The 144,179-nt window shown below is 48.1% G+C and overlaps 1 protein-coding gene across 1 annotated transcript; it reads right to left on the bottom strand.

Annotated features, from left to right (window-relative positions):
• Positions 1-56,078: 56,078 nt before the first annotated feature.
• On the bottom strand, positions 56,079-136,758 carry MYOM2 (myomesin 2). Its single transcript, XM_028099839.2, has 36 exons — positions 136,652-136,758; positions 135,106-135,264; positions 132,210-132,351; positions 131,902-132,059; positions 130,798-130,890; positions 124,331-124,419; positions 124,204-124,251; positions 121,736-121,900; positions 118,380-118,541; positions 115,937-116,078; positions 113,476-113,675; positions 112,819-112,872; positions 106,692-106,819; positions 103,340-103,523; positions 102,411-102,585; positions 100,999-101,120; positions 99,378-99,565; positions 97,666-97,792; positions 96,470-96,648; positions 95,318-95,432; positions 94,261-94,417; positions 94,069-94,175; positions 91,956-92,000; positions 91,252-91,388; positions 79,678-79,822; positions 79,503-79,562; positions 78,499-78,566; positions 74,707-74,820; positions 74,424-74,511; positions 73,849-73,887; positions 68,021-68,126; positions 60,394-60,557; positions 60,114-60,150; positions 58,809-58,831; positions 57,616-57,671; positions 56,079-56,396 (listed from the first exon to the last, which is right to left on the bottom strand). Exons 1-36 carry the CDS (start codon positions 136,756-136,758, stop codon positions 56,079-56,081), a joined length of 4,401 nt encoding a protein of 1,466 aa, XP_027955640.2.
• Between the last annotated feature and the right edge of the window lie 7,421 nt (positions 136,759-144,179).

Here is a 144,179-nt window from a genome sequence, read left to right as displayed (position 1 = left end):
TGGGTCAACCAGGAAATTAAAGAAGAATTTAAAAAATTCATGGAAACCAATGAAAATGAAAACACAACTGTTCAAAATCTTTGGGATACAGCAAAGGCAGTCCTGAGAGGAAAGTATACAGCAATACAAGCCTTTCTCAAGAAACAAGAAAGGTCTCAAATACACAACCTAACCCTACACCTAAAGGAGCTGGAGAAAGAACAGCAAATAAAGCCTAAACCCAGCAAGAGAAGAGAAATAATAAAGATCAGAGCAGAAATCAATGAAATAGAAACCAAAAGAAGAGTAGAACAGATCAACAAAACTAGGAGCTGGTTCTTTGAAAGAATTAACAAGATTGATAACTCCCTGGCCAGACTTATCAAAAAGAAAAGAGAAATGACCCAAATCAACAAAATCATGAATGAAAGAGGAGAGATCACAACCTACACCAAAAAAATACAAACAATTATAAGAACATATTATGAGCAAGTCTATGCCAGCAAATTAGATAACCTGGAAGAAATGGGTGCATTCCTAGAGATGTATCAACTACCAGAATTGAACCAGGAAGAAATAGAAAACCTGAACAGACCTATAACCACTAAGGAAATGGAAGCAGTCATCAAAAATCTCCCAACAAACAAAAGCCCTGGGCCAGATGGCTTCCCAGGGGAATTCTATCAGACATTTAAAGAAGAATTAATACCTATTCTCCTGAAACTGTTGCAAAAAATAGAAATGGAAGGAAAACTTCCAAACTCATTTTATGAGGCCAGCATTACCTTGATCCCAAAACCAGACAAAGACCCCATCAAAAAGGAGAACTACAGACCAATATCCTTGATGAACATGGATGTAAAAATTCTCACCAAAATACTAGCCAATAGGGTCCAAAAGTACAATAAAAGGATTATTCACCATGACCAAGTGGGATTTATCCCTGGGCTGCAAGGCTGGTTCAACATCCGCAAATCAATCAACGTGATACAATACATTAACAAAAGAAAGAACAAGAATCCTATGATCCTCTCAATAGATGCAGAAAAAGCATTTGACAAAGTACAGCATCCTTTCTTGATCAAAACTCTTCAGAGTATAGGGATAGAAGGTACATACCTCAATATCATAAAAGCCATCTATGAAAAACTACAGCGAATATCATTCTCAATGGGGAAAAGCTGAGAGCTTTTCCCCTAAGGTCAGGAACACGGCAGGGATGTCCACTATCACCACTGATATTCAACACAGTATTAGAAGCACACACACAGCAATCAGACAACAAAAAGAAATCAAAGGCATCCCAATCGGCAAAGAGGAAGTCAAACTCTCACTGTTTGCAGATGATATGATACTGTATGTGGAAAACCCAAAAGACTCCACCCCAAAACTGCTAGAACTCATACAGGAATTCAGTAAAGTAGCAGGATATAGAATCAATGCACAGAAATCAGTGGCATTCCTATACACCAACAACAAGACAGAAGAGAGACAAATTAAGGAGTCGATCCCATTTACAATTGCACCCAAAACCATAAGATACTTAGGAATAAATTTAACCAAAGAGGCAAAGGATCTGTACTCAGAAAACTATAAAATACTCATGAAAGAAATTGAAGAAGACACAAAGAAATGGAAAAATGTTCCATGCTCATGGATTGGAAGAACAAACATTGTGACGATGTCAATGCTACCTAGAGCAATCTACACATTCAATGCAATCCCCATCAAAATACCATCCACTTTTTTCAAAGAAATGGAACAAATAATCCTAAAATTTGTATGGAACCAGAAGAGACCCCGAATAGCCAGAGGAATGTTGAAAAAGAAAAGCAATGCTGGCAGCATCACAATTCCGGACTTCCAGCTCTATTACAAAGCTGTCATCATCAAGACAGTATGGTACTGGCACAAAAACAGACACATGGATCAATGGAACAGAATGGAGAGCCCAGAAATGGACCCTCAACTCTATGGTCAACTCATCTTTGACAAAGCAGGAAAGAACGTCCAATGGCAAAAAGACAGTCTCTTCAACAAATGGTGTTGGGAAAATTGGACAGCCACATGCAGAAGAATGGAACTGGACCACTTCCTTACACCACACACAAAAATAGACTCCAAATGGTTGAAAGACCTAAACGTGAGACAGGAGTCCATCAAAATCCTAAAGGAGAACACAGGTAGCAATCTCTTCGACCTCAGCCGCAGCAACTTCTTCCGAGAAACATCACCAAAAGCAAGGGAAGCCAGGGCAAAAATGAACTATTGTGATTTCATCAAGATAAAAAGCTTGTGCACAGCAAAAGAAACAGTCCACAAAACCAAAAGACAACCGACAGAACGGGAGAAAATATTTGCAAATGACATATCAGATCAAGGGCTAGTATCCAAAATCTATAAAGAACTTATCAAACTCAACACCCAAAGAACAAATAATCCAATCAAGAAATGGGCAGAAGACATGAACAGACATTTTTCCAAAGAAGACATCCAAACGGCCAACAGAGACATGAAAAAGTGCTCCACATCGCTCGACATCAGGGAAATCCAAATCAAAACCTCCATGAGATACCACCTCACACCAGTCAGAATGGCTAAAATTAACAAGTCAGGAAACGACAGATGTTGGCGGGGATGTGGAGAAAGGGGAACCCTCCTACACTGTTGGTGGGAATGCAAGCTGGCGCAGCCACTCTGGAAAACAGTGTGGAGGTTCCTCAAAGAGTTGAGAATAGAGCTACCATTTGACCCAGCAATTGCAGTACTGGGTATTTACCCCAAAGATACAAATGTAGGGATCCAAAGGGGTACGTGCACCCCAATGTTTATAGCAGCAATGTCCACAGTAGCCAAACTGTGGAAAGAGCTAAGATGTCCATCGACAGGTGAATGGATAAAGAAGAAGTGGTATATATACACAATGGAATATTATGCAGCCATCAAAAGGAATGAGATCTTGCCATTTGCAATGACGTGGATGGAACTGGAGGGTGTTATGCTGAGTGAAATAAGTCAATCAGAGAAAGACATGTATCATATGACCTCACTGATATGAGGAATTCTTAATCTCAGGAAACAAACTGAGTGTTGCTGGAGAGGTGGGTGGTGGGAGGGATGGGGTGGCTGGGTGATAGACATTGGGGAGGGTATGTGCTATGGTGAGCGCTGTGAATTGTGCAAGACTGTTGAATCACAGATCTGTACTTCTGAAACTAATAATGCAAGGTATGTTAAGAAAAAAGAAAAAGAAGAAGATAGCAGGAGGGGAAGAATGAATGGGAGTAAGTCGGAGGGGGAGACGAACCATGAGAGACGATGGACTCTGAAAAACAAACTGAGGGTTCTAGAGGGGAGGGGGTGGGGGGATGGGTTAGCCTGGTGATGGGTATTGAGGAGGGCACGTTCTGCATGGATCACTGGGTGTTATGCACAAACAATGAATCATGGAACACTACATCAAGAACTAATGATGTAATGTATGGTGATTAACATAACAATAAAAATAAATAAATAAATAAAATTGAGGCTCGAAAGAAAACAAACTTCTCGTCTGTTTGAGCTGCTATGACAGAATGCTACACACTGGGTGGCTTATAAACTATCAATGTTTATTTCTCACAGCTCTGGGGCTCAAGTCTGAGATCCGGCACCAGCGTGGGCAGGCTCTGGTATGACCCTGCTCCAGATTTCAAACAAACAGCCCTCACTGTGTCCTCCTGTGGGGTCTCTCCTAGGACACTGATCCCATTATGGGGGCTCCACCCTCATGACCTCATCATGTCCGGAGGCCCCACCATCGCATCACACTGGGGATAAGGATTCAATGTATGGATTTGGGGGACACACACATTCAGTCTATGTCAACTTCTGTGTGTGTGTGTGTGTGTGTGTGTGTGTGTTACCAGGCTCTCGGGCATTTTCATGTTTAACATTTTTATCAAAATAAAATACATAGCAAAGTGCATAAGCCACATTAAGTATACAACTCAATGGATTGTTGCCGAATGAACAGAGCCCTGTAGGCACATGCATACCAAGAAAGAAAGCTGACCATTCAAACTCTAAAGGAGTATCTCTGCAGAGACCCCAGAGTGCCCACCTCCTCTCCCTTCTGCCTCATAATCAGCTCTGATGCTGAGCACTTGGGAAGCAAGGTCAGAACTGGCACTAAGTTCAGTGACCAGCAAATAGAAGTAACCCTGTAGGGTCAACTTAGGGACTCACCTCTCCAACAAAAAAAATGACTCCCGGGACGCCTGGGTAGCGCAGTCAGTTAAGGATCTGCCTTTGGCTCAGGTCATGATTCCAGGGTCCTGGGATCGAGTCCCGCATCAGGCTCCCTGCTCAGCGGGAGTCTGCTTTTCCCTCTCCCCCTCTCCCCCTGCTTGTTCTCGCTCTCTTTGGCAAATAAATAAAATCTTTAAAAAAAAAAAAAAAGAAATAGCTACCCCATGTGAGAGACTCTTGGGCACTTTGGCAGACAGGGAGAAAAGCTATTTGGGGGTGGGGGCACTACCTGCAGTCCCTTGCACCATTCCATAGAGGTGCTATGCTCAGCGTGGAGGAATAAAACATAGCCAGTTTTCTAGGCAATGGGACAATGGCATGACCTTAAGTTGATATTCAAGTTGGTACTTATTAATTACAAATGCTGTGACATATTTCTTGCAACATTATCAGATGACTGCCTACATTTTAATAAAGTTTTTTTAAAACCCACATAGTGAAGCTCAGTCCACCTTCTCACGACCATTCTTGTATTGAACACATACTTGTTTATCAGCACAAAGCAGACTTTAATCTTCCTCCACGGCCAGAAGCACTCCGAGTTAACATTTACTTAGAATGTTCATGTTCTAAGCCTCTTGAAGTTATTGTCTTGAGCTGGGTTACATTCAGCACCTGCCCCATTCCACCATGTGTGTTGGGGAAAGCATGTCCACGCCAGGCCCGCCGTTATTATTTGGAAAAAGGGAAAGACTAAGATCAAGCTAAGTGAGCCCATGCTTTAGCTGGAAAGATGCCTGTGGATTTAAGACAGCATATGTATTCACTAGACACCTCCCTGCTCAGGAAAGCATTGGGGGTGTGTAGCCCAGTGCGGAAATGTCCTCTCTGCCCCCTGCACACCTGAAAGAGTTGGGCAACAAGGTCTTCCCATTCCTCAGCCATGAGTCTGTAACTAGCCAGTGGCGGATCCAGAATGGGGGTTCAAATCTACTCCAGGGAGCTGTAGAAGGAATCCCCAGCTAACCTGGTATGTGGGCCGAATTCATGCAAAAGCATCCTCGTTTCAAGAAAAATGTGTTCTTATAAAAAAAAAAAATCATCCCGTACCTTTTCTCCTGTGCCAGCCTCCTCCTCCCCGGCCCACACAAGATCTAGCTGCCGATCTCTTGCTCTGAAAGTTTACCCCCACTAGGCGTCATTATATCGTGTATTTTGATGATTTTATACAGCAGAGAGGCAGGAGGAGCTCAGTGTGCTCCACTGGTGTGAAACTGGGAAGTGGAGACTGAATTTCTCGGGGTGATGAGCATGTAGGTCACACTGGGGTGCAGGTGGGGCATGCAGAGAGGCGATTCTCTGCACCCCCGCTCGTTGCACCCACAGCCAGCCCTCGGTGGGCATTTTATTTGAACTGACTGTGCACATTTTAAGTGGAAATTTAGACATTTGCCTAAAGTCTTATTGTGCTTCAATGGCGGGCTTTGAAAGACGCATTCCGTACCACTAAGCAAACAACCTGTTACAAGCTTATCCTTATTTTAATAACTCAAAAAGGCAATTTGACAGAACCTGCTAAATCTGTGGACGTTTTCATCCCCACATCAGAAATCCCTTCTGCAGATTAGAATTGCATCCATGAGACCCAAATCCTCGTTCCTCTCTGACTGGGATTAGTATAAAATTACCTAAATAGCCATCTTTATCACTCAAATTATTTTGGTTTAAATCTAGGGAGACATTAATCTGTTCACAGGAATATTACAGTTCTAAAATATGAGAAGAGTGGCCTCAGAAGATGCTGAGGGGGGAAAAAGCGAAAATGAGTATTTAATGATTCAGCACAGGGTCTGGCTGACCTTCTTCCCCCATAGATGCTTCATACCTTTATGGGAATAAAAAAAAAAAAAATAGGGCTGGTAACGTGCTCCTGAGCACAAGGTGTGGGATTATCATCTTGCTTCTCGGAGGAAACGTGACGGTGTCATGGTCCCATTTTGTAAAGGATAAATGCTGCCTGATTGACAAAATGATTTCCATGCTTCCAAGAGGCAATGAGATCCCAGCACTGGGCCGTAACTTCCATCCCTCAGAACTGTCACACACAAGCGTTTTTGCAATTATTCCCACCTCTGAAATGGATATGATTGCTTGGAAATGGAGGTCACACCTGCTGAAATTGCTGGTGGTCATTCACCCTGTCGTTGAACTCGTAAGAAATCATGAAAGCTGGAAACACGGCTGATGCTCAGGCTGGACGCGGGACCGGACAGAAGGAGGACTCTGTTTCTCTGATCACCTGCTCACCCCTTCTTCCAAGGAGAAAATGTGATGCTAATTGCCAGGTTAAAACCATCTTTCCTTCGTCAGCTTTTTTGTGGAAACAGGGGTGGACCTCTGTTACCTCACTGATGTTGCTATTTACTTAGCGTATGTCCCACGCACCACGCCTCCTGACTTCAGAGACTCTTGTGAGGAAACAAAGAACAGGATCTTCGTTCCCATGGTGCAACGAATGAGCCCGTCTCAGAGAAGCTGGTGGCCCCTCAGGGAGAATGGCGGAACTCACGGTCGGTGAAGAGCGAACCGGGGAGGACCCTGCAGCAACGGGCAGGCGCGGATGGTGCAGAATCTGAGAAGGTTCGCCTGCGGTCAGTCACGGGGTGAGCTGACACTGCGTGGGAGAACCCCCTTACCGTGTGTGGCCAAGGACAGGCAGTAAGGGGGGTCCTGGCTAGCATCCTGCACGCAGTACGCCCCCCGGGGGGCCCTGCCTGAGAGTCATGCCCCTGTCCCAGTGTGCAGGACTGAAATGCTTGCATGGCAGTAACCACCCCGTTGGGTACTCGGCTGTGATGCCGGATTTTAAGTGTCCATGTGAGGGGGCCGAGGGAGGCCCAGGTGGCTGGTAAAACATTGTTTCTGGGGGTGTCTGTGAGGATGTTTCTGGAAGAGATTGGCATTTCCATCAGGAATCTGAGTAAACAGGTCCTCCATCACCAGTGTTCGTGGGCTCCCTCACCCACTCTATAAAGGGCTTGCACGGAACAAAACGATAGAGAAAGGGGGAATTCTGTCTTCTTGAGCTGGGGCATCTTCCTCCTCCTACCCCGAGACATGGGAGCTCCTGGTTTTCCGGCCTTTTGACCTGGACTGAATTATACCACTGGCTCTCCTTGGACTCACGCTTGCCCACAGCAGATCTCGGCCTAGCTCGGCCTCCAAAAATGCATGAGCCAGTTCCACAACAAAACTCTTCTATCCTTACCTAAGTCCCGCTATGTCTTCCTGGTTCTGCTTCTGGGGAGACTCTAACCTAGGACACTGGGCTTTGGTGTAACAGTCACCATAAAGGACAAGCCAAATGGGAAACTTCTACAACTGCCCCCCAGCCCCCGACCAAGATGTCAAATCAAACGGATACCACATCCTGCAGGGGTGGCAGAGAGTGGTGCTTATGGCCCTAAACAAACACCTAAAGCAGGGGGGCTCAGTCGTTGAGCGTCTGCCTTCAGCTCGTCATGATCGCAGGGTCCTGGGCTCCAGCCCTTCCTCAGGCCTCCTGCTCAGCGGGGACTCTGCTTCTCCCTCCACCTGCCACGCCCCCTGCTTGTGGGTGCGTGCTCGCTCTCTATCTCTGTCAAATAAGTAAAATCTTAAAATAAATAAATAAAGACCTAAGCAGGAGTCAGCACACTTTTCTTGTAAACAGTACATAGTTCAGGTTTTGCGGACCACAAGACCTCTGCCACCGGAATTGGACTCTGCTGTGGAGTGTGAGAGCAACCGGACAATGTGCGAACAGACGTGTGTGGCCCAAAGGACGCAGGGTGGCCTCCTTCCCGTCCCACTTACCAGGGCGTCGCTGAATTCAGGAGGGTGGTTGCAGACCTGCACCGGTGTGAGCCGGTAGCGGCCGGCCCTGTGCCACCTGCTGGTGGAGCAGATTCACGGGCCCCCACTGCGTGGCGTGTGCCATCCATCTGCTCAAAGCGTCCTTTTGTCTGCAGCTGGAGAAGAGGATGATACAGTCCGCATGCATCCACACGGGACACACAAGGTCCAGTGACGCCTTCGCCCCGGGGCAATGCCACCTCGATGCCCTCTTCAGTATGACTGTCTGATAGAAATCCAGTGCTAGCCCTGTGGGCCGTGCTAATCAGACAGGCAAGCAAGTGGTGCCCAGTATGCTGGCGGCCCCTGGGGGGAGGACAGAGTCTCTGGCCTCGGTTTCCCCCTCTGTAGAGTGACTGTTACCACAGTCCCTCGCCCAGGACTGTCGTGAAAATGACTTCCAGTACATAAAGTACTGAGAACCCTGCCCAGTACAGTTTGTCTGTAAGTCCTTTTCATTGTCAGATATCTAAAACAAGTCGATGAAAGAAGACAAATATGCTAATAAACAGTTTTAAAGGCAAAAAAGAAAAAAGAAAGAAATTAAGACTGGAGTCCCTGACAGGTTATCGCCACCCAGGTGAGCAGAGAGTAAAAATTCACGATCTGCAGATGGTGAGTCTCTGAGCTCTGAGCTTGCACAGTGGTACTTACTGGTTGGTGAGGTTTGTGCGAAGCTTTCCCCGCTTATGGGAAATGCATGTCGCACCGCTGAGTGATCCGCAGGTCCCTGCAAGCCTCCTCAAGGCGCCCCCCACCCATCTTATGGGAACAGCCCACACAGGCCCGGCCCGTGTGTCCCCAAACCAGGGTTACCCCGCTGCTGAAAACACCGGAGGCGCCTCGGGATCGTCTGAGCCCCTTCATCCGCTCCGGCGGAGATGAAGTGTGGGGTTGCCCTGGTTCCTGTGTCCGCTGACATTTCGGCAGTGCTTTTCAGTAACTGCCTAAGCAAAGACTAGATTTAATACATTCAGGACCTAAAATAAAAAGAAACTTAGTGGGGCAGGTGATAATAAACCAACGTGAGCCAGATAAAGGCTGGAACAGTTTTTTGATTCTCTCACAGATCTGAGGGCCGGACGCCAAGCGAGGAGGACCTTCCTTTTCCTTAGTGGTCAGAGAAGCTGGACCCACATGCTGGAGCCTGCTGCAGGTGCGCAGGGTGCCGTTTCCCTCACGAGACTTCGGAGCTGCCGGTTCTCAGGTCAGGGGCTTACCTCGGGTTTTCTGAAGAGCCCAGATGATCTGGCTCAGCAGCCTCAGGCCTGACCCCTTGGCCCACTGTGCCCACCCGGGTGGATGAGAGCTGCTTGAAACCACCACACCCCCCTCCATGTATAGGTGGCTCGCTGCCTCTGCCTCTGGTTGCACTTTGGCTTCTGAAATGCTCACCAGTCGATTTAAAATCCCAGCAAGGGCCAAAAGTGTCTCCTCCCTCTGGGTGCTGCAGTCTCACAGGGCTTTACAGTGGAGGGACTCAGAGAGCTTGTTACCCATTCCAGTCTTGGAGTACCACGGTCAACCAGCCACGGTCACACATCTGCAGAGTCAGCCTGTGGTCCTGCTGCCTCAACTCTCTGGCCCCCCCAGGGAAGCATGCCCACAGAGATGCAGGGCTGGGGTGCCCCTCTTCCTGCCCCCAGGCCCACTTCCTCCAAGACAATTCTGATTTCCCAGCCCCAAGATTACAGCGCCCACCGGGAGGTCTGATTTGCAGAGCAAGCTACCCCCACTGCAGTAAGTAAGTAAAACTTTTGATACGAACACGCATACCCCATGCATACCCCCTGCTTACCCCATGAGAGTCCATTCACGTGCAAACACCCACTATGTGCAAAGGACACACTAGGCCCACACGGCTGTAATACTGGCCCGTGGCTGAGCTGCACGGGAGGAAAGTCCACAGACTGGGAGCTGTGGCATCCCACAGGGAGGGGCACGCCCTGCAGATGGAAGAGTCAGGAAGGGATGACAAACAGGTTGTGACAGGACAGAAGGCAGGCAGGGGTGCCACGAGGTGGGACTGCAGGGGACACGGGTGTGTTGCTGGGCCTGGGGAGCATGGCATACCCGGCAACCTCGTGGGCACCTGAGCCTGTGGCCAGGAGGCAGGTGTGGCTCTGACGAAGGTCCCATGAGAGCAGCTCTCTTCCAGGGAGAAGGACACACGAAGATGAGCTTCCTGGGCATGGCAATTTATTTTGTGCTCAGAATGTTCCAGACATCACTGCTCCATTGCTTCACTTGGGAAAGAGCAACAGGGCCCAGTTTGACAAACAGATCAGGATAATGTATCACAGCGTGCGGCCAATGGGGACCGGAGTGCTGGCCCTGGGCCCTGGGCCTTTCTGCTTAACCTAAATCCCTACAAACACTGCCCCCTCCCACAGTTAAGCTCGAAAGACCCTGAAGGACAGAACTGAATGGAGAGTCCTGATGCCCCTTCATGTCTGGAATGAGGCTTCAGGTGAAGGAACCATACAGGGAAAGCCACTGCTGTGGAAATGTCACCACTCTTGCTGGTTGACGCTGGCCATGAGGGCCCAGAGGTGCGGGCAGCACCAGAACCATCCGGACAGGTGGACAGATGCGGAGAGCAGAGGTGTGCGGGGATCAGGGCTGGACAGAGGAGGTGTGCGGGGACAGGTGCGGAGAGCGGAGGTGTGCGGGGATCAGAGCATCAGCACACAGAACTTCCAATACACCAGCTTTAAGGTTTCCTCTGCCCTCCCTGGACAAAGTTGACTTCACCCTTGCGAATCTGAGCTGTGGAGAGTTGGCAGTCACCATCAGTCCTGACCTAAAGAACCTCATGCTTGAATCGGAAGAACACTGAAGTGTATTTCCCACAGCAACGCAGATTGTGCGTGCAGCACACAGTAGGGACTCAATCCCACGCTGTGTAACTGAAGCTAGAAAAAAAAAATAATTCACTTTCTCCATCAACCTAGGTTGCTGTCATACCGCTTCATTATCTCATTCCAAAAATAGCCCATAAATATGAAGAGAAGTGGTACCATTGAGAATGTGAAAAAAATTTTTTGAGAGGTAATTCATGGTTATTTCCATAAATAACAGATGTGCTTCTGTTCAAATTGGGCTGAAATTATGGCGTACAAATCATGGATGTGATTTGTGTGGCCATAATCTGTCTCACCTATGAATCACGTAGCATGACTTTTCCTGCAGATTTCCCTCAGCTCCATGCTCACAAAATGAACACAAATCTCAAAAGAGCCACTACACTTAAGCAAGCTTAGTGTGATTGAGGAGAAATCGATGTATATTCATGAAAGAACAGAATCAATAAAAGAGACATGATGCACAGTGCAGTAATTGTTGATCCTGGAATCGGGACATCAGGAGCTAACTCTGCACAGAGGTGTTCCTTCAAATAGTGTTTTTTTTTTCCTTAATAAGGCTCTGCTTTTTCCCTCGTTTGTTTGCTTGTTTGCACTCTGAAAACCCATTATGCTAAATAATTCCTGAAGGACTGATTAGAATGATGAATCATAACTAATCCTTGTAGCACCAAACCTGAGATACAAACAGAGCATTTTTCCAAACATATGCACATACATGGGTTTTGTCCCTTTGTTTATGTTTAATAAAATCCACTCGTACTATATATATTATAGAGCAAGTCTGTTTTCTTTTAAACAGTCTATTGTAGACAGCCTATCTTCCTATCCCCATATTTATGTGCACGCCCACATATGCACATACATAATTTTATGTCAATGGATCCACATACTGTATTTTGTTCACGCATTTTATTTGCTTGTCTCCTCTCCCCCTTCAACCCCGACATCCACAACCCCCACCCATCTATCTCCTCCAGCAAACTCAGTGAACAGCCTGGTATGTATCCATTCATAATTTCCTCCATGCTGCTCTAATTATGACCACTCATATTTCCACACCTACATGCTTATACTGTTGTGTCACATTGCCATCAAGTGTCTGGGGCCAATATTTTCTTTACAAAAATGGGATTATTCTGTCCATATTTATCTTCACCCGTTTTTTTATTATTATGTTCAGTTAGCAGCATATAGTAGTACTTCATTAGTTTTTGATGTAGTGTTCAGTGATACCTTAGTTGCGGATAACACCCTGTGCTCATCGCAACACATGCCCTCCTTAATACCCACCACCTGGTGACCGCATCCCCCCACGCCCTCCCCTCTGAAACCCTCTGCTGTTTCCCAGAGTCCAGGGTCTCTCATGGTCCGTCTCCCTCTCTGATTTCCTCCCATTCAGTTTTCCCTCCCTTCCCCTGTGGTCCTCCGGGCTGTGCCTTCTGTTGCACATATGAGTGAAACCATGTGATGATTGTCTTTCTCTGCTTGACTTATTTCACTTAGCATAGTCTCCTCCAGTCCCATCCATGTCGATGTAAATGCTGGGTATTCATCCTTTCTGATGGCTGAGTCATATTCCATTGTATATATAGACCACATCCTCTTTTTTATTGTTATGTTAATCACCAGACATTACATCATTCCTTTTTGATGTAGTGTTCCATGATTCATTGTTTGCGTATAACACCCAGTGCTCCACGCAGAACGTGCCCACTTTAATACCCATCACCAGGCTAGCCCGTCCCCCCACCCCCCTGCCCTCTAGAACCCTCAGTTTGCTTTTCAGAGTCCATCGTCTCTCATTGTTCGTCTCACCCTCCGATTTCGCCCCTTCATTCTTCCCCTCCTGCTATCTTCTTCTTCTTCTTCTTTTTTTTCTTAACATATATTGCATTATTTGTTTCAGAAGTACAGATCTGTGATTCAACAGTCTTGCACAATTCACAGTGCTCACCATAGCACATACCCTCCCCAATGTCTATCACGCAGCCACCCCATCCCTCCCACCCCCCACCACTCCAGCAACCCTCAGATTGATTCCTGAGATTAAGAATTCCTCATATCAGTGAGGTCATATGACACATGTCTTTCTCTGATTGACTTATTTCACTCAGCATAACACCCTCCAGCTCCATCCATGTCGTTGCAAATGGCAAGATCTCATTCCTTTTGATGGCTGTATAACATCCCATTGTGTATATATACCACTTCTTCTTTATCCATTCATCTCTCGATGGACATCTTGGCTCTTTCCACAGTTTGGCTATTGTGGACATTGCTGCTATAAACATTGGGGTGCACGTACCCCTTCAGATCCTACATTTGTATCTTTGAGATAAATACCCAGTAGTGCAAATGCTGGATTGTATGCTAGCTCTATTTTCAACTTTTTGAGGAACCTCCATGCTGTTTTCCAGAGTGGTTGCACCAGCTTGCATTCCCACCAACAGTGTAGGAGGGTTCCCCTTTCTCCACATCCCCGCCAACATCTGTCGTTTCCTGACTTGTTAATTTTAGCCATTCTGACTGGTGTGAGGTGGTATCTCATGGAGGTTTTGATTTGGATTTCCCTGATGTCGAGCGATGTGGAGCACTTTTTCATGTCTCTGTTGGCCATTTGGTTGTCTTCTTTGGAAAAATGTCTGTTCATGTCTTCTGCCCATTTCTTGATTGGATTATTTGTTCTTGGGTGTTGAGTTTGATAAGTACTTTATAGATTTTGGATACTAGTCCTTTATCTGATAAGTCATTTACAAATATCTTATCCCATTCTGTCGGTTGTCTTTTGCTTTGTGGACTGTTTCTTTTGCTGTGCAAAAGTTTTTATCTTGATGAAATCCCAATAGTTCATTTTTGCCCTTGCTTCCCTTGCCTTTGGCGATGTTTCTAGGAAGAAGTTGCTGAGGCTGAGGTGGAAGAGGTTATTGCCTGTGTTCTCCTTTAGGATTTTGATGGACTCCTGTCTCACATTTAGGTCTTTCAACCATTTGGAGTCTATTTTTGTGTGTGCTGGAAGGAAATGGTCCAGTTTCATTCTTCTGCATCTGGCTGTCCAACTTTCCAAATATTTGTTGAAGAGACTGTCTTTTTTCCACCGGACATTCTTTCCTGCTTTGTCAAAGATGAGTTGACCATAGAGTTGAGGGTCCATTTCTGGGCTCTCTATTCTGTCCCACTGATCTATGTGTCTGTTTTTGTGCCAGTACCATACTGTCTTGATGATGACAGCTTTGTAATAGAGCTGGAAGTCCGGAATTGTGATGCCGACAGTTTTGCTTTTCTTTTTCAACATTACTCTTTCTATTCGGGGTCTCTTCTGGTTCCATACAAATTTTAGGATTATTTGTTCCATTTATTTGAAAAAAAGTGGATGGTATTTTGATAGGGATTGCATTGAATGTGTAGATTGCTCTAGGTAGCATTGACATCTTCACAATGTTTGTTCTTCCAATCCATGAGCATGGAACATTTTTCCATTTCTTTGTGTCTTCCTCCATTTCTTTCATGAGTATTTCATAGTTTTCTGAGTACAGATCCTTTGCTTTTATTTGTTGCGAGATTTTTGATGACTGCTTCAATTTCCTTAGTGGTTCTAGGTCTGTTCAGGTTTTCTATTTCTTCCTGGTTCAATTTTGGTAGTTGATACATCTCTAGGAATGCATCCATTTCTTCCAAGTTATCTAATTTGCTGCCATAGAGTTGCTCATAATATGTTCTTATAATTGTTTGTATTTCTTTGGTGTTGGTTGTCATCTCTCCTCTTTCATTCATGATTTTGTTGATTTCGGTCCTTTCTCTTTTCTTTTTGATAAGTCTGGCCAGGGGTTTATCAATCTTGTTAATTCTTTCAAAGAACCAGCTCCTAGTTTTGTTGATCTGTTCTACTCTTCTTTTGGTTTCTATTTCATTGATTTCTGCTCTGATCTTTATTATTTCACTTCTCCTGCTGGGTTTAGGCTTTATTTGCTGTTTTTTCTCTAGCTCCTTTAGGTGTAGGGTTAGGTTGTGTATTTGAGACCTTTCTTGTTTCTTGAGAAAGGTTTTATTGCTATATACTTTCCTCTCAGGACTGCCTTTGCTGCATCCCAAAGATTTTGAACAGTTGTGTTTTCATTTTCATTGGTTTCCATGAATTTTTTTCAGTCTTCTTTAATTTCCTGGTTGACCCATTCATTCTTTAGTAGGATGCTCTTTAGCCTCCATGTATTTGAGTTCTTCCCGACTTTCCGCTTGTGATTGAGTCCTAGTTTCAAAGCATTGTGGTCTGAAATTATGCAGGGAATAATCCCAATCTTTTGGTACCGGTTGAGACCTGATTTGTGACGTAAGATATGATCTATTCTGGAGAACGTTCCATGGGCACTAAAGAATGTGTATTCCGTTACTTTGGGATGGAATGTTCTGAATATGTCTGTGAAGTCCATTTGGTCCAGTGTGTCATTTAAAGTTTTTATTTCCTTGTTGATCTCTTGCTTAGATGATCTGTCCATTTTAGTCAGTGGGGTGTTAAATTCCCCCACTAGTATTGTATTGTTGTCAATGTGTTTCCTTGCTTTTGTTATTAATTGCCTTATATAATTGGCCGGTCCCATGTTAGGGGCATAGATATTTACAATCATTAGATGTTCTTGTTGGATAGACCCTTTCAGTAGGATATAGTGTCCTTCCTCATCTCTTATTACAGTCTTTGGTTTAAAATCTAATTTGTCTGATATAAGGATTGATACCCCAGCTTTCTTTTGATGTCCATTAGCATGGTAAATGGTTTTCCACCCATTCACTTTCAATGTGGGGGTGTCTTTGGGTCTAAAATGAGTCTCTTGCAGACAGCATATGGATGGGTCTTATTTTTAATCCAATCTGATACCCTGTGTCTTTTGATTGGGGCATTTAGCCCATTTACATTCAGGGTAACTATTGAAAGATATGAATTTAGTGCCATTGTATTGCCTGTAAGGTGACTGTTACTGTATATTGTCTGTGTTCCTTTTTGGTCTATGCTGCTTTTAGGATCTCTCTTTGCTTAGAGGACCCCTTTCAATATTTCTTGGAGGGCTGATTTCGTGTTTGCAAATTCCTTTAGTGTTGGTTTGTCCTGGAAGCTTTTTATCTCTTCTTGTATTTTCAATGAGAGTCTAGCTGGATATAGTATTCTTGGCTGCATATTTTTCTTGTTTAGTGCTCTAAATATATCATGCCAGTCCTTTCTGGCCTGCCAGGTCTCTGTGAGGTCTGTTGCCAATCTAATGTTTCTACAATTATAGGTTACATATCTCTTCTCCCGAGCTGCTTTCAGGATTTTCTCTTTGTCTGTGAGACTCGTAAGTTTTACTATTAGATGTCGGGTGTTGACCTATTTTTATTGATTTTGAGAGGGGTTCTCTGTGCCTCCTGGATTTTGATGCCTGTTTCCTTCCCCACATTAAGGAAGTTCTCTGCTCTAATTTGCTCCAATATACCTTCTGCCTCTCTCTCTCTTTCTTCTTCTGGGATCCCAGTTATTCTAATGTTGTTTCATTTTATGGTATCGCTTATCTCTCGAATTCTGCCCTCGTGGTCCTGTAGTTGTTTATCTCTCTTTTTCTCAGCTTCTTTATTTTCCATCATTTGGTCTTCTATATTGCTGATTCTCTCTTCTGCCTCATTTATCCTAGCAGTTAGTGCCCCCATTTTTTATTGCACCTCATTAATGGCCTTTTTGATTTTGACTTGGTTAGATTTTAGTTCTTTTATTTCTCCAGAAAGGGTTTTTCTAATAACCTCCATGCTTTTTTCAAGCCCAGCTAGTATCTTTAAAGTCATGATTCTGAACTCTAGGTCCGACATCACACTAATGTCTGTATTGAGTAGGTCCCTGGCTGACGGTACTAACTCTTGTTCTTTTTGTTGAGGTGATATTTTTCGTCTTGTCATTTTGTCCAGAGGAGAACAGATGAATGAGAGAACTAAATGCTAACAGTTTAAAAATGTCCCCAGAAAATATACTCTAATCAAATCAGAAAAGACCTGCAACCAGGGGAAAAGAAAGGGAAAGAAAGAAAAAAGAAAGAGAGAAAAAAAAGAAAAAGATAAAAACAAACAAAAACAGAACAAAACAAAAAAAAACAGAATATGATCAAATATGATCAGGCTGGTGCATAGATCAGTGCCACACACTAGATTTTGGGTGTATTTTGGTCTGTTAGAAGAAAGTGACTCCTAAAATTTTAAAGAAATAAAGACTTATATATGTACAAAATAAGGGTTGATACGATGAAGGGATGGAATATGACTGTAAAGATGAAAATTATAAAAAATTGTAAAAAAGGAATTGATAAGAGGTTGTTTGAAAAAAGAAAGAAGAGAATTTAAAAAAAGGAAAGAAAGAAAGAAAAAAGGGGGGAGAGAATGTGATCAGGCAGGAGACTAGAACAAAGCCATACACTAGAGATTTAGGGTATATTTTGATATGTTAGAAGAAACTGTATCTCAAAATTTTAAAGAGAGAACAACATATATAAATGTCAAAAATAAGGGTAACTACCATGAAGGGATAGAATATGACTCTAAAAATGAAAAATAAAAATGTTTTTTTTTAAAGGGATTGATAAGATGTTGGTTAAAAACGGGAAAAGGAAAAATTCAAAAAAAAAAAAGTTAAAAAAATTAACTTTGAAAGACTAATGAATCATGATAAAAAAGCCATGAATTCTATGTGCAGTATTCCCCTAGTGCTGGAGTTCTCCCGTTCTCCTTGATCGGTAAACTTGGTCTTGGCTTGCTGGCTGTTCGTGCTGATCTTCTGGGGGAGGGGCCTGTTGCTGTGGTTTCCAAATGTCTTTGCTGGAGGTGTAATTGCTCCGCCCTTGCCTGGTCCAGGCCAAGCAATCTACTCGGGTTTGCTCTCAGGAGTTTTGTTCCCTGCAAGCTCTCGGTACAGCTTTGGAGGACAAGAGTGAAAATGGCGGCCTCCCAATCTCCACCCGGAGGAGCTGAGAACTCGGGGCCCCGCTCCTCAGTGCGCCCCCAGGGAAAAGCAGTCAGTCACTCCTGTCTCCCCAGTCTCAGGCCGCACGCCGTGCTCACCCGGCCTGTGACCGAGCGTTTCTATCTCGGGCACCCGACCCCGTGTGGAGTCTCCAAACCCAGCAGATCCCTGCGGTGCGCTCCCGCGCCGCTCCTCCCGGGGGAGGAAGGGGAGTCTCCCCGGATCTGCCGCTTGTTGGGTCCCTGCTGGAGGAGAAGTGGCCCGACTGGGCCGCGGATCACAGTTTATGGCAACCCCGAGCTGAGAGCCCGCGCCTTGGCTCCGTCTCTGCAGCCGGCTTTCCCGCTCCGATACCCAGGAGCTCTGCCGCACTCAGGCACCCCCAGTCTTTCTGTGACCCCGAGGGTCCTGAGACCACACTGTCCCGCAAGGGTTCCACCCCCCACTTAGCCACTGGAGCGACATCCCTCAGCGGATCCAACTTCTAAAAGTTCCGATTTTGTGCTCCGCGGCTCTATCACTTGCCAGAAGCGGACGGAGGCCCCCTCCCCCGCCGTCTATCCTCCTGAATATCGCCTCGGATTCATTTCTCCGCACGTCCTACCTTCCAGTAAGTGGTCGCTTTTCTGTCTAGAGAGTTGTTGCTATTCTTTTCTTCGATCTCCTGTTGAGTTCGTAGGTGTTAAGAATGGTTTGATCCCTATTCAGCTGAATTCCTGAGACCAGATGAAATCCAGGTCTCCTACTCCTCCGTCATCTTGCTCTGCCTCCTCTGGACCACATCTTCTTTATCCATTCATCTGTTGAGGAGCATCTCGGCTCTTTCCACAGTTTGGCTATTGTGGACATTGCTGCTATGAACATTGGGGTGCATAGGGCCCTTCTTTTCACTACATCTGTGTCTTTGGGGTAAATACCCAGTAGTGCAATTGCTGGGTCGTATGGTAGCTCTATTTTTAACTTTTTGAGGAAACTCCACACTGTTTTCCAGAGTGGCTGCACCAGCTTGCATTCCCACCAATAGTGTAGGAGGGTGCCCCTTTATCCTTGCCAATATTTGTTGGTCCCTGCCTTGTTAATTTTTGCCATTCTAACTTTACCTCGAAAGCACATGTAAAGTCTGTATGATAAAAAAAATTAAATAAAATAAAAAATAAATAAATAAATAAATAAATAAAGCCTGTATGATAGGGGCATCTGGGTGGCTCAGTAGGTTAAGCATCTGCCTTCAGCTCAGGTCATGATCTCAGGGTCCTGGGATCGAGCCCCGCATCTGGCTCCCTGCTCAGCGGGGGTCTGCTTCTCCCCTGCCCCTCACCCTGCTTGTGCTCTCTCTCTCTGTCAGATAAATAAATAAAAATCTTTTTAAAAAATTAAAAAATGAAGGCTGTATGATATCCCAAGATGTACCTACCGTTCCTGATGAGCACCCATGTCTCCAAGGGTGATTTTGTTCATCCCAACAATGCTGTTATGAACAGCCTTGTTCATGCAGCCTTTCCTGCTACCCATGTTTCTGTGGGCTCCAGTCTCAGAAGTGGGTTGCTAGGTAACGGGGCACAGGCGAATTTAATTTGGATAGAATTTGGTAACTTATTCTAAAGCAATCATTCTAACAGTTTATATTTCTGGCAACAATGTATATATGAGCCTTTTTCCCCATATTCTTGGCAGTAATAAGTATTATTGCTGTTTACCAGTTTTTCTACTTTCATAAGTATCAAATGATATTGCTATTTTAATTAGAAATTTCCTGTCTACTTATGACTTTGAACATTAGTGCATATGTCTGATGGTCATTTGCACTAGCTCTTCCATGACCTAATTCACACCCTTTGCTTGTGTTTCTATTTTGTGACTTGTCTTTTTCCTTGAATTTGTAAAAACTCTTTGTAGGTGACATATGTTAATCCTTTGCTTATCACCTGTGTTCCAAATATATCTTCCTACAGCTACAGGTTTTAATTGACTTGCTTTGTGGAGTTTTTTGTCACACTTAAATGTTGCTTTTCACAGTTCTGAGGGTCTGCTATTGGCGAAGACATTATCTCGAAACTCCGTGTAGGAATGTACTTTGGGACTTTTTTTTTTCATCTTAGCACAAAATTTGATTGCTTATAATCCTTAATTCGTGAAAGAGTTTGAGCTTTGTTTTATGAATGATCCTCCTACATTTATTTACTGAGGTATTTGGGTAATTTTTTGGACATACTCACCAATCTGATGTTCAATGCACAACTAGTCTCCTGACCCCAAGCTACTGTCCTTCCCTGTGCCCCACTTCAACTCACCTCAAGTGACTGCCATCCTGCATGCTCTGTTCAATCGCCTTGACTTTCCTTTTTATATGCTTAACTGCCTCTTTTCCTGAGGCTATGGACTGCACTGTGCCCTAAATCCATATGGTGCAGTCCTAACGCATTCTGCATTAGAGACAGAACCTTTAGAGAACGATAAGGGGAAATGAGGTTGTAAGCGTGGAGCCCTGGTGTAGTAGGAAGGGTGTTTTCATGAGAAGAGATGAGGACACAGATACACCCAGAGGGATGAGCACGTGAGGACTCAGGGAGAGGCGGTGTCTACACGCCCAGGAGGGAGGAACCAGCCCTTCCCACACCTGCCTCCCTGATCTCCAGCCTCTAGGTCAAGGAGAAAGTGAAGGTCTGTTGTGTAAGCTGCCTGTCTGTGGAATCCTGTTACGGCAGCCAGCAGACTAACACACCAGAGAAGGGAAAACATATTCTTATATGTAGAGAACGCACATCACTATGTCATGTTTGTTATTACATTTATTTTTTAAAGTCCCATGTTAAACCTCTGGGGACCTGGTGTTTTCACCAGTGCTATAGGGCAGAGTTTCCGCAGGCTCTTCCCCGTTCACTCTGGCTGCCATATAATTTCCTTATGGGATGAGATCTAGTTGTTGCCCACAATTTATACAGATGACCGGTTTGTTTATTCTCATGCCTTTAGCATGTTGACAGGATTACGCGGGTTGTGGTATGTTCTGGTCAGGCAAGTTTCCTTTCTAACCTCAACTACTGCACATTTTAATTCTTTCTTGGCAATTTTGGAGTATTTAATTCTCCTAATCATTTCTCCAAAAATCCTGATAGAGTTTTATTTTGGAATTGACTTAAACATATAGGAATTTTGGAAGAATTGATTTTTTTTCTTTTTTATTTTTCCCGCTTTAATTCATCTCCACATCTCCCTCAACCCCAGCCCCTGACAACCACTTCTTTACTCTGTTTCTATGAGGTTTTTGTTTGGTTTTGTTTTTTAGATTCCACATATAATTGATACCATGAATTGTTTTTGTCTTTTTCTGACTTATTTCACACAGCATAATGCCCTCAAGATCCATCCAAGTTGTTGCAAATGGCAAGATTTCCTCCTTTTTATGACTGAATAATATTCCATTGTGTTTATGTACCACATCTTCTTTTTTTTAAGATTTTATTTATTTATTTGACACAGAGAAAGATCACAAGTAGGCAGACAGGCAGGCAGAGGGAGAGGGAAAAGCAGGCTCCCTGCTGGATATGGGGCTCGATTCCAGGACTCTGGGATCATGACCTGAGTCAAAGGCATACGTTTAACTGACTGAGCTACCCAGGCACCCCTACACCACGTCTTCTTTATCCACTCATCTGTGGATGGACACTTGGGCTGCTTCCATACCTTGGCTATTGTAAATAATGCAGCAATGAATATGAAATTTTTCAATTTGGTGTTTTTGTTTTCTTTGGATATACACCCAGAAGTGGGTTTCCTGGATCATATGGTAGTTGTATTTTTTAATTTTTCAAGAAATTTCCATAACTGTTTTCCAGAGTAGCTGCACCAGTTTGCATTGCCACCTACATTGTAAGAGGGTTCCCCTTTCTCCACATCCTCACCAACACCTGTTGTTTCTTGTGTTCCTGATTCTAGCCATTCTGACAGGTAGTTCTGATTTGCATTTCCCTGATGGTCAGTGATGTTGAGCATTTTTATTTGCAAATCATATATCCGATGAGGAGTTAATATCTAAGATGTAAAAGGAGCTCCTGCAACTTAATGGCTAAAGAAACCAAATAGTTCAATTAAAAAAAAATGAGCAAAAGACCTGAAGAGACATTTTTCCATTGAAGACTTATTGGTATATGAAAATAATTGGTGTTTTTATTATAGTAAATCTTTCCTTCTTCCCTTCCAAGAATTGAAGAAATACATCTTTAAATTTTGTCAGACCTGTTTTTTAAAGTTTTCTTTTGATGTTTAAAATTTTCTGTGTCAAGGCCATCTGGTTTATATAGATTTATTACTAAATATGTTTGTTGATTCTATTGTAAGTTGAATGATTTTTTTTCCTCATTTCTGTCTCTATATGCTTAGTGTAAAGAAATGCTATTGATGTGTGCATATTTATTTTGAATGCAAGCAGCTTGACATATTTTAATTCTAGTTTAACAAGACCCTCTTGAGTATGTTATGCATAAAATTATAAAATCAGCACAAGTAGATGGTGTAACGTCTTTTGTCTTATTTTAATTTGAATGGTTTCACTTTCTTACTGCTGTTATTAGAAAATTTCCTTAAATAATAATGGCAGTCATGACATGACCTATATAATTTCTAGTTTTAATTGAATTTTTTTAGTGTTTTTCTTGCTTAGATAATATTTCTTATTTATTTTGGGGGTTTTTTTGTTTATTTTTTTATTATGTTCAGTTAGCCACTGTATAGTACATCATTAGATTTTGATGTAGTGTTCAATGATTCATTAGTTGCATATAACACCCAGCACTCATCACAGTATGTGCCTCCTTAATACCCATCACCCGGTGACCCCATCCTCCCACCTCCCTCCCCTCTCGAACCCTCAGTTTGTTTCCCGGGTTCCACAGTCTCTCATGGTTTGTCTCCCTCTCTGATTCCCACCCCCCTTCATTTTTCCCTCCCTTCCCCTCTGGTCTTCCACTCATTGCTTATGTTCCACATATGAGTGAAACCATATGATAACTGTCTTTCTCTGATTGACTTACTTCACTCAGCATAATCCCCTCTGGTTCCATCCATGTCGATGTAAATGGTGGGTATTCATCCTTTCTGATGGCTGAGTAATATTCCATTGTATATATGAACCACATCTTCTTTATCCATCATCTGTTGAAGGGCATCTCAGCTCTTTCCACAGTTTGGCTATTGCGGACACTGCTGCTATAAACATTGGGGTGCATATGGCCCTTCTTTTCACTACATCTGTATCTTTGGGGTAAATACCCAGTAGTGCAATTGCTGGGTCGTATGGTAGCTCTATTTTCAACTTTTTGAGGCACCTCCATACTGTTTTCCAGAGTGGCTGCACCAGCTTGCATTCCCACCAACAGTGTAAGGGGTTCCCCTTTCTCCACATCCCCGCCAACATCTTCAGTATCCTTCTTTGATAAAAACTCTCCACCATATAGGGATAGAGAGAACATACTTCAATATCATAAAAGCCATCTATGAAAAGCCCACAGCAAGTATCATTGTCAATGGAGAAAAACTGAAAGCTTTTCCCCTAAGGTCAGGAACATGACAGGGACATCCACTCTCATCACTGCTGTTCACCATAGTACTAGAAGTCCTAGCCTCAACAATTAGAAAACAGAAAGAAATAAAAGGCATCCAAATTGGCAAAGTGGAAGTCGAACTCTCACTCTTTGCAGACAACATGATACTCTATGTAGAAAAACCTGAAATACTCCAGCAAATTTATTTCAATAAATCTACATATATTTGTCAAGTTTTCCATTTCAGACTTGACCTAATACTATGATTTCTTACTATTAATTTTAAACATTTTTGCTTTTTTTCTTTCCTTAATCAGCCTTTGAAAAGTTTATTGAATTCCATAATTTTAAAGGACAGGAAATTCTTCTTTCCACAATGTTTTCTTCATTTCATTAATTTGAGCTTTTTAATTAGTAATTCCCCCTTCCTAATTTTTTAGTTATTTTGCTATTCTTTGTTAAATTTATCAAGATTGATATTAAGTTCTTCTACAAGGGGTTTTTTCTTTACCAGTGATGATTTTAGGGATATTCTTTCCCCTGAGTATAGTTTTTGCTGGTTTCCATCAGATTTGATATCAAGTGTGCTTTATAAATGGCAGGAAATCTCAGTTTTGATTTTTCTTCGATCTAGGGTCTACCTAGCATCACATGGTTTAATGCATCAGTCATTAAGGAGTGTTTTGTAAATTGTTATTTTTTTTTTTTGGCTTCCTCACATCTCCTTGATATGTGAGAAAAGTAAAACTCTATATTTTAAACAAAGGTAAGTTTTGCCATGTTACTTGTTGGTACATGTATTCCTGACTGATACAGAATTTGCCAACAAGAAAAGTGTCCCACAAGAAACAGATGCTCAAATGTGGACTCGGCTACATGAAGGGTCAGGGAGGCCAGGAGGGAATGCACACACATTAGCACCCAGACTTTCTAGGAGGAAAGCAGGGACCTCTGATTCCAGCTTTTTATCACCCCACATCTGCGAGGTTGGGAGAGAATCATGGCATGAACCTACTATATGAGACTGTCAGCTACTATTTTTAACTTAAAAAACATTATTACATTCTACACATCCTTAAGTCAGGACCAGACCTTTGTTAGAGTTTCCCATCATGTTTGCTCCTAGAACTCCATGATTTGAGCAGCATCTTCACGCCCACAATTGAGTACGTGCCCCATGGCAGCTCTGAGAGCCACTTTCCATCCTTCACAGCTTCTTGTGTAAAGATGGAGAGAATAAATGAATCTCTGAGGTGGTGCTCTAAGGAAGCGGCAGCCGAGCCTACTCAGACCCACACTCACCACACCCGCCTCGATAGAGGCAAATCAATACCCTCCCCACTGACCACAGCACCCGTGGGTATAGGTAAACCCCAGGTATTTTTATAACATGGAAACAAAGGTGCTTATGAGGATAGCCACTATCAAAAGAGCAGAAGAGAACAAGAGTTGATGAGGATGTGGAGAAAGGGGAGTCCTCGTGCACTGTTGGTGGGAATGCAGGCTGGTGCAGCCACTCTGGAAAACAGTATGGAGTTTCCTCAAGAAGTTAAAAGTAGAACTACCGTATGATCTAGCAATTCCACTTTGGGTATTTATTCAAAAGAATTGAAATTAGGATTTCAAAGAGATATCTGTACAGCTACATTCATCACGCCATCATGCCATTACTCACACTAGCCAAGATATGGAAACAAACCAAATGTCCATCGATGGATGAATAAAGAAAATGTGCATGTACACATGACGGAATATTATTCCGCCTTAAAAAAGGAGGAAATCCTGCCGTTTGTGACCCCACAGTGGGACGCAGAGGACATTATGCTAACTGAAATAAGCCAGACACAAAGAGACAGGTACTGTGTGATTCCACTCATATGTAGTATCTGAAGGAATCAAAATTGTAGCAAGTCAGTTGCAAAAGGTGAGGGAGAGGAGGATGGGAGAATCAGTGTTTAGTGGGGACAGAGGTTCAGTTTTGCAGGGTAAGTTCTACACACCTGTCCCACAGCCACGTGAATATACTGAACAGGAGGGAATTGTACAGGTAAACATGGTTAACATGGTAAATATTCACATGTTTTTTCCACCATAAAAATAAAATGTAACACTGAGATCTAAAACAAAGCCCCAGTTATAAAGTATATGAATTTTCAATTTAGAGGCATTTCATCAACACAAGCAAATGCGAGGACAAAGCTAAGACGTATGTAGTTCAAATGAAGAGATGTAGTGGATCAGCAAATGTGACCGTGGTCACGTGTTCCCTGAGATTCTCTGTTCCAATCCAAGAGCCGTCACATTTACGAAACCCAACCACAAAGAACTTCAGTAATTTCTCGACAAACGTGAGCATCATCCGTCATCAAGACATGTCAGACCTTGTACCAAGACCTCTCGGTGCTATTTTAATTTGGTACTAATTAGATTAAATGGCCTTCTCTGTATCTTCTTCTTGTTTTTATTTTTAAATTCTCCTTCACTGAGTACTTTAAGCTGACAAAATCATGAAAAAATACATATTGTTAAAAATATATATATGAGGTTTTTATTTAAGTTGAGCCCACAGGGACAGGGCAGCTGGATATGGCCCCCGGGAGACAGAATCTGATTCTACGGAGAGCAAACCCGCCCGCAGAGTCGATTGCTTACCTTTTACAAGTTACTGCTTATAGATCAGCCCGGACGCCACAGTGACATTCAGTAAGTAACCTTCTCCCGAGTGACGAATGACACCTGCCAACACAAGAGTGGCGTCCTGGGCCGGCTGACTGTAGGTGAAGTGAGCAGGGCAGACAGGCAGTGCCGGGCCAGCCACAAAGCCGTCATTGGCATCTGCAGGCTCCCACTGTGGGGCCTCTCCCGGATGCAGCCACTGTGGACAAAAGTGTGGAGCCTCCCCAAAAACTGAAAATAAACTACTCTACGATCCAGCAATTCCACTTCTGGGAATTTATTCAAAAGAATTGAAATCATGATCTGCACAACTGTGTTTGTCACACCTTTAATCACAATGGTCACGATGTGGAAACAGTGTTGTCCTGTGGAGGTCACGCACCTGCACGGTCCCCGGGGCCACAGTGCACACCCAGCCCCCCTCTTCACGCTTCTCTTCACCCTCCATGGCCATTTATTTGCTTGCTGGTCACCCCGTCCTCAGAGCCCTCTGTCTCTGCAGGGCAGAAGCCGGCGTGATGGACACACCCAGGGACTAGCTCGCTGTGCTCCACAGAGGACAGCGCCTAGACCGGGTGTGTCCACCTGACAGGTGCGTGTGGGGGATAGACTGGGGAGTGTTCCCAGGGGCTAGCAGGGGCCCCACCCAGGGATTAGAGCCGTCTAGGCATCCTCCTGTGAGTCCAGGGTAGCACCCTTCCTTGAGAGCAAACCAGCATGAAGAAAAAGAACTCCCATTTGTTGAGAAACAGGGGTTCAGGGAAGCGAAGGGTCCACAGGTGGCGACAACCTTGTGGATTCCAGCCCCTTTGGTCCCCAGGGCCCCCTCGCTCCACCCTGTCATCCAGCTCGCCTACCTTACTCAGAACACCTGCTTTCCAGCACAAGTACCATCTCCATGGGACACCTGAGAAAATAAGGGGGTGCCTTAGGTGATCTCTTGTTCTTCATGAATCTGGGATATCCTAAGAGCCACAGAGACTCTGCTCAAAGGTCACTCCTCCTCACATGAACAGCCTGGGGAAAACCATGAACAACCGGCGAAACTCCCTTTAACTCCAGAGAATTCAGTTATAGTCCTATTTGCGGCGTGTATCTTCGGCTGCAGTGAATGGCCAGGCTACGAGCCAGAAGTCAGGCTCAAACGCTGCCATGTTTGGCTACTGTCTGTGATGGAGCAGCCTTCTGGGAACTCACCAGCGGGTGTTCCGTCTTTCTGATTCTAATGACCTCTAAATAGAGTCATGTTCTGCAGCACAGCCCCTATTCTGTGACTCTTTAGGCCTTTAATGGTCTTTTAAAAAATACTGAGATATTAGACTGCATCTACCTACATGCACGTAACTCAAGGTTTAATTGCAGTGAGACTAATTATTCCCACTTAGATTGTGAGGATAACGTAGTATGCATGCTGCCCTTTCTTAGAATGAAAGATTTATAGATCATTTTAATGGCATTTTAATCATTCCATTCTGTTTTTTAATTCAGCATATTAATTTGCAGAGACATACTGGCAGCATTTAAAATCCCCACGAACTTACAGTGAAACATAAAAAAGGCACTTCCATTATTCATCAGTCTGTACAGGAGAGCGGGACAGACAGAGCAGGTTGTACTTGCAGCTAATATGGAAATGCCCATAATTCATATTAGGGGTCAGCAAACAAGTAGCTTGATGCAAGGGCTAATTTTTATATATTACTATTATCCGTCTGCAGAAGGAAGGAGGACATCTGCTAAGCATTTCATCTCATTTGTTTGACGGCCCACTCTCCGGCACTCCACGAGGGAGCTCTGTGTGTGTGGGCTGTTGGTTTGGATTTTGCAGAAATGGAGAGTGGGGTGCTGAGAAATGTACAAGAAACACACACACGCAAAAGAAAAAGAAAAAAAAAAAAAGAAAGAAAGAAAAGGCCTACAGGGACCAGATGAAATCAACGGTGCGTCCTGTGGATTCTGCTCTCGTAGCAACAGGTAGATGCCGGGCCGAGGGGCAGTCCTGGGGGCTGCCTGGGATGGAGGGAAAGGAAGAAAGGGCACCAAACGGAAGGAGCTGAAATGTCCCACCGGCCATATCAGCCTTTACAAAGTGTGTTTCTTTATCTGTGAAATGATGCTTCTACCTCGCTGAGTTGTGTGGGTACAAAGAAGTGAATATTCAGGAAGTCGCAAGAGCAGTTCCCACTATAACAAAGAAGAGACATGGGAAGGAGGGGAGGCAGGGAGGGAAGAATCCACCGCCACCCTCCCTGCTGCTTTCTGCTGCAGAATAGGTGTCTGGGCAGGGGTGAGGGGCTGTGAGCAGGACCTCAGGGACAGTAAACGTTCCCCCAGTGCAGGGGGTGTGGTCAATGCCCCTCTAAGTGCCCAGGAGCAGAGAGATGGAGGCTCCTCAGAGTCCCGCCTGGATCACCTGGGGGGGGTGAGGGGTGCAGCTGCTTATCAGTCCCCAACTACATCTTAGAAAACATCCTTAATCTACACGGAGCCAAAAACTAATCTGTTTCCTCGCTTCTTGAATTTGATGAACAACCCTTACTAGTCATACTTCTGACAGGATCAGCACAGCCACGTGTGAAAAGTATAAAACATTTTTTTATGGAAATGCCCCTTTGGCGGAGGGAAGCAATTTAAATTCAAGATGAAAGTGAGTAAATAAACACTATTAGGGGGAAAAACCCTTATCAGCAAAATAAATATACAAAAATTCTCCTTGAGACTCCAAGACGGAGCAAGGTTAAATCCAGGCAAGCCCATCTGTTTGACATGTTGGCTTGATAAATGAAATGAGAAAAGGTTAACCATAATGTGATCAAATGTGCCTCATCTCTCGTGAGAGAGTACTAATTGCACAGAGCGCAAGCCCTAAGCTAATTCTTACAGCCCTGGTGATTTCTGGTATCTGTTGATGTGTCAAAATGTGTAGACATTGCCAGTTTTGTTTTGTTTGTTTGTTTGTTTGTTTTTTAATGAAATACTGATGGTTGGACACTGAAAGTAATAGGAAATCAGTTGCTGGATAGGGTCCTAAGTGGGCGGCTTTACCCAAATACTGCCCAGATCCCACCTCGTGTCCAAGGGCAGCTTCCTGCAGCCCTGGCTGCTACAGGGAAAGAGCATCCCCCATATCGGGCTGTCCTTCTTGCCCATGCGGAATGGAAGAAGCAACCTTGCTTCTTCACTTCTAGGGCATATGTCTCTTCTGCTCTCCATCATCCCCAGGTGGGGAGAGGACCGCAGGCCCAACCCCAGGTGGTGACATCCTTTTGTCATCATCCCAGGAGATACATTGTTGTTGCCCATCCCCCTCCTCTCCCATCCTCCACCTCTTCCTCCTCCACAGCATCATCATCCTCAGCATCCCCATCTTCCTCCTCCTTATTATCATCATCTTCCCATCATCCTCTTGTTGTCATTCCTGTAAAAATACCATGATTGTAAATTAAGAATTCAACAAGAAAGTAAGTTTCTCTCCCTGGTTTCTATTCAATAGGAGTCCCTCAGTGAAGGATTGTTAGTAAATTATGTTTTTTTAATTCTTCACAAAACTATCTGTTGCTTAAAAATTTACGAGTTAATTGAGGCTATATATTAACTTTGATTCTATTCTAGTCATCTCCTTCTGACATATCACCCTGGTCTCTTAGTCTCTTGATGTAGACCTGGACAACAGTGTACAATCCCATCAATGGCACGCTTATAAGTTATTTCTTAGATTACCACATCTTGCTCTTCCTTAATCTCACTCATAATGCTGAATTTTCATTACCTTCATTTCAGAGGGTAAACTAGTCCCCAGACATCAGTGTAGTTGCCTTGTTAGAAATCACTCATTCACGTGTTCACCTGATCAAACAGTGCTCCTCTCTCCCTAGTAAGACCAATTCATATCCAGGTATATGCTCAGGGTCTGGGGCCATTCCAGTCCAGGTGGAATGGGAAAGCCAGGAGCCATACTCAGGGAATCTTCTTGCTTGGTCATCTCTTGTGCCTTGTGGCCCCAGGCATCTTAAGTGAGTCATAACTTTGTTCTCAGATTCCTCCCACACCACCATGACCACCAGGTTCTGCAGGTGAGTCCCACCATTAACTGCCTACATTTGGACTCCTTCCAAAAACACCTTCGGGATCCCCCAAAGCTCTTGTGACTTCTCTCTCATCGTCTACCTGGGAAATCTGGGACTGGGGTCCTGAAATCTCTTGGCCAGTTTGTCTGTTATGATCCCCCTAGATTTCCCATGTCCCAAACCCCAGATTGCCCATCCAGAAACCCTGTTAAACATTCCTGATGCTAAATGCTTCCCAGAATCCCACCTATCATGTGGCCCTCCTTTCTGATTTGACATTATTCCATTACCAGTAGTTGGGTCTTTTCCCTGCGATAGGTGAATGAACACTAAATCCTAGCTCTTCTCACTTGGCTCAAAGTTTAGAGGCCATTAATTCCTTCGTGCCTGGCAAGAGCTCAGAATACACTACATATATGTTTCAGGAAATCAATTTTTTGCATGTTTCGGCATGTCCTCTCATCAAACTTGCAAAGTTGGAGCAAGAGTAGAAATGGACATCCACAGATCATATCACTAAATATTTTAAAGTTAAAATCAAGCTAACTGGTGGTGAAGTGGAATGTTTTTGAAGCCCCACCCTTTGTAAATATACTTTCATAACATCCAGGGAGGTCTGGTTCTTCCTGAGACCCATCCTTCTTCCCAGAGCTCTGCCTTGAACGTGAGGGTGGGTTACGAGGAGACCAGGGTCCTGGCCTCATCTAACACCCTGGCCTTCCCATCCTGGGGTCCTCCTACCCTGTAAGTGGCATCATACACCCATGTTGATACCCACCTGTGATCACCTAAATTCTATGCACCTGTTCATCCCTATAAACAGGTACCTTTTGGGTACAGACTGGTGAAGAGACAAGGACCTGGGGAAGAGGCCCAAGAATCTCTAGACCAAAGACCAATCATCAGAAAATGTGAGGTCCTGATGGGCATGTCCCTTTAACTCTGTGGGTCATGAAGCAGCCTGAGCGGGTCAGGGCAGAGGTCCAGGTAGCTCCTATCTGGATCCAAGGGCAGCACAGCTTCCAAAGACCCACAGTATGCTAGCAAGGGAGATGCCATGGCCACTGTGGTATCTCCTTGCTCCATCCTCCTGAAAAGAAGAGTGGCAGGCACCCTGGACCACCTCTCAAGTCTCTCTGAGGGGTAAATCACCCCTGAGTCACCAAACAGTAAGTTCCATTTGAAGGCTGGTCAAATTAGCTAACAGACCAGAGAAAGCCACACAACCAGACCCTCTGTCTTTGGAGGACAAAAGGAAGGCAGCAAACATGTGGACCGTGGGCGAGGAAGGGACAATGGAGTTTGAGGGTCAGTCCTCCTTCAGCCCCCGTCCAGCAGGCTGGGGAGGTATCTGTGCATGACTGGAGGGAGCCACCCTGAACAAGGCAACCACTGGAGCCCAGGCGGAAGGGTCTTCGCAGCTGGGTCTCCTCCCTGTCTGCGTGGTCTGGTCGCCCAGAACTGGTTCTTGCATTTGAAACCTCACTGCTTGCACTGAAGGAAATAAGATTTGTGAATTGACAGAATCCTGGGGCTATCCCACCCCGTGCTGGAGTCAGAATGGCTTCCTGGCAGGGCATGAGCTCGCAGGAATGTTGAACCACTCAAGGGTGGGGGAAGCTGAAGGAGGGTGTGCAAGCAGAAGCACATTTTTTGTTCTTTGGATATATATTTATTCAAAGGCCTCAAATTATTCTTGAAGTCACATAAATTGTAACTGACCTTGAGAATGCAGGTGCTGTGTGTAGATTTTGCTGAGCTACACACTTTGAGTGCTTTGGGGTTTTTCCTTTCCTTTTCTTTTTTCACTTAATACTTCACCGTTCATATCTCGGATGGGAAGTCCTCTGCACTCAGCCATTTGGGAGCGTCATGAACTGTGCGGCGGTGGGTTAGGCAGCCTCCCGGTACCTCTGCTGGTACTGTGCCAGCTGGCACTGTAACAGGCCTTTTTGCCCAGAAGCTGCTGTGGATGATTTACTCAGACTGAGGATCAGAATTCCTGACGCCACCTGTAAAGATGGCACATAAGGACCAAGATAAAATGAACGTGTATTTGTAAAGAGATAAAAAGACTGGCAAGCACCAACAGCACTTCATGAGAGCTGAGAAAATGATCCCTTTGCTCCTAATCTCATGTTTCTGTACCTTTGAGCACTTAGACTATGGTTCGAGGGAATCACCGCCCAGTGGTTTTATTTAATTAAACATACACCAAACCAGCTGAGACCAAAGTTACTTTCCCTTTTGTTACCTTTCCCAATACATCAAAAGCAGCATCCACAGAATCCTTCGGTATTTCCTGAAGACTTGCTCCAATTTCCTTGTTGTCTCTGGGTACTCCTGAGCTCAGAGATAAACTTATTTCCATATTTCACTGCTGCGCCAACACCATGGCATTCACTTCTGTGCACTAATTTTCAAAATCTTAATATCCTCTCTTTATTTTCTCTGTGACCCAATTTCCCTTTATTTTATGTCATTGTGCTATACAAGTTCTTGTGAATTATCTCTAAACAGTTTTGAAATGAGGATCAGGAGAGATTGGTTGGCTAGTTATCTGGTAGATGACAGATTAGATGGAAGGACAGACAGAAGGACAGAAGAATGGATGGATGGACAGAGAGATAGATTAGAGGATGAGCGCATGGATGGACAGAGAGAAGGAAGGACAGACACTATGGATGGATGGATGGATGGATGGATTAGATAGAGAGGATAAGTTAAGATATTATTAATCTTCCAGGTGGAAGAATAAAAACAAAATTCTTAACACTGGTTGCCTGGTTTGAGAGTGGAGGAAGAGAGCACAAGGGAGGAAACTGGAATAAAAGTGAGCAGACTGGTTCTTTTTTTCCACTTTCTATTATTTGATTTTTTGCAATGAGCACTTATCATTTTCAATATTTTAAAAATGCAAAGTAATAGAAATATATATACCCTATAAACATAAATGCTACATAAATGAAATATTAGATATACAAATACAAAGTAAATATAGTGTTGATATGTAATATGTCCCTAAATTCTACATGTGAAATGCCATGAAGGCATCGCCGACGCGCATTCCCACCAACAGTGTGAAGAGATTCCCTTTATGGACATCCTCACCGGCACCGGTTGGCAACCTAATTTCTGATCTATTGTGGCATACCTCAAAAGATACCTTCATTATATACCCACCTTATATTTGGAAGATAGAAACATAAATGGATTATCTAAGACTGGAGGCAGAGCAGAAAGAGAACTACAGTGGTTTTTAGCCCACTCTCCACAAAAGAATTTAGAGATTTGTAGTGTCCTGTAAATTTACGGTAGAATATTAATAGCGTAATCGTTAACTATTTTTGTTAAAATATTTGACTTTTGTTTGCTTAGTGTATATGATTTATGATCAATTTAGAGTCCATGAGATTTTTAAAATATAATATATTAATAATTTAGGAATAGATATGTTTATATATTTGGTGGGTAGTTTGATTTAAATAATGAAAAATAATGATATCTATAGGAAAAATGTGATCCATAGAATAAATAAATAGAACAAATAAGCATATAAACAAAACATAGAATCTAAAAATGGTGTGCACACACTTCTCACTTCTGTATTTTGTCCCAATGTCTCCACTTTCTTGTACTTTGACACAAACTTCATGTATAAAATTTGACATCAAAAATTATCTTAAAGAAATGATTTTTTACAGCAGTTATACAATCTGTCAAAATACCACTTTATTTAAGGAACAGGGATTATACTGGATTGCATAGAATAACACAGGAGACAGGCATTTGCTTTTTAAAAGCTGATTATCCCAAAGTTCTGCGGCCAAATGCAGTCCTAACACACTGGAGGCTTAGGGAACTCTGGCCTCACAAATCACCCCTGGACTTAGGGCTATTTATAGAATATTGAATTACATAAGACATACAGATATCAATTTCATTAGAAAAGAATGCTGACAGCGCATTCTGTCTGTCGGAACAGGCCGGACACCTGGCATGTGCTGGGTCGCTTGCACCGTGTTGCATAAGCTCCTTCTGCACACGCCAAACACGCCTCGCCCGCCCTCCCTCCCAGCTGGCAGAAAGTCGGCACAAACTGTCTGATCTCCAGTTTCTCTTCATTAGCCTTCACAGCCCAGGACTGCCGATGCTCTAAAAATAAAGGTGTACCACCTGCGCATTCTCCAATGTGCATGTCAACACCAGATAGCAAGCACAATCTCTCACAATGGCTCACGCTTCAAAAAAGACAGAAATCATATTCCTTTTAAGAAGGATCAATGTCTGCTCTTGGCGCACCCGGTTCTACCTAAGGAAAATTGAATGAAGAAGATGTCAGGTCATGGGAACTCTCAATTTCTTAGAAATGGGTGAAGTACAGTTCGGTGGAAAGCAGTGAAACAAAATGCTTGTTACATCTGAAGTTGGCAGAGCTGGAAAATTCGGAGCTGGCAAGGTTCATGGGAATCAGGGACTGGGGCTAAGAGCCACTGGTTTCAAGACCACGTTGGCCACATCTCTGCTCTGTGAACTGGGGCAAGTATCACCCGACTGCATAGTAACCGTGGAAAGAGTTACCATCTCGATTTTACCAATGGGGAGGCAAAGCCAGAGAGAACAGAGATGGTTTACTTCAAGAGCACCTTGACGGGTACATAACTGGTTCCAGCTTAGAGCATTTTGTTATCAGCACACACTGTGATGAACACAAATAAGGGTTTACTATTTCCTGCTCTCGGCATTTGGAACCTGAAACAGAAAACAGCAGATTGGAGCCACGGCCTGTAAACTCAAGATTATTCTCTACCAGCCAACAAGATGGTGACGATGTGAAGTTAGACCAGGTTCTAAAAGGTTCCAGAAACCGTCCACTCTAACTCTACACAAATACCTCCTTCCCATCAAGTAGAACAGTTGAAGACAGGTGCCTCTTTCCCACGTCACTGTATAACCACTTTCCTATCATCCCACCAAAAACGACACACTCGAGAAGCGCCAGTAACCATCAGACACCGTCAGGAAGCCGTTCGCCCTCCAGTATGGGAAAGACCAGGAGAATTATGTGCTCAGCGAGACTTGGCAAAGGGCATCAGCATGATTGCTGAACAGAGTGGTGCCAACTTCAACAACAAATAAACCAAGTTCATTTGCTTTATGCCCAGAAAATGCCAAACTTTGATGATGTGGAACAACTTTATCCCTTTTATAAGTTTAAGAGTACTTCCTAGACATTTGGGATGCAGCTGACGTAACGTCTACCATCCCTCTTTTGCTCATGCTCTTATTGGTAGAGCTGCGTAATTTGGTTCAATCAATTTATAATGTATTTTTCATGGTGAAGTCAATGTTTTGTTTTCCTGTTTCCAGTTTTCTTCTTTCTGAAAATTGCTTCCTGTGCCTGTCAGCCTTATATTTTATTTTCTGTATGGAATCTGCAAGGGTCAGAAAATGATATAAATTCCATTTCTCTAAAAGTCCCTGAACTTAAAAATGACATGAAATAACTATCCCCCAAAAAGTAAATAAATAAAATAAAAGCATCTTCTCAGTATTCAGTCTGTGCCAAAATTTCTCTTTTCCCACCTACCCTTTCTGGCGCTGCTGCATTCCTTACCCGCACCTGTGGTTCATGGACCACATCCAATGACAGTGCCTCATCGACCTCCCCAGCCAACTGTCCTGGAGGTCACTGCCTCCTGCTCTGTGCCCCCAGGGCATTGATGCCCCGTCTCCACTTAGCAAGCCTCCTCTCTTACTGCTTCCTCAGGTTCTAGAACTGGCGCTGTCCCCAAGCCTTGCCGGGCCTGGGGTGCAGTGTCTTGGAGGGGAGGCCAGCTTTGGCACAAGCTCCCACCAGACCTCGAAGCTGCTGTCCCGGTGGGTATAACAAACTCCACCTTCCTCTGCTTACAACTGATATCTTAAATGCTCGTGCGTGAACATTCTAGTGTTTGTGCCCAGCTCCTATTGTAGGGTTCAAGAATTTGTTTTTCTCCTCTTTGTACCTGCTTGCCCAAATCAGCCTTTGCCAATTGGGTCGCAACAGGTTTAAGGTTAAAGAAACAGGATAAATCAGTTTCTTAGGATATAATAAACATGAGAGAGAGAATTATAAGGTATCAATTGTTGACTGATTAGGTTAATTGTTCCTAATGGTGTTGCACGGTGTTGTAATGAAACTCACAACCCAAAGGTGTTCTGCCAGGTGGGGTGTGAAGTAACCAGAGGGAAAGATTCTACAAGCCCCTCAAAATCAGGAACACAAGTTTGAAGATATTTCTATTCCCGGAGAGTCTCTGATGAACAGTGGTGTTTTCAGGTATATAACGGTTGCCAATTTCATATGGCGGTGCCTGTGGTAGATGCTGAAAGGAGAGGTGAGGGTCGGTGAAGAGAGCGCATGCCCTGGGCCAGGTGGGGACGGATGGCTTCCTGACAGTGCTGGACCCTGACATGGCGGCTTCATAAACCCCAAGGAATGCCCAGGAATGCTGTCCTGAATCTTCCCAGGTTGAAGGCACGTTCCCAGCGTCCAGAGTGCAACATAATCTCAGTTTCTCAGTGAGCCTGGGCACCCAGCAAATGACACCTTTTTGCAATCTACTGACTATTCTCAAATAATGGGCAAATGTCTATGAGATCGCATCTCACAAACTCGGCAACATCAGGTAGTATCAACGGGATAGGAAATCCACCCAACGGGATAGGAAATCCACCACTGACGGTTGGTCACACTGTACCATTGATAACACTCCCCAGGAAGCTGTTTCCTAGTTGATGGGCCCAGAGCGTTGAAGGGAGATCAGTGACTGTGTGGGGCTTGCAGGGCGTGCTTGGATGAGCTGAGCTGAGTTGTGGTGAGCTGAGCTGCACTTCCTCCTGGATCCCCTTCCTTGGGCAGCCTCAATTCACTCTGATCATTCTGTGCCATCCGACTGGGGGGGAGGGGCAGACACAGCGTACACCAGGGCCAGCCACAGGGGAACGGGTCATTTCACCGCCCTGTGGAAGCCAAGGTCCTCCAGTGAGCCAGTGAGTGCTGCCCATGGAGCTGCAGACCTCCCTCTGGGTGTTGCCCTGTCTCCACCTCCACCAGAACAGCAAAAATAGAAACTACAAGATGGGAACGCCTGCCACTCACAGAGAAATAGCTTGGGGCATTTTCTTTTTTGGTGTGAAGAAACTCCATGTTTTGAAATAGTTTCCTTATTCAACCCTTTGTTTCCCAGTGACTAACTCCTCCACTGAGGATAATAATAAAATCATTAGGTTTTCAAGTTTCCTCCTTTAGTAAAAAACAGGGTCTAAATCAATGGGAAATAAATGGGTTCTGGTGTTTGGTTGCCGTAATTGGATGAAAACAGCTGTATTTTCCAATCCGTACAACTGGATGATTCTAAGCAGCTATTTTGTTGACTGTATATGTGGGTTTGGGGGGCTTTGTTTGGATCTTGCTTTCTTTCTGTTAAGACAGGGGACTCAGGCTCATGCCCAGGCTGCGATACCTGGACTCGCCTAGCGCCCCACGCAGTTCCTCAGTGGTATTGTTTCTGTAGTGTAAGAAAGGAAAAGATCCATCTGCTTATTTCCTTTCCCTGACAGATGGGAAAAAAATAAAGAATTTATCTTCAATCTAATTATAACAGAGTGCTGCCATGAGTGTTTCTTTCTTCCCCAGTAAAAAGAGCAAGAAAAAAATGTCCTTAAGCCTTAGGCCTAATTTGTTCCCAGATTAGTAGTAGCCTTTCTGTGGAGAACCCTCTTCCTGAAATGGCAAAAGAGAACTGTTACTTATTATTTTTCTTCTATAAGCAAATAGGTGTTAAAATTACAGGGAACATATTTTCTTTATATTAGTTAAATGAATCTGTACAAAACCAACTCAAATCAATCCAGTGAAGTCAGCATCAACTGCAAGAATCCATTTCCATGACACAGAGGTAGGCAATTACAAGGAGGGTGCAGGTCTGATTTCCACGGGCCTCACATATTCAGAGGCTGGTTGTCTAGGGGGAGTGGAGGAGAGCCTCAGTGGGTAGCCCCCAGCCCCTGAGGAGGGACGCTGGCCCAGAGAAGTCCCTGGAAAAGCACTTGATCTGCCCCAGTTTTGCAAAAGCGGAAGGGAAGACTGGAGCTCATGCCATGGAGTCAAGACCCCCCAGAAAAGCAGCGACCTTCGTCGTCCAAGAGCAGCCTCTCTGTGGCCCAGCTCTGGATGGAAAAGCCAGGTCCACACACCAGCCCTCCCAGCGAACAGTTCACCAGGCTTTCACCGCCATGGTCAACGGAAGTCTCTTTGTTCTAGGATTTTCCCTTCTCTCCTTTCTGCCTCTGCAGACTATTGTCACGTGGCGCGAGTTCAATGATTTATGCTCCGGGGCCAGCTCCCTGGAAGTGTCCACCAAAGACCCAGAGATACATCCACATACTTAGGTCTTAAAGGTTCAGTTTCCTTGGGGCGACTAGTTGACCTATTCAAATGGAATGAAGATCTTTGATTGTTCTATCAGGATAATGATGTAAAAGGCAATGTTGACAAGGATCCTGCTGTGTGACAGGCATAATTGACCCTCATCTAGCAAGAAGTGGGGTCCCGGCCAGAGCTCACTGTCTGATCGCCCATGCTCATTCCTGGAGAACTACCGTTTTCTCATGCACTCATTGATTTACATTATTGTGTTGTGTACACAACTCCTGTTCTTTGTCAAGATGAGAGAATGCGTTCACTGAAAATAAACATAAGCTGAGGTGAGTGCAGTGGAGAACCAGGCTAACGGGTCCTCTGGCCTCTGTCTGCCCTCCCCTGGACCTGATGGGGGAGCACTGGCTGACCAAACAGCCGTGTAATTACAGACTCGGGCTCAGGGAATGCGTCTCCACGTGGACATATCTGAAGAAGAATAGCTGAATGGCAAAGATATTCTGTCTTGTAAGCCTCTGTAGTAAGTAATGGACTCACAAATTAAAAATGCCTCCATTCATTGTTTTCGTATAACATCCAGTCACCACATCAAAAACTAATGATGTATTGTACGGTGACTAACATAACATAATAAACTAAAATGTAAAAAAAAATTAAAAATGCCTTGTAGGAATATTTGAGTCTGAATTGAGGGCAAATGACATGTTGATTGAGCATCAGAGATGCAACAATGATCAATTCAGGGAACAGAAAAATTAATTACTGTCCCGAGGACCATGCCTCTCGGCTCCCCCACACCCCACGGAGGACCACGCCCCCAGCTCTCTCCTCCCCTCCCCCCGCAGAGGACCACGCCCCCCAGCTCCCTCCTCCCCCCACCTAGCAGAGGACCACGCCCCCCAGCTCCTCCTGTCCCCACGGAAGACCACACCTCCCAGCTGCCCTGGGCAGGTAAGATGCCGCTCAAACTTGCCATCTTCCAATACTTGGCAGGATCATTGGGATACGTGAAGGCGCAGCTTCCATTGTGACACCAAATACTACCCTAGCAACTTCCTGAGTATTACGAGGTTTACGTGATGACGTCTTCCGTACACCACGTTAGCACAGTGATCCAGAGGGAGCTTGGCACCAGCTGAGCTCGTTTATTGGCGGGACTGTGTATCACTTGGTTTTTATTTCCTAACTTCAATAGCTAAAATAAGATTCAGTCACACTTAAAATATTAAGTGTGTTAAACGTAATTAAATATTACACTTAAAATGTAAAATATATATTCATTCCGAGAGGTCCCACTAAACCATTATGACAAAAAATATTATGTAAAAATAAACTATGACATTGAGGTAAAGGGTGAATAGGATAGAAGAAAAATAAGAGCTCTCAGGAGAAAAGTTAGTAGTCGGTGTCTCTGTCTTAAAGACCAGGCGCACTTCACTGAAATTGAGTGGAGACATTGATGCTGAGGTTCTAGTTCCTAATTCTTTTTCTTTTCCCGGGCATAGTTGATAAACACTATATATCACAGGTGTACAGACCCATGTTTTGATACATGCATACATTATGGAATAATCAACACATCAAACTGATGAGCACACCCATCACCCTTCAGAGCTACCATTCTCTTTCCTTTTTTTCTTTGTCTTCCTCTTGTTCATTTATTGACTTACTTGGTAAGTAGTTCTTAAGGTTTAGGTGGCTATTTATTTATAAAGAAATCAATTTCTGTGTTACCATATCGACAGGCCTCGATAGAACATCCGACTGAGATTTTGGGAGAAATCTCATTTCCTTCATTAGATTAAATTGAGACCACCCCATTGCAAAAAAATGCTGCTGGCTGACTTCAATATACAAATAGAAAAGAGGTATGTTCTCAGGGGGAAAAAAAAAATACATGATGTAGAGGGAAGAAGACGTGACATCTCAGGAAAATCGATCCAAAAATGGAAGAAGCCACATGTGTGGAAGGCAGTGTCTGCCCCATCACCAGCTGGGGGCAGGACAGGCTGCTGCTGTGATCTGGGGCGGGAATGGCATGGGGAAGGGACACAGAAACTGATTTGAATTCTAAGATGTTTAAAGCGCTGTGGGCAGTTCCTCTAAATAAGGACCTTTTCAGGCAGGAAACCCAGCAACATTAGGCAGATGCCGGTGTAAGGAATTATGGTTCAGCAAAAGCAAGGAAATAAGGGGACCTCGAGACCAGTCTAGGGAGGATTCTCTGTGGGTCCTACATGCTTCCCCAACTGAGAACCAACGAGGCTCCTGCAGGCTCCCAGGCACCCCAACTGAGAACCAACGAGGCTCCTGTGGGCTCCCAGGCACCCCAACTGAGAACCAACGAGGCTCCTGCGGGCTCCCAGGCACCCCAACTGAGAATCAACGAGGCTCCTGCGGGCTCCCAGGCACCCCGAGAACCAACGAGTCTCCTGCGGGCTCCCAGGCACCCCAACTGAGAACCAACGAGGCTCCTGCAGGCTCCCAGGCACCCCAACTGAGAACCAACGAGGCTCCTGCGGGTTCCCAGGCACCTCTCTTACACTGAAATAAGAATGTGGGATGACAAAATTGGGCAGGAAAAGGGACACAATCGGTGCTGACATGGATAAGAATATGCACTTCCTTTGAGGGATTAAGAAATAAAGTATGGCATCAGCACTGTGCCATCAGATTAAATAAATGTCATAAAAATATGAGCACAAACTTTTCAAGGAAGAAGGGATAAGATAAAAGTTGCTTCAACTTCTTAAAGAATCAAAAATGGCTGGACAAGGCCTGGTGTGAGCTGGGCCCTGCACAAACAGAAGGAGGCAGAAAGACGGAAGAGGAACATCGCAGGTTGACAAAACAGCTCAAGGAAGTTCCGCAAGAGAAAGGTTTGGGGGTGACCAGGCAGAGATCAAACCACTTTTTCAGGACAGAGCAGGGAGGTGGAGGAGTCATGAGGGTCACCCTGAGAGCTAAGCCAGGCTGTGGGAGACCACAGGTGCATGGAGCAAAATAATGGGTTAAATCAAATGAAAGTCAGGCTTTAGGAAGCGACATTTAAGGCTGCAGATAACAGGGAGTCCTGCAAAGCTTTTTAAACAAGGGATTTTCTTTATCAATGCTTCGCTTTAAGAAGAGTGATGGGTCAGGTTGAAGGAAACCAGAGGACGAATGCCCAAGGAGGAGGTCACCAGTGAGTCTCAGTAAGAGGTCTTAAGGACTTGAACTAGAACTGTAGCAAAAAGACCTGAAAAGAGTCCAGATTACATATAGTGAGAGAGTCTGTGTTGCTCCACATTCTCTCCCTCTTAGAGATGCCAGCTCCCCATTCTAGAATATGTCAGAGCTACGAGGACGAGGCGTGCCTTCAAGGATAGTGCTCTTCGACGTAGAAGTGAAACATTAAGAAGGAAATGGACTAACAAGTAAAATAATTTAGTTAAACAGCATGAAGTTTGAGAAGGTAAGTTTACCACGAAAACCACCACTTTCTGAAGTTGCGTCTTACACACGTCTGGGTGTTAAAGCCCATAGCAGACATTGCTGTTAGAAATCATGTTAGAGCCTAGAAGACAGCGTACTGGGATTGGACATCCACAAACACGACATGATGTCCACTGCCCACCTCTAAGCTCACTATGTCACTAAAGACACCACCTTACATATCCTGTTTACATAAGTACTCCCTGAGACCTCCCATTTGAGAAACGTGGCAGACAAGGATGTTGTAGAAAAATTCCTTCTACAAACACCTAGAAATGCTTTTACTATTTTTTTTTTTATTCAAAGGACCATGTAGTCCCTCCCTGGTGGCAGGAGTAGAGAGCCTGGGAAGGCAGGGAAGATGCTCTGACAGCAGGGGACCCTAGGACTCAGAAAGGACAGGATCAGAAGCTGGAGACAGCACGACACATGAGGGGGCCCCAGGCCCGGAGCACTGACCGCACACTGACCGGCACAGTCGAGTGCTGGTGAGAACGTGGAGCAGCAAGGGCCCCCACGCCCTCCTGGTGGGGGTGCAAGATGGTGAGAGGGCTTTGGAAGACAGTCTGGTGGTTTCCTACAAAACTGAACATCTTCTTACCCTACAACCCAGGCACCTGCTCCTTGGTATTTCCCCAAAGCAGTTGAAAGCTCACGTCCACACAAAACCTACATATGGATGTTTACAGCAGCTTTATCCATATTTGCCAAAACGTGGAAGTGACCAAGGTGTCCTTCAGTTGGTGTTGGATAAATGAACTGCGGTCCATCCAGACAGTGGAGTAGTATTTAGAGCTAAGCAGAGATGAACCATCAAGCCATGAGAAGATGTGGAGGAATCTTATATGCATATTACTTAGTGAAAACAGCCAAAATGAAAGGCTACATACTATATGGTTCCAATGGTATCACATTCTGGAAAAGTCAAAATTATGGAGAAAGTAAAAAAAAAATCAGTGATTGCCGCGGGTGGAGGATGAAGGGAGGGAGGAGCACACAGGATTTGGCGGGCAGTAAAACCACTCTGCGTGACATATAATGATGCATACATATCATCAGACGTTTGTCCACACCCACAGGATGAACGACACCAAGAGTGACCCTGAGCAGACTGTGGGCTCTGGGTGATGACGACGTGTCCACGTAGGTTCGTCAGTCTTAACAAATGCACCATCTGGTGGGGATGCTGATCGTGCGGGAGCCTGTGCGTCTGGTGGGGGCAGGGGGACATGAAAAGTATCTGTGCCTTCCTCTGAATTTTGCTATGAACCTAAAACTGCTCCAAAAAAATAAAGTCTTTTTTAAAAGGAAAACTATACTGGAAATAAAATAAAATGAAATACAACAGATAAATAAAACAAAAATCAATCTATGCCAATCGAAGGCAGTCTTGAGGAGGGCCTTGAAGGTGCCAAGGCCCCAGCCCACCCACTGGAGGAGACCACCCCCCAAGCCCTGACCACCTGTTAAGCACCATGGCCCTGCCCACCTAGTGGAGCTGACCCCGCCCACTGCTAGAGCAGGGCCCGCCCACCTGTGGGGACAGGCCCCGCCCACCTGTTGAGAGTCCTGACAGAACACAGCTCCTTTCCTGCTGGAAGCCCCGGGGCTCAGCTCACCGGTGCTTGTCCGGTGCCTTGAGCTGCGTGTGCGAGAATCCTAGGAAGACAGTCCTCCGTCTGTCCTGTGCTGTTCCCACCGTCCTGACACACTGGCGCTCAACCAGCAGGTGCGTACGAAGCGCCATCTGCGGACCTTCAGGTCCACTCCAGCCCTTCTGAGTGGCTTCTGCAGGTGCCACTGAGTCCTGGAAACGCACTCAAAGGTGGCCTGTTCCTTGGCCTCCCACCTGGCGGAGCCGGGAGGTCAGCTGTTCTTCACTATGGGATGACCTGGCTCTTCAAACGTCCTCAATAGTTCGATGAGGATAGGGAAGAACGCCAAACGGATGAACAGGCTGGCTGTTGTCACAGCCTCGTGCCAGAACTGAGGGTGGCCCGCGTGGCATCACTGAACAAGGAGAACAGCCCTGCGGGAGCTCGCATCACACACGCGCTTCGCCAGCCCGGCCCGGGAGAATGCAGGCAGCCGCCCACCTGGGCCCCCGGCACCTGAGGCTCAGCCGCTGAGATCCGCAACGGACTCCTCATCAAAACAGAGGCAAATGCTGAGGTCCTAACACGTTAGCTATGGCAAGGACTTTCGGAAGCCTTCAGACTGCGGACCCTAACGACAAACCGAGCAATTCCACAACCTGTCAGAAAGGAATCTTTTTGGAATGTCCCCTATGCAAGACCCGGGGGAGGGGGTGTCCCTGCCTGCTGGGAGCAGGGCGTGCTGGGCCCTCTGGCACCTGCATGGGGCTCAGCCTGAGAACCACTGGCCCCACTCCCGGAAGAAGAGACCAAGGCACAGAAACAGACGGGACCGTGCAAGCTAGTCTGTCCCAGAGCCACGGTGAGAGTCACATTCTCTGTTCCCCCGCTGTACTCTGCAGTAACCTTTTCTTGATAGGAATACACGAAGAGAAATGAAAGAAATGTCTGTGGTCCTCGGGGAAGAGGAGTAACATTGTGAATGAGATGATGATGCAGGAGACACAGAAAGAGGGATGACAGGAGGGGGGGAGTGGGAGGGGCTCCTGGTGCCACAGAGCTGAATCCCCTGCGGATTGTCAGTCTCCACTGTAATTTGTCATGTGCTCTTTTCACGTACCTCCTCCATATGTCCCCGTTGCTTAAAAAGTATCATCACAGTTCCACAGGTGAAATGATGTTTAAATGGATTCAATCCATTTTTGAGCCAGTGAAAAATGAGAAAGACGTCCTCTTTCTTCCCATTACTTAGCTGTACCACCACGGGGCAATTAAAATGTGGAAGAAATAGAAACCACACGGCTGACCATGTTTGTTCACCATACAAGACAGGGTGACAGGACTCCCTGATGCCTCCCAAGTCTTCTTCTCCCACATACCCATTATGAAGACATCTTTAAAAGTCAAGATGCAGGGACGCCTGGGTGGCTCAGATGGTTAAGCGTCTGCCTTCAGCTCAGGTCATGATCCCAGGGTCCTGGGATCGAGGCCCGCATCAGGCTCCCTGCTCAGCGGGGAGCCTGCTTCTCCCTCTGCCTCTCTCTCTCTCTCTCTCTCTCTCTCTCTCTCTCTGACTCTCATGAATAAATAATAAAACATTTTTAAAAAATAAAAAAATAAAAAGATGCAGAACAACCACTGAGAAAATACCCAAGGACACCCAAGGTCACCTGGGGGAGCACAGTTCCCTGAAGATCCAGAAACTCTTCTGATTGACCACTTCTGTCCCCGACTGATGGTTCTGCAGGATCAGACGCTTAATGTGAAAAATTTCAATGCTGTGTAATTTACTGCTTTGACAAATGAGCGAGCCAGCTGCGTTTGACACGCCTCTTTGAAACATGGAATATTTAAAATTCATACCCAAACTTAATGTATAGATAGATCACATATGTTGATGACTTCACCGATGTAACAAGAGCCTTGTAATATCTCACTAGGTGTGTTTTATTCCTTCTCATGTGTATCATGTGAAGATTAAGAGGCTATATTATTGCCTTCAAAATGACCTGCTATTTCCTGGAAACAGTAATTTGCCGGACCTGTCCTTGTCACTGGGTAAGTGTAATGCCTTTAATAATCTTCCATTCACTAAGTGATGTGTTTGCATCAAAGAGATGGATCTGGGCCCGAGGCAGCAGTCCGTGCCTGTTCTCCGAGCGCCATCTAGAGGTTTCACGGGGTCCGGAACCCGGGGCCGCGGGCTGGGAGGGCCGCGGGCTGGGAGGGCCGCTCTCTGTGTTCCTTTAACTCAGCACTCAGAAGTGTTTGTAAGGCTGGGAAGGGATGCCTCCAAGGGTATGATTATGGTGCCACTTCCCTCCGAAGGGGAACCGACAGCTGCTCAGCTGAGGGCTCGCCTGGGTCTGGGGCCGGTCTGCAGTGGGAACAGGACCATGAAGGCTCCCCAGTACACCACCAGCATCCTTTGAGCCTAAACCTCGAAGCCACGGAGAAGCTGGCCTTGGAAAGGCTTTAACACAGAGTTCTTTCTCTAACAAGCAAGTGCACCAAGGGTGACTGAGGGAAGCCAATGCTTCCAGAGGAGGGCGACGGGCAACCATTTGCCCATCCCCGCAGGCTCCAAAGTGCTGGGGCCGCCCCCGACCACAAGCCACAGGCCAGCTTGCACTGCAGCTGCACCCAGGAGACAAACGTGGGCACCGTCCACACTGCCCAAGAGGTGGAGGCCCACCAGGCTCAGATTCACAGTTACATCGTGCCATGTGACTCTGTGAGTGGGGTGCACGCCGTGTCAGGTACAAAATGCGGGCTGAGGGTACCATACTTCACACCAGAACCACACCTGCTACCTGCAGTTTCGTTTGAACAGATGTGATGGAGAGACAGGCTTGACTGATCTGTTATTTCAGTGATGACCACTCATCTATACAAAACTCAGTCTTCTGCTGCTAGAGCAACAAAACCATAATTTTGAAAGAAATGGGGTACAATCCCATCTTTCCAAGAAGGCTTATTTTTTTTTTAAAGTGAATGTTTACAGAGTAAATGTAAGGACAAACAAAAAAAAAAGGATCCCTAAGTCTTCATACAGGTGGTCTGTGAAGGATAGGAAGAGGGGCCCTGGCTCCAGACGAAATCTCCCTTGAAGGAAAACAATAAAGTGTGGCCTAAAATTTTAAAAGGAATCACAGAAAAGATGGTGGGAAAAAAGCAACAAAGTGTGGATGAGGAAAAAGATGGAAAAATCAAGATAAAAGATAATCTAAAATATTAAATATTAGGCATTGCTACCAGTAATGCTGGGTATCAACACACACTTACATAGCACCTGCTGTATACCAGGCACTTCACCTGCGCTCCTCATATGGCCACACATCCTCACAAATCTCCCTGTGTAGCCCTGGGGATGGGCGCCATTGTCATCCCCCAGTGACAGCTGAGGAAGGAGACACCAAGAGGTGAAGGTTTGTCCCCGGCTCGCGGGGCGTCCACACTGGGCATTTGGACCTCATGGCTCAGGGGTCTGGGCCCTTGCAGGCCTGCCAACGGGCTGGGGGACTGAACAGGGACAAGGTGAATCACAGGGGTGGGGGCAGGGGAAGAGGAACAAGAAGCGGGGGCTCCTTATGTCCTTCGGAGCAAACTAGACCCCCCCCAGCCGGGGCTCGGCTTGGAGGACGTCCGGGCAGGCGGGTCACTGGGGCGGGGCGGGTTTGCCACCTGGAGTTCAGGGCCGCTTCCATTCCTCTCCTCACCTCTTGAATGGGAAGGAGAAGGAATGCCTGCCACAGCCTGCAAAAGCCTTCCCTTCTTTCCACGTCTTGAGAAAAAGACGGGAGAGCCACGTTGGTCTGACCAGTCACAGTTGCCCCATTTTGTTAAGAACCGAGCACGGAGGCATCCACCTGGCGCTCATCTGGAGGTGAGAGACTGCACGTGCACCCCTGACCTTGGTTAGAAGTCCCTCCTCTAGAGACTGAGCATCTCTCCAGCGCTAACCCAGAACCCCAGGATGGGAGGAAAGGCTTTCTGGGCAGCACACGGGTGACAGACACTTCCCCCATCCACAAACGCACAAACCTACCTTCATTTAGTTAACAAATAGTTTGAATCAATTTAAAAAAAAAAAAAAACCTTTATGACAAATATCCACCCGCTAATAAAACACTCAGTACCTTTTGCCGTGGATACGCATCTGTTCATTTGCTTAATGCCATTGCTACTGTGCATGTACTCTTCATGAAATGTAATTTCTAAATCCATTTATGGTTTTTAATTTTCTAAGCCGTTAATGTTCACATGTGGATTCCCACTGCACTCCTGGGTTAAAATGTTTCATAGGAGAAAAAAATACATGTTTTGCAGGGAGCAGTACATTTGTCACCCCCTGAATGAGGAACATGTATTAAACCCGAGCTCTACCTGTGGCATCTGTCACATGCTCGGCCATCGATGCAGATCCCCAGGATGGGTCTCCTTCTCTGCAAACAGTGATGTAGCTCTGAGGCCAAGTGAGAGACACGTCTCGCTGTCACGTCTGTTGACTATAGTGTGTGTCCCTTTGGGAGCTGTGAGTTCCTTGCATGGGGCCCACATTCCCGTTTCCCTGCTGTGCGTCCTGGTGATCAGGACTCATTTGACGTGAGGTGAGCTGTAGTAAATACTACAAAATAAGTGGTGCCTCCCTGTTCCCGGGTCTTGGCCCCACAGAAGTTTTAGCTCTGCCAACATGCCCCTCTGACGCTCAAAAGGAAAACAAAACAGACAGACAGAAAACATCACTCCCAGAAAGGGGTCTCCAGCTCACTTTCTGACCTCACACAACAATTTCATTCTGGCCAAGCCTGAGAGCAGAGAGGAGGAAATCCGTGAATTATATCTTAAAAATAGGATATGGACAATCTTAAAATCTTATTTTTAGAAGATGCAAAATCTTTATGTTTCTCACATGAGTTGACCAGGTTTACAAATACTTCCCCCCCCAGCTTTACTGAGATACAATTAACACGTAACAACGTGTAAGATGTGCAAGGCACAGATCTAACACGCTTACATATTGCAAAATGATCACCACCGTGGTGTCACATCGCATAACTACTATTTCTGTTTTGTGGTGAGAACATTTAAGGTCTACTCTCTAGGCAACTTTCAAGTATATTGAGCAGTATTGTTAACTGTAGTCTCCATGCTGGGCACTAGATCCCCAGAGGTTACTCATCTTACAAGTGGACATTTGTAGCATTTGGCCAACATCTCCCCACTTTCCCTCCCCAGGCTCTGGTAATGACCATTTTACTCTCCTTCTGTGGGTTCTACTTTTTTAGAGTCCACATATAAGTGAGATGATCCAGTATTTCTCTTTCTCTGACTTATTTAGCATAATGGTCTCAAAGTCATTGCACATTGTCTCAAATGGCAAGATTTCCTTCCTTGTTATGGCTGCACACTATTCCAGTGTGTGTGTGTGTGTGTGTGTGCGTGTGTGTGTGTGTGTGTACACATCTTTATCCATTCATCCATCAATGGACCCTTAGGCTGTTTCCATGTCTCGGCGACTGTGAATACTGCTGCAGCGAGCATGGGCTGCAGGTGTCTCCCCAACAATACTTTCATTTTCTTTAGATATATACCCAGAAGCATTAACACATTCTTTGAGTGATGGGCAGCTAGTAGGAGTATGTAAAGCTGCAAAGGAAGGTTTGGGTCTGTTGTACCCTAATTAGCCGTTGTCTCAGTTTTTGAAGCCCATGATTTGTGACATGATTCGTTTGATGAGGACGAGTTTTGCTGAATCACATTTTAGTTGCTTACATTCCCACACACACCCCTGTTTTCCTGACAGGCTCGGAGTCCCAGACAAAGTCCACTTCTCGGGCTGATTTAAATGAATCTGTATCTAACTATTCTCATGAGATGCCCTAGAAACAGTAGAACTGACAGACATTTTCAACAGATGGTTGACTTCTTTAAAAGCCCCACTTGTACCCCAAACCACCATATTTCATAATCATATGAATCCAAAATTCATTCTTTCTATAACTGAGCCATCAGAATACATATCACACTCTCTCATAAAATGCATCATTTCCTCAATTTTTATAGATAAAAAGAAACTAGGCTTAAAGAGTCCAAGTGACATGCCCATAATGAAAAAGCTGCTCAGTCGCTGAGCCGGAGGAGGCGTGGACACTGCATGTCCCTGCTTGTCCTCGGCCAGGGCGCTGTCATTCACCAGCAGCCGTGGGTGTGAGCAGGGGGAGGTCATGTCTGGATCACGGGCCTCTCCTACGGCAACAGGCATCAGAGGAAACCACGTGTGAACCTTGACATCAGCCTTATTAGGGGAGCTTGCAACCACCAGGGGAAGCTGGCCTGTGAATGCCGGCAGAGTAAGGTGGTGGAGGGGCACGCGAGGAGAGCTCAGAGACACAGATGGCACACAGACGACTCACCCAAGAAGGAGAATGTCCACACTGAGTGCTGAAGACCGGACACTGCCGTCCAGCAGAAGGTGGACAGTGGGGCACAACAGTGAGTTGGGGCAGGCAAATCTTGGAGTCCAGCGAGTGAAGCAGGTGCCTGTGAGCGCAGTGAGATGGAGAGAGGTAAAGGTAGGTGTGGGCACAATGAGTGAGTGTGTGAGGAATGAGCAGCATGCTGACCGGGCTGAGTCAGCGCTGCTGGACGAGACAGCACCCCTGGAGCCACCGCGGGAAAGCTGCACACAGACAAGAACTGGTACAGCTACCACGTCCAGGACACTGCCATGGTCTTCAAATGTCCCCACAGATGGTGCGTGAGCTGCAGGGGACACACGGCAGCTGAATGGTGACACCTGATGGCCCCTTGTCACAGATGGAAACATGCTGCTGTGAAGGGCAGAAGGCACCAGGTGCTTCTGGGCATGCCAGCCCGGAGGACAGCTTGCCACTGTAGTAGTGTGGGGTCAGTGGATGCGTCAGCTTGACGGGGCTGCAAGAGCCGGCACCTGTGAGGGCATCTGAGAGAGGTGAGCATGTGAGTCGGGGGGCTGAGCACAGAAATCCCTTCCGCCCCTGTGGGGGTGGGCATCATCTAATCTGCTGGGGCCCGAATGGAGCAAAAAAGGTGCAGGAAGGTGAACTCACTCTGCCTGAGCTGAGACAGCCTTCTTCTGCCCTTGGATATTGGTGCTCCTGCTCCTTAGGCTTTCAAGAGTCAGACCGAATTCCACCACTGGTTCTCCTGGACCTCCAGCTGTAGACACAGATGGTGGGACTTCCCAGCCTCCATAACCACATCCGCTATTCCTGTAATAAGTCTGCTCATACTGATCTATCTATCTACGTGTCTACCCATCCATCCATCCACCCATCCATCCATCCATCCATCCATCCATCCTCCATCCATCCATCCATCCATCATCCATCCATCCATCATCCATCCATCCATCCATCCATCCTCCATCCATCCATCCATCCATCCATCCTCCATCCATCCATCCATCCTCCATCCATCCATCCATCCTCCATCCATCCTCCATCCATCCATCCATCATCCATCCATCCATCCATCCATCCATCCATCCTCCATCCATCCATCCATCCTCCATCCATCCATCCTCCATCCATCCATCCATCCTCCATCCATCCATCCATCATCCATCCATCCATCCATCCATCCATCCTCCATCCATCCATCCATCCATCCATCCATCCATCCTCCATCCATCCATCCATCCTCCATCCATCCATCCATCCTCCATCCATCCATCCATCATCCATCCATCCATCCATCCATCCATCCATCCTCCATCCATCCATCCATCCATCATCCATCCATCCATCCATCCATCCTCCATCCATCCATCCATCCATCCATCCTCCATCCATCCATCCATCCATCCATCCATCCTCCATCCATCCATCCATCATCCATCCATCCATCATCCATCCATCCATCCATCCTCCATCCATCCATCCATCCTCCATCCATCCATCCATCCATCCATCCTCCATCCATCCATCCATCCATCCATCCTCCATCCATCCATCCATCCATCATCCATCCATCCATCATCCATCCATCCATCCATCCTCCATCCATCCATCCATCCTCCATCCATTCATCCATCCATCCATCCTCCATCCATCATCCATCCATCCATCCATCCTCCATCCATCCATCCATCCATCCATCCTCCATCCATCCATCCATCCATCCATCCTCCATCCTCCATCCATCATCCATCCATCCATCCATCCATCCTCCATCCATCCATCCATCCTCCATCCATCCATCCATCCATCATCCATCCATCCATCCTCCATCCATCCATCCATCCATCCTCCATCCATCCATCCATCCATCCTCCATCCATCATCCATCCATCCATCCATCCATCCTCCATCCATCCATCCATCCATCCATCCTCCATCCATCCATCCATCATCCATCCATCCATCCATCATCCATCCATCCATCATCCATCTATCTATATATCTATCTATCCATGTATCTATCTATCATCTATCATCTATCTCCTATTGGTTCTGTGTCTCTGAAAAACCCTAGCTAATGCAAATAGTAATACAACCAGGGATGCATAGCTTGAATTTAATCATGAGGAAACATCACCAAACCCAAATTAAGAAATGCTCCCTAAAATAACCTGCCTCTGTCCTTCGAAACTAACAACATAATTAAAGACAAAGAAGGGTGGGGAACGGTCCCAGATTTGAGAAAAGTCAAGAGACATAACAACTAAATGTGATACATGATCCCAACCTGGATCTTGGACTGAGGGGAACCTCTAGAGCTTATTATTGGGATAACTAGTGAGGTCAAAATATGGATTATACCTTACAGTTTTGTATCAAAGGTGAATTCCCTTTATTTGATAACTAGACTATGGTAACATAAGATGATACTTTGTTCCTTGTTCTTAGGAAACATAAACCAAGGTGTTAAGGGATGTAGAAGCATGATATGTCAGACATATGAAGTGTCATCGTGTGGTTCTGAAAATAAATTGTATTTACCTGTTCACAAAACCAGTGCCCCAGCCATCCACTTCTGTACTTCTCACAGCTGTTATGGTGGCACAGGATTCAGAGGGAGTCAGTAAGATTCCCAGAACCCAGTGGCTTTATCTAACCGAGCAAAGAGCTCTCCTCATCCCCCGTCTCCTGATCCTAGGCCAGCGTGTTTGCTCCCAACTCGGGTGTTGATTCTAGAAAGGCAGACAACAGTTCTTCAGACAGTTAATGGATTTCCAGACAGTTAACAGGTGATGCACATATCTTCCCCGGGTACTTAGCTCTTCACATTCCGCCTCCCAGGGAGTTAACTGGTAATCCTACTGGGATTATCTATATTGTATGATATTTGCATAAATACAGAAGGAAGGTGAAGGCGTGTGATAAAAAATTTTAAATGACCCCCAGCACCCAGGCCTTGGATTCTGCATCTCCTTCTCCAGTATGGGGAACCAGGGGCCTTGGAGAAATGGCTGAGTCCCGGGCTGGGGCAAGGAAGGTGCAAGGTGAGCCCAGAGGGTCCGCTAGATCCAGAAAGTCAGGAAGCACTCAAAAGAGCAAATGACAAAGGATCTGGGGGCCAACCCGAAGCAGCTCCCAGGGTCCAAAGCTGGAACAACCTGAGCAATAAGATAAATAGCATAGTATTGGATTATAACCCAGAGTATGAAATAAGTCTCATGAGTTCACCTTGATATACATACATGATTGAATAGAGAAATAAAAGGGAAAGAAGAGACACATCCTCCTCACAGAAGAATCCTAAGTAACTTATGTAGACGCTCTCCCCCGCAAGAGGAGCTCCATTCCCCAGACCCCCTTCCTTGAGCGTGGCCTGGCCCAAATGACCTGGAGCATGAAAGGGGGAATCAGAAAGGCTACAGGGAGAAGCCAGCCAGCACCATCTCCATGCGTGACGAGGGTTGGCATCACCCTGATGTGTGAGTGTCAGGCACCTCTCCGCTGGGGTCTTCCCAAAGCCTGTCACCCAAGACTATGATGAGAACATGTCAGACAAATCCAGACTGGAGAAAATCCCCAAAACCATCAAGTCTTGCAAAACAAGGGAAGACAGGAACTGTCGCAGACCAGACTGGGGAGAAGTGACAGCGAACCGCAAGGTGGCATCCAGAGAGGGCGCAGATGGCAAAGCCAGGGGAATCCAAAAGCTGTCTGCAGTTATTATGGGTGGACCAATGTCGGCTCCTTCGTTTTGGCAAATGCACCATGGAAACATAAAATGTTAACCACGGGAAGAACTATGGGAAGGGCACCCAGAACCCTGCAGTCTTTGCAACTGTTGTATAGACCTAAGCTTGTTCCAAAAACACAAGCTTGGGGCGCCAGGGTGGCTCAGTCATTGAGCGTCTGCCTTTGGCTCAGGTCATGGTCCCAGGGTCCTGGGATCGAGCCCCGCATCGGGCTCCCTGCTCCACGGGAAGCCTGCTTCTCCCTCTCCCACTCCCTCTGCTTGTGTTCCCTCTCTCGCTGTGTCTCTCTCTGTCAAATAGATAAATAAAATCTTTAAAAAAAAAAGCTTGCTTTTAAAAGATGTAAGTCAAAACCATGGAGTCTGTAAAGAGATAAAGATGAGTACTTGCCAGGGGAACGGGGGGAGGGGTAGCCGGTGCAGGGCTGTGGAGGGGGGGGAGCGGGCGCAGGGCTGTGGGAGGAGGGAGGGGGAGCAGACGAAGCACAGAGGGTTCAGGGCAGTGAGACCACTCTGGGGGACCCTGTCAGGGTGGGGACGTGTCACCACACATTTGTGCAAACCCACAGAGCGTGCACCACCAACAGTGACTTTGATGTAGACTGTGGACTCTGGGGGATGATGACGTGTCCACACGGGCTCATCAGTGGTGACAAATGCACCGTCCAAGGGGGGGATGCTGGTAGTGGGGGAGGGAGGCACATGGGAAACCTCTGCACCTTCTCGGTTTTGCTGTGAAATGAAAACTGCTCTAAAAATATAAAGTCCACCCCCCCAAAAAATGACATGGCTTTAAGAAATTCCTTCTTTTCCATGAACTATAATTTCTAAACAAAAATGACTATTTAAACTAGAAAGTAAGCAAGTCCTGTTTCATTAAATAAAGGCCAAATTAAGGAAAATCCGTGTGTATCGCCCCTTGCCAAACACTGCTCCACTCTGCAGTAACGACAAAGGCAGCTAAAGTTCACCTGCACAACAGAGAAGGTAAAAATACTTTTTTAAAAATTCTTGCTGATACTCACTTTACCTACCATAAAAACCTGCTCAGCTGGCTAGCATTATTAGGGACATATTTAAATTTCAGGGTTTTGTTTACGACCTTAGGAAAATATAACAATCTCGAGTTTGGATTGGCCTTAATGACAGAGACATAAAAATGTTCTGAACTACCAAAGCTTTTTCTGATAAAAGCAATATGTTTAATATAAAACTAAAATATTGAGGTAGGAATGTGGTGTCGAAGGAATTTCAGCCTCTTCCCAAAAAAGGAGGAAAGAGTTCAAAGAAAGACTATGTTCAGCCATACATTTTGTTTAACTTCACGGAAAGACCCAGAGTCAGCCAATTTCCCTGTGCTTCCACGGCTACTGCTCTGATCATTTCAAGCGATGCCTCTCTTCTTTCTGACACCCCTAACTAGTTAATTAGCACACTAAAAAGGACCATGGCCATCCACACATCCTGTTTTCCCCTACGGAGACTTTTAGATCCGTGCTCTGAACATCTCTAAGCCGGCACGAGATGCACACCTTCTCAGGAACGATGGTCGTGTGGGCCGCTGTCCCGGCCAGCCTCGGGGCCGCCACCAAGCCCAGCCGGGTAAATACCGTGAGTGTGATCTGCACCCCACCCCCCTCCCTGGTCTCTGGATTGCACGTTCGCGTGCCCCTGGCTGTGCCACCACACGACAATCCGTAATTGAGCCCGGAAAAGAAGCAGATGGGGTCGGGTATAGCTTGATACAGGAGAACCACACAAGTTGCCTTTATGAAGTTTTATTCATCTACAGCGACAGAAAACCTCAGTGCAACCAGGTACCACACGCGTGCAAGGCTCTACAGCGAGGATTCCGGAGCTGCTCAGCTGTCTGCCCCACAGACCACAACCACCAGCATGCCTGGGGCTTTGCGTCCCAGGCCAGCATCCATGGAAATCTGAGAGGGCACCTTGCAACCACCCCCCTCTGCGGGCATCCACAGACGTTGTTTTACCCTGATGCACACAAGCTGAGCTTCCACCCTTAGAGGGACAATAAAAGAATAACAACCAAGTACCAAAACTAAAAGCATTAACGCATGCTGGGCCGTCGGCGCACGTGACCTCACTCACGGTCCGCCGTCTGAACGAGCACACAGCACTCAGGTGGCCTTTCCGCCCGGCAGCAGCTCCTTCACTGGGCCAGCACAGAGGCCGAGGCCGGGATGAGCTTCGGCTTCGCCTGCTGGGGCGGCGAGATGTCTGGGATCTTTTCCCCGTGTTTGTACACACTGATGGTGATGTCGATCTTCTCGCCTCCGTACTTGTTCTTGACGTGGATGCTGTATTTGCCCGAATCCTCAGAGGTCACGCCCTTGATGGTCATGCTGACGTACTTGCCCTGCTCCACCTTGACTAAGAAGTGCTCACTGAGCTCGATGTCCTTGTCATTCTTGAACCACACCACTTCGGGGTCAGGGTTTCCAAACACCGTGCAGGTCAGGTTCAAGGTCTTTGGGGGGAGGGGGGTGAGCAGAGAAGGAAGGGTGAGAAACACAGAAGTCATACTGCCTCTCCCAAGGGGATGGGCCAGCGAAGTGTCTATCCACCCTGCATACAGCTCAGTCAGTCAACAGGCTCTTTCTATGTGTAAGCGCCAAGCTAGACATGAGGGATCCAAAGACAGCAGGATGCAAACAAGTTCGCAGCCTCATGGGCAGCTCGTGAGAAAAATCAATGATATTTTTTTTCTATTTATTCTCAGTCTTAATCCATGGCCGACTTCAATTAAAGAATGTAGAGGGAATTAAACTCTACATTTTACAGGAGATGTATTTAGCCTGTTTCCAAATTTCCTTTCTATTTGAACTCACAGATCCATTTTGCCAGTTCCTCTGGCAAATCAAAAGAACATATTGTCTTAAAAGTGGTAAATCAGATGGAGCAAACGCACTGTGATGCCCAGGACCGGGTGCCCAGCCCACGGGACTGTGGAGCTGTTGCTCACCCCTCGGTCCATCCTTGTTGTGAGACCCACGATGACCCCAGCTCAGGAACTCTCTAGGCTTTCCTTAGTTGCTAAAGAAAAGGCCTATACATTTTAGTATTTTGGCCTAATGCCATTCTCTCAAGTGTCTATGAACCCTGGACACTGAGTGCGAACGGCTGAAGGTCACTAGAGGTACCAACTAGATGTCAGTGACCCCCTGACCGGCCACAAACTAAGCCTCCACTTAGCGGTTTCCATTATAAATTCCAAAGTGACCCTGACAACTGAGCAGAGATGTTTTTCATTTCTCACTTGACATGGGTGGTTTCCGCCTTCCTACAGGGTGTGGCCAGCCTGCTCCCTGTGCAGTTACTGCTGCCAAGGGCCCACGACCGGGTGGACGCCCAGGACCGGTGGACGCCCAGGGCCGGTGGACGCCCAGGGCCTGGAACCCACAGCTGCCACACACCTGCTCTGTGATGCCTGAGTCATGCACCTTGTCCCCGTGCTCCTAAAGCTGCTGTTTGTGGGTCCAGAAGAGTACACTCTTCCATCCTTTGATAACATAAGGGTTACCAGAAGCAGCCTAAGACAAGCATCATGGTGGATGGGGAGCAACCTGTCCTCCGGGGGCTGAGCAACATGCACTCTCCTCCCCAGGCTAGGTACTACGACGGGGGCCTGCACTGCACTGCCGAAACCCCGTGCCGTCCTAACTCCGTGTCCTGCTGTGCGCTCTTACCTTGCCCTCCATTATGGTCACCACGTCAGGTAAGCCACCAATCACCTTGCCACGATCTGTAACATGAAGGCAACTCAGTTCAGAAAACTACCAGTGGGGACATTTCCACAAAGCAGGCCCCGAGCTGAGTACACGTGGATACAAGCCGACACAGGGAGGGGCTCCCACCACTGTGTATATAAAGTGGGGGGCTCAGGAGGAGTCTCAGGTCCTGTGCAGGGGACAGCTGTGAACGCCCTCCAGGGAAGGAGGGACGTGAGCTCACCAAAGTCTCCATGCAGGGAACCCAATACAGCTAAATGCATCTTGGAAGGGAGAGGGGTCTTGTGCGTCTGGAGAGCAGAGCTTTCTAAGGGCATTGGACCCTACAGGAGTCTAGTTTCTGTATATTATGCTTTGACATCCTAGAAACCTTCCTGGCTAAGGAGATGGCCCCCCCCCTGGGGTAGCCAATTCTCAGAGAGAGCAAAGGGCCCTGAGGCAAAGGGTGATAGGCCAACCAACCTACCCAGAGCAAGGATGCCTCCACCGATCCTTCACCCAGGAGGCAACGCCCCTCCAAGCTGCCTCGCCCAGCTGCCCCTGCACCTGGGAGAAATGTTCCTCTACTTGATCATCCCAGGGCCTGGTGCCAGGCAACTGCAGGCCACCCCTACTGAACAAAGCCCAGTGAAATAATTCAAACGAGCCAGTCCTAGATCATTTACCATGCCCCGCCTGCCTGTCCCAAGGAAACCCCGGCAAAGGCCATGGTCTAAGCACAGCCTTCACTCCTGCCTCTACCTCCTGACCCGGTGCTTCCCCAGGTGGCTCTGGGCGGCCTGCCTCCCTTCGCTGGGGCCTGCGGGACTGACAGGCTGATTTCCTGCACCTCCGCTCTGTGTCCTCTACCTATGGCCGCACCTGCCTGAGCATCTCATAAAAGAACACGGAGCGAGAGGGCGGAGGGTAGGAGAAAGGAGACCCCGGACATAACACGGAGCCAAAGTGGAAGGCTGGCCGGGCAGGCGGCGCAGGGTGCGTTGTTGGCAACACTGGGAATGTGGGTGTGGGAGTCATGGAAGCCTCTCCAATCCGGGCGAGCAGGTTTGCAATTTACCATTTAACACACAACATTAAAACCCTGAAGTGTGGGCCCTTTGGCCCCACGCAAAATAATAAGTGGTGCTCGTTACAATGTAACATGTACTTACTCTTCTCTGCAAAAGCAGCGGCCCTAAAAATCAACGGGAGCAGAGAGAATAAAAAGACAGTCATGAGAAAACGGGACCACAACAAGCATCACACATTCCGGAGCTTTGCTGGACATGAAAGCGAAAGGAAGGAGGAAGGAGTGTTCTCACAAGAACGTCCCCTGCCGCTGCTGCGGGCGGTGGCGGGTTGCCCCGTCTCTCGGCGGGTGAAGCCAGCGAAAAAGCTTGGGGTTCGAGCGTGAGGTTGGAGAGATTTCTTTTTTCACCAAATTCACCAGATTGCACTGGAGATTTCTAGATATTTTTTGAAAACGCTGGTTTCTGACTTATCTTAGCCGTCTGTCCATCCTTTCCACACACGTTTCCTGAATAACCTAATATGGCCAGTGACCGCTCTCCTTTTTGGACACTCCAAAATTCAGAACCACGTTTAGAAATCTCAAGGGATTCCTTCAAAAGTTGCTCGGAACAATGGGGTATTATTCAGCACTAAAAATAAATGAGCTTCAAGCCACACAAAGGCAGGGAGGAACCCTAAATGCAGATCAGTACACGAAAGACACCTGTCGGAAAGTCTACACGCTGCACGACTGCAAGTCCAGGACGTGCTGGGGAAAGCCAAACCACAGAGACAGGGAAAGGACCAGGATCAGTGGTTGACAGAGGACGGGGGATGGAGGTGTGAACAGGGAGCACAGAGGGTTTTAGGGCAGTGAATATGCTTTGTGTGATCCTACAGTGGTGGACACGCATCATCATACACTTGTCCAAACCCACAGAATGGGCGACACCCGGAGGGAACTCTGAGGTCGCCCGCAGACTGTGGGTGAGGACGTGTCCCTGTGGGTTCATCGCTGGTGACAAATGCACCATCTGGTGGGGGTGCTGGGGTCGGGCCGTGCATGGGGCGGGCAGGGTGTACACGGGAAATCTCTGCACCTTCGTCTCAATTTTGCTATGATAAAATTGCTCGAAAAAAATAAAGTCTTTAAAAAGAACCCAAAAATATAACCTTAAAAAAATCGTTCTGTATATTGTACTGCCATAATTATAACTATTTCAGAAACCTGTCATTTTCATCATTTAAAGCAACCCAGGGTTATGATGACTCTAGACAGTTAATTTATAAAAACATGTACAGTTTAGAAGGATGCCTGCCCTCTGCACACTGAACGGCATAAATTGTCATTTTTATGTGGGCACCGGGGGCCCCCATGTTCCCACGCTCTGCCCAGCGCCCCCCCCCCCCCCCGGGGACAGACCATCATGCAGACATGCAAACCCGTGCGGACATGCAAATCTTACTTGAGCTGCTGGAATTCTGCCAAGGCCTCATCAAACGCTGTAAGGAAATGTTTCATACGGTTTAATGGTTTCGGTGTGTTTGGCTTTTCCCTCACTCACTCAGGTGCTTTACCCGTGAACTGGCTTAATGAAAATGGACAAACAGCCAAAGGAATAAACTGATTATCCAGAAATAATTTTCTCTGAATGAAAATCATAAAATCAGAGCATTTCCTGGTCTAGCACTGTCAATGGATCACTGAACACAGAATCAGGAGAAGCTAAAGAATAATTATCTTACCCTGACCAGACAGGTCGAGTGAGCGCTGATGGTTGTCTTTGCCGTCATAAATCTCGAAGGTGTATTTTCCTTTGTCCTTCTCTGTGGGCTCACAGATCTGCAGCCAGGCCATCTCTTCACTGCCTCCGATCCTCATATGCTCACTAGATGCAATCCTGGCATCTCTTTAAAAAAAAAAAAGTTAACAGAAACTCATCTCAATTTAGAACCTCATACTATATGCAAGATGGCCATGGGGCAACAGACACGTGTTTGGGTGGGGAGACCCGTCGGGCTCACTCGTGCTCATGTCACAATAGATCTTTCTGGATATTATAAATTCATTAACTACATCAGTAGCTCAGATCTGAAAACCTTGTAAAATTGAACCTGATACCTAGTTTTTAAAGATACGTTGTTATTAATATATGCTTGTTGGCTACAACATAACAGACTCAAAAATGCTCTATATAGCATGGCATTTTTTTTTCTCAAAAATCTTTTTCTAATGACCGTATGATCCAGCAACTGGTGGATATAAAACCCAAAGAACTGAAAGCAGGGATGCAAGTATCCGCACCCATGTTCACAGCAGCATGATTCACAAGAGCCTAAAGGTGACAGTACCCCAAGCGTCCATCACTGGATGAATGAAGAATGTGTCAGGTACACCTACAGTGCAACAGTGTTCGGCCCAAGAAAGGGAGGGAGTTTCGACACCTGCTACAATATGGATGGACTTGGGTGACATCACATTCTACTGAGTGAGAGAAGTCACTCACAAAAACACAAGGACTAACGATTCTACAGGGAGGCTCCTGGAGTAGTCAAGTTCATGGAGACGGAGGTGGGATGGTGCCGGCCAGGGGCTGGGAAGAGGGGGTGGGGAGTTAGTGCATCCCGGGGAGGCCAGCGCTCAGACTACTCATTCCCATGCACAAATAGGAAATTCAGCTGTACATAGTGATTCTCAGTTCTGCAGAGAGAAACACTCTTTCAAAGAAAATATCCCATGCTGTGGGTTGGGCAATCAGTCCCAAGCCTGAAACGCTAGGGACAGTGAGGAGCCCACGTGTGCAAACAGCCCAACATAAACGGACAGCAACGCGGAACACGAACATCGCAGCGGGATGAAGAAGGGCCGTCTTCACGCCTTGTACGCACTGACAATGGGCATTTGGATGGGCCAACTGGCAAATCATCCATCGTAGGCCAGTGGGGAACTAAGCCCGCCTTAACAGCTTATGGACTAATGCACCGCATCCAAGTAAACAGCAGCTAATGTGTATGGAGAGCCTCTTCCAAACAGAGTAAGGAGACACCTTCTTTCCAACACAAATGGCCCCGGCCGTCTGTCACGCCCCACTCCGTCTGCTACAGCTGTTCCTGAGGATCAGCCTTAAACCCTGCCAGATGCACACATGACCACATAGCCCCAACATGGCTGTCTGTGCTCACTAAGCACACAGAGTCTCCCCGGCACAGCGGGGATTTTAGTGTGAGCCACGCCATGAATGGGATGCCCTCCACCCATCCCAGCACACTAGGTCCCGTGCTGGGAGCAGCAACGTCCCCCTCCCTGCAATGACAAGATACTGCTTTGGGATTTGCAGCTCACTCCCTGTTCTGCTGGGAAGGGGTGACCTGGACCATGCTGGGGATTTGCATTCAGCCTCGAAGGCTGTGCAGCTCACAGCTGGGGGAGAAGGATTGGCTGAGTCTGCTCTGTGCACGAGCAGGCTGCTCAGAGTTTCCCGAAGAGGCAGCTCCACGTATGGCAGGCCCAGGGGGTTCCCCTGTGCCATGTGCTCTGTGGGCCTTAGGGCTGGAGAGCTGCTCTTCTTTATTTCCATGAATTCAAACACATCGTCCTCAAAGAGGAAATCTGCTGTGCTCTGGACACACAGATAAAGATGGTGAGGCGTCTGCTTCCCATGAGTGCGTGCGAGAGACAGACAGACAGGAACAGAGAGTTCAGAGAGGCTTCAGTGGGGCACGGCTGGAAGCCCATGAGCTTCAGGGCCGTGAAGGAAAACCATCGGAGTTTGCATGTTATCAGCCACATCAGACCCAGCTTTCCTCGACACCCGAAACTCGTGCGGCCCCAGGGTTGCCGGAAAAATGCTCTGGGAAACAGTGACCATTTCAGCCTCTGAGGAGCTTAGGTTCTGTTGAAATACGTCCCGTTCTGATGGGGATCTGTCCACAAAATCAGCAGGCTGCTTGGAGAAGACAACAACATGGCTTTCTTCCGTCTCAGCCTTCTGTGCTCAGGGCAGAAGCAACCATACATCCAAGCAAGACTCGCAGGGCAGCTCTAGGTACAGACGTCCTCCTGCCTTCGATGTGTTGACCACCACCTGTCCAGCAGCAGAGACAGACGGACACACTGCCAACCACCGCAGCTCCCACTCCACAGCGATTGAGCTGTTTGCCATTCGGGTCTGACTTAAAGAAAGCAACCCTCCATCGCCTTGACAGTGTCTTTTGGTGAAGACCATCCACGTCCATGTGACGTCGCTCAGTGGTGAGGAAGGGTAAAAGCCACTGCACGGGGAGGAGGTCACGAAGTTCCCAGTCACACAACAGCCTGTGTGCTGCTCCCCTGGGGCCCCACAAGTTCCTGGCCACAGCTACATATTCCTTGGCTCCAGCTCTGACTGCAGAGATGCACGCTCCCTGAGCCAGGGATGCCACGGCTCAGCAGCCATGATCCCGCTCCCTCCCAGAGCCCCAGCTCCAGAAAGAACCCATTGCTTTAGGACAGGGACATGCCTTCACCCCTAATCCAGGCTGAGCTGCAGGACTGAGCTCTGAGTCAGCTTCTCCCAGAGCCCCACATTTTCTTGGGCCACATGCTAGTTCTGTTCCCCGGATACCAGTGAAACCCCTGGCAGGACATGGCCACACACTGTTCCTCCTGCCCCTTCCCTAGCTCAGCTCTCCCACCTGGGACAAATTCCAGCCTCCAGCCCCCTCCCCAGAGTCAACATAGCCTCCCAGGCCCACGCCCTCTCTGGCTGTTTCCCATTGAATTCGACAATGTTCAAGAAGACATTTCTGCAAAGAAGACATCCAAAGGGCCAACAGACACATGAAAAAAGTGCTCAGCATTGCTCAGCATCAGAGAAATACAAATCAAAACCTCAATGAGATATCACCTCACACCAGTCAGAATGGCTAAAATTAACAAGTCAGGAAATGACAGATGTTGGTGAGGATGCAGAGAAAGGGGAACCCTCCTACCCTGTTGGTGGGAATGCAAGCTGGTGCAGCCACTCTGGAAAACAGTGTGGAAGTTCTTCAAAAAGTTGAAAATAGAGCTACCATTTGACCCAGCAATTGCACTACTGGGTATTTACACCAAAGATACAAATGTAGGTATCCGAAGGGGTGCATGCACCCCAAGGTTTATAGCAGCAATGTCCACAATAGCCAAACTGTGAAAAGAGCCAAGATGCCCATCAACAGATGAATGAATAAAGAAGCGGTGGTATATATACACAATGGAATATTATGCAGCCATCAAAAGGAATGAGATCTTGCCCTTTGCAGTAACGTGGATGGAACTCGAGGGTGTTATGCAGGTGAAATAAGTGAATCAGAGAATGATGTGCAAAAGAGATATGCAAAGTCTCAATGTATTGCCCCCAGATACTTACTAATTACAAAGGGAAAGCTAGTGACATTGCAGGGGACAGACCTGGGAAGCCACCTGTCAACCAGGTGAGAGCTGTCAGCATCGCTTCCACAGGACTCTGACCACAAAGGAGCACCTCCAATCTCATCATGGGAAAGCACAAGATAAACCCAAGTGGACGGCCACTCTGTAAAGCACCAGACCAGAACGCTCAGGGGGCACCCAGGTCATGAAAGACAAGGAAGGACAGACTGAGGAGCTGCCCCAGATTCAAGGACACTGAGGAGCCAGGACGGTTAATGCACAGTAGCATCCTGGAAAACGGGCACAACATGCATTAGGTCTGCAGCTCAGTGCGGAGGGCCATGTCGGGCCAGGTCACCATTCACCTCCCGGTTTTTCTCCTGGAGAAGCTAGGCGAAAGCCACACAGGAACTCTCTGTACTGCTTTTGCAACTTTCCTATAAGCCTAAAGTATTTTGTATCTTACAATGAAAGATTTTAAATGATGATATGTTAAAACAAGTAGTTGGAAGGGACACGGGTGCAAAAGTCTAAAAACTAAGTCAAAGATGGTCCAGCCAAGGCTGCTTTTCCAAGAGACCTGAGGTGTGAACACGGACGTGCTGTCCCAGTAGGAAAGTAACAGTTTGCTCCTATCACACTGGTCAGATGTTCACGTCACCTCCATCCGGATTCTGCCTCCCCGTTAGAAGACAAACACAGATATCAGAGATAATCCCCCAAAGTCAGGAGGTATTTGCATCTGGCTGGAGGAGGCGGTCCTGAGGAACGCCAGCCGCCTGCAAGAGTCCCACAAAACAACACAGCCTGCGAGGTGCTTAAACTATCCAGCAAGTTTTACTACTGCCCCCGTGATAGCCAAAATCACAAACGCTGGCCGCCCCACGCTTCCAGACAGGTGTGTGAGCGGACAGGCCGGGAAGCATCCCCTTGGGCATCTGTTTCAGGCGGGGGGCCCCGGTGAGGACACTACACAGTAGCTAGAGAGCCCCTCCCCGGGAACCAAGGTGCCATCCCAACACCCCGCTCAGCTCTTCCCACCTCGTGACATGCCGAGTGACTTCAGACGTGCTGGTTCACTAGATTTCGAGGGCACCTCCGTGGGAGAAATTTCCCCCCAGCTGAATTAGAACACATGTTGTGAGACTCGAGGCAGCTGGGGTTTTTTGCTTGAGATTTCCTCAGTGGCGGGGACGCGGCTAAGCCTCCAGGGGTCAGCACCTGAGCAATCTGTGCTCTGGATGACGTATGAATTTCACCTCTGAGCAGGAGGACACAACGCTTTTTTGGAAGAACGGTTTTGCTGAGTGTCACTCTCATTCTGAAGAGGCTTGCAGCCTTTTCCTTGGAGCGGCACTTTCACCTGCTTGGATGGATTCCTCAGCATTTTTACCCAAAGAACAACTGTCCCTGCTTATGCTCGCACTTCTCCAAATCCTCATCACTCTCTGTCAATCCCGTGCCGCCTACTGACTCAAACTATTCAGGTGTCCACCATCAAGTCTGCACCAGTGACGTCCCCGGGCCGCCCTGTGTCTGTCATGAGTCTCCGAGGCAGATTTTATTTCATATTCTCCTCTATTTTTCTGTTTCCACAAGAACTTATTTAATAGTCGAATACTGAAATACACCAAACATTATATCTGCAACTGTATCTGCAAGATACAGTTTAATATTGTTCAACAGTCTAGTAGGATAGAAGTCCAAGTTATATTTTAGTCCTAAAAGTGCTCAAGAAAGACTTGGTTGGTTGTGGAGCATGTTCTGTTTGGAGAAGAAAAAAAAACGTACAAACAAGGCCACTTTCAGGTCCATGGAGGTCTCCGATGCTGCCACCTTCTCTGCCGGGCTCTCGCGAACTTTCCATCTGATGCCACGTTATCCACAAGTCACACACCTGCTCTGAGCCCTGACTTCTCCCGTCTGTCTGTCTGCCTGTCCGTCATCAAGCCCCCACAAGCCTGACACCCCTGAGCAGGGTACTGGTTAGAGTCAGACTAACTACTGTTTAGATCCCTGCCCTTCCACTCACTAGTTGTGGGACTTTGAACTAACCGATCATGTTCCTCTGCCTAAACCTCAGTTTCTACATCGATGTAAGTGGATGTTAGTGCCTAACTCAGGGCTTCTGTGAAATCATGTGTGAAAAGCATTTAATGCAAAGTGGCTGTTACTGTGACATAGATCTCATGTTAGTGCCAGTACTGATCTGTCCACCTCCTCGTGTGCATGTGTGCATGCGGGTGTGTGTGGCGCACGTCCACGCAGGTGTGCATTCGTGTAGGGGTGTGTGTTCACATGCGCGTGTGTGTCCACGTGGGTTTGAGTGTGCATCCACGCGGGTGTGAACAGTGTGTGTTCACTCCGGTGCGTGCGGTGCAGGTTCACGCAGGTGTGCGTTCATGTAGGTGTGTGTGTTCACATGCGTGTGCATGTCCACACGGGTTTGAGTGTGCATCCACACGGGTGTGAAGTGTGTGTTCACACAGATGTGCGCAGTGCATGTTCACGCAGGTGTGCCTTCACGTGGGTGTGTGCCTTCACGTGGGTGTGTGGGGTACACGTTCATGCAGGTGTGAGTGTGCTCACGTGGGTGTGTGTGATGTGCATTCACACAGGCGTGCATGTGCGTTCACACTGGTGTGTGTCCATGCATGTGTGTGCAGTGCACGTCTGATCTCTGCACCCCAGCACCTGGTGCAGAGCCTGCCACTCGCAGGGAGAAGAGTGGAGGAAGGAGCATCCTCTCCCAGGGATGGGCAGGTTTACAAGGGAATAGAGGACACACCTCACAAGTGCACAGGACCTACTGCAGGAGAGCATGCCGTACGGAACAAAATAGCAAAGGAAAGGAAGTCATGAATTCTCCTTTCCAGGAAGGCTTGATTCAGCTAGAGACACAGATTTACCCATTTGTCTAAGAAAATATATCCTTACAAAAAATTATATCACAAAAATACACCAGAGTTTCCATCTTTAAGGCTTCTGTTATCAGGGCCCTTTACAACAAGACTCTGCCTCTAATGCACAGACCCTTCCCACAGGATCTGCAATGACCCCTCCTCATACTGGATTCCACACTGTTAAAAACACAGAGCCAGAGAGATGCCCCACACAGATGCACTGAGACTCCAAAACATCTGATTTTGGGTTTCTAAGTAAAACATTGGAAACAAAAGCATAGCCCATCAGGATTTAAATGGGAAAAACCCCAAGAATATTTATCCTTTTAGCACTTCACACTTTACTCACAAATAGATGCACCTGGACAAATAATGCTTTTAAAAGTGAAATAGCCATAACCACAGAATTTGCCTTCTGAAGTGTTAGAGAAATATAATATCCAAAAGCATGATGTGGACACTATGGTCTATGATTCACTGAGGAGCTTAAGATGTTGGTATCCTCACATCACTGGAAATATGGGCTAAGAATGTTGCCTGTGTCCTTGGGTCCGAGTAGAGATGAAGCTCCCTCTTCTGCGGCTCTAGGGGGTCCTGGACCGCGGTCCTGTTTGCTCAGAGCCCTGCAGCTCTGAGCAGCTGCTTTAGGGATACCCTTGGTGAGACACAGAAAACCTGCTGTTTATTCAGGGCCTTGTCTTTCCCTTTCTTCTTTTAACTCTGGCCTTATTTTGGCCCTTTTCTGCTTGATCAAGCTAGTGAGACTCTGACAGACTGGAAATTGGGAGTGTGGCCTCTACATATTATTTTTCCTTTAGCTGCCTGCTACACTGCTGATAAAATGGGTGTCACCCCATTTGGTAAAGCCTAGACGTTGCAGAAATGTGTCTCTGGCACCTTCAGGCATTTCTTTCTCTCTCCTCTCCTGGAGGTCCTGCCTATTGCCATGATGTCCCCTGCCCGGGCCAAGGCTGTCGAGAAGATGGGCAGCGCCATGACACGCAGCCAGGAGCGTGGCGACCAGCTGTATGTGTTGGGCACTGCTCCATCTGCGGCCACCGTCAATCACACTTATACTTACTTGTGATACCAGTTCACTTTCATTTCCTCGGTAAAATATTTCATGAAACACTGAAGTCTTATTCCTTCTTCAGTGCAGAGTACCTTTAGTGGAGAAGCAGATGCCCCTGCAGAAAACAAAACAGACTCAGACCAAGAAAAGCAGTACGTGTGCCATCAGAACATAGAGGTGCAGCCGCAGGCGTCTCTGCTCTGTCCCACGGTAAACACAGCCTCACACGTGTATGTTCCATCCATGCATTCTTCTAACCTTCCCCACGCCATATTCGTTCACTCCATAAGCATCTGCCAATGCCACATGTATCTGAAAATCTCTTTGCTGAGTACTGTAAAGGACACGTAACTTTAGGAAAAGGCTCAACATCTGCCCCTTGGCAGCTAAGTTTAAGAAGAGGAGGAAAATTCTTGCAAACAGCACAGTAACACAGTAAACTCTGCATTAGTTGATCTGGAACTGAAGTATTGTAGGAGATCAGCAAACGGGAGATGATGAGTCAGCAGAAATGATACAGGAAGGAGTCAAGGAGATGAAAGGCTACGGTCAGTCCTCTGAGATGAGCGAAGACTGGGTAAGAAAACAGGAGAAGCCACAGGCAGCAAGAAAACCCTAGGAAATGAGAACTTATTTCACGTGTCTGGAGTAGGAACTCAGCCTGACTGGATTGGGGCGGGTGGTCCGTGGGAGGGGAGGGGTCAGAAGATGGGAAGCTACTGAGCAGCCTCTTATTTCGGCAAAAGCTCTGAGCTCGAGGCAGAGATTGTTATTAGATATGTAACTTCAGAGCTTTACATGAACTCAGGGTATTCCAGCACCTAGAAGACACTATTTATAGAATCAGCAAAATGAAAGAAAATGATGTGATTAAAACCACTGAGGAGCGTGCGATGCAGAAGGGACTTCTGAACGCACCATCTGCTATGAGGTGAGCGCCCGGAGACTTCTATTACGAATCCTCAAGATACCCACATATTCCACACGGTCCTCGTACTTCTGGGAGCTCACTCGGAGGAAGTATTCCCAAATACTGAAATCAGCCTCTCTTTGTCCAATGAGGTACATTGCATAGTTATTTAAAATAATGAACAACGGTTGCTATCCCCGTAAGGAAGACTTTAAACCACAGCACGTAATTATGAAACACCATGTAATTATGAGAAATTGTGGACACAGTATTGATATAAAAGGTGGATGATTATCATAAGATATGTGGCCAAAAAAAAAAAAAAAAGAAACAAGGTGTATTTATGACTTTACGTAAAGAAATAGAAACCAAAATAAAAATGGCCATGACTGTGGTGTTCTTTGGTTTCCATTTACTCTCACATGAGCACACGTAATGGAAGATCATCCAACAAAAACACAGTGAAAACCACTTGCCCTGACGGAGTGATTGGAAGAACCCCCGAGATGGTGTCTGTGAGCCTGCTCCTGGCAGTGTCCCCACGTCGCCTCCGTGACCTCGGCTCCTGCTGAAACTCACCCCTCCCCACAGAGACGTGAAGCAAGCGCACACCCCAACGCAAAGATGAGAGCCATGTCAGACTTTTTTGAAGGCAGAGAGCAGGGGTGAGGGCAGGGGACTGTGCGAGCAGAGAGGGCTGAATCGATGACCAGGCAGAGTGCAAGTCCCCAACCTGGGGCCCCACGGAGGGTGGGGGATGGGGAGCGGCCAACAGGAAGGTCACTGGAACACTCACACGGGGCACAGAGACACCCCATCACCTCCACCTCTCTGCATCAGGGCGCCCCTGCCCCCATACCTGAGACCTCACCCTTCAGAGAGTGTGAAGGGCAGCAGCTCAGTGGTGGGGGGCAGGAGCTCAGCTGGGGAGAGCCAATGCAGTTGGGTGCGCGTGTGTGTGCTATGCGGCAGGCTCCCCCCACCTGCTCTGCTCACCTCCTACACGGCTGGCCCTGCCAGCCCCAGCAGGAAGCACACTGCTGGACAGAAGCAGCTGCCCCACCAAGCTGATGGGCGCCTCCCCCACGTCCTCCCAACATGGCTCCCGCAGCTCCACCAGCCTCTCGCATTGCTCGAACCTTAAATAGCCAGAGTGAGCGAACTCTGTGAAGGGTCACTCACACGGACAAGATGGAAGACCAGGAAGGAAAACCTGGAGGAGGAGGGGGACCAGAGAGGACCCTGCTTCTCTTGAACCCAGGGCTACACTTGATGCTGCTACGTACAGCCGCAGACCATGACCACAGATGCCTCTCTGGGCACCACAGGACCGCCGTCAGTAAGGCGGAGGCCCACTCAGGCACCCTTGCACACCAGGCAGGACTTCTGTAAACCTGCGTTTATAGAACATCCAGCACAGCCCTGAGACCGTGTTCTGCATCTTCGCTCCGGCCATTTCAGGAGATGCTGTAAGTGCAATTATGTCCATTATCACTTACAACAAAATGAGGCTGTGTTAATTCTATGAAGTCACTGATTAGATGGCAAGGGCTCATTTGAAACCTAGACAGAATACATTGCAATATTTGAGGCTTAAAAGTGTGACCTGCTGGACTCTATCTGCTACACTGAGGTGTGAACTGTGAGGTGAGGACCACCCCCTGACACACCCAGGGTGCTGTGGGCATCGATCGACAAGCCTTCTGGGAAGTGGACAGTGTGTCTCCCCCACAGAAAGGAGACACAAGGCAGCACACGGGTGGATGACTGCAGGAGTGTGTGGGAGTCAGGGAGTGTGTGAGTCTCTGTGCATGAGTCTGTGAGTGTGAGTCTGTGTGTGCATATGAGTGTGTGAGGGTGTATCTGCCTGAGTCTGTGCATGTGTGAGTCTGTATGTGAATCAATGAGTCTCTGTGTGAGTCTGAGTGAATCTGTGAGTCTGTGTGTGCGTGTGAGTCTGTGTGTGACTCTGAATCTGTGTGTGTGATTGTGTGTCAGTGTGAGTCTGTGAGAGTCTATATGTGAGTCTAAGTGAATCTGTGTGTGAGTCTGTGTATGAGTTGAGTCTGTATGAGACTTGTGTAAGCCTGTGTGAGTCTGTGTGTGAGTCTGTGTATGAGTTGAGTCTGTATGAGACTTGTGTAAGCCTGTAAGTGTGAGTCTGTGTGGGTGTATCTGTGTGCATGTGTGAGTCTGTGTGTATGTGTGTGAGGCTGCATGCATGTCAGTGTGTGTGAACCTGTGTGTGAGTCTGTGTATGAGTTGAGCCTGTATGAGTCTGTAAGACTGTGAATTTGAGTCTGTGTGTGCATTTGAGTGTATGTGTGTGAGTCTGCATGCATGTGTGTGAGTCTGTGTGTGAGTTGTGAGTCTGCATGTGTGTGAGTGTATGAGTCTGTGTGTGTCTTGTGTGTCAGTCTGCATGCATATGAGTGTGTAAGTCTATGCATTATGAGTCTATGTGTGAGTGTGAGTGCATGGGTGTGAGTCTGGTGCATGTGAGTGTGTGTGAACCTGTGAGTCTGAGTTGAGTCTGTATGAGTCTGTGTGTAAGCCTGTGAATGTGTATATGTATATGAGTCTGCATGTGAGTGTGTGTGTGTGAGCTGTGAGTCTGCATGCATGTGAGTGTGAGTCTATGTGTGAGTGTGAGTCTGTGTATGTGTGTGAGTCTCCATGCATGTGAGTCTGCATGTGTGTGAGTCTATGTGTGAGTGTGAGTGCATGTGTATGAGTCTGTGTGTGTGTTAGTCTATGTGTGAGTGTGTGTGTGCATTGAGTGTGAGTCTGTGTGCATGTGAATGTGGGTCTGTGTGAGTGTGAATGTGAGTCTGCGTGCATGTGAGTGTGTCTGCATGTGCGGGAGTGTGGGTCTATGTTTGAGTGTGAGTGTGGGTCTATGGGTGAGTGCATGTGCATGACTATGAGTCTATGTGTGTGAGTGTAAGTCTGTGTGAGTGTGAGTGTGTGAGCGTGAGTCTGTATACATGTGTGAGTCTGCATTCATGCATGTGAGTGTGGGTCTATGTGTGAGTGTGTGAGTGCATGCGAGTGTGTGAGTGCATGCATGTGAGTGTGGGTCTATTGTGAGTGTGAGTGAGTGTGAGTCTGTGCATGTGTGAGTCTTCACGCATGTGAGTGTGGGTCTATGTGTGTGTCTGCGTGCATGTGAGTGTGAGTCTGCATGCTTGTGAGTGAGTCTGCATGCGAGTCTGCATGCATATGAGTGTGGGTCTATGTGTGAGTGTGTGTCTGCGTGCATGTGAGTGTGAGTCTGCGTGCATGTGAATGTGGGTCTATGTGTGAGTGTGAGTCTGCATGCATGGGAGTGTGGGTCTATGTGTGTGAGTGTGACTCTGCGTGCATGTGAGTGATTGTGCATGCTTGCACTACGGACACTCTCAGAGGAAGCTGGAGGAGGCAGGTGCACAGTTGCCCCAAGGATGAGGGATGCAGGTGGCCCCCGCCAGGCCCAAGAACAGAGGCTCCCACTTCCCGAGAGAGCACAGAGGGACCCCCAGCACACAGGGATGGTGGTCTGTGATGGGCGCGCAGGCGCAGTGCGAAACCACACATGTAGCTCCAAGACCAAAGCAAGACTGACACCCAGGACGCTGAGACACCTGGGGTGGCCCAGAGATGTCCCTGGGGCCTCTGCGAGGCCAGCCAGGCAGGAGGCAGGGCCCTGGGAGGGCAGGCTGGGGCCCCCAGACTCTGGCACAGGGCATGGGAGCTGTGGGAAGCCTGGCGTGCTACCAAGACGCCCGTGTTGGGCATCCGAAGGCACTCGCTGCTGCCCCTCGCTTGCGGGGACGTGTCATGTGTGGGGCCTCTTCAGCGGACAGAGGCTTCGTGTGTGTGTGGCGGGCAGCCCCGAGTCTGTTCTAGACACACGGTCCTCCCTGTGCCAGACCAGGGGAACAGCAGGAGGAGAGCCACTTTGCACACACAACGCTCACTTTTCCAGGACCACAGTCAGCGCCTCCATGGAGCGTGCCACACGGTACCATACCATGGAGCAATTCCACAGAGCGTGCCACACGGTGTGTACCACACAGCAATTCCACGGAGCACGGGAGAGCAGCCGCTCCAGACAGCCTCACTGTCCTCCACCAAGGGGCGCAGCAGCCATGAAGCAGCTCTCGGTCCCTCAACCACCATCAAGGCTAAAACTCGTTTAAAATGCGGTCATGTTTCCCTGACCGAGCCAAAGTGGAAATGAGCAAAATCTACCTTCCAGTGCTACTTTGTGGAAGCATGAAAAATAAAGAAGGTTTTCAGAAGAACGTCAGAAAGCCCCACAAGTAAGTTTGGCATTAGACATGTGTCACTGCTGGTTAGAGCCTGGACTCTGGGGGCAGAGCGCCCACAGCTGGGCCCCGCCCCCACCCCCCAACACCAGCTCTGAAGATCTAAATTAGGGCCTCTCTAGAAAGCCCACAGTAATAAAATGTTGTCATTCTTAGCACAAAGCTCGACCCAAATAGGAGCTGTTGTTACTGAATTACTAACCCCCCTCTTTGTTCTCACGATTGCTGTGGAAGGGGAAGTGGAGAGGGAGAATGTATTTGCAAAGCTAAAAAAGGGTTTCATACACATGATGCAAAGCCAGAGGTTTAAAATTCATTATTGCTGTTCAACACTGGTAATAAAGATGCTGAGAGCAATTATGTACAAAGCAATCATCTAAATGAAGGTAAGGCAAATCGGAAAAAGTGGCTAATCAGGAGGTCCAAACTGGTTTTTTTTTTAATATATATATATATAAAATACAGATTCTAAATATAGTGCGGCAAACCCCTTTGGATCACGTCAGGGCGCAGCGGGAGGCCTGCCCCAGCCACCCCTTTGCAGGCTCAGTTCTCATCTCAGAAAATGGGGATCTCGGCACCACACATACCCTGGAAATCCGTAGGCATTTACTTACCACAGACTCTGCTCATTGCCAAAACCATGTCCTCGTATACTGAAAGGAAGAAGGGAAATGTACCGTTATGATATATATTTTTATCAGAAGGCAGCATTTTCATGTTTAATTAAATTGATACAGGAAGTTGTGATGTTCATTTGAAAAATGAAACGTTAAAATAGCAACATTTATCCATAAAGGCTCCTGTGGGTCATAAATCCCTCCAACCTGTTCACTTTCTATGCAAGGAACAAGGAAATCTTACTCCACATAAATCCAACTATACATTTAACTGAATCACTTCCCCTCTGTTTCAATCATTTTAACTACATTAGTAATGGGAGAAAATTTGGCTTATGATGATGGACTAAAATGACATTCCCTATAAACGCAAAATAACACCACGCATTTTTCCAAAACACTGAAGCAGGTCTGAATGGAAGTAAAGTACAGATTTATTTTTTTTCTTCTGCGTTACTGCTAAGGAAAGAGCGTGCATCTGCAGGATATAGATGGATGTGCCTTCCTAGCACACTGCATCCTGTTGGCAAAATGAATTTCTTTGGCGGAGGACAAAGAAGGTTTTATTTTACCTTTGCCAGCTATCTCAAGGACAGAGACATCTTGACCTCTCTCATCTTTCAAGGTTGCCTTATATTCACCGAGGTCCTTCTTGGACAACTGCAAATAAAACATATCTCGCATGCATGTAAGATCAATGCCAAGACAGAAAATGTAATAAATGATAGATAATACACTCCCTTTGCAAACCATGGAAACTCAGGATTAAAAATGGGAGCTACTGCAGGATTTACAAGTTATCTGAAATACCCGCCTTAGTTTGACCTCCATCCTGCTCCATGCAACACGGCGTACCTTGGGTATGAGCAGCAGGCAGACTCCCTTCTCCAGATCCGGCAACGTTTCTGTTTCATACAGTACATCATCCTTCAGCCACTTGAAAACTGTCTCTTTCTTGGTGTTTGCAACCTACAAGGCCGAAATCTGATGGTTAGGATGTGAATAACTCCGGCTTTTAAGAAAAAATGTCTCTGGAGGGGATCCTTGGTGGCTCAGTCGTTAAGCGTCTGCCTTCGGCTCAGGTCATGATCCCAGGATCCTGGGATCGAGTCCCACATTGCGCTCCCTGCTCTGCGGGGAGCCTGCTTCTCCCTCGGCCACCTGCTCATGCTCTCTCTCGCTATCTCTCTATCAAATAAATAAATGAAATCTTAAAAAAAAAGTCTCTGGATTTTAAATCACAGCATTTAAAAAAAATACCATCAATTTTTATTATAGCCTCAGACAGAAGCTCATGGAAAAGGTGTCAGTCCTAATAATGGCAGTTACATTTCTAAATTCCAGCTTCTAAATTAATTAAGCCCTCACCATTGTGCACAGAAGGACAAATCATCATAGCCCATGAAATTAGATTGTGTGAGGAGCTTTTGATTTATATGAAATGTCAGTAATAAAAACAAGTTGTAAGCAGTGTATTTTAAATTTGTAAATAATGGGAAATATTCTTAGAGGGCTATAAAACTGTTCAGTGGCTGCTTTTTTGGCAGTATGACATTTCAGATGTATCTGTATAGAAGGGATAAAACCGTAACACCAAATAAGCCCAATGAGAATGGTAACTTTCCTTCTACTAAATTTCCTCACAATTTAGTCTGTAATATAAGCTCAGATTTGACACTAAGCTTTGCAGAATTCCAAAGATGAGGAAGCATTTTGATTCATACACCCTGATGTGTACATCCCACAGATGAGAAACAAGCCTGGTTCTTACGAATGGAACGAACTGGCCACAACAGACTATTTGAGACGGATGATTCTGCATTTATACCCCATACAGACTCAGCAGAAGTGATGTCAATGACAAAGAAAATAAAATTACAAGTATTCAGACAGCATGACTGGTTCTGGTCATGTTGTAGTCCGCACAGGTCAGAACGCCCACGCCGGCCCTGAGCCGGGTAACCAGTGACCACCCAGAGCACAGTCCCTGGACAGCAGGGATCCGGAACGCACTGCTCGCATTTGCACCCCAGGACACGGCAGCGTGTGTCCTACAAATGAGCCTACAAACACTTGCTGAGTCCGTGGACGGAGTGTCCCCCCTGGACCGGGATGCAGGAGCTCCATTCCCAAGGCAGGACCATGAGTTGGCAATCAATGGCAGATGGACTGTAGCCAGACAGACAACCTCCTTCCCCTAATACTTCAAAATCTTGGTGCCCATACTCCAGTGCCAACCCAACCCTTACGTCCTTTATCTCAATTCAGTGCTACCTCCCCTTTTACCCTGGTTTTCCCAGAAGTTTTAAATCACGGGTGCTTGAGTGCTAAAGACAACCCTTTCTGGTGAGCTCCGATCTCTGTCCTCTGAAACAGACATCCTCCACTGGCATCGTTGTCCCGTAGCTTGGAGGTCCTCATGCCCTGCAAGGAGTGGTCTTTCCTCTGTACTCTCTGTGACTTCTCCCTTCTGCTCCTTAAATACAGGCACTGAAAACGTACATAAATGCCTAGAAAAGAGGGTAACAAGACCCCCAAGACATCATCTGGCACACGCCTGACTCGGTCTCCAAGAGGGAACACCCCAGTCCCCACGTCTGCTGTACGAGAACTCTCTAGATTTTCTTCTGTGTCTGACTGAGATTTATGGTAAACTTTTCTTTTAAAAGATAGTTTTATAAATAAATAAATATAAAAGATGGTTTTCTGTGATGTTATATTATGAATGTACGTACCTTTGCATTAATTTTCTCCATATGTTTTGTTATGCAAGTACATTTAAAAAATTATCTAACGTATTACTAAGGGGAAAACTATGTACAATAATTTACAGAATCACAGGAGCTAGAGACACAATTGTACAAAGTAAGTGTGTTAAACTACAAAATGCCCAAATCTCAGTTACTATGTGTTCAGTTTCTCCAATATCTGTGTTTAAAAACTTTTGACTCACTTCGGCCAGGGACCCTGAAATATCATCACGTATTTACAGAGGGTGTGTGGCAGTAGGATGATCTCAGAACGCCCCGGGAAGGAGAATTCCCATGTGCCCCATGGCTGCGTAAGCATGCGCTTGATGCCACACGATCAGAAACAGAGAACGAACCGACGGTAAGAGAGCCCGTCTGCCGGGACTGGCGCCCGTAGCTGCTGGGGATCCAAAGAACTGATTTGGGCAGTGCTGAGGTCTAAAAACCTGAAGATACACACCCTTTCTTCATCTGACAATTATTTGAAAAGACTACTGTCTTTCTCATCCTGTTTCCCAAGTAAACAGCCTATCCTCAGTGAGCTTTCGAGGTTTTCCCTGCAAATACCTACTGTGTTTTCATTTGTTGAACAGACCCATGCAATTTCTGTATCAGTAAACGTCTTTTATTTTAAATGATTTTGTCTCTGAGGCTTCCTTTTAAAATACTGGGGTAAGAAACTCACTATGAAAAGAAAAAAAATTCTAGGTATTTTTCTGAAATGAATTTATAACAACCTCAAGCACGTTAAATATCAAAACTTTAGCTTTAGTTATTAACACGCACATAAAAAGAGATGGAAACAGGAAATCTAATTAGTACTTCATCACCACCATGAACAATGAGCCTGGACTCGTGGGAAAGATTAATGTAACCACAGCATCTCAAGGTCTACCTGACACTTACCCAGGGTGTGCGCGGCCCTCCCATGGCCCCAGACCACCCCCCACCACCCGCCTGCACACCACCTTTCCTCAAATCCCCAGTCCCACGGCTCTATGCTGCCCAGGCTTCACGTCAGCCCCCTGCACTAGCCCCAGGTCCCTCATCTGACCCTCAGCTACACTGAGGAGCCGGCGGCCCCGTGGCCCACCCCACAGTGACCCCATTGTCACGCTCATCCTCACTCTGGCCCCTGCGCACCAGCCCCTCACACTATATTCCTGATCAGTCCATTCTCGTCCCCTCAGGTGAATGCTGCTCCATCCCTTACCCCACTTTCCTTTGCCTTCACCCCTTAACATTTTGTCCCTAGCTTTATTGAGATATAATTAACATATAACATCACTTAAGTTTAAGGGATACAACATGATGATATGGTACATCCCGATACTGTGAAATGATCACCATATCAACGTTAGTATTACCTTCTTATGGGAAAAAACAATGCATTATTGATCTTCCCCCAGGTTCTCCTATAGCACTGCTCATGTAGCAGATAGATGCTCCTTAAAGTCTGTTCCCCCAAATACAGATTTTTATATTCAGTAGGAACTAAGGCTTACTTCATTACTCAATTGTTAGAACAAAACTTAAGGAGCATCTTCTTCCCAAAACATAACTTCTTATGTGAGCATAAAGTCATGTGAGCAGCATGGAAATTACCAGATGAATTTCATTGTAGTGTACTTTCCATATGTTCACTTCCTAAAAATCTTAAATATTTTAAAATGCCTCCTTGAATCTTCTTTTGCATGCCACCACACTGTATTCTTTTCATGAAGAACAGAGACTGGAGTCTACGTAGGAAACATCCACGAGACTCAAAGTCACGCAGCACGCCCAGCACGCTGTGTTTTCTCGCATCCTATGACCAACGGCAGATGCTTCCCCAAAAGGTCTCTTGCCACCCCGTGAACGAGAGCTTACTGCTCTCTCGTTGGAGCCGAGTCCTCACCTTACAAACAAGTCGAACTTCACATTCATCTGTAACATCCCAGTGCAGATACTCAGCAAAATGAGGGCCTGAGGGGAAAATTGCGGAGAGACAGTTTTTAAAAAGGGAAAGAAAAGGAAAACACAAATACACACACACACACACACGTATATATATTTGTGAATGCATTTTTGGCAGAAGAATAAGCTGTGCTGTATGAGAATACAGTGATGTTTCCACGTCCCCACCCACGTCATTCACGTGGTAAGTACTGAGCACTGCCCTGTAGGAAGATACAGAACAGACAGCCGCGGTCCCCAGGCGCCCCAGGTCACAGCCTCCAGAACACTGGCTCAGGTGAAGTATGCTAGGGGTGCCGTGGGGCGCACACACTCACGACAGGAACAGGGAGGCCTGAAGACCCCGCTCGGACTTCGGACGGCGCCCCCAGGTTGCAGAGGTGACCGTGGAAAGTCATGTCACTGTGGGATGGCCAGACCACAGAGAGATGGAAATGTGCATGTGGACAAGAGAGACTGAGGGAGCAGCTGGCTGACCCTGATGGTTTTGTGGGGCATGGCAGGAATAAAACGCGCGTCCCTGGGGGGCGCCTACAGTCGTCTGTCATCTGTCACGCGGCCCAGTCGTCCAAGTGTCTCACCCAGAGGAGAAAGGAGGGTCTGGGATCACCTCCGTCTCAGCAGCGAACAGGAGAGACGAGGTAGTTAGCAGGTCGACCACACGGCCTGGCCACCCTGACCATGTCCTTGACTCACAATAACAGGAAATACTAAACAGTAGATTCTGGGGCTTTTAAAGGTAGAAGCAAGACAAAACACAAATGAAAATAAATGTAACGTGCAAAGAACAGAAAAATACCCAAGTTTCTACAGATGAGAAATAGTCTAACCTCATGATTATTTAAAACAGCATTTACAGCCTTTCAGCATTGAACCAAATCTGCCGTAAACAAACATTCAATGCTGAGTCCGCTCGGGCTCCTGGGGGGCGAGTCCAGTACCTACCTTGCTTCCTGAGGAATTCCTTTCTTTGAAATTCAGCTTCGTCTAGGACAGCCTTGAACGCTAAAGCCAATATTCAGGGGAAAAAGAAATGAAAGATGTTTGCCTCTGTGTAGTCAAAACAATTTCCTGTGAATTTTTTTTTCATGGGCATACAAAACCACTCAGGATAGTGTACCGTCTCCAATGAGAACCAGGGAGGACTGATTCTTGGCTTTTCCATCGTGAATCTGCACAGTGTAGGTGCCTTCATTCTCAATAGTGAATCGGTCCATGACCATCTCAATAAGGCCAGTTGCTTTGTCGCATTTAATTCTGTGTTTCTGGAAGCAATGGTGGAGGTACAGAATCAATGCTACAGTGAAACTCCTTCTCCCGGTTTTATCTCTGACTTTGACAGTTGCATCAACCACTACCTCTTCACGGACTGTGACATACACAAAAACGCAAAATGAAATTAAACGCAGGAAACCTCTTGGTGAACCGCACACAAACCAAGGGACACACGCACCCACTCGGGATGCAGCCCGTGTTCTGTGCGGGAGCCGCCCCCTCCCGGAAGACTCCAGCAAGGACTGCACACACCCAAGAACAAGCATCTAGCACGAGACGATTAAGGACATGGGGAGGGAAACAGTGTGCATGTCAGCATACCCCATGCGGACCACGCAACACAGGTGGCCAGCAACAACCAACCATCAAGCACCATGCTGTCCCCAGCTCTGAGGACTCAGAACCATGGCTTCAAGGCTGTTGCGTGGACCAGGCCACTGAAGCTGGGTGTCAGGTGTACAGACTTTCCAGAAGAGTATGTGTTTCCTCGGCAAGTCTGGCACCTTGTGCTGCCCTCACTCCTGAGGCCACAGCTTGGTGCAGCCTCTCACACGGGGTTCCCCATCCCCCCCAGACTGGTCCAGGGAGGTCCTACCAGGACCTGCCCTTGGAGCCGGCTGGGTGCCCTTCCCGTAACATGCCTGCCACGAATGCCCCCCCTTCCAGGGCAGACCTCACCCCGGCCCAAGTGTCCACCCACCGCCTGCCTATCCTGCTGGACGGTGAGGCCTTCAGAGCTCAAACTGTCCCCACCCTTTCTGCCTAGCACCTGTGCGCCCGGCAGGCGGTAAAGACCAAATAAATGTGTGTGAGATTCTCACCGACCAGCTCATTTCGCCATCCGTGGCGCCCTGCCGGCCCCGGTCCGCCACCACCACACTGTAGTCCCCTCCCAACAACATCTGGTTGGGGACACGTCCCTGCACCACCCAGCCCATCCGAAGATCAGCTTTCTCTCACACCCCACTGTCCTCGTTTGTGATGAACTCACAGACACCAGAATGATTTATGGTGGCTGATGGACGACGCCTTCTCCAGCCTTGGATGAGACAATATCTGAAAACGAAGCAGGGGTTGTGGGGCCAGAAGGACCACATCCAGAGAATGAGTCACCTCAAACGCAGGGAATGGTGCATGCGAGGCCCCGGGGCTCAGGAGTCTTCTCTCTAGTGACTGCTCATGACTCCCGGGGTAACCCGCAGGACGCTCCCTGCACACGCTCCTCCTCCCTGTGAGCCCCACGGGGGGTCCGGCAGGGTCTTCCCACCTGAACCCTGATCTCAGCCCTGCAGGGGCAGAGGCCCAGGAAGCAAGACGAGCAGAACAAACACCAGCCATCTGTGGTCGGCAGCAAGGACAACAGGGTCACCCAGGGAAACTCCTCAGCCCTCAGAAAGCACACTCTGTGTAGAACGCTCTCCTTACTAAGAATTCAGAAAGAATGTGCATCTGAAGGTGGCTTTACGGAAAACCTGTAAACAGTGCGCATTCTCTGACAGACGCTCACATTCAGAGCCCGGCGTTCCAAAGGCCACTGTCTCAACAGCGTTCAGGATGTGGATACGAGCAAAAGAGCCTCTTTGCCTAGTTCATCTGAGTTCACCTCCCGAGCATTGGGCACGGTTTTTTTTTTTTTTAAGATTTTGTTTATTTATTAGAGAGAGAGAGAGAGAGCACATGAGACGGGGGAGGGTCAGAGGGAGAAGCAGACTCCCTGCTGAGCCGGGAGCCCGATGTGGGACTAGATCCCGGGACTCCAGGATCATGACCTGAGCTGAAGGCAGTCGCTTAACCAACTGAGCCACCCAGGCACCCCATGGGCACTGTTTCTAAACCCTTGTGCCCAGCCTGGAAGGGCTCCGGATGTCTCTGACAGCCCATCCCCGTCCTCCGGATGCGGGCACCTCCCTGTTTGTCCAACCGCCAGCATTCAGCACAGGTGGCAGCAGGGCCGGCCTGGCCTCCTCTCTGCCTCCCCCAGACTGACCCCGGGCACCCCTGCTCCTGAAACCCTCCTCACCACTTCAGCCCTCCCGTCGCTGTCTCTGAGCTCAGGCGGCCTTGCAGGACTGTTTGAAGTCTGCTGTGTCACCACCTTCTTGAGTTGATTGTACAGCTCCGGCAGGCACGCTCACGGCCCCCTGAGGGTCCCTACTGTTTGGCTGGTTCAGAGGGACAATCAGAAATGATGTGTAAGTAAGGGAGCAAAATGGCAGAGCAGTAGAAGACCTAGATTTCATCTGGTCTGAGGAATTCAGCTGGATAGGGATCAAACCATTCCGAACACCTACGAACTCAACAGGAGATCGAAGAGGAGAGTAGCAACAACTCTCTGAACAGAGAAGCGACCACTTACTGGAAGGTAGGACGTGCGGAGAAGTGAATCCGAGGCGATATTCGGGAGGATAGACGGCGGGGGAGGGGCCTCCGTCGGCCGCTTCTGGCAAGTGCTAGAGCCGCGGAGCACAAAATCGGACCTTTTAGAAGTCGGCTCCGCGGAGGGACGTCGTTCCAGTGGCTAAGCGGGGGGTGGAACCCTCGAAGGACAGTGTGACCCCTCGGGGTCACAGAAAGACCGGGGGAGCCTGAGTGCGGCAGAGCTCCCAGGGATCGGGGCGGGGAAGCCGGCTGCAGAGACGGAGCAGAGTCGCGGGCTCTCAGCTCGGGGTGGCCATAAACTGTGATCCGCGGCCCAGTCGGGCCACTGCTCCTCCAGCAGGGACCCAACAAGCGGCAGATCCGGGGAGACTCCCCTTCCTCCCCCGGGAGGAGCGGCGCAGGAGCGCACCGCAGGGATCTGCTGGGTTTGGAGACTCCACACGGGGTCGGGTGCCAGAGATAGAAACGCTCGGCCACAGGCCGGGTGAGCACGGAGTGCGGCCGGAGACCGGGGACACGGGAGTGACTGCTTTTCTCTGGGGGCGCACTGAGGAGCGGGGCCCCGAGTTCTCGGCTCCTCCGGGTGGAGATTGGGAGGCCACCATTTTCACTCTCGTCTTCCAACGCTGTACCGAGAGCTTGCAGGGAACAAAAGCTCCTGAGAGCAAACCCGAGCAGCTTGCTTAGGCCGGACCGACAAGGGCGGGGCAGTTCCGCCTCCAGCAAAGACATTTGGGAACCACGGCAACAGGCCCCTCCCCCAGAAGATCAGCACGAACAGCCAGCAAGCCAAGACGACGTTTACCGATCAAGGAGAACGGGAGAACTCCAGCGCTAGGGGAATACTGCACATAGAATTCACGGCTTTTTTATCATGATTCATTAGCCTTTCAAAGTTAATTTTTTTAACTGTCTTATTTCTTTTAATTTTTCTTTTTCCCTCTTTCAACCAACATCTTATTAATCCCTTTTTAAAAAAAAATTTATTTTTCATTTTTAGAGTCATATTCTATCTCTTCAGTTATCCTTATTTTTGGCATATATAAAAGTTGTTCTCTCTTTAAAATTTTGAGATACAGTTACTTCTAACAATCAAAATATACCCTAAATCTCTACTGTATGGCTCTGTTCTAGTCTCCTGCCTGATCACATTCTCTCCCTTTTTTTTCTTTCTTTCCTTTTTTTTTCAAGCACCTTATCAATTCCTTTTTAAAAATTTTTTATACTTTTCATCTTTACAATCAAATTCCATCCCTCCATTGTATCAACCTTTATTTTGTACATATATAAGTCTTTATTTCTTTAAAATTTTAGGAGGCACTTTCTTCTAACAGACCAAAATATACCCAAAATCAAGTGTGTGGCACTGATCTATGCACTAGCCTGATCATATTTGATCATATTCTGTGTTTTTTGTTTTCTTCTGTTTTTTTTGTTTTTATCTTTTTCTTTTTTTTCTCTTTTTTCTTTCTTTCCCTTTCTTTTCCCCTGGTTGCAGGTCTTTTCTGATTTGTATAGAGTATATTTTCTGGGGACATTGTTAACCTGTTAGGATTTTGTTCTCTCATTCATTATTCTCCTCTGGACAAAATGAGAAGACGAAAAAAATCATCTCAAAAAAAAGAACAAGACGTAGTACCGTGTGCCTGGGACCGACTCAATACGGACATTAGTATGATATCAGACCTAGAGTTCAGAATCATGATTTTAAAGATCCTAGCTGGACTTGAAAAAAGCATGGAAGTTATTAGAGAAATGCTTTCTGGAGAAATAAAAGAACTAAAATCTAACCAAGTCGAAATCAAAAAGGCTATTAATGAGGTGAAATCAAAAATGGAGGCTCTGCTAGGATAAATGAGGCAGAAGAGAGAATCAGCAATATAGAAGACCAAATGATGGAAAATAAAGAGGCTGAGAAAAAGAGAAATAAACAACTACTGGATCATGAGGGCAGAATTCAAGACATAAGCGATACCATAAAACAAAACAACATTAGAATAATTGGGATCCCAGAAGAAGAAGAAAGAGAGAGAGGGGCAGAAGGTATATTGGAGCAAATTATAGCAGAAAACTTCCCTAATGTGAGGAAGGAAACAGGCATCAAAATCCAGAAGGCACAGAGAATCCCTGTCAAAATGCATAAAACTAGTTCAACACCCCAACATCTAACAGTAAAACTTACGAGTCTCAGAGACAAAGAGAAAATACTGAAAACAGCTCAGGAGAAGAGATATGTAACCTATAATTGTTGAAACATTAGAATAGCAACAGAACTATCCACAGAGACCTGGCAGGCCAGAAAGGACTGACATGATATCTTCAGTGCACTAAATGAGAAAAATATGCAGCCAAGAATACTATATCCAGCTGGCTGTCATTGAAAATAGAAGGAGAGATAAAAAGCTTCCAGGACAAACAAAAACTAAAGGAATTTGCAAACACGAAACCAGGCCTCCAAGAAATATTGAAAGGGGTCCTTTAAGCAAAGAGAGAGACTAAAAGCAGCATAGACCAGAAAGGAACAAAGACAATATACAGTAACAGTCACCTTACAGCCATTACAACACCACTAAATTCATATCTTTCAATAGTTACCCTGAATGTAAATGGGCTAAATGCCCCAATCAAAAGACACAAACTATCAGATTGGTTAATAAAAAAGACCCATCAATACGCTGTCTGCAAGAGACTCATTTTAGACCCAAAGACATCCCACATTGAAAGTGAGGGTGTGGAAAACCATTTACCATGCTAATAGACACCCAAAGAAAGCTGGGGTGGCAATCCTTATATCAGACATAGAAGATTTTAAACCAAAGACTGTAATAAGAGATGAGGAAGGACACTATATCCTACTTAAAGGGTCTATCCAACAAGAAGATCTAACAATTGTAAATATCAATGCCCCTAACATGGGAGCGGCCAATTATATAAGGCAATTAATAACAAAAGCAAAGAAACACATTGACAACAATACAATACTAGTGGGTGAATTTAACATCCCGCTGACTGAAATGGACAGATCATCTAAGCAAAAGATCAACAAGGAAATAAAAGACTTTAAATGGACTTCACAGACATATGCAGAACATTCCATCCCAACGCAACAGAATACACATTCTTCTCTAGTGCCCATGGAACATTCTCAAGAATAGATCACATCCTACGTCACAAATCAGGTCTCCACCGGTACCAAAAGATTGGGATCATTCCCTGCATATTTTCAGACCACAATGCTTTGAAACTAGAACTCAATCACAAGAGGAAAGTCGGAAAGAACTCAAATACATGGAGGCTAAAGAGCATCCTACTAAAGAATGAATGGTCAACCAGGAAATTAAAGAAGAATTTTAAAAATTCATGGAAACCAATGAAAATGAAAACACAACTGTTCAAAATCTGTGGGATGCAGTAAAGGCAGTCCTAAGAGGAAAGTATATAGCACACAACCCTTTCTCAAGAAACAAGAAAGGTCTCAAATAGACAACCTAACCCTACACCTAAAGGAGCTAGAGAAAAAACAGCAAATAAAGCCTAAACCCAGCAGGAGAAGAGAAATCATAAAGATCAGAGCAGAAATCAATGAAATAGAAACCAAAAGAACAGTAGAACAGATCAATGAAACGAGGAGCTGGTTCTTTGAAAGAATTAACAAGATAGATAAACTCCTGACCAGACTTATCAAAAAGAAAAGAGAAATGACCCAAAACAACAAAATCATGAACGAAAGAGGAGAGATCACAACCTACACCAAAGAAATACAAACAATTATAAGAACATATTATGAGCAAGTCTATGCCAGCAAATTAGATAATCTGGAAGAAATGGATGCATTCCTAGAGATGTATCAACTACCAAAATTGAACCAAAAAAGAAATAGAAAACCTAAACAGACCTATAATCACTAAGGAAATTGAAGCAGTCATGAAAAATCTCCCAACAAACAAAAGCCCAGGGCCAGATGGCTTCCCAGGGGAATTCTACCAAACATTTCAAGAAGAATTAATACCTATTCTCCTGAAACTGTTCCAAAAAATAGAAATAGAAGGCAAACTTCCAAACTCATTTTATGAGGCCACCATTACCTTGATCCCAAAATCAGACAAAGACCCAATCAAAAAGGAGAATTACAAACCAATATCCTTGATGAACATGGATGCAAAAATTCTCACCAAAATAGTAGCCAATAGATCCAACAGTACATTAAAAGGATTATTTACCATGACCAAGTGGGATTTATCCCTGGGCTGCAAGGCTGTTTCAACATCCACAAATCAATCAACGTGATACAATACATTAACAAAAGAAAGAACAAGAATCATATGATCCTCTCCATAGATGCAGAAAAAGCATTTGACAAAGTACAGCATCCTTTCTTGATCAAAACTCTTCAGAGTATAGGGATAGAGGGCACATACCTCAATATCATAAAGCCATCTATGAAAAACCTACAGCCGATATCATTCTCAATGGGGAAAAGCTGAGAGCTTTCCCCCTAAGGTCAGGAACGCAGCAGGGATGTCCACTATCACCCCTGCTATTCAACATAGTATGAGAAGTCCTAGCCACAGCAATCAGACAAAAAAAGAAATCAAAGGCATCCAAATCAGCAAAGAGGAAGTCAAACTCTCATTCTTTGCAGATGATAGGATACTCTATGTGGAAAACCCAAAAGACTCCACCCCAAAACTGCTAGAACTCATAGAGGAATTCAGTAAAGTAGCAGGATATAAAATCAATGCACAGAAATCAGTGGCATTCCTATATACCAACAACAAGACAGAAGAGAGACAAATCAAGGAGTTGATCCCATTTACAATTGCACCCAAAACCATAAGATACCTAGGAATATATCTAACCAAAGAGGCAAAGGATCTGTACTCAGAAAACTATAAAATACTCATGAAAGAAATAGAGGAAGACACAAAGAAATTGAAAAATGTTCCACGCTTATGGACTGGAAGAACAAACATTGTGAAGATGTCAATGCTACCTAGAGCAATCTACACATTTAATGCAATCCCCATCAAAATACCATCCACATTTTTCAAAGAAATGGAACAAATAATCTTAAAATTTGTATGGAACCAGAAGAGACCCCAAATACCCAGAGGAATGTTGAAAAAGAAAAGCAAAGCTGGCGGCATCACAATTCCGGACTTCCAGCTCTATTACAAAGCTGTCATCATCAAGACAGTATGATACTGGCACAAAAACAGACACACAGATCAATGGAACAGAATAGAGAGCCCAGAAATGGACCCTCAACTCTATGGTCAACTCATCTTTGACAAAGCAGGAAAGAATGTCCAATGGAAAAAAGACAGTCTCTTCAACAAATGGTGTTGGGAAAATTGGACAGCCACATGCAGAAGAATGAAACTGGACCATTTCCTTAACACCGCACACAAAAATAGACTCCAAATGGTTGAAAGACCTCAATGTGAGACAGGAGTCCATCAAAATCCTAAAGGAGAACACAGGCAGCAACCTCTTCGACCTCAGCCGCAGCAACTTCTTCCTAGAAACATCGCCAAAGGCAAGGGAAGCCAGGGCAAAAATGAACTCTTGGGATTTCATCAAGATAAAAAGCTTTTGCACAGCAAAAGAAACAGTCCACAAAACCAAAAGACAACCGACAGAATGGGAGAAAATATTTGCAAATGACATATCAGATAAAGGGCTAGTATCCAAAATCTATAAAGAACTTATCAAACTCAACACCCAAAGAACAAATAATCCAATCAAGAAATGGGCAGAAGACATGAACAGACATTTTTCCAAAGAAGACATCCAAATGGCCAACAGACACATGAAAAAGTGCTCCACTTCACTTGGCATCAGGGAAATCCAAATCAAAACCTCAATGAGATACCACCTCACACCAGTCAGAATGGCTAAAATTAACAAGTCAGGAAACGACAGATATTGGTGGGGATGTGGAGAAAGGGGAACCCTCCTACACTGTTGGTGGGAATGCAAGCTGGTGCAACCACTCTGGAAAACAGTATGGAGGTTCCTCAAAGAGTTGAGAATAGAGCTACCATACGATCCAGCAATTGCACTACTGGGTATTTACGCCAAAGATACAAATGTAGGGATCCGAAGGGGTACGTGCACCCCAATGTTTATAGCAGCAATGTCCACCATAGCCAAACTGTGGAGAGAGCCAAGATGCCCATCGACAGATGAATGGATAAAGAAGATGTGGTATCTATACACAATGGAATACTATGCAGCCATCAAAAGGAATGAGATCTTGCCATTTGCAACAACGTGGATGGAACTGGAGGGTGTTATGCTGAGTGAAATAAGTCAATCAGAGAAAGACATGTATCATATGACCTCACTGATATGAGGAATTCATCTCAGGAAACAAACCGAGGGTTGCTGGAGTGGTGGGGGTTGGGAGGGATGGGGTGGCTGGGTGATAGACATTGGGGAGGGTATGTGCTATGGTGAGCGCTGTGAATTGTGTAAGACTGTACCTGTATCACAGACCTGTACCTCTAAAACAAATAATGCATTATATGGTAAAAAAAATAGTAGGAAGGGAAAAATGAAGGGGGGTGAATAGGAGGGGAGACGAACCATGAGAGACGATGGACTCTGAGAAACAAACTGAAGGTTCTAGAGGGGAGGGTGGGGGATGGGTTAGCCTGGTGATGGGTATTAAAGAGGGCACATTCTGCATGGAGCACTGGGTGTTATGCACAAACAATGAATCATGGAACACTACATCAAAAACTAATGATGTAATATATGGTGATTAACATAACAATAAAAAATTTAAGAAAAGTAATTTAAAAAAAAGGAAAATGAAAAGAAATGATTTGTAAAATACACCCACGGGTAGAAGAAAATGACTATCGTGCTCTCACGGTCAACTGTGACACTTCCGGTCCTGCTTAATCAAATACGACGTTGAGGCTTTAAGTGAATAAAACCCACGCCCTGGTCTTGCCTTTCAGCAAACAGAAACAAAATCATCTTCACGGTTAGAAATTCCATTGCGATTTCACATCTGTGAAGCACAGAGCATGTGCTTGTATAAGGTCCCTTAGATGGTGTCTGGATGGGAAACTGAGCCAGGAACTAGGTCCAAGGGACATGATGGAGAGAGACAAATGAACAAGCATGGCCTCAGCCTGCTTTCTGAGAGAGCAGTCACTGAGAAACGTCCTGATCACAGAGCGTGGCTACAGTGTGTCCGGGCAGACTGGCAGCGGCGCCAGAGGGAGCCTGGCGGCAACGGAAGCAGGAGTCCTGCACAGGTGTAGCTCACCGGCTTGCTCCTTCATTCTGAGTATTTACGTTTGAATACGGGGAGCAAATTTCAAATCAATGTGACAAAGCCCTGTTCTTGTTTGTCTGACACCATGCTCGCTTCCAACACCTGCAAGGAGAGGGACCCCAGGAGCCGACCCCACCAGGTCTGAGAAGTAGGATGGCAAGACTCTCACTAGCCGGATACTTTGTGATACAGTAGCTTTTCTAATGCTCTCAGCTACTGCACTGCAGTGTCTGAGCGGGTTTTAGAAATTAATTAGGCTTCTTGCGATTGCCATTATACAGCAAGATGAAGTTCAATGATTTTATGGGTGCCATAAATACAGGCTTTTATGTGACTCACACAAAATAACATCAATCTCCCCCCAGAAAAGTCACCTGTGGATTGCTAATTAAACAAGTGAAATAGTGCAGCCCTATCCCAAAAAGATTAGCCACAGAGCAAAGACATCAGTTTTTAAAGCAAGCTCTATGCAGCAGGTAGGAAATGTTAATCAAAAGATGTTCTACAAATAAAGTGCAATTACACGAAATTCCTTTTCATCTCATAGCACGGTCTCTGCTCGAAGAGAATTTCTCCAAGTCCTTGACCGTGCAGTACACTCTCCCAGGACAGAATGTATAATGCTGGATTTTTTGCAGCCAGGAGGAAAAGCCTGCTGTCTGTTCATCAGCCACTCCTCCCACCTGCACGCCTCTCAGAGTATGTCACTGTCTCTCAAGGGTAAGAAAAACTGCATGATCTTTGTCCATTCTGGATTTCTGCCTGACACCTGCTCATCTAACCAGGTAAGCCTTAACAAACACGCATGGGAACAAAGTCTGGACTAGGGATGAGGGGCCTAGCTCAGTGACACAGTAAGTGGGCACCTGCATGGCCTCAGTGATTCCTACATGTCAACCATTCCATGAACATGTGTGCAGTGCACACGGATGAGGCGTCCAGAGTCAGTAGGACCCTGAACAGACTGATGACACCACACACTGAGTACCAGCAGAAAAGAGCAGAGGAGGTAAAGACCCCTCGCTCTCCACTCAACAGTAAAGAAAGGGCTCATGGAGCAGGTTTTCCTTCAGCTGGAAATTACAGCAGGTGTGCTAGAATTATTAGACAAGAAAAAATACATTGAAACATACTCAATGTTCTTCCACAGCCAAAAAGGAATATTTATGAGAATTGTAGGATTCATTGAATACAATTAAAAGCAGAACAAGGGCAAAAGTATTTGTATTCTAGCATTCAATACTCTGTTGGCAGTTCTGTTATGCTTTGCCTAAACAGAACAGCCTAAAAGGTTAGGGAAGGAGTAGAAACAGATTTCCCCATGGATGCCTTCCATGGGAAGCTCTCGGTGAGGGGGGGAGGGGGACCCACAGACAATGGGGTAAAAATGCATGCCTTCAAAACCAAGGTCAAGAATAAATAGGCCTGTCCATCAAGGATAATTCCATGCCCCCCATGTCACCTGAACCTTTTCATAACACCAGGCTCAATATCTCTAAAACAAAGCTGACCATTGCTCAATTCTGGCAGGCTTGGATTTCAAGGACTCCTGATCTCTCATCTAACCCAGACCAGTCTCTGAATATCGCAAGAATCAACCGTCACGCGTTCATCTCGCCAACCTGCTACACCCCAATTTCTGCAGTTCAAAAGAAAACACACACAAAACATAGACCCAAAGTCGCTGACCTACCAAAGTAAAACCCGGCCTCTCTGAAGCCAAAGATCACTCACACATGAACTCACCTCACTGTCAGAGACTTCTCTGTCATTAATAATGAATCGGTAGCTCGCATCTGGTGATAAGTGCTCAGCCTGGAGCCAGAAGCGAACCTGGCCCTTATCAAAAATCTCATAAGCTAATTCTGATTTCAGAGGAATCGCTACAGGAAGAAAAGAAATCGAAAGTCAATAATGCATGAATTGTTGTGAGACAGGATAGCTGCATATTGGAGGAAAATATCAATCCTGGTTATTAAATTTTTGAGGATGTGAAACCCTGGAGTGTTGAATTGGATTATGAAAACCAAAAAATGAAACTAAAACCCTAGGTTAGCCTGTTGTTGCAGGTAAGGCCCCATGCCGCGTGAGCCGTGTGCGCACACACCTGGCTCTCCCGTGGACCCCGAGGCATGCCCCCATGTGCTCCCTCTGTATTCAGTGTAACTCAGTAACCGAAGACTCCACCTGATTGACTTGCTTGGATTACGATCAGCTATGCTAAACCCCAAATTCAAAACTCTCTCTATGCAATAAAAATTTCTACAAGCTGCATTATCAACTCGTATTTGTTTCCAATGAACAGGTGACAAGCCTGGAAGCTGGATGCGTGAAATGAAACGGTCCATGCCCAAAGTGCTCTTTGGTGAGCTTCCTGCCTTAATGAGCAGGGCCCTCCCCCGACGGCTTGCTGTCTGCCTGCAAACAGGCAGAGTCCCACGCTTACTTACTGGGATTCTTGATTTCGTTGCTCAGTGCCATCAAACGTTCAAGCTCTAAAATTAAGAAAAATACGTGCATTGATTTTTGACCCATACATTCAGAAGTCTGTAAACAATTACAAGGCTAACCCCTAGCAGGGATCTGACACCACCAAGATTTAATCTGTGCTTGAGTAAGAAACATGAACTAGAAGTTAAAATGCAAATAGGAGTTACACCACCTTTGAATACTCTCTTCAGCTGAGATCCTCACCATATAATAACCCTGTCTTGAAGGGGAGGCGTGGTGGGGCACATGAGGGCAGAGCCTTGGGGACAGTGGGGCTGGGGGTGGGGGCGGGCTTTGCACAGGGGAGCTTTAAAGACACCCATTCCCAGAGCCTCGAATTCCATACGAACTCCTTCCTAATTTCAATCTGGTGCTGAGAGTGTGTGGGTGGTCTGTGATTTTCCTTCCCCTTGCAAGATGTCCTTCAAAATGCTTCGCCCACTCAGGATTTCACTGTGATGCATACTGCCATGAGTTTAAAATATAAATATAAATATAAAAAATATAAATATAAATGCATCATTCCTGAAGGAGTCCCAAGAGCAAGCTAAGAAAAACTGAAGGTTTTAAGCCATTTCTTCCATCCTTCCTTCCTTCTTAACTAGAACTTAGAAAAGAGATCGTGGTCACTAAGATATGTATGAACATGCTCACTTGAACCGAAAAAGGAAGTCAGACTTTTCCTCGCTGGGTGACTGGCTTGACTTCCCCATTAGGTCTAATGGTAGGAATTTCCATAAATCAAATGAGCTAAATCTGCAGTTCCAAGGTTTTATCTAAAAGATTTCTTAAAGTCCACATATGTTATAAAACATGCTGGAAGTTTTCATCCTTTGCAACTATTTAAAATTAAAGTGAAAATGTCATCTACAAACTTAAAACTAGTGCAGAGAAGTAGAACACTATTCAGGATTATTTAAGAATGTTTTGAGTTAAAAACTGAAGACCGCTGAGTTAGGGTCAGAAAAGGCAGCTCAAAAAGCATTCGGAGCAGATTCCTGATCTGCTCCGGCCCCTATCCCTGGGCAAGAGCATCCTGAGGACCCTGGATAGCAGCGTCCACACAGACCACTCGGCCATCCTCCTGCTATTCTTGTTAAATCTGCACGAGCTTCCCCAGGTTTACCCAGGATCTGCTCCAGCCCTGCAGGGGCCCAAGGCATCGGCGCGGAGCTTCCCAACATGGGTCCATGCCTCTCCTCCCAGCCCATGCTGGACAACCATCCGAATCAGGCGTCCTCGGGATCACACCCTCGGCCTGCTGCCAGCCAACATGACAGTAGGGAACTTCGGGGTCTGCTCACCAGGCACCAGGCCTCTCACAAGACCCCACATTTTAACAGCAGACTCTCAACAGCTCTAGAGACCCAGAGAACCCTGGACATCTGACCATGCTGTCCAGCACGACATAGCTCACTGCACATCTCCGTGAGACTGACCCTGACTGTGGGCCGGGTCCACCACAAGCACTGGACACAAATAACTATAATCCCCAGCAGCACAAGAATCTGCCTCATGAGACCTGCCATTTGACAGGGACTCAGGTGCATGAGCCCGCAGAGGACACACCTGCCTGTTCCTGGGCTCCCCAGCTGTGAACAGACTTTTCTTTCTGCCGTCTCCTATTTGTAAGAGAGCAAGAGATTTTGACATGCCAGTTGAATCTTATTTCACATACAGAAAATATATTTTTTTTTCTCTTGCCATGCTGACTATCCAGTGCTGGAAGGAAAGGGGGAGTCTCCCATCTGTGTGTCTCGCTTTAATCTTGTGGCCCTACTCTACTCCCTGCTTGCCAACCTACTGAAATGTAGCTAAAACCCAACTTGAAAAGTACAAGGGGGAACTCCAGAAGCCCCAAGTCCTGGACTGGTGATTTAGGAGCTGGACAGAGTACGAACTCTAGAGAGTTTGTTTAATTTCTAAGGGAACGTTTGCTTCTATGAACACTCAGCACCCCAGCCTCCCACAAACACACGCCCGTTTTCTAGGCAAGCAAGTCTTTCCTAGGTTAGTGTCAATCTTTCAGTGCTGAACACTCAAGCAGGCGAGCCTCCGTCATGTAGACTTTACCTTCTTCGTCCAAGGTGAAACTGGAGGACACCCCGTCCGTGTCACTCACGGACACTGAGTAAGTTCCTAGATCCCCTTTGTCCGGGTTTTTAAAGTACAGCTTCGAGCTAAAAGGGAAGAACCGGGGGACACGTTGGCTGTGTCTGCCAGGGTCCCCGGCGGTCCCAGGGGCTGGCCCCCAAGGGGACTTACTGGTCTCCCACCGTCTCGACCCGGAACTTCTGGTCATCTGCAACCTCCTCATAGGCTTTGCACCACGTGAACTGGGACGCGTCAGTCATTTCCTGACAGTCAAAGCTCAGGTAGATGTTGCCTTCCTCGTCCACACCAGCACTGATCTCCTTGGTGCCTGCAGAGCAAGGAGACAAGGCGGGGTCTCAGGAGCACCGTGCCCTCTGCCCGCAGACTCTGTGTCTGGAGGTGGCGGCTTGGTTTACACCAAATCATCAGCTTCCCCTCCAGGTCACCCAGGACGCAGAGGTGGACCCGCAGGAGGGCAATCCGTCCAGGAGCAGGTAGAGGGCACAGCGGGCAGCGTTTTAAGCTGTACCTCTCTGTCCATCCCCTCCTCCACATCCAATCCCACTGCAGCAAACACGTTGGCCGTAAAGACCCTTCTTCCCCCTGAGATCTGACCCCTCGCCACTGCGAGGGCCCCGGGCGGCCGCGGGCACCCCCCGATAGCACTGTACGCGGGCTCCTCCCTCTGCTCTTCTTCCATGGGGGGTGGGAAGGGACCTGCTCGATCCTTCTGACCAGGTGGACACCCGGCCCCACACAGGCCTGTCAGAATCTGCCCCGAGGGGGTAGGGACTGGGGGGCCACGCTGGCCTGGGCAGGCACAGATGCCATCGGTTGCCGTGAATACGGAGTGGCACAGAGTGCCAGGTGGCAGAGGACATGAAACCAGTCCCCAGGGAGAGGAGCCACTTGCCACCAAGAGCACTACCCACGGGTTTCTGACTGCCAGTCAAAATTCAGCAATAACATTGTCATCCCCAATGCGGCTTTACTGGTCCAAATACAGACCCCCACCGACTGTGTGCCTCAGGGGTCCCACTCCGATCCAGGGGTGCCGGGGCCACGCTGGGCTGGAGGGGCCTGTTCCGTTTGCTGCTCGACACTGTCAACCACACGGCAGGAGCCCGCCCTCCCTGCACTCACACACACACAACACGCACGCCCACCTCCTGCACGCCAGCCACTCGCAGCCTCCCGCCATCCCGAGCAGCCAAGCAGCACCTCTCACCTGGCCGGGCCTCCACAAGCACTGGTTCAGACATGTCCGACGGCCTTCCCACGCCACTGGCGTTCACGGCCCGGACCCTGAACACATAGGTTTTGCCCTGGTGCAGGTCACACACCTTAGAAAGACAGAGAAAATGTCACATGGGAATCAATAAGTGAAAAGGACTTTTTACTTTTCACGTTTTACTATGAACATGCTTTTTTTAAAAAAGTAACTTACTTTTCCAGCTGTAAGAGCTATGCACAGTGAGCTAGAAAAGCAGGAGGTAAGACAGACTCACAATCATTCAGTCTGACTTTGCAAGAAGAAACAGACTCTCTCCAGTTTTCAGAGAGTCTTCCCTTTTTCTTTGCACATTTCAAAGCAGAATTCAAGGCATATATCCAGGTTGCAACCTGGCGTCCATAGTCAACATAATTCTACAGGACGAAATATTATTTTAAATGTGATTTGTAACTGTGCAAGATTTCCCATCATCTGGACACATTAAAATTAAATGGTTCTCTCCTTGCACATGCGTAGCTCATATGTACCGTAACCTGCACTGGTTCGTAAAATATACTTCAGCTAATGTCTCACTCCTTGATTTGGCTAGATCCTTAGAAGCTGATTAGTTCATTTGGAAGAAGCTGATCTGGTTTTGGATTGTCGGATTGTTGCCCAGAGGCAGCAACCATGTGCTCGACTCAGGTGTGGCCTTCCGGTCAGCCTCCACCATCTACACCACACCACAGAGCCCACAACCAAGCAGGGAAAGCGCTGGGCAAGGAGCCGGGGCAGGTGGCCTACCCACCCAAGGATGGGTGTCACAGCCGACCCCAGTGATGGGTAAACTGTAGGTGCTACAAAAAGAAACCCTTGGAGGACAGGAGAAGAGAGAAATGTGGACATCGCCATCCCGCCAGACGTATCCCAGCTGCGTGTGTACGTGTGTCTATGCGCGTGACTTCTACGACAATCACGAATAGAATGGGTTAAACGCACGCCGGCCGCAGACACACAGTGGCCGCCGCCCCCGCGGAGACCGTCCACAGTGGCACGGGACCGTATGTGCTGCCTGAGCGGTTGGCCGGGCGGCTTCGAGCCCGTCTGTGGTAGCAATCAGAGACCCCATCCCGGGAAGGCAGGGCACACAGGAAGGAACACCGTCACCTTTAAATAACGGTTGGCGGTTGCTGCCTCATTCACGGTGCTCCATTCTCCGGAATCTTCTTCCTTATAGTCCACAAAATACCCCGTAATGGGGCCACTGCCAGAGTACACGGGGGCTTTCCACAGCATGACCAGGGACGAGTCTCTGACCTCACAGAACGTCAGATCATAGGCAGGACCTGAAAAGTCGAACGCAGTCTGTGCCCGTGCATGCTCACACCAGCATGTGGCGTCCGCCGCCATGGGGACACACACAGACGTCATGACTGCATGTTAAATCAGGCTTTCTCCACGCACACCCGGAGGAGCGTGCTGAACGTGGAGCGGGGAGGGGGCACAGTGTGGCCGGCTGCTCCTGCAGCCTGACCATGAGGGATCTGGGGACTGCAGGCACCCTGGAATCATTCATGAGTCCGCATCAGCACTCAGGCCAAGGTGCAGGGGCTGCATCTGAACCAAGTCATGCCACATCCTTAGAGGGTGGCTAAGCCCTTTCGTGTGAAGCCCCCAAAAGGCTCTGGAAATTGGAATAGCTTTCCTTCTACTGGCTTTTCTAAGGGGCAAATATTAGTTTCCTTAAAACAAGGACCACTCAATAAAAGAAAAGGAGGAAAAATACACTATAATCTGGCCACAAAATAGCTTCAACTTTAGGTCTGTTGTTTGGGCATTGTTTTGTTTTGCTCAAAACAGGAGCATTTTACCCATTACATTTAGGTTGCTAACACACTGAATGCAAATAAATGAAGGCCCGGGTTTTGAGAATTTATGAAAACAGCTTTAAAATGTAAAGTCCTAATACATTGCAGATTGGCAGTAATCCCACATTTTTGACCTAGAGGCCCCCAGGTCCCCACAGGGTCTGGGAGGAGAACCAGACCTCACACACTGGGGACCCCAGTGTCACACCCTGTGTCATCAGCACTGGCCCCTCCTGCCCGGGGCCGCCTTCCCTCTACCCTCACGCATCCCCGCTGATCACCTCACCCTCGTCACCTGCTCGGCCTCTGTCTGCACCCCACCACCAGGGACTGGGGCCACCTCACCCCCAGCTATACCCCGTGCCTGGCACAGGGTGGTGACACCCTAGCATGCACAGACAGAATGCCCGCTAGTTCTGGGGTTGGTGACCGCGGCCTTGAGGACAGCAGGCTCATGCCACGGAGGGCTGCTCCAGTCCAGGAGGGGCCGCTTACCAGGCTCAGGCATGGTCCAGGCCTCACACTTGAAGAGTTCGCTGGGGTCTGACGGCTGCCCGATCCCGGCCAGGTTGACGGCAGCGATTTTGAACTCATAGAGTGAGCCTTCTGTCAAGCCCTCCACCTGCGTGGATTGTATTTAAATTAACACAGGAAATAAGAGCTTCATTACAGTCCGTCCATTGGAGGATTCACGACTGACTCCCAGAATGAACGGGGCAGGTGGGGCTGTGCTGGTAAACTGGACAGTGCGGTCAGGGAGGGCTGCGAATGCCGGTGCTGTGTTATGGTCGCTCTAGGGAACCTACCCACATTCCCCTTCCTCCCGTCACCGTGCCTATGGGGCAGCATGATGACCGCCCTTAACAGCTCGTCCTCATGGAGAAAAAGCCACAGAGGGCGAGTGGAATAGCAGGGGTGGGGGCCCTGCCCTGCAGCCCACATCCCCTCTGCATATGCCAGCACCTTGGCTGCCACCAGCCAGGGACACGAAGCCTCTCTGCCAGACCAGCCTCACTAGTGATGCCCAACAACCCGTCACCGTCCCCCAGCACACGGGCTGGAGGCCCTTGGGTCGTGACCTCAGCCCCATCTCGCTGTATCTAGATAATATTGCCTCCTGGAATAATACAGAGCCTCCAAAGCAAGTGTGTTTGAAGTTCAATGGTTTCATTCCCTGCAAAACAGAGTTCACCTCACGGCAGTAGCGGTATTCTAAAAATAAGAGGGTGCTCTGCTCAGGAGTAAGGGCCGTCGTCCAGAACAGCTCGGCACAGTGTTGGGGGCTGACCGTGCACAGATATCAGTAATGTGACACACGTGTGTGCACATACATGTACACACACACGCACGGTACCTACATGCACACACACACTCACACATGCACACATGCGCACAGTGTACCTGCACACACACGCACACACATTCCCACATGCACACTCACACATGCGCACACACAGTGCACCCGCACACACATGCACACACACGCACGAGCACACACATGCACACACTCACACATGCACACACAGTGCACCCACACACATGCACACACATGCACACAGTGCACCCGCACACACATGCACACACGTGCACGCACACACACACACACATTCCCATATGCACACACACGCACACACATTCCCACGTGCACACACACGCACACATGCCCATGACCTCAACCGCACAAACGAGTAGTGGAAGACTCTGCGAGGTGGGAGAGAAAGCTCATGGTTGGATTGGATTCCAGATCTTCCTTACTCCAAACCTATGTTCTTTCTCCTCTCTCTGCCTGGCAGAACATGTGTTTGGGCAAGTGACTCACCCAGCGGCTGGACACACAAGCCTTTCTTAGCAGAACCGTGATTAACAAGCCACAGACAAGGGCACTCGGACTGAACACCAGCTAAGCGCAGATGCACCAGCCCCACAGAACCACATGGGGATGGGTGGGGGCTGGGGCTGCCCCCAGCAGGGACACTAACCCCCACCCCACCCGCTTCCTTGCCTCTCCACCTCTCCTCACGTCTCAGAAGAAAATGCTTCCTCGGATCCCATTCTAGAGCTCCTCCCACGAGGCTGTGAAGTTTTCTCAACCCACTTTTGTTTCTGTGTCACATTATCTAATGCCTTGAACTCTGAGTCACTGAATGAAGGACTCTGCCCAGTATGGGAAACCACCCAGGGAAGTAATTGGACCCTTAAGAACCAACCGTTAAGATCCTCTCTTTGATGGGCGAAGAGTTGACCTCGTGCCAGTTCTTATGGTGAGCCTCGCGCTTGTCTATGTAGTAGCCAAGGATGGGTGCTCCCCCGCTGAATTTAGGTACCTTCCAGCCAAGGGTCATGGAATGGCCATCACAGTTCAGAAGTGTGACCCCATAAGGATGTGAAGGGACAGCTGCAAGGACACAGAGCAGGAAGTTCACCCCTGTCTCCACCCAGGACGCCCAAACTCCTGGGGACCACTCCTGCCCTGCAGAGGGGCCTTCACCCCGAACCATCCTTGTGTGTTTTCATCTCTTCCTTTAAAGAGAGTAACTCTCTGTCGTTTCTATTTATTGCAGTTCCTAAACACATCCTCCAATAAATAATACATACACACATACATCTTCCAATATTTCAATAGCACAGGGGCAATAAATTATTTAAATCTGGCCTGGGTGGTTGAAACAAGAGATTCTTCCCTCTCCTCTAAGGAAAACCTTGAGGAGGAACTTTCTCATTATACCCATGAAAAATAACAGCCATGCCCCCATGACCAGAGATGCTGCACATCACTGACCCAGCCAGTCTTAATTTCCCACATCAAATCAATTCAAGTGAGTACGAATTCACATGAGTTCATTTGGAATTGGACCACCTTCTCTAAGGGGCTGAGGGAGGGTGTGCCTCTGCTTCCCCAGCCCCAGCCCCGGCTCCAGGTGACCTGCATCCAGGCATCCTCTGTTACCCAAGAAACAGGTGACTGGGGGAAGACCTGTTCCCATCACAGAATAAAACTGTAGATGATTGCTTTGTATTAAGGAGGAATGGTAATGTTTGGAAGTCCCTCCCGGGGAAAACGGACAGATTAGAATAATGACCTTCAAATAAAAGAAGAATGATTTTGCACTATATTGACCACCTAAGCAGTATTGGATCGGACACTCCTTGGATGTTCCATAACACAACTTTATATGTTGTTAGGAGAGAAAGCTGAACCTCTGAAAATGCGTTTAAAATTTAATTGGAGACAAAAATAATTAAAGAGCAAAACATTTCTCTCAGAAATGAAAGGATATCAGTATGACTCAAAATGAGTAACATGTGACATTCGTGCTCCAAATGTCCCAGGGCACGTGTTTGCCGTGTGGCCCATCTTGTATGAAATCACCAGGGCGACAATCACAACACTCATGTTCCCAGGACCCACCTCTGAAATTAGGTCCCAAATTGTTTGGTTTGATTAAAATCATTTTTAATGATGACCATTGATGAACAAACCACAAAGTTCACATCAACGTTTGGAATTCTCTGAGATGATTAAAACCCCTTGAACTAAGACTAACTGGAAAGGCCACTGATGTTTTTCTAGATTACCATTAAATTTGAAAGAGACGTTCATCCCAATAGCACGCACATCGATGCGGGTGCACACACGCGGGGACATGTGACATGCAGTGAAGCCGTGTGTCCCCGGTGCGCACCCTTCTGGCATTTCACCACTCCTTCCCCACCCCCGTGTTTCCAAGACACGTGGCCAGCGGGTGAGAGGCCTCCCCAAGACAGCATATTCTCGGCACCAAGAACGTTTATTCCCACAGAGCTTATGATGGCCCTTGGGTTACTCACTGAGGGCAGCCTGGACCTTGATGACGTCGGACTCCTGTGAGTTCTCACTTGTGCCGACAGCATTGACAGCCTTCACCCGGAACACGTACTGCTCGCCGGTCGTCAGGCCGTGCACCACAAACCTGAGCAAAACACCAGTCGAGGGTGCAACCATGCACCTCAGCCTTTCCCCTCCCTCCTCCAGCAGAAGTAAAATCATCGGGAACGCTCCAAATTTTTTTCCACTGGGGCTAGAAGGAACTTCACTTGTCTGAGTTCTTTATATATGCATACTATATCTCCACTCTATGCTTCATTTTTCGTTAACGGATGCAAATCAACACGCAGGGTCAGGAAGGACGGTCATGATGCCTGGTTACACCGGGGGCGAGAGGGTCATAGGTCGGGGGGTGCGGAAAGCAAACATCTGTGGATCCCCAGTACGGGTCACTGGCTCTGTGAGTCAGTTGTCCCGGCTATAAAATGGGACCACAATCCCCGCCTCCCAGCACCACTACAAGCATCAAGTGGGATCCTGTGTGGGAGGAGCTCAGCACAGGCCAGCACCCCGTCCATGTGAGCAGGTCCCACTCACCTCTCAGAGCCCACAAACGTTTAGTGGCCATTTATAAAACTCTGGCTCGAGCATGCTATTTTAAGTTTTTTGTCCTGAGATCTCTTTCTATGTTTGCTGCCCATGGACTTGAAACAACATCTAACTGATACTCCTCTCAGCGACATCTCTTCCTTCCTAGCCACGGCTTTTCCCAAGTTATTTTTCTTAAAAAGTAGATTGAAAAGGGAAAGATGGCTGAGCCATCCATGATAATGCATCCACAGTGGAGAATCTGACTGCTGCCTCTATTTATCCGAGAAGCATACCCTGGAGAGGGCCTACTAAAGTCAGACACTCCGCACACTCCACACACTCGGCAGGAGCGGGGGTAAATCAATGCCAGGAGCAAAGATATTCCTCTCCACCCAAGACGAGCCGACGTCCCCCACCCCTGCCCGGCACACGAGAGGTGACAGCCGCCGGCTTTGTCTTCAATCAGTGGCTAGAGCAGAGGACTGTCAGTTATGCGAACAAAGCCATTTTAAAAGTTCAAAAACTCAATATGGAAAAATAAAATGGCTCTCGAGTCGCAGCTGTGGTTTTAACCTTCCTGTTGGAAGGTAAGCCTTAGCTGCTAATGACTCCAGAAGGGCCAAGGTTCTAGAGTTCTCTCATCAACACACTAATGATTTCAGCCCCGTGCCCGGAACAAGCTTGTCAGCTTCCGAGTCCTGACCCCTCGTGGGCAAGGAAGAAAACAGACCCTCGTGTACGAGCCTCACAGGTGCATCTGCCGGGGCGCACGCTGCTCTGAGTGCCATGCGGCTCCCAGCTGGCTGTGTGTCCTTCCCACGCGGCGAGTCCGGGGCCCCCGCACCTGTTGTAGCCGATGGGCTTGTGATTGCACGGCTCCCACACGTTGGACCCCGCCACGCAGCAGTCCACATAGTAGCCGAGCAGGTCCTCCTCGTGCTTTGGCCTGTCCCACTGCACCACGACCGATGTCTTCGTGTTCCGGGATGCCAGCACCCGGCCCGGGGCAGAGGGGACAACTGTGCAGAGGAACAGAGCGAGGAACCGTGAACAGAGTCCGAGGTCCGGAAGCTGCACCAGAGACCCTCAAGCCCTTTGTCCACAGGGAATGGCTCCCTGAAATCTGGACGAGGAGGGAGGAGCAGGGGAAGTGGGCAGGGGGGCTGCCACCCAGGGGGGGCCAGGAGCTGCTGCACCGTCCTCTGTCCTACCTGACTCACAAAGAGAGGAATTACAATCACGCCGTCTCCTATACCCACCCCCCAGAACTATGAAAAGGCATCTCCTCATGACACACATGCTTTGGCTAACAGGGTAGTAACAATTTTAAGAAAATAAGACACCTTCTTTCGGATTGGCTGGAATCTGTAAGGGGATTTAAAATCCAATCATGATTTGACCCTGGATTTTCTCCGCAGGGCAATTCAGAATTTCTATAATCCTGTATGGCATCTTCGGAGCAGGAACTTCAAGCCACACAGGCAAGAAACTCCATTGTGTTCAAGGTTTTTCAAAAAGTGACCAATGCCTAAAAATATTTCTAACCCATTTATTAGTTTCATAAAAATAAGGGAACTTTGGAGAAATGCTGAGTCCCAACCAAAACACGGCAGAGAGATCACCATCTTGTGTCAACTGAGATTTTAAGGCAGCTGTAATTTTGACTCATATACAACAGTAGTTGTCTTTTTCAGCACAACGGAAGGGTATCTGATGTCCCTTACTCGGGGCCTGTCCCAAACCACGGTCACTCACCAACAAGGCTGTACTCACCAATCATATCCTGAGCCTGGATGGGGGCAGTGATCTCCGACGGGTCGCTCAGGCCATGCTTATTGGCTGACAAAACCCGAAACACGTATTGCTTCCCCTCAGCAAGGTCAAAGACGGCATACCGAGGGGACCTCACAGCCGTCTGGGCGTTGACCCGCTGCCAGGTCCCACTCCCAACCACGGACTGCAAAGAGACACAGGATTTACATGAGGAAGCCGAGAAGTCCCCAAAGGCATGTTGAAGGAAAGGTTCTGCTCTAGCCAAATTAATCTTCAGGGATGTCCAGGCGGTAAAGCACATCCTGCACCATCAGAAGATCTTTTCTGAATTTTATGAAAAAGGAAGGCAGTTTGGAAAAGCAGGCAAGAAATTACCCAAAGTTGGAAACGCTTACCAGTAAAAAATTTTACGTGAAAGCAAATAAACTGTAAAAAAAAACGTAGGGGAATTAATACATAGGGTTGTAGTTTTAGTAAAGTGAAATGAACTATAAAGGATTGAAGATAACTTAGGGTGTTCATAAAATCCCATCATAACTCAGCTGGTCACACTTTAATTTAAAATTTTCACTATTTTAGGGGCACCGGGGTAGCTCAGTGGGTTAAGCATCCGACTCTTGAGGTCAGCTCAGGTCGTGATCTCAGGGTCGTGAGATCGAGCCCCGCGTCAGGCTCCGCGCTCAGTGCGGAGTCTGCTTGAGAGTCTCTCTCTCCCTCTCCCTCTGCTCCTGCCCCCGCTCTCCTCCCTCTAAACTGAATAAATATTTTTAAATAATAACTAAATAGAATAAAACTTGCACTACTTTGCAGCTATTACCATAATAATAAGAAAACAGCAATCTAAATAACCAGCAGTAGCACAAGACCCATCATGCTACGTTCGTACATTTGGAAATGAATTCACTAGGGCCATCTTACAAAGATCCTCCATCAGATGAGCGTCATTACACCATCTCGCCACATGTGACACAGGGTGCAAATTGTACCTATGACGTATCAAGTACATAAAATACTATAGAGAAAAAGACCATAAATATCTGCATCCCACATTAATCATGACTATTTCAAATGATGGAATTAGCGGTGATTTTCATTTTATTCTCTGTAACTCTCTGCACCTTTACTGCAGGTTTGATTTTTATCATTTGGTTTATCACTGATAACTATTTTGAAATCTCCATTCCATGTTTCACTTCATTTTTTCCTTTCTGAGGGGATCCTGAGGAAGTAACGGCAGGGGCACACCGGCCCTGCTAATGGCTGCCAGGACTGGGAAAGCACCTCAAACGCCCCGGCTTCTAGAAGCCAGGTCCACATTTAAAGCTGTCATTTTAGCAGAAGTGCAGTCTCTCTCTTGGCACTGACACAGGTGTCCGAAGCGGGAGGCCCGCACGTGCTCTCCATCAGAGGGACCCGCAGCGGAGGCTGATCAGGGAAAAGGAGACTCACGCTGGAGGAACGGGACAGGGAGGAAGCCAGGGAAGCTGTCTGGGGCTTACTGTGAAGCTTCTAGACACCCAAGTAAAGCTGGGGAGCCAAAGCTAAGTCAGGAGCTGCTCATGAGGAAGTGGAGGCTGGAAGACAGCATGCAGGGCCAGGTGCCGTCGGCGGGGGCCCACGCAGGGCACACTCGGACCCCACAAGACCACCCTCGAGGCACCGCTGATGTCACCTCAAGCAGAACAGGCCAGGAGCCGTCCAGGAGTGGACCGTGCACACAGAGCACTTAGTGATCCACACCTGTGGCGCTACGGGGCAGGACTCAGCGAGGGGACGTCTGTGGGGACAACCCCGCTCCAGGGGATGCAACAGGCCACCCCATTTCAACGGCATCGATACAGAGCTGCAGCTCCTACCAGTTCATCCCTGGGCTTAGCATAAATGGAGAGAGAGGAATGCATATCCTCATGTTCCTTCTGGGCCTTGGTAGGAACGACGGTGCCGAAAGAGCCCCCTGGACAGGCAGGGGAGGGACTGTCCCCCAGGAGCGGGCTGTGACACAGGGAGACGCGGCCGCCTGGCAGGCCGGCACCTCCTTGCTCACACGTAGCGCGGCCTCCCCTGGGCTCTCACGTGGCTCCCTGCCTCCTGGGACCGCTGAGCACCGTGGCTCCCCTTCCTCGCCCCCATCAACACGCTCATGGCCCGTGACGCCCCCCGGCCCCCCGCCCCGGCCCTTCCCACTGCAGGCAGCAGGTGGCCGAGCCAGAGGAGCCCCCGGTGATGTGCTCGTCCGTTTAGAAATGTATCTGCTAAGCCTCGGCGCTTCCGGCCCTGGTGGCAGACGCCTCTGGAGAGGACCCAGGACATACTCTTCCTCCTGGGACAGACCCGCCTGCAGACCAGCGGCGCTCCCGTGACGCGAACACCGCACGGAATCCGCAGAGTTCTCCACCCTTTCTTGTTCCAGGGACAGCCTCCACGTAAGGAAGTGCGGAAGGCCGGAGGGCCGGAGGGCCGGGGCGCGTCCCGGAGCCTGGACACACCGCGCCCGTTTCGATGCCGCGTCTGCCCTGCGGCGTCACCTGCTGAACTGCGCTCGTGCGTGACTCCAGGGCAGGCTCCGGCCCCCGGCCACCTTCCCCACGCCAGCGCCCTTCCCAGCGCGGTCCCCTGCACCGCAGGACAAGCGGGGCGTCACAGAGCCACTCACGGGACTGGCAGGGCTCTAACGGTTCTCGCACCGTGGCCCACAGCCCGCCAGCAGGTCGGCAAGCCGAGGAGCGGGTCCCGGGCTGCATCTAGCCCAACAGGACGGACTGAAGCAGGAGAGGTCTAGCATGCGGTAGGGACGTCAGTGTCTGTGACCCCGCGGCTTATACGCCTGTGCGTGTGCGCGCGGCGGCACTATGCAAGCTACTGCTTTGCCTGCGTCCCAAGCGGGTCTTCAAACCAATGATTCCTTCGCCTCGCGTCTAGAGCGAATTCCTGTACGAGACCGCCACCAAGTGGCCACGCAGCTTATTACAAACTCCGCGCCACAGCCAACTGCGCTCCCGCCCAGATCTCACACCGTCCTCAAAATTTGCGAGCTAGAACGTGTCAGCAGGAAGAAAACTTAGAGATCCCCCATTTGGGGGGCAGCACCGGGGCCTGGAGACGTGAAGTGCCCACTTGTTCGCACGAAGGCAGCAAAGCCCGGACCAGGACACTGTTCCCTGACGCCGGCGTGCATGGCCGGGTCTCACCGCGCACGCACGGCTCAGCCAGTGCCCCCAGCTCCCCAGTACCTAACAGTGGTCAAGTCTGCGATGACTGACCTAATTGGTTGCTCATCCCTAAAACACACGGAGTCGCACAATGCGAAATCCCACAGAAAACTGCTGTCTCAGGAAACGCGACGGCAGAGTACCTTCTCGACGAAATACATCAGCGGCTCCTTGCCACGGGGAGCAGGTGGGTCCCAGCTGAGAACAACATATGTTCTGCTGATTTCCGAAGCATGCACGTTGGTGGGAGGCCCTGGAATCTGAACGTCGCCTGCAGGAGTGATAGACTCGGTTAGTGCTGGATGAAGCCCAGGTCACCCCGGTCGCCGGAGCCCATCTTCAGAGTGCCGTCCCTTGGGTACGTTACCAGGCACCAAAAACTGCCCTGCCAAACTGTCCTTTGCTTCATTTCTATTTTGGGATAGCAAGCCAACTGATTTTCCAAGCCAAGTATAATGCACTGGTTAAGATCACCTAATTATTTTTGTTGCTAATATAAACCAGTTCATAAAAAAAGAAAAAAAGAATCTAATCCAAAATCTTCCAGAGTTTCAGCTGGAAGGGGAGGCAGAAGAATTACCCAGAAAAATAGGGCATTTAACCAGGACTGGCGCTCTGGCTGTGCTGGGAATCTGCACAGAGAAGGGTCAAGCCTCTGTGTCCTGCAATACGGAGCCTTGTGGAATGGAATTATCCCTCATCTAATGGCCCTCTCTGGTTACTCCTCAGGCCCCATGCCCTCACAGCTCTGAAACTGTGTATCAACTTCCAGAGCGCATGGTTTCTCCCTCCCTCGATGGATCTGTGCCACGTTCCCAAGCACCGTAATCTATACCTATATGTTTGAAATTCTGGAGTGACATCAATCAGCCTTTTGCAAATAACCTGGATGGAATATTTGCAATCAGAGATGTCTGCTATACCTGTCTCGTGATGCACATCTTGTTTTAATAGGACTTAAGGTGTCAGGGGCATCATGTTTGGATAGGAGAGCTTTTCCTACGAGGTAGAGGTTTTCCAGACCCACAGTCCCTGTCGTTGCAATACAAAATATTATGAGCTTCCAATTAGATTAGCACATGATTAAAATGTTTGAACGTCCCCCAGGACATCACTGAGCCCTTCTTGATATCCAATTGCTCCCTCAGGACTGTGCTGCCGGCAAGGCATTGAACAAGCCCATAGAAACAGCACAAACAAGCCTGGTTTCATTTCACAGGAGTCCTGTTACAGAGCGCTTCCCATTTTACAGGCCCCACAGGCACAGAAACATGGCACAGCCTTACCTAGGAGCATTCTGGCAAGTGGGTCATGTTTCATGCAAGGAGTCAGGGTGTCTCCAGGGAAGTGCCAGTGAGGGCTGGGTGGAGCAGGGCCTCAGGACACCCAACAAGCCTGCTCTGGACCCAAGAGCTGTGTCCCCACCTACAGAGATGCGGACGCAGGACTTTAAGAGAGAATATGCAAGAATTCATCCTAGGGTGAAGCATGGTGAGCCCCCAGGGCTGAATCCGATTTCCTTCCAAGATGCTGGAGGACACAGGAAGCAAACGCAGGGACTGGAAGGAGGCTAGACAGGTAGTAAAGGCAGTGAGAAGAGGCAAGCCCCTGCACGCAGAGCTGCCTTCTAGATCTGAGCGACTCGCTCTTTTCAGACCCAGCACAGAGCTCCCAGGCCCAGAGACAAGGGAATAAGGAGCATTTCACTTGCTGCTGGGGAAGAAGAAAGAGTCCAGTTTTTGTTAGCAGGGAACCCCTGATTGGGGTCAGAGGCTTGAGTCCTGGAGCCTTTTGGGACCCCCTAGTCCATGCAGAGCAAGAGTGCTGGAGATGCGCAGATGACCCCAACTACGGACAGAAGAGGAGAGGGTTCAAAGGACCCCGGGGGGCAAGGAGAGGCCAAGGAATTGAGCTGATCTCCATTACCAACCCTCCTACCAGCTGAGAGGAGAACACAGAGAAGCAAATGAAAGCAAACTGAGGGGCTCCTGGGAAGTGCAGTCGGTTGAGCGTCCGACTGTTGGTTTCAGCTCAGGTCATGATCTCAGTGTCATGAGATCGAGCCCCATGTCGGTCTCCATGCTCAGCATGGAGTCTGCTTGAGATTCACTCTCTCCCTCTTCCCCTCCCCCCACTCAAATAAATAAATCTTTGGAAGGAAGGGAGAGAGAGAGGAAGGAAGGAAGGAAAGAAGGAAGGAAGGAAGGAAGAGAGAGAGAGAGAGAGAGAGAGAGAAAGAAAGAAAGAAAGAAAGAAAGAAAGAAAGAAAGAAAGAAAGAAAGAAAGAAAGAAAGAAAGAAAAAGAAAAAGAAAAAGAAAAAGAAAAAGAAAGAAAGAAAAGAAAGCCAACACGAGAGGCAGCTCCACATGCGTCACCCGGGGTATATTCCCCACGGACCAGATGCCGCTGAGTGACAGACACTGCTGGAGCCTCTGCTTTGCTAGCATAATGCGTCTCTGGAGCCCTGCTCTCACAAGTCACATCCGTATGGGGTGAAGATGGGGCTCAGAAAGCTGCAAGCTTTCCCAGGATCCCTGGCTATGGGTGGCGGGACAGAGGCCCAGGCCTCCGTCCCCCGATTGCAAATCCTGACTTTTGTTCTATCCACCACAATCTCCACAGGCCGCCAGGAGGTTCTTCTCTAAGTCATTGAAACAGGAACTGTATTTGGAATTTTCAGAATCCCCAAGATGACAGAGCTCAAGAGAATGCACACGTGTAATGAGCACCACACCAGTCAGAGCGCAAGATTCCTTCAAGGCAGCGGCTCAAAGCCACGGTGCCCTGAGTGCCTGGACATGGAATTAGCAGAAGGAACCCCGTCTGGCTGTGGTCTGCAGAAGCCTGCTCCGGCCTTCTCCAGAACACACTGTGCACTTCTCAAGGGACCAATGCAAGAACGGCTGGAAAAGTTGGATGATATGAAGAGAAGAGCACTGACGGTAATTAAAACCTTTGAGGATGACATAAAGATTAAACTGATTAGAAAAACTGAGCAAAAAACATAAAATAGCAGAGGAGCGATTTTTTTTTTTAACCAACAAAGGAGTGTCCCTTTTCCAATAAGACATAATGGCATTTACTAGTTCTTTTCTAGCTAACACAGCACTAAAGGAAACAGACGGGCCTCCGTGAGGAAAAGAATAGCGGCAGCGACAGGAAGAACCTCCTAACGGCATGTGCTTGAACCCAGAAATGGGTTGCTTGAAAGCATCAGAAAATCTTTTTCTAAGGATTTTTTTTTAATTAGAAAAGGCATTTGTTATGGCTAACAGATACATGAAAAATGCTCAACATCACTAGCCATCAGGGAAATACAAGTCAAAACCACAATGGGATACCACCTTACATCAGTTAGAATGGCAGAAATTAATGAAACAGGAAACAACGAATGTTGGAGAGGATGTGGAGAAAGGAGAACCCTCTTACACTGTTGGTGGGAATGCAAGTTGGTACAGCCACTTTGGAAAACAGTGTGGAGGTGCCTCAAAAAATTAAAACTAAAGCTACCCTGTGACCCAGCAATTGCACTACTGGGTATTTACCCCAAAGACACAGAGGCAGTGAAAAGAAGGGCCATATGCACCCCAATGTTCATAGCAGCAATGTCCACAATAGCCAAACTGTGGAAAGAGCCGAGATGCCCTTCAACAGGTGAATGGATAAAGAAGATGTGGTCCATATATACAACAGAATATTACTCAGCCATCAGAAAGGATGAATACCCAACTTTTGCATCGACATGGATGGGACTGGAGGGGATTATGCTAAGTGAAATAAGTCAAGCAGAGAAAGTCAATTATCATATGGTTTCACTTATTTGTGGAACATAAGGAACAGCCTGGAGGACATTAGGAGAAGGAAGGGAAAAATGAAGGGGGGGAAATCAGAGGGAGAGATGAACCATGAGAGACTATGGACTCCGGGAAACAGACTGAGGGTTCTAGAGGGGAGGGGGGTGGGGGGATGGGTTAGCCCGGTGATGGGTATTAAGGAGGGCACGTACTGCATGGAGCACTGGGTGTTATACGAAAACAATGGATCATGGATCACTATATCAATAACTAATGATGTACTGTATGGTGATTAACGTAACATGATAAAATAAAATTTAAAATAAATAAGTAAATCGGTAAAGTAAACTCATGAACTTTGCAGACCCTGAAAGCAGGTCACAGGAGCTTATGCTTCTTCCTATGTCTGCACCAGATCATGGGAACCGCCCGTCTGAGGCATGCAAAGCCTCATCCCAAAGAGTGGGAGCCCCGTAAGGTTCAGTGTCCCAGCCGGACAGCCTTCCAGCTGAGGGTCGTAGCCTCTGCCCCGCATGACCAGCTCCAAGAGCAGAGCCTCAGGAATGTTGCCCACAGTATGAATGTGATGCAGCGGAGTTCGAGAATGCATCAAACAAAATGAAGCCACGGGCCCCAAGGAGCCAGAAAACCTGCCTTCTCATAAGAAACCATGAGAGACTCTTAAGCATAGGAAACAAACTGAGGGTTGCTGGAGGGGAGGTAGGGGGGGATGGGGTCACTGGGTGATGGACATTACAGAGGACAGGGGATGGAATGAGCGCTGGGTGTTGTATGCAACTGATGAATCACTGACCTCTACCCCTGAAACTATAATACACTCTATGTTAATTAATTGAATTTAAATTAAAAGATAAAATAAATAAATAAAAATTTTTAAATGGAAAGGAAATGTAAGAAGAAAGATGACAAGTGGTATCTGTGACTCTATTCCAGTCGGAAAGAAGATCTATTGTGTCTGTAAACCAAACTTCCATTTATCCATTAGAAAGCTAAGCCTGTTACAAAGTGTTAGTTCTGGATTGGGTACTTCATAGCTGGCTATTTATAGCCCAACACATCTCTATCTACGTATGGAGAGATGGCTCTTCTCCCCGGAGGAGCACAGTTCCTGCCGAGGGAAGCTCGACTGTACTGTCTCACGCTCCCACTGCTGGGCACAGTGACCTTTACATAATGCAGACCTTGCCTCCTCGTTGGGGGTAGGTTTATTTGAATGCCTACATGCCCACGTAGGAGAGCTCAGAAGGTTCCCTCCTCACTGATCCCATCTACCCCCTGGAGGTGACGAAGAGAACTTCCTTTCCCTCTCTCATGTCAAAAACGCACATTTTACCCAGGCTGGTCTGCTGTAAGAACACGGCTTTCTCTGTAAGTAGGAGCCAGATTTTACGCGTTCAAATAGCCACATTTCAATCCGTTATTTAAAAGTCATAGGAAGTCAACCTTTCCTGGATTATTTTACTTCTGTTACTTATTTACTGGGCATCTTCCCCAATTTCTAAGTATGTCTGGAAGTGGAGGTCTTAACTAAGACTTTAAACGTCACTGTGGGGTGTCCCTCTGGGAATTACGTGTTCTCAAGATACTAGAGAAAAGCCATTATAGGTGCAGAAGATCCAATGTCTGGAGACCATCTGGGGATAAATAGGAAAATCGACCAATGAACTCTTGAGTCTGCAGCTATCTAGGGAAATAGTGCTTGGGACTGCAGCAACTTTTTTTATTTACATATATATATATGAATATAATATATTATATATATATATATATATTTAGGACTGCAGCAATTTTAAAGCAGAGTTTCAAAAGACATCTCCAAATTCATGTTTCTTCATTTGTAACTTGTTCATTGTCCTCTACGAACTCTCAGTATAAGTCTGTTTAAAATCTTTGGATCTGATTAATATTGCCAGGTTCCCCTCCTTAATAAATCGATCCTCCTAGCTATCTCTGAAAGGAATATCAAAGAGAAGTGTTCATAAATTCCAATATAAATGAGGGAAATGCAAACTGTCAGCCCAAGAATACTGACAGGAAGAACTCAATCCATTTCGGCTAAAATGATAGAGATAAAATTTTTGCTTAAAAAGAAAAACTGAAACAGTCCTCCACTCACAGAGTATAAGAGAAAGGGCCCAGCCTCAGCCAGTGATAAAGGCTCAGCTTCAATTTGATCTTCTCTGTGAGGCCCCAGGAGAACCCAGAACCCATATGGAAGCGATAAAACCACCGGGGAGGACCCTGGATCCTAATCTTCTCCCTCAATCTGCCTCGTTCCTGTTTTCTAACTTCTACAGGCCACACACTCACAGACTCGATCTATGGCTTCAGTGTTTACACACATAGACGATACCCACCAGCTGGGTGTTTGCTGTCGGTGACTCTGGTCTCTGACCACCATCCTGAATCCCTAGGGCACATGCAGCGGGGCCGCGGTGCTGAAGGGCCACTCACCTTCGAGGTCATCCTGGTAGATCACGATTTCTTTATCCCCCTCCAAATGGACTGCTGCAGAGAGAAAGGTAGATGCTGAATTTGGCATCCCAAGGTTTCCTCCAGAAAGCCCCAGTTTCCCTAACTCAGTACGAGATCCAAATCCCCTCTGCGTTATGATTACAACACACTCACAACTCTAAAGTAATCTGAGTTAATATTTTGAAGCAGTCTTCATATTTAGAGCTTCTCAGATCTTTGTGCTGGGTTCAAAAGACCATGCAGGTAAGGAAAATGTAGGGGCTCACCTCACACCATAACTGAGGGCCCAATCCCTTTCAGGAATCTGTGTCATGTGAAATTACCATTCGGAAATAAAGTGGCTTGGTTTCAAAGACTTCGGAGTCTTACCTAATGTGTTAAAATTATATCATCAAGAAAATTTTAATTCTGAGCCAATCTGACTGGATTGCAGTGAAGAGCATTAGGAAGGTGGTGTGGTTGGTGTCGGACTGTATATGGACTATATACACCATAAAATGTCACCGTGCCATGCTCAGCCCACGAAGGTGCCCTTAAGACTCGTATGCAGCCGAGCGTGGAAGAGAAAGAACAAATCACAGAAAACAGCCCCAAGTTTCCAAGGCACCGCTGCAGCTTGACATCGGCACAACTTACCTTGTAACCTCTTGAGGTCAACAGGGTCAAGGGCAGCCACGGCCTCAGACACTCTGGAAGGCCTGCTGATGCCCGCACTGTTGACTGCCCTCACACGGAAGATGTACGACCTTCCTTCGAAGAGTCCGGTTACAGGGTATTTGCAGATTTTCACAGGAGTATCATTGCACTGAACCCAGTTGTCCGTTCCCACTTCGCATCTTCAATAAAAACAAGCAGAGAACAAAGACCCACACACGTTTGCAAACTAAATAAAAAAAATTACATGCAAAAAAAAACGAGCAGAGAATAACAAATAACAAAGAATAACAAATAACAAATAACAAATAACAAATGGTCTAATAAATACACATATGTCAACTATAACAGGAAATTTCCTTACACTGTAGAAATCAATACTGTTACTGTACTAGATTTGCATAAGCAGAAGTATAAACAAACATAGAAGACAGAGCTATTTAGGAAATGTAAAGTATTTCTATTTATTTATTTAGAAGCTTTATAATTTAGAGCTTGAAGATCAGTTCCTGCCTTCAACCACATTTAGGCAAAATCTCCTCTAAAAGTCACAGGAGATGTATCCTCAACAGTCCTTTTTCCAAATTACATGGCAGAATCAGCAGGTGCACTAAGCTCCCCCACATGCCCAGTGCCAGGGTGTAGGGAACCAAATGGCCCTCACCACTGGTCCCCCACTTGCACCCCGCTGTACTGAGCCTCACAGAGTGAAATCTCTCCAGAACGCCGGTTCAGTCTGTTCCAAAGTCAGTGAGATGTGTCTTCCGAGCACATCACATGTGGAATTTGGAAGTCTTTTGAAAACATTAAGTCCTGACCAGACACCTGAAAATGCAGAGAGTAGCTTCCATTTTTCACAGGTTGAGAAACTTCACCACCAAAACATCATGTCAAATCCCCAGGAGAGCATAGCAGGTTCAGAAAAATCATCTTTTGGAGCTGTTCGAGCCAGGGCTGTGTATTTGCTTTAGAAAGAACCAACTCTCTTTCTCCTAACGATCCAGAATTTTAATGCAAGTTCTGTGACCCACGTGTGCTAACATGTTACAGCCAGAACACAGTCAAAACTGAGAGTCTGGCGGGGGCGCATCTCAGCTTACCCCCCAGCTGGCTGCTGCAGGGTGGGGAGGCCCCTCCCCTGACCCGAAGGTTCTGTTGTGTTCATCCATTTTAATGAAAGAGGGCAGGGGGTGGATCATTAACTGAGAAGGGCCATGAAATGGTTTTTGCCAAATGGCTGAAAAAATGTTCAAATGTCACAGGAAACCAGAAAATCGTTTTATTTTGTTTTTCTGTGTTTTAATTCAAGGGAAACTCTGACCAATGCACTCCACAAATCTGACCTTAGCATTTCCAAATATTATCCCGATGGTGAGTGTTTTACCTAAACAAGTAGCTTTGTTGGTATGGAAAAGGGAATTTAACCAACCTAATGCCATAAAACAACCAGACTTGAATGATTTTTCTGAAATAAACATCTTATTTTACTATGTGTTATACATACAACATCTAAAATTCCTCCCCAGAGCCACCCTTCTTAGACCCTGTTGTGTTACTTCTGAATTCATTTTCTTGGGCTGCAATTTCTCTCAGTGATTGAAGTGTGTATTTGGGGCACAAACTGCACTTCCAATAAATTCACTGGCTCTGCTTGGTTTCCTTCCCAGGCCCTGAGCACCATACCAAGTAAAGGAATGTGAAAGAATTAAGACTCCTGTGAGTTTAATGATGATCCACGTTTAAGTGATTAACTCAAAGGTAAATTCCAACATTTTGTCCTTTGTTTTTTTTTAAAGATTTTATTTATTTATTTGAGAGAGAGAATAAGAGACAGAGAGCACAAGAGGGAAGAGGGTCAGAGGGTGAAGCAGACTCCCCGCTGAGTGGCAGGAAGCCCGATGTGGGACTCGATCCCCGGACTCCAGGATCATGACCTGAGCCAAAGGCAGTCGCCCAACCAACTGAGCCACCCAGGCGCCCAACATTTTGTCCTTTGAAATGGCATTTTTTTTTTTATTTTTGCTTGGAAGCAATAAGAAAGCGTACTTTAATGGAGAAGAAGAATGAAACCTGGGTACCAATGGGCCAGCATTCTTCCCAGCTACATTTCCATATTGCTTGTTTTCTCCTCCCCTAGACGGAGAAGCAGGACTGAACTCTCCCCAGAACCCAGAACCGGGGTTCACTCTGCCTGGAAAAGTTGGAGGGGATTCAATACGGGGTGTTGAACAGGCAAACAATTACAACACACAGAAATCTACCTACCCTAACCCCTCCATGTTCTACGTACTCAGGAGCACTAAATAACCAGAGAGTGAAATACCTGATCTGACCAAGAGCAGTGTCATGAACTTAGGTTTAGAGAAATTTCCAAAGACGTTGTCCGTGCCAACATCGGTTTCAGGGACATTTCCAGCCCTGGAAGAAGGCAGCGGGCACTCACCGATCAATGAAATAGCCGATGACAGGGCTCTCGGTGGTGGTGTTGGGAGGCTTCCAAGTCACGATGACATAATCGCGGTTTGCATCGTGGCACTGCAGGTCCATGGGCGCGCCCGGAGCCCCGGTGACCAGCGGGTCGGCGTCTGCCATTGGGGGAGGGGAGAAAAGGCATGTAGGTGGGGGACGCTGGAAAGCCTGTTGCCCAATTCTTCAAACTCACACTTCTATCTCCCCGATTCGAGTCCAACCCGTTTAATCCTCACGTCTAAATGACTTGACTATTTTTTGACTATGATGGCTTGGTGACAAGAAATATAAACATATTTATGAGTTTTTAAAGTCAAAAACATTCTATCCTCTATAAAATACTCGGTCTATGATTTTTCATAATTGATTCCAAAATTGAAGGTCACCTTCTCTTGATGGCGGGTTGTCACATAATGTCACGTCAAGAACTGACAGAAGAAATGATGATAATAACGTCACCTTTTTAATGTGTGAGAAATATTACCTTAGACGCTTCTATCTCTCAAAGTCCTTACAAGATTACAAGGACATAAAATTTTTATTTTCTGCAAGTGGTGAGCAAATGTTTGGGCCCGTGCTGCACTGAAACTTTCCTAACCCATTGGTGAGCACACCGCAGGTACGTTTGGTTTTCAGATGCTCGGTACAGGGGCACTGAAGTCCAGCAGGGCTAGTCAGAAACTGGACACACCAAACCTTCAGTTTCCTTATCTGCAGTCTGCTCTTCCTTACTGGGTAACTGTGAATGTTGTACTGTCTTGTTCGATTCTCCTCAGCATATTAAAAGCTAAGGATTCCTTGACATTGAGCCAGATATTTTCTTTTGCATTCAGAACCCTCAGAAAGTAATCAGGACAGTTAAACTCCCCCCTAAGTGCATTATTTTCTTCCTGCTGCCAGTGCTGAATAAGCAAAGCAATCTCGGCTATGTTGTATTTATTGCCTTTTTATGGGGTGGAACATCTCGCCAGAAGGCAAACACAGAGAATGGAAGGTACACTTCAATGCCAACCTAATAAAAACGGTAAAACTTTGTAGAAGGGTCTAAAATCCCAGCCCTGCAACTTTGTGTTGTCTCACGGGGGTGGGTCAGGTGAGTGGCTTTGTTTTACATGTGTTCCCTTTTTTTTTTTTAAGTTATAATATTCCCTGATGACACAGCCCTTCTTTTATGCTCTGATCCAACAGTTGCAGTTTGGAAAGAATAATATGCTGATAGGGTTATTCCAGGCCCATGTAACCTGGGGAGGCATAAAGGTGCAGGAAACAGCGATTAAGGGGTGGGTGAGGCTGGGCGGGCCGTCAGAACGGAGGGCAGCCCCCCTCAGGGGCCACAGGCTCAGGACAGCAGTGCCCGCCAACTAGAACCAAGGGATCTTCAGGGCGGTTCAGCTGAGCCCTGGGGAGGAAGGGTCCCTAAGCCAGACACCACAGGGGGTCTGGGAGTCGCTGCCAGGCAGGGCTCCACCAGGGGCCCAGAAAAGCCTGGGGGCTGTGAGTGTGCAAGAGAAGGCTCCAGCTGTGAGCCCAGACAGCTGACCCCCAGTTGCTCCTCCCTGGAGAAGTCCCCTCTGAGCCTCCACATCTGCATTTGAGACAGAGAATTATGGCACTGGCTTACGGGATCAGTGTAAGAATTTTAGATTATATATACACATGCCTGTATGTGTCTCTGTATATGCACAGATACACGTGTGTGTATAGACATTTGTGTGCATCGTATACACGGGATATACATAATTTTATCCAGTTCACTGATCCACGTGTCCATTTTCTACAACGTAGGTACGAAATGTGTATGTGCCCGTACATAACGTGCCCAACGGCTAACACTACCTGCTCTATCGCGGGTCCAGTTCTCCTTTCCATAAGGTGGGCATCATGCAGCCCCCATGGGAAGACATGAGGAGTAAACGGCCCGCACATGGGCTGCTGCACGTGAGGCTCTTAGGGGCAGCCAGCCACCATGCTGGCGCCTTGAACGCACGCTCGCTGAGGTCGGTGGTGGTGGTAACAGTTCCAGCATCGTGGTCTCGTCTCATAAGCAAGCCTGGAGGAGGTGTCCCTAACCAGCGTTCCCTACTCGGGACCCCTCTCTACTGTTGAATTTTCTTGAGAATTAGCAACACAGGTGTGTTCATGCTTAGAAGTCATATTATACATTTTACCAATTTATCAACAGAGAGATAAAAGTTAGGATTCTGCTCCTTTCCCGATTCTATCTCTTTACATCATGGGCTGATTGTCAGACTCGAGCTGACCTGCACACAGGAACACCAACGTCACCATCAGGAGGTTTCCAAGGAGCGCAGCGGGCTGCCCCGCACACGCATCTGCTCCATTCTTGTCTGGGGTCCCGTCCCCCCGCGCTCGCGCCCTCGCCATGCTGCCTGCACACCCGCGGCCACGCCACATACCTCGGACAAACATGAAGGCACTGTGCTCGCTGATGCCCCCTCTGGACACAATCCTCAGGGTGTACAGGCCCTCGTCGTCCTTGTTCAGGTGGCTGAAGGACAGAGAGGCCTGGCCTTCTCCGAAGAACATCTTGGTCCACTTGGACTCCTTCACTAGCACATCTGAAAGAGCGTTCAGTGCAGGACTGCTTCAGAAACTGTCAAGGAAATCAGACTATAAAAGTGGACAAGGTGCCCTGGTGGGGGGTGGGGGGGGCAGGGCTTTCGAGCCTGACGCTGAGGAAGGAAACCTCAGCCTCGTAACGATTGGACAGCCATGTTTTACACAAGGAGCACACACACAATGGCCGATGGTGAGTCAAGAGGCATCTGCAGGGCAGGACAAGGTCAGTGTCAGGAGGGACAGAGACAGAGCGTGTGTTGGCCTGTGGAGATGGCGGTGGACCGGGGCCCAGCCGTCTGCCCCTGGCGCGCCCCACAGTGTCTCACTGCGTCCACCGCCAGGTTTCATGGAGCGAAAGGCCTCCGCCATGTGCCTTAGCAATAAACTGCAGAAGAGGCAACAAACCGTCTTGCAGCTGTGCAAAAGGACAAGTCTGGGGAAGAAACATCCAACATGGGAAACCAAGGAAGCAGCAGACGAGAGAAGGAGCGACCCCTGTCCCCCTCCTCGTTGGGCAACCACCACCACGTGGCGACATCCGTGCTTGGAAAGGGCAAAGAGACACTGGCCACCTCCTGCCCGTGGGAGCGCGGCCACACGGCACAAGCGGGAACGTGAGCCGAAAGCCTTCAGGCAGGTGCGCTTTCTGGGCGCCCGACACACATTCTGAGAACGGGCCCCAAGGTGGTAAACAGGTGTGTGACAGTGACTTCATTTGAGAACTGTTCCTAACTGGAAAAAAATAAACCAACTCCAACACCGAGACCCGGGGCAAATACGGACCACGGTATAATGGGGCACAGGGCCCTCCAGCGAACTGTGTCTCAGAATAATCACTGTCATGGAGACATGGGTATGGCATCTGGTTACATGAAGGACATTTCCAAGTGAAGGTATCTTCCCTGTTTTAACATATATGCACAGACACAGAGATACAGTCTACAGCCAAGTGGTTAAGAGTGATTTTTGGTGAATGAAATTATAATTTGGGGTTTTTTTTTGCAATAAAAACCACATGCGTATAAGGAAAAAGAGCTTTGTTTATATTTTTAATGTCTCAAACTTGCTGGCAGGCTCAGGAGTACTCTGCCCCACAAAGTGCACAGAGTATTAACTTCTCCTTCATGGTGCCTAAGGGGCTAAGCCCACTCAGCAGCACTGTGAATAGAAAGTGTCGGAAGTGTCAGAAAAATAGATATTTTAAGGTGTTTTATCAATTTTTCTCTCTTTCCCAGAGGAATTAGCACAGGACCTGATACACAGGTAAGTGCAATAAAAATATATTATAACGTGATGTAATGCAACATACAATTTTAAAATGTAATACTCCAGGCAGGAATGAGTGAGGCAGGATGATGAAGTCATTAATTTGGAGCAGAGAGGGAAGGCTCCCCAGGCTACAAGCCAGGAGGGGAGTCTGCCTCTGCCTGGGTATTGGGCCCCCAGCCCCCACAAGCGTGGGAAGTCAGTCTGATGTTCAAGCTGCCCGGTTACTCACCTGGTTCATAGGAAATGGGCAGCACGTGTCTAATGTGAGATTCGGGCCGTCCGCGGAATTTGGGCTCGGTCTGAGGGAAGGTCTAGCCAGAAGCCCGTTCCCTGAGCAGAGGTCCACCCCATCACTGGCTCCATAACCATCTCGTGGCTTGCCAAATCAGCCTCAAGTGCAAATTACACCCAATGGTGGTCCTGGGTTTTATCATAAGTGACCTTGGTATTCCTCTCTGATTAGATTCGAGTCTTAATTTATCTTAAATCGGGGCCCCAATTCCACATGTCCTGTTTGCACAGCGCACCTGCCGTGCCTGACAGACGGTGGCATTCCTCGGACTGACATCAGCTGGGGGTGTACCAGTCACCCGGTGCCTCAAAGCACATTAATTTTAAACAGGGAAAAACAGAAAAACAAAACAAAAAAAAAAAACCTCCTTACAGTTTAATGTCTACAAATAAGCCACAGAGAATGGTCTCCACTTGAATCCCAGGGCCCGTGAAGGTCTGAGCATGACCGTGGACGTGGGGCACCTGGCTCAGCTAAGCCCCCTAACTTCTGCAAGGATCCAGTAGATGCAGGGAAGAGGCTTGTTGGTGGCTCTGAGCACCTGTGTTTCTCGCACACCCGTCGTGGCCACATCCCCAGGAATCCAGGACTTTCTAGTCACTAGGAAACACTCCAAAATGGACATCACTGTCCTCCGGGGATCCGATGAAAACTCTCCTCGAATCTATTCCATTCTCTCCAGAAAGGGTAAATGAGAATGTTGGAACTTCGGTCGGATCTTATGTCTTAAATTAGAACTGCAAAGGGCAAATTAAATCTCCTCTGTCACCACAAAGAGTCTCTCCCCCTCGCTGGGCTCCAGGTTGTCAGCACACGCGGTCAGTGCCGTGTCTTTGGCAATCGTCACACCCTGTTCTGGGACATTCCTCACACTTTAAAAGGACATTGCTTTATAATTCTATTTTCCTCTGGCTGGATTATAAATACCTGCTGGGCAGGTGTGTGTTTCTTTGTCATCTTCTGAATTGTGTTAGGTCCCAAGTAAATATAAGCAGGACAGTCTCGCTGGCTGCACAGAAGGCCAGTTTCCTTCAGGAGCCCCCCGGCCAGAGAAGACGAGGGAAACGCCGTCCACACACACAGGGCCATGAGGACAGCCCTGCAGAAGGGCGCAGGCGGGAGAGGAGCGGGGAGTCTGCATCAGCCCGCCCCCGGGGGAGGCCCCCCGTCACAGGGACCTACAACACCATCCCTCTCTCACAGACCCGATGCAAGAAAAGCGTCACGCTGAGAACAGAGCCCAGTACTCCACGGGCTCTAATCAGTGTAAGCGGTGGTTTCAGCCAAGGAAGAACAGGCAGATACAGACACCTCGCTTGTTCTGTTTAACCACAGAAAGACCCTTCCTGTGAAGCTATACAAAAATCTCCTATGACTCATCTAAATTCGGGCATCCCTGTTAACCTCTCCCTGACCCAGGGTGAAGGTCAAGGTGCACGGCAGGCTCCCAGCTCCCAGTCTCTCTGCTTGCCGTGTTGCCTGTGGCCATCACCGTGGTGGGCACGAATGCCAAACCACCCCTCAAGCTTCCTGTTCACTCTCACCCCCGGTGATGCCGAGGGTGCGTGCAGCGGTGCACGTCGCCCCAGGGAGCCTCCCCGGCTGGGCTGGCCGTGCCTGCCCACTACTCACCGTCTCTGTACCACTCGGCGCGCGGCTGTACCCTCCTCAGCTCCGGTGTTACCAGCAGTGTGCACTTGAGAGTAACAGTCTCGCCTTCTCTCCTAAAGGTGACCCCAAACTTCTCCAAAAACTGGACATCAAAGTGCATGTATGGAATCATGGACGAAGGAGGCACTGCGCAGATCAGGGGACACGGTTACAGCGGGATGGGCAGGCCGGTGCACGCGCAACAGGTGCGCATTCCCCCACGACCACACGCATCTGCGCCCTCCAGACACCTGCACTGGGGGATAAACGTGTGCCCCCCAAATTCACACATCAAAGCCCTCGGCCCCAGTGAGGAAGTATTAGGAGGTAGGGTCGCTGGAAGGTGATGAGATTTAGCAGGAGGTCATGACAGTGGGCTCCATGAGGAGACCCGGGCTCTCTCCTCTGTGTGCAGACGCGGCGAGAAGGTGCCGCTCGCACACCAGTAGGAGGGCCTCCCCCACTCAGCCCACACCATGACCTCTGACTTCTCCCCAGCTGTGAGAAGTACATGCCTATGGTCTGAACCCCCAGGCTACAGAGAATGTGGTAGCAGCTGAGTTGACTGAGCCCCTCCCGAGGAATCAGAAGACCCGTCATGGAGATGCAGCTCGTCCTCCGGGCCAGAGGGTGCAGAGGCACAGGGAGGCCATGTGGAGGCCGAGCCACGCGGCGTAGACTGAATGCCCCACCTGTAGGGCTTTGGGAAAGTCACCTGGGCTCTGAGCCCACAGTGTTCCGGTCTTCAGAACACACCGTGGTATATTCAATGGCACAACACCCTTTATACTGCACACAAAATGCATTAACTACATCCAGGGGTAGCCAAATTCAATCTCAAAAATATGATGTTTAGTGGGGGGGTACATTTCAGAAGAAAATGCACAGTAAATCTGCAAAACAAAAGAAAATCCATGATTTAAAACACGTGCATGCCGGGGAGAACTTTCTAAATGGCTGGGAACTTCCAGAGGATGGTTTCTTCCCAGGAGGATGTGGGGGAGGGGCGGGAGGGAAGGGGGGAGGGAGGGTGGAGTTTTATCACCTCCTGATGCCCTTAGCTCCTAAAAATAACCAGGGGTTACCAAAGTGTACATCTGAAATCATTAGTTCTGTGTGATGCCAATTGGACTTTGATTTTTAAAAAGCAATTGAAAAAATGGCAAAATATTCACATGTGTTGAATACAGGTGGTGAATACATGGTCATCTATTATGTTGCAAACCGTACGCTTCAGTACATTGTTAATACTGTCAGGTTTTTGTTTAGACAGAATTATAACACGGAAGGGACCCGGGGAGGGCTTCTGAGCTCCCCGCCAGCTTCCTCGGCACACCAGGGCTGTCCTCCCAGCGGACCCCGCATCATCAGTGGATTATGGGGCACCGACACACACATCCTCCGGTCACCCTGCCTCCCCTCCCTCCGTGTGGCCCTGACCCCGTCCATGGTCGTGCACAACCCCCAAGCATTGGACACAGGACAATCCAACACAACTGATGCAGAAATGACCAAAAGCCAAGGACACACAGGTGTGCAGCAGCTGCCAGAAGGCTTTCCCCTCGGGTGCTGCTTCGGTCAGGTCTTCCCTCACCCACACTTGACCTTTAACGTCTGGACCCCAAATTATGACACAATCAAAGCTGCTGTGGGGGTACACAGTTACTCTTTTGGAAGGGCAGGTCAGTCCTGAACCTCATTCCCAAACCATTAAAAAGCCACAGTAAGTGGGTCTACCAAGTGCTGGTCCTAGAGATGCTATGGGCACGGCTGCCTTCTCTGCGCTCAGCGGCCTCGGGTCAGCCCGGCGTCCCCGCCTCCCGGCTCAGAGAGACACCTGGCTCACCCCATGGCAGGGCCACTGCAGGTCACCCTGGGAACAGGGCACGGGCAGGTGGCCTACGGCTCCCCAGCACCATGGAGCAGCACGGCCCTGCACACGTGCTCTCAAGTGCGGAGAAGGAACGCTTTAGCGGGGGTTACGTGAGCCAGCAGGGTACAGACACACATGCTAGGGCGTGTCACACCCGTCAGCAACGGGAACGGCCAGCCCTCTCCAGGCAGGTTGCAGCCAGCCTCGGAGCAAACACCGCCTCACATCCTGTGCTGATCTACGCGGCTGCTTGCTCTGAACGGGCGTGGAGATTCGGGCTGGGGCACAGGACACTATGGCAGGAGCCTGCATTCAGGTCAAGGATTTGGATTCACGTTTCTCGGCCCAATTCAAAAAGGGAACATCTCCCAACTTCACCAGTGTCTTAAAATTCCACCTGGCCACAGAATGACACGGGAACAGACCATCCGCGGACGAACACCACCAGGGAAGACTTGGGAGAGTCTTTTGAAATATGATTTAAAAAAAGATTCGACCCTTAGAAAATACTTTTTTTGTAATCACATGCTACGTCACTACACATTTTTCTGCACACAAAGGAAAACCATGGACTTACATCCAATCGGGAGTCCCACCGAGTGGAATGGCTCGTCTCCGTGGAACCCTGCAAGAGAACCGGGTGAAGGGCACGGATAGACGCAGGAGGCGTGAGGCGTGCCCCCCACCCCAGGAGGACAACTCACTTCTCACCACCACGGCGGCGTTTGTCGACACCTGCCCGTACCCATTCGTGGCCACGGCCGAGTAGGTCGCTGTATCATCAAAGTTTGCCCTTAGAGAGAGAAAGCAAGGCAGTGTCCTAAATGCACTGTGGGACTCTGGAAGCCAGTGACCCGGACTCAAACACTAGCATTCTTTGAAAGCCACTCATGTGACCTGGATCCTTTGTTCATGAGTGATTTGTTTAAGAACAATGCCAGTTCCATCCTCGGAACAAGGTATTAATTATAGACGCGGTAAGGTCTGGCTCCAGACTATGGTTGGCCTTTGTCTTTGAGGGAAACCGTATGGATGGACATTTCTGGAAAGCCTCAGTCTCATCCTCAAGGGGAAGTCTCTCCTCCCTGCTGGTTCCATTTTTCTACGTGGGTAGAATTCATGGCTTTATCTTGCCAGTGGGAAGGCTCCATGGACCTCAACCTCCAGGAAAATCCACTCCACCTCCCTCCCTACCAGGGATTCTCATGTGTATGGGAGATTATGCCCCAAACCCCAAAAGATCACCCAGATATGAAGCAGCCACCCCAGGGTGTTCTGAAGTTGTCTGAACCAGACCTGCCTGAGGCAGCCATCACTAAGGAGTCGCAGTGAGGTTGCATGTCCACCCCAGAAAGAACAAGGACCCAGCAACGACCAGACCCCAGTCCCTCCAGGGTGGAGCTCCTCTGCAACCCCTCCCCCACAGATGGATCTTACAAAAGCTGAAGCTTATTTTCTTGGCTGTGAACTATGTTCCCACCAGAAAGTGTCACCGGGACCAGGGATGTAAGGTGGAGGATCTGGCATCTGCTGAGCTTTTTTACCAAATACCAGACACTCTGCTGGTTACTTTTACTTTAACGTATCCTGTGTAATAGGCTCCAGCGCCCTCAAAAACACACACGATTATGTATTAACGTGGTGAGAACGTTGACACTTGAAGAAGTTGGGTAAAAAAGGTGCATGTAAATCCAGGACATGCACTCTTTCCGGCAGCTTCCGCCACCTGTCCGAGAAGTGGGCGTCAGGACCGTGATATTAATCCGGGGAGAGAAATTACACACAAAATTCCACACGCAAGAAAAAAAAAGAAAAGAAAAAGTTGACTCCAGGCTTTCTTTTAAAATGCGTCAAGGAGCCAATGCCCCAGAGACAAACCTGTTCTTTGGGGATGGTTAGTAACTTGACTTTCTTCCCTATTCCACTTCTGCATGCCCAGCCTGTGGGCATGTGGAGCTGAAAATATTTCCTTTGACCAAAAAGCACACAGTGTCTCCAGTAACGGGGAGAGGAGGCTTCGGAGCATTACTGTTCTGCACCGGCACACGCGCCCTCAGGCACACAGACCGTCAGGGGCGGCTGGGGCAGGGGGTCTACACAGAAGGCATGATTACTTCTCTTCCTTACCCTTAAGCATTGCTTGAATTATTATCATTTTTTTTGCGCTTGTGTGATTTCTTCTAAACAATGAAACCATTATATTTTCATCAATGCATTCTGTAAACAGGAAGGTATCCTTCTTCTGGGATTAGCCGCACACCTTTCCCTCCAGCCAACACCCCCATGGGCTATATCACGACAGGGAAGAAGAGGGAGAGCCGGGCATCCCATGGACACAGCCGGGAGCATCACTGGCCCGGGCCACCTGCAGAGCAGCATGGCACCCTGAGAAAACCGCTTGATCCAAGTCTCCTGACCTGGAGCCTGTCTGCAAGCTCACAGGGACTAAGTCTTAGGAGGAGGAGCGACACGGCCGACACTTCCACGGAGCCCAGAAAGCAGGCTGGTCCAGCGAGGGGGCAACCCCACTGAGCCGAGACACTGTCCCCCGGCCAGTGTCCCTACCAATTCCCAAAGGGGGGCGGCCCCTACACCTACTCGAGTCCTCAGACGGAGCGTATAGAGATCTCACCAGCGTGGTCCAGCTGGGCACTGTATTCTTGATCCCTCTGACAAACCTTCTGGGTGGGATTTGATACCAGTGCTTCCCAAACTGTCCCCCAGAGTTTTCAAACCGGACCTCCCCCAGGGAGGGCAAGGTGGCCCACCGACACGGCAGCTCCTCCCACAAGATCTTGAGCTGGTTTTCCAGTTGAGAATAAGACATGGAGGAGAACCACCTAACACATTAGCACTGACAAACTTGTCAAGGGACCGATTAGCACGTAGTAATTAGCGGGATGGATGGGCTGGGGAGAAGGAAGCCTGCACTTAGGAGCTGGAATGTCCTTTGGTGTGTGGATGTGCGTGTGTGCATTTCTCCAGAAAGGGATGTGCCCCGCGGCGTCCTCTGGGGTGTAAAGAAGTGCATACCCCCCAAATACGCAGACCTCCTGCTTTACTGTAATTGTCCCATGCATCCCCGTGCCCCGTGGAGGGAGTGCACACGGCCCACTGGGTGTGGAGGTGTGAGTCCTCACTTCTGTGATGTCTACTCTTTTTACATTGTTTCTGCGTTTCTCCTTTGCAAATGTTTTATGTTGCATAAAATAATACACTGGGACACACAGAGATGATCAGCAAGCATACCTGTCTGGACTGGGGGCCAGGCTTACCTGTGCCACCCCGTGCTGGAGCTGCGGGCAGGCTGCAGGAAGGACGGGACCCGAGCGCCAGTGCAGAGTACAAGCCAAGGGGTGGACAGGCTGGGCATGCAGATTTTGAGGAGCCTGTGCCCTACGCAAAATTTTGTGCACAGGTAATCTCGGGACCCATATGCCTTCCCACACCCCAGCAGGACTCCTTTCCTCTCTCCACCCCAAGGCCACAGCAAGAGGTAGCACACAGCCGGCCCCCAGAGCCTGCTTCTGGCCCATCCTCCGCGCTGTGAGAAATTGCATGCACGTGGTTAGGAGGCAGAGGATTTTATGTTCTGTTTGGACAGGTTCCCAGGATAGACAGAGGTCTCAATCTCTACAAACTTCCATGGGGCACTTGTGCATCTCCGAGTCTTGAAGTGTCCCCCAGGCAACTGCATGGGAGAAAGTCATGCCCTCTGATGTCCTTTCAGGAGGGTAATCCGACAAATGCTTACATCGCCCGTGACCTGTCCTGGGAACTCGGGCCCAGCATCCTTCCCCTGGAAGCCGTGTCCACACTGGAATTACAATTTAACTCAAATGAGAGTTTGCATATGGAAGTCTAAACTAATGCGCCCAGGAGGTCGGCCTGGCTGCGGCGAGGGGGCAGGGGTGGTGCTGGACACAAAACCTGCACGAGGTCATCCTTTGTGCTTTCATAAAAGCATGAGCGCAGCATTAAAATTCTGTGAAGAAACAGGACTCACATTATGAGTCCCCAAGGAAAATTTTATGAGCATATAAAATCGTGTCGATTACAGTCTAAGTTCGAACAGCACCAAAGGGTCAGAAGCACTTGAAGAATTCAGGCAGCAGCCAAGGAGTATTCATAGGGGCAAACGTCACCCCGGCAGCTGAAGGGGGAGCTCCCTCCCTCCCGGGCTGGCAGCACATTCCACTGCACTCAAAATGGCCATGGATCAAATGATGGCAACTCAGCAGTTTGGTATGAACAGCTGAGCTGTGCGGAGACAGCAGGCTCCCCCTTCGCTCGTCAGCTGCGGACAGGGTCCCCGGGCAGATAGGAGTGCTGGGCAAGTCCGTCTCCACAGGGACCTGGGCTGCTGAGCCATGGACCACGGCGTCCCGGGCCTCAGTTTACAAACTTACAGCTGACAGACTCACCGGTTTGTCAGTGCGCTGGGTTCAAAGCTGGCATTACACCCAGGATAAGTGTAAAAGTTTCATACTTGAGAACAGGAAATGGTTTTCCCTTGTAAATGCACTTGTTAACTCGGAAGCAAGCTGGGTGAAAACTCGGGCCGACCTAGGGACCCCTAAGCAGCCATGGCGCACCCGGGTACAGAAGAGACAGCCCTGAACTCAGCACACTCTCCACGATGAAGGCGATGTTCTCCTTCTACACAGTGTGGCTTTCTGGCTACTCAAATAGACACATGTTTTGGAAATCAAAGGAGAGAACCTTATTCTCCGAGAATTACAGCAAGGGGCCAGGGTGTTCCACCCCAAGCCTTGCCCCGAGGATGTCTTCTCAGTTAGGGCCAGCCTGACCACCCTGCTCTACCCCATATCCCAGCCCACCCCAACACCAACAGGTCCCCACTCCCCACACCCAGTACCCTGGCCTCCTGATCTACTATATAATTCACTTTTTTATTGTGCTTACGGTTCACCTCCTTATGGCAGATTATAAGACCTCAAAGAAGAGGACCTCGGTTTCGATCCCTTATCCCAAGTGTCTGGACCAGTGCCTGGCACACAGTAGGTTCTCAAAAAATAGCACCAGAAGGCCCAGAAGGCCTGGCCCTCCAGTTTTTTGAAACAGCCTCACATTTACCTGGAAAGCCACTTGTCACAAATATTCATCTTAATCACAACCTTCTAACACCTGTTCTGAAGAGTCTGCAGGTGGAGAGCTGGTTGTGGTGATGGGGAACCCAGCAGGCCTCCTCCAGAGGCTCATCCAAGGCCCTGTCGGACCGGTGAGGCAGCCGGCCCCCCGCCCGCGTGAGGAGTGGGGAGGCTGTAGAGCCTGGTGCTGGCAGCCGGCGGGCGCCCCCCGCAGGTGCAGCCTGGGAGTGCCGGGTGGGCAGTGCCTGAAGGGGCTCAAGCCTGGGCTCCCACCCCAAGTCTGAAGTTGGGAAACAGAAGGAAGAAGAACACAGGCCGGAGGCAGAGGAAGACCCAGTGAGCGCAAGGCAAAAAAGCAAAGAAACGCGGTAAAACCATCCTCCCCGGGGGCGGAAACGGGGACATGGCGAACTCCCTCCCAGAGCAACGTGGGCCAGGCTCCTTGAACCTCAGGCCTGGGCCTGGTCCTCCCGCGCAGGAACCCTGCTGAGTCAGCTCAGGGGGACCCCCCCCCATGTCTGAGCAGGTGCCTCACCACCCCCTCCCCAGACGGATCCCATCATCTGGCTTCAGTAAGAAGCCTGCGAGGCTGGTCTGGCAGAGTCCCAACCCCTGACGCTTCCTCTCCGTGACTTCCCTCCGTGCCCCCACATGCTCCTGGGGTGAACACCCCACCTCCCTTCTGGTGTGTGGGCCTGAGCCCCACACACTGGTCACACAGAAGGAGCACATCAGAGTAACCCTTTCTTCAGCAAAACTGATGTATAAAAAAGGAAAGAATCCCCTCGGTCGAAGAATGCATCAGGGAGAAGTTTCCGTGGTGAATGCTCTGTCGTACTAACTTGTGACCTCGCCAAGTCACCTTGGGGATTATTTCAGTGGGACCATTTTACTAAGAATTATTTTATTGCAGATTATTTTACCTCTAAGTAAACTGAGCCTAATTATGATGTGGTCGCTCTACAAGTTAGTAATAATAAAATCAATAAAGTTATATGTTCCAATGTCTTACTGACTTTTGCATTTACATTAGTACCCCTCATCTTTTCCTGGAAAGGACTTGATATAACTTACTACACACACACTCACACACACTCACCACATGTTTATATAACATATGAAAATATATATGGTCTTATTTGGTCTTCATGATCGTTCCCATTAAGCCAACAGAGAAGATAAAATTTTTTATCATGTCTCTTGATAATGACTTTCAGATAAAAATATTACAATTCAGGAAGAGTTAATGATCCATCCAAAGTCACAGGGTACACGGTAGATCGGGTATCCAAACCCAGGTCTCTGGTTGCAGTCCCTAAATTACAGTGCAGTAACGAGCCCCATTTACCCGTCAGATTAACAGCTGAGCCATGGGAAAATGTCATGATATACTGTGAGAAAAGGCAGATTGCACCATGTTATGATCTTCTTATGAAATAAAAACTGTGTGTACACAGAAGCAGAAAAAGAAATGCAGAATCTCACTTTTGAAAAAAAAATCTAAGTGTGTGTGTGTGCGTGCATGCACATGCTGTGTGAGGAAAATGAAAAGCTATCTTTACAGCAAAATACTGATGCTGTGGGAAATATGAATGATTTTTATTTTCTTTTCCTCATCTGTATTCTACATTTTTTCAATTTATGAAAAAAAGATAGAAGTTATGTTTCTTTGAGGAGCTTGGGTTTAGTTAGGCACTGGTCCCCAAACCTGGCACGCGATGCACTCCCTGCTGGACAGGTGTGGGGAGTCTTCTGCATCCACGGTCACCTGTGCACCTGAACGCCACCGTCTGTCCCTAAACCAGCCATTCTCTTTGCTCCCAGAGCAGGAGCCTGGACAGAGCTGCAGGTTTGCCTACTGGGGGTCTGACACCAAGGACAGCAAGCTTCCAGAAGCTTCCCCCACAGCTTAAGTCAGAAATACTACCAAAGTCCCATGGCATAGAATGGACATGGTGCCCCCTGACCTCCTGTCTCCAACTGTGAGGTCTCTCCTGTGTTTGGATCACTGAGTGTTTGAAGCAGGTGTCCCCAGGCGCCCACCATGCCCAACACCTTACCTATTGATCTCCAGCGTGTGCACGCCATACTTGCTCTCGATTCTGTACTTGCCCGGCTCTCCTGCTTGGCAGATCAAACTACCATTCTTATACCTGCACAAGGGAAACAAGTTACTGTAAAGGCAAAGGGGAATTTGCATTTTGTCCCCGCCTTCTTTAGGGCCCTTAGGGATGCTATCGCCCTGCGTCTGTGAGCTCCACTTCCCAGGACCTGGGGCCGGCACAGCGGAGCAACTAGGGGTGACCCAGGGCCCAAGTCTGTCTGTCCGCTTAGGAGAGAGCAGCTCCTGCAGAATTCAGCCTATCTGGGCCGTCCTCAACCTATGTCAGAGAACGCCACGAGTGTCCTTGGACTTCGTGAGGAATTCAGGATAAATCATTCCCTAAGAAAAGAATGTTGCCAGTGTGAGCTGCGTCCCAGGCCAGCCTCTCTGGGGAGTTCTATGGGATCCTGACTGCAGGAAGCTGGCCTCCACGCCCCACCTGGGACAGCAGGACCTTGTCTCCCTGAGACTGAGAGTTGGTGGGTCGCTGCCTCCGCAGCCTGCCTGGCAAACCACCACAGAACCTGGAACTAAATTTCTGATCTGGGCTGAGTGCCCCAGTCAGGTTACCAGCAAAATGTGTATGGTCTTTGCAGCAGGCTATAGACTTGGGGAATGTTATTATCACTTCCAGCAAGTGGGGCAACAAACATAGGTATGCAACAGATGGAGAAACACAAGGGTCTGGGGCCTGGAGACTTGATTCTTGACATCATCAGGTGCAATCAACCACAGCACCACACGCGGCCCCACCATTCAGATCATCTGAAGGAACTTATTCTTAAGTAGACTTCCTCTGAAACTCAGCTGAGCCAATTTCACTAAAATAAAATGCCGGCATGGCATTTATGGTGGCCATTCAGTGAGTGTTTATAAATGTATGTCCCATGGAGTTTCACACACAGTGGGCAATGGAATGGGGTGTGTGAATCCAGCCACATGATCCCTTCAGGTGGCTCTTCCTCATCTGCACATTGGCACCAGCTGTTACCAGATCCTCGTGAGAGAGTGCAGTCCAGCCCTCCTCAGACCCGGGGGCAGGCCACCCGCCCACACTCACCACTGCACCACGGGGGTGGGAAACCCTTGCACGGTGAAGCAGAGTTTCACAGACATTCTCTCCCAGACGGTGTGGGACCTCAGGCGCACCAGGATCTCGGGGGCCCGGCGCATCCGCTCCAAGTAGGAGTGCCTGTGCCCGGTCAGCTTGTCCTCCACCTGCCCCGGGAAGCAAGGCCAGGTCAGCACTCTGCAGGAAGGGGCGCGGCATGGGCCAGCAAGGCTCTCTGCCCATGGGCCATACGCATGTCATGCAGACAACCCACGACCAGACCCACGCCTCTCAAGGAGCACCAGAGGTCCCCCTACCATCTCCTGAATGGCGTATTTGTCCAGCTTGTCCTGAGCCTGTGTGCGCGCCTGGTGCATATTTTCCTCCATCTCAGCCAGATCCCGGAGGAAACGCTCCCGCTTGGCTTCCCCATAAGAGGCCACCAGAGACTGGTACCTGCTGGGGCAAAGAAGTGACGTTACTCTCGTGACACGCAGAAAGGGTGAGTGGTCATCAAAGGTCTGGAGACCACACATGCTCTTTCCCAGGATTTTCTCAAGTGGAGAGCAAGAAGAGGAATTGAGAAAAGCTATTTCTGCTTAATTTTAATCTCTTTCTTTCAAGACTATGGTCTGGCTAGAGGGCTAGTACCATACACAAAGCAGTTGTAAGAAGGGCAGACATATGATTCGTAAATAAAACAGTTATGGGAGAAGATGGGCCAACCCTCCTTTTACCGGGAGGGGCGCGCAATCACACCGCTCAGAGGCCGGTGCTCTTCCGCGGATTGCGGTGAGCAGACGTGCACCCGGGACGCGCATAATGCACAACGTCAGGAACGGACGCAGAGTCACAAAGGGAGTCTGAGGCCCCTAAAATCGGACTTGTCTACAGCTCTGGACCCCATGATGACTCACACATGCTCAGTAAAGTCTGTACCTCGGAGCAACTCACTCCACCTTCTCAGGACACCGTCTCCCCATCCCTAAGGCCAAGAGCTTGGCCGCCCGGGGGTCTGGCACCCAGTGCTTAGGCCCTGCTGGGCTGGTGTCTGCTTAACAGCCAACACAGACAATGTAAGGAGAGCCTGAACCCCACCCCCCCTGCGCTTTCTTCTGCATATGGAGCTCATAAAAACCGCCTGTTTTCCTGGGGAGGCTGCTGATTCCGAATGACTCTAGGGCTGCATGAAAGCCTCCTGAATCAACAGATGCACGTAAGAAGTAAGTCTGTGTTCCAGAAGAATAAAAGGGATTCAATAAAAAATTCAGCTTCTTTTTTTGTTTGTTTGTTTTTTAAAGATTTTATTTATTTATTTGAGAGAGAGAATGAGATAGAGAGACAGCATGAGAGGGGAGAGGGTCAGAGGGAGAAGCAGACTCCCTACTGAGCAGGGAGCCTGATGTGGGACTCGATCCTGGGACTCCAGGATCATGACCTGAGCCGAAGGCAGTCGCTTAACCAACTGAGCCACCCAGGCGCCCAAAAAAATTCAGCTTCTTGATCTGTAAGAGTCGAGAGTGAGGTGCCGTCAATCTGGCCCGAGTGCCGTCTTTGTGCACCCAGCACCGCCCCGCCCACTGCCACGCCTTCCTCGGGCCTCTCCGGCAGAATGTCACCCATCACACACTGACACTTAGTGATGAGCCCCGAGGACAGCCCGGGCATGATGCACGGGGGCCCGTCTTTCACCAGGACAGAAGGAAAAGCATCTAATCTCCTGAATCCTCCAGAAGACCATGCTGAGATCTTCAAAGCATGCCGATGCTTCTGTGGCTTTTATTTTATACGGAGACATAGCAGTTAATCAGTGATGCACCCACGGATTCATCTTTCGAGAAGGACCAGTTTGTCCCATACCTTAAACTAGGATCTGCCACAGGAGGGGAAGAACAAAAGGAGCTGGAGAGACCCAGGCTATAACCCACATACATGCTGGGGGTCAAAGGACTACTCCAGGAGAGTAGCCTTGTGTGTCTCAAAAAGACTTCCAACAGCGGGGATTGTCCCAAAAGTGATTACTGCCAAAACCGTGTGAATCACGGTAACCTACTCCCTGACCCCTCTAATTAACAGAAGCTGACATTCCCCCCATTCACTCCTGTGGAAATTGAGGAATAGAGATTTTCTGTGACATGCTCAAGGTCACCACAAGGAATAATTAATAAAATTATAAAGGTCTAAACTTCTCACTCCCATACCCACACCCTAAATAAAGATAGAACCATTTTTTAAATAGTCCAATAACAGAAAATCCAGTTTTTGGTAATGTGCACATTTTGATGTGATTCTCTCACAGAAGAAATCCCCACTTTACCATAAAATGTACATGGCAAAATTCGCAGAAGGCATCTAAAAGATCATTCAAAGTGTGCAAAATGAAGCCTGATCTTTCCAGCTGCCCATTTTTGTTACACAGGTCCCTTCATTGTAGTGCTAGGTTCAAAATGAAACACGTTTGCCAATTCTCATTTTCTCCTTCAGGTTTTAAGTGGGTAAGAATACAGAGACCATTTTCTAGAAATAATAGGGGGAGGTGAGGGGGAAAACAGAGCAGGTATAACACAAAGCGTTCATGGCATGCTTCACTATTTTGTTCTTGTAAGATCACCACCTGTTTCTCTGTGACCTGGAAACAATTTGTGAAGACTGACGTCCTCATTAATCCATGTCATTCCTGGGACATTTTCCCCTATGAGCTGAGTCCCCTGCAATGCTGGGCACAGCCGTCACAATGTTTCCACTCAGACACCCGCTGGAAATGCCGGCCTGTTTGGAAGATCACCTTGCCGGCCAACAACCTCACTGCCCTGCGTTCCAGCTAAAGAGGCTGTCGGGGGAAACTCGACGTGAACTTCAACCTGTCAGGTCTCAGTGCTTTCATGGGAGAAGCGTGGGATAGGACAGAGTGCAGACACGGGATCCACCGCAAGCGTGGCCACGTGGGCAAGTTCGGTTGTGCAGAACGAGCTGGAAAATGCCCCACACGGTTATGCTTAGGACTCACTGAGCTAGACAGGGAACAAGATGCTGGGCACTGGTGGCCTTCACAGAGGCAAGGGTGACCCTCCAGGCTCTCGGCTGTGTTCTCGGCTAAATGCCTGTCACTGTCCCCTCTGTGGCCGCAGACCCTCCCCAGAGCCCCCGGCCGTGGTACCGTGCCACCGCAGTGCTGGGAGGGGCGGGGCGGGAGAGGGGGCAGAAGCTCACCGCCTCTTCTTCTCCTGCTCCTCCTCCTCCAGAGCCTCGGTGCTCAGTCTCTTTGCACAGATACTGCAGGTCGCCCCCCTAAACGCCGTCTGGCCGGCCGCTCTCTGGGAAGATGACTTCTGTGAGAAAGCCTTCTGGGAAGATGAGTGGCTGGAGGTGCGCCTGGATGGGACACAGAAACAATCCGACGTGTTAGAGGAGTGTGCAAATTCATCCTAACAAACCACACCCTGTTTCTCCTGCACGCACGTCAGCCTTGAACCGTGCCGGCACACGAACACGAATGAGCACGTGCACACACGTGTGCAGGCACACGTGTACGTGCCTTCCTGAGCACACCAGCACATGTGTGTACATACACTCATAGAAACTACGTCCCTGTGCAGGCACTGTCCCCAGCTGCACACTCACACGTGTGCACACTCACACACATGTGCACTCACATGCATGCACACTCACACATGAGCACTCACACACGTGTGTACACACACAGAAACCTATATCCTTGTGCAGGCACTGCCCCCAGCTGCACATTCACACACACGTGCACTCACACATGCGTGCACACAGAAACCTACATCCCTGCACAGGCATTGCCCCCATCTGCACACGCACGTCCTCAGAGGGGTGCCTTCACACATGAGCTCCTCTCCTACCCTTGCCATTTCCCACCCATGCCCACGAGTGCCTTCTGCCACGCTTTTGGCCTAATGCCACGGTTATATATATCTCAAGGGATCTGAAGCTCCCGGAGGCTGCTGGGAGGGCTGTGGATGTTTGGCTGCTTGTTACAGGGATGGCAACGGAACACAAGGGCCATAGGCAGGTCTAAATATAGGGTGCCGGGGACATGCACAAGCTCCAGAGGCCGCGGCACGGCACGCCCACAGTGTCTTCCGTTAGTCAGCACGGCCGTCCCCAGGCCCCCGAGTCCACGGACATCTGCAGCCCCAGGCAGGTGTGGCACGTCCCTGAGGACCCTGTGCTTCTGAAGCTGGCAGATCTGTGGCTTCACGGGAGCCCCTGATGCAGTGAATACATTTACCTTTCTGCTACATTTATTATTATTGTAGCAAAACTACTGACAATAGCCTCCATGTGATCTTTACTTTGCCCCCATGAGCTTCTGTCCTACTGGTATTCTTCCCATTGTCCCTTCTTGCTGCCCTTCTGTGTTGGTGACTTTTTAGATCCTAGTTCTGCAAAATGTGTGAAGAGGCGCAAAGTCAAAGAGCACTTATTAAAAAGTCTCTGCCTTCATAGTCTAAATGAGGGGCTCAGAGCCAGTCTACCAGGATCCACCAGAATCCATCAGGATCCACCGGGATCTACCCGGATCCCAGCAGTACTCCCACACGGAGTTCGCTGTGCAGCCAGGAGAGCTGAATTTCCCCACCAGTGTGAGGCACGGGCATCAGGGAGCACGCCATCCCCGACCCGCCCCCCAAACCAGTTCATGTCCAGGGTGCAGGGGACTAGATAAAGCTCCTGTAACACCAGACACCCACGGTCAAAGCTCTACTGGTCCAATTGCTGAATTCCAACTTACTTTTTCGCAGCATATTCATCCAAAAGGTACCTTGTCTGAACATTGCGGTACGACTGGTCAAAGTGTTTGTGTCGCTTTTGGTAAAAGGGCACTGTGACAAGCGACATCTTGGTGTGCACCTACGAACAAAGAGTATGTCAAATAGCGCTGAGCTCCTTCTCAAATGCAGTCCTGCTCTCGCAATTTCTACACCAGCATTGCCATTGTTCCAAAGGGGAAAATCAAGTTCAATTAGCAACACTCTTTCAGGGGACAGGGGAGGGAAGAAACGTTATATAAGTGAAAATAATCTCAGGCTATGAATCTGGATTCCTAGTAAGTTCCCTAGGACCAGATATGGTGTTTGGTTTGCTCCTATGAAAATCAGAAGACTAGACTATGTTTCTTTTAATTGTGAGCTCAACAAATATTTATAGAATACCCAGCTTGTTCAAGGCAACATGAAAAGCAATGTGAGTGATAAGGATAAAAATAAAACACAGATTAGAGAAGTAAACAAATACTTAGAACGCAAGATAAGAGCAGAAAGAGATCCAAACTGCTCTGGGAAATGAGGAGGGAACACACATAACAGGACAGAGGGCAGCCAAATGAGGGCCCCTGAGGAGGTGACGCTTGAGAAAAGCCTTGACCATGGACACGCTGACAGGTGGAGATGGGGCGGGGGGGCAGGGCATCCCATGAGCAAAGGTAGGAGTCAGGAAAACACGAGATCTCAGGAAGCTTGAAGAGACATAACAAGAGATCGTTCTGGAAAGACTGCAACCACACACGGGGGCTTTCAGCGTCTGCCCCGGGAGCCGGGGGTCTTCACTGCTCGAAAGGGTACCTGGAAAGGGAACTCGTCTCCAGGACACTGTCCAGATCCATTCTTCTAAAATCGCATCTCACCAGTTACATGTAGACTCTCACGGCAGGGGTGCGCGCAGGGAGCAGGGCTGGGGCCAGCAAGAAAGCCGGGGGGATGTGGACAAGCGAGCACATTTTGGTTAAATTCTCTGGAAACAAGGAACGACTGAGATCCATACTGTGGTGTGGAGTCTGAGAATGGAAGTAGGGCAGGCACTGGACTCCGGGCCATTTGCAGCCTATGCTCACTCAAAATAAATACAGCGCCAACTTAGGGCTTACTCAATTCTCTTTAAAATGTAACATAGACAGTATTCCTAAATCTCGGTGAGCACTAACTTCCAAAATAAAGGACCAAAGGAATTCCAAATCTGAGCTCCACTTTTGTCCTTGGTGTTTAAATTAGAATAATCTGCCCAAATCCAAAGAAGGAACTCTAAGGCAAGTCCCCAAGGCCCAGCTCCAGGGACAAGAGGGACACAGCCCGGCAGTGGACAAGCAGCAGGTGCCGCCTTGAGGTGGGAGAGCCCGCACCTGCTCCCTCCACCACCCCACCGTTCAGCACTTGGAGTGTGCATTAGGAAGCCACCCAAATACAGAACGTCCTCCAAGCAGACTCCTCATGGCCAATTTCCTGCAGACCGTGATTTCCTAGAAGAACAGAATTACAGAAGCCCGGAAGAGATCCTTAGGGATTATCCAAACCCCTATTGTACTGGGGGTGGGGACAGATGCCAGGAAGGAGAAAGGAGTTCCCTAAAAACATGTAGAAAGGACTGGTCCACCCAGAGGCCATCAGATCTCTACTTCTGGGCCTTTTATACTTTGCCACACTAATACCAATTTTTCCTCCTAAAAATCAAGTAGTCAAGCAACCACCTCATATGCACTGAGGGTCCAGCACGTGTTTTATAGCTAGCATCAATCTGATGCTAAGTATGCAACAGAACGAGCTTCTCCAAACGCCGCATCTCATGGAATTCCGTGGAGACAGAGCTTCTCTGGATGCCGCGTCTCACGGAGCTCCATGGGGACAGAGCTTCTCCGTCCCACCCCAGCTTTGAAAGAGGCGTCATAACACAAAGGTCAAGAGCACAGGCTTACATCTGATAGACCTGGGACTGAATTCTGAGCCTGCACAGGGACATGGCCTTAGGTGCCTTTCTCACCTCCCGAACTCTGATACTCCATACAGCTTCTATGGAATGCTTGACACCGTGCCTGGCATGGGGTATCAAACAACCAAAATTGGTAGCTGTCCCTACCACACTGGCTTTGCTGTTGTTGTTATGAAGGCAGTGGTGTAGGTAGGAAAACGTATCTGAAACAAATGCATCTGGTCACTTTACTATCTGAAATACCCTCAACTGCACCTCAGTGGGTTTTCCAGTGAGTCCATCAAGACAAATCATCAAGAAAAGCCCTCCGCCCATAATGGCATGCATTCCATTGACTGTCTCTGGAGTCCATGGGTGTGCTGGGGTCAGCTCCCTGAGCTGAAGTCAGACCAGGTCGGGGCATGCATCTCAGCAGTTTGGAGCAGCCTCCTCTCGCCAACCACACCTGCTCCAACGGAGGAAAAGGCTGCGACAGCACAATGAGGAACGCAGCCTGTAGGTGCAATCATGCCCGTGGTCATGTCCCGTCTCAATCACTTACATTTATGCTGACTTAGCCTTCAGACCTGTTTGCATTTCTTGTTCAAGGGAAGAGTCCAAAAATGGCCCAGATGATAAGAGAGGATAGGCTATCTTGACATGCTTAAACTGGGGGAGCTCGCACCCCAAAAGAGGGCAAGGCACACTCAGCGGGACCTGTGCTTTTGTTCTGAGTGTGAAAGGTCAGCTTCCCTCACAGCACGGGGATACTGTAACCATTCCGCAGTGTCCTGTCCAATGCTCAGAGGACAATCAGCGCTCGCTATTATCACCGACCTCACCCAACGCGCGCTTGTGCGGCCTGCAAGTCCTCAACACTTCCTGTGTGAGGAGCGTACACTTTGTAACAGTTAGCGCCGTGGGGCTGGGATCAAGTGCACGGGGCTCCCGTGTTCCTCGCTCTGACCAGTACACCTGCTAGAGCTTCTTCCCCCCACCAAGGCAGCTGTGGGCCACGGCAGTAACAGAACATCACTGCATTTATTCCCACCTAATGAAACACTGTGCCTAGGGCCATCACAGTCAGGGGCTTTCAGGGACTCTGCAAATGGGATTATCCTCGCCTCCACCCATCTCTTACTACCCATCTCTTACAGACGCATGGAGCACCTGCCCGGGGGCAGCCACGCCTGAATCACAGACCACAGCATTTCAAGGACGGGACCATCTTGGAGCCCCCGGCTCCACGGGTGGTAGCAAGCTCCCGTCTCCTAGACAGTGGACCCTTGTGCCACTGTGTCATCGCCAACCCCCTCCCCGGCCTGGGCTGGCTTTTCCCAATGCCATGGGCAACCCAGACAGAGCAGCAGGCCCACCGTGCAGCCACGCCCACGTCCAGGCCACTCAGGGAGCCTCATGTCTCAGAGCCTCCCCCGTTGTCCCTGAGCACCCTGGAGCTGGAGCGAGGAGCTCCCTTGGAAACCTGTTCCCTGCAGACTCAGCACATGCTCGGCAGCTGCAGCCTGGGGCACACGGCATTCACCTGAAACCACAGGAGACTCCACAACTTGACACGGATGAGCTCATTCTGTCCTGGGTGAATGTCGGCCTTCCCTGAGAGGAAACGGAGCTCTGGGGGGCGAAAATCATCCACCCAGGTCCGTGGTCCATCAGACACAGAGCCAACGTCCCACCTCGCTGCCCTTCTAACTCTGCACCCGGCCCACGGCCCCCACCCATCCCCAGGGCTCACAAAGTCTTCCCACGCATCTCAGAATGATGACACCAAAATGAAACGTGAGCCCATCCTCAAGTACAGGGGACCATGCGTCTATGACATGCTCAGACCTAACGCCTTCCTGCAAAAGGTATCTGGAAACCATCTTTCATGCCACCAAGAAGGATTTTAATTTGTGGAAACATTTCAACTACAATGCACTGACATCCACCTAATAAAAGACACTGTTGTTTGTGCACCTAAAAATGTCGAAGTCAACGAACACACCAAATGAAAGCTTTTCAAGAGGAACGAGAAGGATGAGTTGGCACACACAGTTGGCCTAGGCCTCCAAGGAACTAAACCCTCAGACCCCAAGACGGGCTCTGCCCAAGCTCGTCGGCCCTGGGGTCTACTTGCCCCGAAGCTTTTTCCACGCTGCTCAGCACCAAAAGAAATAGTCACTGAGCACAAAATCCTCTTAAAATCATCCTCAATGAGAAATCCTACATGGTGTGACATCTGATTGCTGGCAGCTAAATTTCTGCGGTGTTTCTCGAATAATCTTTTGGAGCCGTGGCAGGAGAGGCAGAGGGCTGTCCTTGCAGCCACAGAGTTCTCCAGCTTCCAAGGACCCTGAGCCCTCCTGCCCTGATGCTCCAGCACGATCAAATTCGATTGAGCCACCAGATCATGTGCAGCTTCCTGGATGGGAGAACTTTCCAGCAACCCACACAGTTGCCATCATCTCCAATTAGAGAAATTGCAGTTTACCCCCAGATTCTCCTTGTCTCGGTAAAGGACCGGCGTCCCTCACTCAGCGCTGGCTCCACATACACGCGCTGCAAGTGACCCCAACTGGGTTTACTTAAAAAGCCATTTCAATGGTCTTTGCTCCACTTACTCTGTATACACCTGTGTCACTCGTGCTTGGGAAGCAAGGGTTGAGCCGGGAGGTGGGAAAGTGAAGCCCTCCCAGCCGGAGCCCCACTTCCCCAAGCCCTGCTGCCCTCCTGGGCACAGGGCCCCCGCCCCACCACCCTCCCTACAGGCCCAGCTCTGAGGCCGTGGGGGGTGGCGCCGGGCTCCAGCAGGGGCGCCGAGCCGAGAGACTCTGCAGGATGACGGCTCATGAGAAAGCACAGAAGACAAGAAGACAGCCGTGTGGCACCATCAGGCTAAAGCTGAAAGCCTCAGAGGCTGAGAGCAGCCTTCCTCACGGCTCCAGACACCAGCGTCCAGGGCGATGCTAATGACCTAAGGACTCTCTCTCTCTTCAGAAAATAGCCAGTTTTATTCCATACCTTTTCGAATCTGCACGGTCCCCACAGACTCCTTCATGGCCCAGACCCTCACAAAAGCGCAGACCACAATGATGGGCTCAGGGCCCCCGCAGGAGACGCCGCAGACCTCGGGCGGACGGCCAGGGCTCTGAGGGGACCGCCCATGATGACAGTCCAGATCATGACCGTGGGAAACAAAGAAAGGCCTGAAATCTATTCCCAGAAACGCAGACCTCAGGCCGAACCGTTGGCTGTCTCCTCTGTGCTTCAGGGAGCATGCTAGCTAACTCTGCCTTCCCCGGAAACAGGTCCACCTGGGAGAGCAGACTGCTCCCAGCCGCAGCACACATTACTAGTCCTCCTTGCAAAGCCCCAAATCAGAAAAGTAACGGAGAAAAGAAAACTTACCCAGAGAGAAAGGAGAAAGGCCAAGAGGAGAGAAGCCCTGCCTCGCCCGGCTTACCCACGACGAGGCTCTGGCTGAAGAAGGCAAAGCTATTTCTCCCTCCAAATGCCCAGCCCTCCCTCCCATTTATGGCCTGGGAAGAGGCTATATATAGCCACAGGGACAGCCTCGCCCCAAATTCATGACCTGCATCATCAGTCATCAGCCTGATCCTAGGAAGGAAAAGTCAACAAGTTGGAAAAAATGAAAATCAGAAAGTGCCAAGTGTCTGTCTGGAGGCACAGAAGGTGCCTCTCTCCTCTCAGGACAAGAGGGTAGGGCCGACATTCCACCATGCCTGGCTTTCCTCTGACTCCTTTCAATGTTTACGCACAAGTTCTCAGACCTCTTTTCAATCCTGTTGAGCTGCCGGTTCCCCAGACCATTCGCTGGTGCTTCCAGATGAGTCTAAGAGCTACTCGAATTTGGGGGGGCAGTTTACCACTTGTTGGCCAGAGCACTCAACTCGAGTGATGCAAGTCCCAGAGGAAAGAAAAGGGGGCCTCCTGGGCGGGTAGTGTGTTGGGGAGGTTTTTTGGTTTTGTTTTTATTCCAGAAACTGCTCATGCTTTCACTGGTCTCATGCTGAGGTTAATTTAGCAGGACGGCCTTTCCTAAAAGAGGAGCCATGCCCAGTCTCCAAGTTACATCTTATTTATAGTTATTAGCACAGATGTGCTCTGCATCTAACAACCAGACAATCATGGGGTGTCCATCGTTTTGCACAGCATGTGTCCAAATATAAATCACACAAGCCTGGCATGGCCATGGGCTGGACCCGGGCACGTGTCACCAAGAGGAGGGGCCACGTAGGGTGGCCCCGGACCTTAGAATCCAGAGAACTCCGTTCAACCCACAGCTCAGCATGAAGAGGGTGTAACCGTCGGCCAACTGGTCCACCTCTCTGTTCTTCCCACCTGTAAAACTAGCTTTCGGTTTGTTACAACAATTAGAGGAAATGCTATGCGGGAAGTGCCCAGGCTCTCGAGAAATCTCCACGTTCACATGCATGATGTATCAGGAACATAGCCAAGGACTAGACCAGGAAAAGGAGTCAATGAATGTATCCGTGAAACACTACAAAGATACAGAGCGGGAGTCATTCACATGACTCATCTGAGAGTCCCACAAATACTGAATCGGGGGCTACACGCTTTTACCTTGTGTCTTCTCCCCTTTAGCACTCCAACGGCCTAGCATTTAATACATGTTTGGTAAAGGGGTATCGAATAAACACAGGCAGTTGGTGTGTTATTTCTGTGTATCGGTATCCCTTCCGGAAGGAATCCAGCACTGCCCTCCCCGGTGAGGTCCCGTAAGGCCGCCCACCGTGGTCTGCGGCTCCCCGCCCACACAGGTGGCCCCTCCAGGCAAAAAGGGGCAATTATAGGGCCCCATCTCCTATCAGATGGCATCTCAGTCACCTGAGTCCCAGGAAACTAGCCTCTCCTGACAAAACAGTCTCACTTCCAGGGAGAGACCAGAGGCCTACAAGCTCCTCACAGTAAATTTCAGAACTGCTCCAGCCCCTCCTCCAATGCAGGCAACTCACCTCCTAGGAGGCTGCCTCTCAGAGAGGCTGTTCAGAGCGGCAGAACGCGGAGCTGGGACAGAGCGGGCCCGGATGGGGGAGAGCGTCACCGCCATGGGGGAAGACCCTGCCCCACCGCCTGTGAGGTCTCACCTATGTTAGTGCGGCCAGGACTGTCCTCTGAGGATGAGGCCATGGGCACCACACTAGCGTGTGTGTGTGTGCGTGTGTGTGTGGAACCTGCCGGCCACCAGTAAGCCGCCGACGTGCTCGGAGACACACAGTGCGGCATTCTTCATGAGACATCCCAATCACAGGACAACAAAGTCCATCTTTGCTGAAGTTCCTTGCAGCGGGGTTTCCATCCAGCACAACCCGAAAAATCCTGATGGATGCAAAGAAAAAACAATCAGTGATTTTATTTCCAAATCCACTGCGGGAGTTTGCAACGTGCTCAGGAGAAACAAAGTCAGCATCCATGAGAAGCATCAGATGACACGGGAACCCCTGTTCGGTGTCTGCTTCACGGGACAAAGTGAAGACTGAAGGACTTAAGTTATAGCGCTGGGCCAAAACTGATGTTCAGCTTGGAAAAATGTATTCAAA

This window comes from Eumetopias jubatus, unplaced genomic scaffold (assembly GCF_037043125.1).
Source record: "Eumetopias jubatus isolate StellerSeaLion01/CBP00866 unplaced genomic scaffold, mEumJub1_p1.0 scaffold_2, whole genome shotgun sequence".
NCBI lineage: Eukaryota > Metazoa > Chordata > Mammalia > Carnivora > Otariidae > Eumetopias > Eumetopias jubatus.
The sequence above is the reverse complement of the archived record's forward strand: the minus strand, read 5'-3'. Positions and strand labels throughout refer to the sequence as shown.

Coding starts and splice junctions, on each gene's coding strand:
- MYOM2 (XM_028099839.2), bottom strand. CDS start 136,758: ATGTCGCTTGTCACAGTGCCCTTTTACCAAAAGCGACACAAACACTTT. Junction 68,127..73,848: donor GGCAATGAGCAGAGTCTGTG/GTAAGTAAATGC, acceptor TGTTTTCTGCAG/GGGCATCTGCTTCTCCACTA. Junction 60,151..60,393: donor ACTCGACCTGTCTGGTCAGG/GTAAGATAATTA, acceptor ATTTCCTTACAG/CGTTTGATGAGGCCTTGGCA.